General features: G+C 41.4%; 1 protein-coding gene across 1 annotated transcript; it reads left to right on the top strand.

The window, feature by feature from the left end:
- Positions 1–41,678: 41,678 nt before the first annotated feature.
- On the top strand, positions 41,679–143,143 carry ADRA1A (adrenoceptor alpha 1A). Its single transcript, XM_055580279.1, has 2 exons — positions 41,679–43,356; positions 142,626–143,143. Exons 1-2 carry the CDS (start codon positions 42,474–42,476, stop codon positions 143,141–143,143), a joined length of 1,401 nt encoding a protein of 466 aa, XP_055436254.1. The 5' UTR covers positions 41,679–42,473.
- The last annotated feature ends 1,036 nt before the right edge of the window (positions 143,144–144,179 follow it).

Raw genomic sequence — 144,179 nt, 5'->3', positions numbered from 1 at the left:
TCACTTTCACTTTTCACTTTCATGCATTGGGGAAGGAAATGGCAACCCACTCCAGTGTTCTTGCCTGGAGAATCCCAGGGACAGGGGAGCCTGGTGGGCTGCCGTCTATGGGGTCACGCAGAGTCAGACACGACTGAAGCGACTTAGCAGCAGCAGCAGCAGAATAGGGAAGAGAACCTGGTGCAACTGATGATTCAGACAATATAAATTCACAAGCCTCCAGTGAGAGGGAGAGCTTGTGATAAACTTCAGCCAGAAAGCCTAGGGTGGAGAAAGGATGTCTGGTGACAGGGATCTAGCCTTGGTCACTAGCAGCAAAGTTCTAGCACAGCTTTCTGAAGTTCAAAACCCACTTAAGAGGAGCTGGATTGCAGCTCAAGAAACCAAGGCAAATGCCAAAGCTTATAAAGTAAATCAACCCAGACATTGAATACTAGGAATGAGGGAGCAAAAATACCTCAGGTCTCAGATTGGTAAAGTCTGGAGCTGGTTGAACCTTTTAAATATTTGAGATTGCAGACATTATGCAAACAATGCCTTGGAAATGGGTTGAATAAATAAAGGTTGATAAATGAAGGAAGGGGATTTATGTAGTGAGATAAAAAGCTGCTGCAGAGAGGGTATCTTGTGATTTCTTCAACAGAGATGCTCATAACATACCTTTATTATTTTGGGGACTTACTCTGAACTGGGCCTGGGTGAGAAATTTGATCAACTGTAGCCTCAGAAGGCAAGTGAACATGCTTAGCCACTTTCTCCTAAGGCAGTGTTTGTCAAAGTAAGAACTCTGTGCCCCTGGGTGTCGTGTCCTGTACAATTTCCTTGTGTCCATGAAGCTGTTCACGATGCTCAGGTCCTATCTTCTCTTTTTTTAGGTCACTGCCTCCCTGTTCTTCACCCCCATCCTATTCTGGAGTTCAGGAAGGTGCTGAAAGGAGTGGACCTGCCAAAGTCAAACTTGAAAGATTCACAATTTAGCCTTTGGCTAGGACTGCTGTTTTCATGTGAGAGTCAAGAATAAACTGAAGTCAGAAGAATGCCACTTTTTCAAGCCAAGAAATTTTGGAATCACTACCAGAGCATAATTCTAGAAAATAAAAATTTTCCTTTACTGTCACATCTCTGTTGATGCATCATGTTACATAATCACATTATGTGTGTGTGTATGCAAGAATGGTAGTGTATGTGAGAATGAGACTAAATATCCTAACCTGTCTCCTATAACAGCTGCCTCCTTGATTCTCTGACACGCGTTCCCAGACAAAGCCATCTTAATACTTCAGATTTCATCTACATGCCCAACCCTCTCTGATTTTTCACTTTTAAAGAAACACTCAAAACTTACTTGTGATGTAAATAACTTCTGTTCTTATAGAGCACTAACAATGCAATTTTTCATCCAACTCTAAAAATCAACAAGTTAGATGTTATCATTAATTTTATAAATAAAAAACTTTCAGGAAAACTACTTTATTTATGATCTCACGGCTCTTAACTGGCAGAAACAATATTTGAGTATAAGAATGTGGTTCCTGACATTTGTTCTTCCTACAAATTCTTATGTGAGTGCTAAAATCAGAATTTTTTTTAGAGTTGTAGGGAGAATAGTATATACCTTACAAAAAACCCCCAAAAGACAAGTCAATCAAACACAACCTAACCAGCTCAGCAAAAGTTCTCCAGTACCACTTTGTTCACACATGTTAAAAGTAAAACAGAAAGAAAAAAAATAGATTTCTTCAAAAATATATTCAGCCCAAATTTAATTCATCATTCATTTTTAGAACTTGGTGAGGCTTGGAGGGAAAGAGAGAGTATTGGCCCATGAATGTGGAAGGCTCAGAGAGAGACAAGTTAATTACAACATTAATTGTTGATACCTATATTTTAGCAACCATAATTTTTTTAAAGCACGTTGAAATTACTGAGAAATGTGATCCTTTTAGACATTACCAACTTAGAAATTAACACCATCAAAGAATCAGGATTTTTAATATTTTATATACCCTTAGAAATTATCTTAGCTAATGATTTTCAAATGCATGGAACACTTAGGATTCCATGGAAACCTTATAGGACCTTGGGAGGGGCCGGCAGCAAGCAGTGTCAGAGGAAATCAGCGACAGTGAATGGGCTGCCAAAGATATTTTTTTTTTTTTTTGGAAAGAAGAGAAGTATTTGTTTAGCTTAAAGAAGTATTTTTTCGTTAGTACTCATTTTTTTAATTCTTTATTTTGTGGTGGTGGTGGGGGTCTTTGTTATGGTGCACAGGCTTCTCTAGCAGTGACTGGCAGGGTTAGTTGCCACTAGTGGGCTTAGTTGCCTCGAGGCATATGATATGGGGCTTTCATTCCCCACCCAGGGATCAAACCTGCATCCCCCAGGTTGGAAAGTAGACTCTTAACCACTGTACCACCAGGGAAATTCCTCGTTGTACTCGTTAGTAACAAGGTTCTAATCCTACTTGTCTTCTCTTGTGGCTCAGATGGTAAAGAGTCTGTGTGCAATGCAGGAGACCCGGGTTAAAGCCCTGGGTCAGGAAGATACTCTGGAGAAGAAAATGACAGCCCCCTACAGTATTCTTGCCTGGAAAATCCCATGGATGGAGAAGCCTGGTGGGCAGCAGTCCATGGGGTCACAAAGAGTCAGACATTACTGAGTGACTTCATTTTCACTTAAACCTACTTGAGATGACAAGATACCCAGTTCAGAAGATTCCATTCCCCACCCTCCATCACACAGATGAAGTTCTAGCCGATGAGATGTCAGCAGAAGTATTACATAAGACTTTGAAAGACGTTTGAAAGGTAGAACCATCCTTTGGTTCTTGCTTGCTTCCTCTGCTCTGGCTTGGAATGTGGAGGTGATGGCTGGATTTCCAGCCCTCACCTCAAGCTCCTGGGGACCTTGGAGACAGAGGCTATGCAATGAAGATGAAGCAATTTAAAGTAAAGAACTTCAGTTGAGATGACAGTAGGGAGCCATCATACTACAGCAGTCCCATACAGCCTGCCTCCAGATTTATTTTAAATGAGTAAAACAGAAAATTCTGTCCTGCTCAAGCCAGTATTCATTTCTGTCAGTCACAACCAAAGGCAGTTCCTAGTGCTAAACCTCATTTAACATATAAAAAAGTCAGAGGTCCTAAGACTTGCCTTTGAGGAGTCAATTCTTAAAGAAGTTAAACATTTATCCACTGTTCTTTTTGTAATCCCAGTTTGAGTAACTTCCTAACCATCTAGGTGTTCTTAATAAAGAAATGGTGCCCATGTGTTCATATTTCAAAGCAAATTTTACAGCAAATACAGAGAATTTTTATAAGTATTTCTGTGAAATTAAACCATACAAGGTTATTTTCAGAAGCCAGTTCATTTAGCTGACCATGAAAATAAAAACTTAAGTTGAAATAATTTAAAGATGATGGTAAAAAGTACTATTACATTAAATCAATATATTTTTATTTTTGGACAAAGCCTCACAAAAACTTTAGAATAAGAAATGGATATAAACTGCCCGTTAAAATTAGCTATACAGTAAAAAAAAAAAAAAAAAAAAGTAGGAAAATACATAGTGTTGTTTAAAAGAGGAAGTATTCAAACAAGGGACTACTGTGAATACATCTTTTTTCCAAGGATATTGAAAGAGATTTTGAGTTTGGTTTTGAAGTAAGGATTATGACAAAGAGAATTTCTAGTAAGTATACTTGCTCACCTATCAAGATGAAAGCATTTGTCTTCACTTCACATTATATAATGCCTATGAATCCCCTTTTATTCATAAAATACATAAAAAGCATATGTAAAATATAGGGAAAATAAAATTAAATCCCTTCTACTCTATATTTCACCCAAAAAATGGCCAATAAGCTCCAAGAAAATGGCCAATCAAGCTCCAAGCCTTTCTGTTTTGTTTTGATTTTGCTCTGAGAGATTGTTTGAAGGAACATTTACATCTCTAGATCAAAGTTTCTTAACCTTGGCACTCCTGACATTTGGACCAGATGCTTCCTTGGGTCCTGTGCTTTGCAAGATGTTTAGCATCATCTCTGGCTCTACCCACAAGATGCCATTAGCAAGGCTCCCCACACAGTCATGATCATCAAAAATGTCTGCAGGCGTTACTGACAGTCCCAGATAGGGAACAGACACTCTCCACTGTTTCGGCTGTGTTACTTTAATCAGAGGCTTCTCTGGTGGCTCAGATGGTAAAGAATCTCATGCAATGCAGGAGACCTCGGTTCTATCCCTGGGTCAGCAAGATCCCCTGGAGAAGGGAATGACAATCCACTTCAGTATTCTTGCCTGGAAAATCCTGTGGACAGAGGAGACTGGTGGGCTATAATCCATGGGGTCCCAAAGAGTTGGGCACAACTGAACAACTAACACTTTCACTTTCACTTTATTTTAATCAAAGGTTAGAGAGCTTGCCTGATGCTAAGCATGTTGGAAGTAGGGAAAGAATGAAAGAATAAGCCCTCTTTCTGCTAATTTTGTAAAACTCCTTCTCTTAGAGGAGTTAGATAGAAGAGATGAACTAGAGAAGCTCTCCAGCCATGTGCTCTTCTCATGCAAGGGCCCTTGCTTCTCTGCTCAGGCTGTGACAATTTAGTGTTTTTAATAGCCAAGTTGTCCTGGGCATGGTTACTGCAAAGAAACCGTCTCCTTGCTGGTAATTGGTGTCTACCTACTGCCCTTTGTTTCCTTCCCTTTGGCCTTGAGTGCATTTTCTGGTGAGGAAAAAAAATAAGGTCTGAATATTATAGAGGAGAGGACTTCCCTGGTGGCTCAGATGATAAAGAATCTGCCTGCAATGCAGGAGACCCAGGTTCAATCCCTGGGTCAGGAAGAGCCTCTGGAGAAGAGAAGGGCTACCCACTCTCCAGTATTCTTGCCTGCAGAATTCCATGGACAGAGGAGCCTGGCAGGCTACAGTCTATGGGGTTGCAAAGACTCAGACACAACTAAGCGACTAACACTTTCTTCTTTCTAATTGTAGAGGAAGAACTTCCCTGGTGGTCCAGTGACTAATACTCTGCACTCCCAATGCAGAGGGCCCAGGTTTGATCCCTCATCAGGGAACTAGATCTCACATGCTATCGCAACTTAAAATCCCTGAGTGCTGCAACTAAGACCAAGTGGAACAAAATGAATAAATAAAATACTTTTTAAAAAAATAAATATTGTGGAGAAGGAAAAAACTTTCCTCTACCCTTCTAGGCTCTTCTGGCTGACCTAAGAATGAAATTGACATGAGAGAGATGAACAGGAAAAAATCAAATTTAATTACATGCATACATGAGAGAGATAGATATAGATATGTGTTCAGTCACTAAGTCATGTCCAACTCTTTGCAGCCCCATGAACTATAGCCTGCCAGGCCCCAGTGTCCAGGGAATCTTCCAGGCAAGAATACTGGAGTGGGTTGCCATTTCTTACTCCAGGGAGATATAAATATAGATAGCCCTAAGTCTCTCCTATTTAAATAAATTAATAATTCCTAGTGAAGGTGAAAGTTGTTCAGTCGTGTCCAACTTTTTGTGACCCCTTGGACTATACAGTCCAAGGAATTCTTCAGGCCAGAATATTGGAGTGGGTAGCCTATCCCTTCTCCAACGGATCTTCTCAGGAATTGGACCAGGGTCTCCTGCATTGCAGGCAGATTCTTTACCAACTGAGCTACCAGGGGAGCCCGCTCCTTATCCCACACCTCTCTCTGCTACCACACTTCTGTTCTCCTGTTCACAGACCAATTTCCTAGACATGTTGTACACTCATCTCAGTTTCCTTCCTTCCCATTCCCTCACCCTTCCATCAACTCCAAAATAGCTTTTGTCCCTAATTTTCTATAAGAAAAGCACTTACTAAAGTCCTAAGTGTCTTGTAGGTTTCTAAATGCACTGGACATTTTTCAGCTCTCATCTTATTTGACCTTTAAGCAGAATTTGGCACTGCTTTTCTCTCCTTTTGGAAACACCTCTTTTCTTTGCTTCCATGACAATTTGCTCTCCTGGGCTTTTCTACTGGCTCAGCCTTCTCATGGTCTTTGTAGGTTTGTCCTCTACCTGGCCATGACGTTCTCACAATACTTGAGGTTCAGCCCTAAGCACTCTTTTCTTCTCTCTCTGTTCTACCGCCTGCCCCTCACCCCCAGCCTGTTCTCATCCTTGACCATGGTTTCATTTGGCCCCTCTCATATACATATGCCAATGATTCTCAATGTCTATCTTTTGACCAATCCTACTTTTTATCCATTGGATCCTTACGTATAACTACCTACTTGAAATCTCAACGTGGATTTCTAAAGGCTATCTCAAACTTAACAAGTCCAAGATCAAATTCTTGATCTCCAATCCAGTCCAAACCTTCTTATCTCCCAGGACCTTCTATTGATGAATGGCACCACCTCACTACCTCATCTCAAACCACACTTCACCTTACTCTCTGGCTTTGGATTATATTGGCCTTCTCTTCATTTTTCAAATTGACCATGCTCTCATCCCCAAAAAGCATGTTGCTCTTTCTTTCTTTTAAAATATTTTTTTTGTTGTTTGTTTAAAAGTATTAATTTTTTAGATGCCCCTAATTTTATTTTTTGGAAAAGACCCTGATGCTGGGAAAGACTGAGGGCAGGAGGAGAAGAGGGTGACAGAGGATGAGATGGTGGGATGGCATCACTGGCTCAATGGATATGAGTCTGACCAAACTCCAGGAGATGGTGAAGGACAGCAAAGCTTGGTGTGTTGCAGTTGACGAGGCTGCAAAGAGTCAGACAAGACTTAGTGATTAAACAAAACAGCAACAATTTTATTTTATTTTTGGCAGAGCTGTACAGCATGTGGCATGTGGGATTTAGTTCCCTGACCAGGGATTGAACCCTGCATGGGAATGCAGAGTCTTAACCACTGGACCATCAGGAAGGCCCAAAAGGCATGTTGTTTTCTCTGTCTGGAATGCTTCCCTTGTTGTTCTCATCTCAACTTGGATTTATCTTTCAGATCTCCACTCAATATTACTCGTCAGGAAGTTTCTCCTGACATCTCAGTGTTCATGGGACTCATCTGATATCTGCTCTCAAAATACCATGCTCCCTTTGCTTCATGTAATTACATACCCATCAGTCAATGTGATGACTTCTTCTCTGGATTATAAACTTCATGAAGGCAGGGACCTCATCTGTTTTTGATCTCCATTTTACTTCAAAAGTCAGTATATTTGGAAAGAATAAATGAATGAATCAAAAAAAAAAAAAGAAAGAAAGAAAGAAAGAAAATTGCTTTCCTGTACTGAGTTGCTTGCCTTTCCTCATGATTGATAATTTTAACATACTGACTTTTTTATTTTTGTGAAATCTAATGTGTTCATCTTTTCTACTTTAAGGCCATTTTTAGAATGGCCTTTGCCACCCCAAGATCACATAAATATTCACCAAAATTTTCTTCCAGTACTTTTATGGTTTCATTTGCAAGAATCAATTCTTAAATCCATCTGGAGTTTATTTCTGAAAGAAATGAAATAGTGCCAGCTATTTTGTTTAGAGCCAATTTCTCCTAAGTTGAAAACTTCAGCTATATCCAGTAGTATGATACCATTAAAGATAACAGGATTTGGAATCAGAAGTCCTGGATTTAAGTTCAGCTTCCCCACTTGCTCACTGTGCAAGTGTTAGCAAGTCATTTAATCTCTTTGAGAGTTATCAGAAAGCTTTATGGGAGGAAGACTCACGGGAAGAGGCAGTTCTGCAATTCTCATGAACAAGATGACCTAATGCAGGGGAAGGATAAACTAGTGGTTAAGAGTGTGGGCTTGAGTCAGACTGGGTGTCAGTCTTTATGTTTCTCACTTTATCTTCTGTAAAGTAGAATTAAAAAATTAAAAATAGAAACCTTCTTTATATGGTGTATTGTACGGGCTATATAAATCAATGAATGTAAAGCAGATAGACCAGTGTCAGATCCTGGTAGCAATAAATACTAAGCCAAGGTCCTCATAGACAGAGATGCCATTATTTCAGTGAGGATAATGGAGATGTCGTTTTCATACTCCCTTGAAGAAACTAGGAGAGTATGTTGTCAAAGTGTACTCCACAACAAGCTGCTCATCGGACCAGTAAAGAAACGAAACCTCAGTTTCTTGACAATCCAAAGTCAACTCTCTCCCAAGTCTAATTTCATTTTCTTCTTGCAGAACTATTGTCTGTATATTGTTTTTGTTTGTTGGGTTTTGTTTTTGTTTTTCGGTGGCACTGTGTGGCATGCAGGATCTTAGTTTCCCAACCAGGCATCCAACCCTTAACTCCTGTATTGGGAGCTTGGATTCTTAATCACTGACTGCCAGGGAAGTCCCTGTATGTTTTTAATACAAGCAGAATAACTTCAAATGTTTTCAGTTTTAAGGTAGTATGCTTAGTAAATTCATTAATTGTTATGTCAGAGTTTATAAAAACCAATTCCTTTGATATGGACACATTTTAATAACGTCACTGGATATGAGTATCTTTGGAAAAGAACTGGTAAATGTGTCACATAGTGTCAGTGAGCTAGTGAATATGCCCAATCATAATGAATCTTTTCATTACCATTCTGATCCCCCAAAATGCAGGAGTAACTGGGGAGCTGGCATGTTTTAACTGCACAGTACCACGGAATAATAAACATGAAATCACCATTTTCACTTTCCCTTTCCTTTCTGAATATTTCCTTCAGTTACAGACCATGATACAGTCTAACCTCACATCAGAACAGTAATGGGCAAGCTAAGAGATAACGGTGTCCAGAAAGCGATTTCAATGATGAATGGAATCATGTCTCTTTCATTGATTTAAAAATAAGGGATTTATTACTTGCACAGAATTTTACACTCTAGCTCATTTGGAATAGCTCATCATTTTACAGTTTGTCACATAACTAGATAGCATCAGCCATTCAAATAAGGAAAAAATAAATCATTTTATTGGTTTTGTTTTGGGGTTTTTTGTTTTATTTTTGTGGGTAAAAATTTTTTTTATTTTCTGACATGTTCACTTTTATAGTAGAAACATCTTCAACTGACAAGTTCACACAGAGAATTCAGGTGTTCATTTGACATCAATGATTATAAATACAGTTTGGTAATTTTATAACATTATAAAATCTAATTTTATGTTACATTGTATATAATACATTATACATCTAATATAGTAAAGTTTATAAACAGAAATCTCATTAAAATTTTTTCTATAATGTATTGAATCAGAGAAGCAACAGTTACTGGAAACTTCAAAATAAAATTATTTTTTTCCACCTATATTTACCCCCCTTCTCCATCACCAGTTCAGTAGTGGAGATGGAGGTAGAGTGGGAGGCAGGGGTGGGTCATCAGTGTATTCTCTACTACGTAGTTTAAAAAAGCAACCCAGGAGCTTCCCCAGTGGTCCAGTGGTTGAGAATCCACCTACCAATGCAAGAGACACAGATTGATCCCTGGTCCAGGAAGATCCCATATGCCAAGGGGCAACTAAGCCTGTGTGCCACAACTACTGAGCCTTCACTCTAGAGCCCGTGCTCTGCAAAAAGAGAAGCCAACCTCAATGAGAAGCCCACACACTGCAACTAGAGAGTAGATCCCACTCGCTGCAACTAGAGAAAGCCCATGCACAGCAACGAATACCCAGCACAGCCAAAATAAAATAAATAAATAGATAACTTAAAAAAAGCAGCCTGGGCTCCTCTTCTCTGACTCTCTCATGCCCAACCACCTCCTGAGGTGTGCATACCCAACTCTCGCTGCCGCTTCTGCCCCAACCAGGTCTCTGATCCTTTTCTTCTGGCCACCGGGTACATATAATTCAAGTCAGCTCTTCAGTGACGGCCAGTTTTCTTAAATTCAGAGGCAGGAGTCAAATGTCCCATTTGCTCTTGGGTTCAAGCCAGAATCTTCAGTCTAGGGTTGGCAATAGCAAAACTGATGTTTTGAGGCCCCCTGCAATCCTATCCCCTTTTCCATTTTGTGTTTCTTCTCTACATATTGGAAACCAAAGAGAGAAAGTCATGCTTCACTGGGACTTGTGCTCTCATGTTATAATATGTTCACAGTTTGTGCAATCCAGAGCGCCAGGCAGAACCCTCATGATTAATGTGACTAGCAAAGCAGTGAAATGTCTGTTCACTACATGAGCTGAAATTTCAGTTTCACGTGGAAAGAAAACACCACCGTGATCCAATCAATTTTCAAGTTTTTATATCGTGAATAGAATGATCTGCAGTAGCAGAAAAGCTGTTTTAATTTCTGTTTTATGCATGCATGCTAAGTCACTTCAGTCGTGTCTGACTTTTTGCAACCCTATGGACCACAACCTGCCAGGCTTCTCTGTCCATGGGATTCTCCAGGCAAGAATACTGAAGTGGGTTGCCATTTCCTTCTCCAGGGGATCTTCCCAACCCAGGGATTGAACCCGTGTCTCCTGCATTGGCAGGTGTGTTCTTTACCAGTAGCACCATCTCGGAAGCTGAGATAGGAATCAGATCCTGTTCAGGGAATGTTTACCCAAAACAGGGGGAACAAGAACAAAATCACTGATTTACTTCCACTGGGGGGGGTGGGGGGAGGGAATTAACAAAACGCTTAATTTTCTTTCATAATTGTTCTCTCTTGAGTTTTTCTCAGTTTGATGTTCTCAGATGGGATGTTAGTACTTTTTAATTTTAGATAAGAAAAGGAGTCACTGTTTTTTTTTTTTTAAACAACTCCAGGTCATACACTATTATCCCATTTCAGAATTTTGTATGGTTTTACTGATGACTTCAGGCAACTGTCAACCCATGGGTCAAGGATTGGTGTCTGGATCAATATCACACCCTCTAAGATGCCAAGTGTCACTAATATGCTCCACAGACCTGGGTCAGGACTGGCAGGATTTATTGTTTTTATTATTTTTACTATTTACTTGAGGATACTATTCATTTTATTGGGAGCAGGAAATAATTACATTTTGCCAGTTTTATTAGTCTCCTCGGGCCATCATAAGAAATTACCACAAACTTGGTGACTTAAAACAACCAAAATTTATTCTCTCACAGTTCTGGAGACTAGAAGTTTAAAATTAAGGTGTCCACAGGGCCATACTGACTCCAAAACTCTAGGGAAGAATCCTTCATTGTCTTCAAACTTCTAGTAGCTCCAGGCTTTCTCAGTTTATGTCCCCATAATTCTAGCCACTGCCTGTCTTCACATGTTTTCTACTCTGTGTGTAGGAAGGCTCTTGTTCTATCTAGTCTCTTGTCATTGGATTTAGGGCCCATCTGTACCCAGGAGGATCTCATCTTGAGATCCTAAATTACATATGCAAAAACTTTTTTTCCAAATAAGTTCACACTTACAGGTTCTTTTAACATGCCACTATTCAACCCATTATACCAGCTATGGAAGAAGAAGAGGATGTGGAAGCCTGAGTTAGCTGGTTCTGTATTTCTGATATCTTTTAAGGATTTCAAGCCCCTTAAAGATCACACTGCTGAAGTGGATGAACCTAGAGTCTGTTATACAGTGAAGTAAGTCAGAAAGAGGAGAAGCGATTATTGTTTATTAACGCACATATATGGAAACTAGAAAAAAAAATGGCACTGATGAACCTATTTCCAGGGCAGGAGTAGAGACGCAGAAATAGAGAACAGACTTATGGACACAGAGGGGAAGAAGGGGGGAAAAATTAAGAGAGTAGCAATGTTCTTATCAGTTTAATATGTGATATGTCCTCTATCCCTGGTGGCTCAGAGGTTAAAGTGTCTGCCTGCAATGCAGGAGACCTTGGTTCGATTCCTGGGTTGGGAAGATCCCCTGGAGAAGGAAATGGCAACCCACTCCAGTATTCTTGCCTGGAGAATCCTATGGACGGAGAAGCCTGGTGGGCTACAGTCCACGGGGTCGCAAAGAGTCGGACACGACTGAGCGACTTCACTCACTCACTCACTCACTGACATATATACACTACCATGTGTAAAATAGATCGCTAGTGGGAAGCTGCTGTACAGCACAGTAAGCTCAGCTCGGTGCTCTGTGATGACCTAGAGGGGTGGGATGGATGGGTGGGAGTCTCAAGACGGGGGGATGTATCATGTGTATACACATGGCTTTTGTGTCCATGGGGTCATAACAGAGCTGGAAACAACTTAGTGACCAAACAACAATCGTCTCCAAGCTACATAGGGCTTCCCAGGTGGTACAGTGATAGAATCCACCTGCCAATGCAGGAAACACAGGAGATGCAGGTTCAGTCTCCGAGGTTGGGAAGATCCCCTGAAGGAGGAAATGGCAACCCATCCAGTATTCTTGCCTGGGAAATCCCATGGCCAGAGGAGTCTGCCAGGTTACAGTCCTTGGGGTCGCAAAGAGTCGGACACGACTTAGCGACTGAGCACACACGCATGGCTAATTCAATTTGTTGTACAGCAGAAACTAACACGACATTGTAAAGTAAATACCTTCCAATTAAAAATAAATTTACACAAGGATTTTAATGATGGACTTACAATTGGAAAAATATCCTCAACTATCCACTACTAAGAAAGAATAACAAATAAAATTTGGTTATATTTAAAAAAAAAAAAATCACAATGCCTTTCAAAGCTTCCCAGCAGGTTCTATCCCAAATCTGGCTTTTGCCTAGTGTGGAGAAGAAGATACACTGATTTAAGAAAGAGACATTTGAAAGAAGTCTTTTAAGTACATTCTTCCACCAGAACTCCACTGGTGAGTGTTCAATAAACATTTCATGAAACTAAACCTACCAATATAACTAATACAACTTCCTTCATTATCCCTTCCAGTTCAAATTACCATCCTGCTTAAACCTAATATCTACCTTCCCCTCTTATTCCCAAGTATTGACCAAAGTACTCACGTACCTCATATTAAATTCATGACCATCACCAACAAATTGACATTAAACACTGATCAGCCATCCTACTTCACTTTCCTCGCTCTCCACCTTCTAGAACTATTTTATATCTTCTCCTTTATCATCAAATAAATATTATCAGCACTCGTAATTTGTAATCTTGCTTCTCAATGTACTGATGATATTGAAACAATCTTCCCATCCTCAAATTAGTAATTAGCTGACATCTATATCCAAAATCTCTATCTCTGCCTTTCCTCCTGTTGTAATGTTTTCCTATCAGACACCACTACTTTTGGATAGCTTCTCATAACTCCTTCTGAAAGACCTCACTCTGGCAATGAGCTCTTCTTCCTGTCATCAGCTCTCCTCCATGAATCATTCCCATTTTCATGTATCAGTCCTACTAGTACCCAGGTTTTTTGCTGTTTATTTGCTAAGTCATGCCTGACTCTTTGGGACTCCATGGACTGCGGCACGCCAGGCTTCCCTGTTCTTCACTATCTCCTGGAGTTTGCTCAAACTCATGTCCATTGAGTTGGTGATGCCATCCAACTATCTCATCCTCTGCCACCCCTTCTTTTGCCTTCAATCTTTCCTAGCATCAGGGTGTCTTCCAGTGAGTTGGCTCTTCGCATCAGATGGCCAAACTTTTGGAGCTTCAGCTTTAGCGTCAGACCTTCTAATGAATATTCAAAGTTGATTTCCTTTAAGATTGACTGGTTTGATCTCCTTGCAGTCCAAGAGACTCTCAAGAGTCTTCTCCAGCACCACAATTGGAAAGCATCAATTCTTTGGTGCTTGCTCAGCCTTCTTTATGGTCCAACTCTCATATTCATGCAAGACTACTAGAAAAACCATAGCTTTGACTATACGGGCCTTTGTTGGCCAAGTATCCAAGTATGTTATAGCAATTCCAATATGAGAAAACTTTTCCTTGGCCTGAAAACACTCATCTATTTGGTGATTTCTTCTCCTTTCCCCTTTTCAGCAATTCTTTTTCATTTTTCAGCACATTTTCTTTGGATTTCATTTCTCATTACTGTATGGACTCTACCCATGGTTAAGTTCAAAACTCCTTCATGTTGTCTTTTTCATTGGTTATCTCTACATCTTTAACTTCCTTAAATTTGCTTGAAATTTTTTCCTGTTATTTGTTGCTTTCTGCACTCTTTTTTTAAAAACTATATCAGTAATTCTCTCTCTCTCTCTTTTTTATATCCAACGTATGCAGAAATAAAATCCTGTGGAGAATCTACCTACCTCAGTTTTCAACTTGGGAGACTGATTTTTTTAAATATTGGAGAGCTGTTAAATTATGCATGTATCTACTTTACCAACATCATTTAAATATCCCTATTAATATAAATTCTATGTATCATACAAAATAGCCATTGGGTTTTAAAATCTACCAGAAAAATGAATAATTATCTTTAAAAATTGGCAGGGCCTCTGTTTCCTTAGAGGTGATTAAAGCCTGACATTTTGCGCAAATTAGATTGTTAAACTATTTCTCTGGAGGAAAAGGGTCTAAATATAAATCTAATCGTGCACATTGGTATAACCCTTTACAGTTTTCAAGGAAATTTTATATCCATTATTTTATTTGACCCTTACAAACGCCCTGTAAGATACTGGTATTTATCTAATTTACATAAACAGGAAGAAAAAGATTCAGAGTGCATAGGACTCACCTGTGAAAAAATAAGTGTAAGTGCTAGTCACTCAGACATGTCCGACTCTTTGCAACTGCATAGAGCCCACCAAGGTCCTCCATCCATTGAATTCTCCAGGCAAGAGTACTGGTGTGGGTAGCCATTCCCTTCCCCAGGGGATCTTCCTGACTCAGGGACTGAACCCAGATCTCCTACATTGTGGGCAGATTCTTTACTATCTGAGCCACCAGGGAAGCCCATATGATTCACCTAACACTCTCCAACTAGAACTCAACTTAAACCCATGGTCATTGTGCCAGTGGCTCAACCTGGAGTGCACACTAGAATCACCTGGGGAGCTTTGAATACTCTTGAAACGCAGGCTGGACCCCATACCAATTAAATCAGAATCTCAGGGGGTGAAACAAGGCATCAGTATTTTTGAAAACTTTCCAGGTAATTTTAGTGCACAGCTAAGTCTGAGAACCAGTAGATTACCTGTCCTTTCTGAAGGAATGCCATCTCTCCAACTCCCTCTACTCTCCCCTTCAAAAAGGATTTAAAAAAGAAAAAAAGGATTTTTACTTCAACTTAAAGGAGAAGATAACCCTCTTGGGGCCAAGTTTCTTACAGCATAGATATCAGCCATTTATAAGGGAAAAACAGAATAAAGAAACAATATCAGTCACATTAGATATATAACTTTCTCTGAAGCCTCTGATAGATGTTTCTATATTTGCCTTTTTTTTTTTTGACCGTATCACATAGTCATGCAGGATCTTAGTTCTCAACCAGGGATCAAACCCACTCCCCCTGCAGTGAAATCATAGAGTCTTAACCATCGGCCTTCCAGGGAAGTCCTTCTACATCTGTATTGACTGGAAGATAAAAGGTTATCAAAAAAGTATACAGTGTGATTTATGGTAGGCATCGAAACATTTGGGCCTATCTCATAGGTTTTCACACATCACATGGACTTTCATATTCAAATTTACATTTAAATGTCTTATGAATATCATCATCTTCTCACTCTTCCTAAAGGAATTACAAATGTGACTCTGTCAATATAGCTTCAGTTCAGTTCAGTTCAGTCGCTCAGTCATGTCCGACTCTTTGTGACCCCATGAATTGCAGCATGCCAGGCCTCCCTGTCCATCACAAACTCCCGGAGTTTACTCAGACTCATGTCCATCGAGTTGGTGATGTCATCCAGCCATCTCATCCTCTGTCGTCCCCTTCTCCTCCTGCCCCCAATCCCTCCCAGCATCAGAGTCTTTTCCAATGAGTCAACTCTTCGCATGAGGTGGCCAAAGTACTGGAGTTTCAGCTTTAGCATCATTCCTTCAAAAGAAATCCCAGGACTGATCTCCTTTAGAATGGACTGGTTGGCTGTCCTTGCAGTCCAAGGGACTCTCAAGAGTCTTCTCCAACACCACAGTTCAAAAGCATCAATTCTTCGGCGCTCAGCTTTCTTCACAGTCCAACTCTCACATCCATACATGACTACAGGAAAAACCATAGCCTTGTGTCTTTTTAATAGCTGGGGATAACATTAGAATGGTTTGAGAAAGAGCTTAAGTATCTTAACAGGTCCTAGAAATGTATCCAATATATGTAAGGTCTGAGAACCGTTGGTTGTAAAACAATTTTTAAATTTATCCCCTTGGCTCTGAGGCTGAACTGGAAAGTGGCAGTTATTCTTCTATGACAATGAGATAGTTCTGCTCCTGAGCATGTGTTGGGGAGGGACAATGTTAGTAAATTGTAAACCAGCATCTCACTGCAGTCCTTCAATTATTAAGAGAGCATTTTTCTTGCAAAGTTGGGCTGTGAATGAAAAGTAAATAAAAAATAAACATTCCCAGAGTGCTGCTGCTGCTGCTGCTGCTAAGTCGCTTCAGTCGTGTCTGACTCTGTGCTACCCCATAGACGGCAGCCCATCAGGCTCCACCATCCCTGGGATTCTCCAGGCAAGAACACTGGAGTGGGTTGCCATTTCCATCTCCAATGCATGAAAGTGAAAAGTGAAAGTGAAGTCGCTCAGTCGTGTCCGACTCTTAGCGACCCCATGGACTGCAGCCTACCAGGCTCCTCCATCCATGGGGTTTTCCAGGCAAGAGTACTGGAGTGGGGTGCCATTGCCTTCTCCGTCCCGGAGTACAAGTATAGCAATATTACTGAAAGAAGAAGAGTATAAGAACTAAATTTAAAAATGATGATTCTTAAATATTTAAAATGATAATCAGGTCTAAAGAATATAAGGTTTATTGTTACATTTTATTCTGAAACCGTTGGTTCAGTTTGCTATATGTAAAAATGGGAACGTAAGTTTTTAATTTTTTAAAAGTTACGTATTTGCTTCTTTTTGGCTTTGGGTCTTCGTCGCTGCCCGCAGGCTTTCTCTAGGTGTGGTACGCAGGCTTCTCATTGCGTTGGCTTCTCTTGTTGCAGAGCGCAGGCTCCGGGTGTGCATGCTAGTTGCTCCGCAACATGTGGGATCTTCCCAGATCAGGAATGGAACTGGTGTCCTCTGCACTGTAAGGCATTCTTAACCACTGGACCACCAGGGAAGCCCCGGTGATGTCATTTTTAAATTTACACAAAGCCTGAAGAGTTTGCTTCTTAATTTTCTCAGCACATAAAGAATGGAATGAAATCATTTTTATGTTGTTACTGAATAGTTTTCATTGCTATGTTTTAAGTGAAATATATTTAATTATGATGGCTTAGGTGAGTGATTATATGGAAGTTGTCAGAGACCAGTATTCTGACCGTTTACTTATCTCTAGATATTACACTAAAATGGCCACCTCAGCTTTGGGGAGAAAACATGGCAAAACAGTAGAGCATAAAGAAAATAATGTCAGATTTTGAGCTAGGAGAACAGCAATTTCTGTAATTTAATTTCAAACTGATCTTCACCAGATCTGTAACTTGTATAAATAACAAGTTATCTTTGTAGCAGATTTATATGTGTATGTCTTTGTGTATGTGTGTGCTGTGCTTAGTCACTCAGTCCTGTCTGACTCTTTACGAGCCTGTGGACTATAGCCTGCCAGGCTCTTCTGTCCATGGGGATTCTCCAGGCAAGAATACTGGAGTTGGTTGCCATGCCTCCTCCATGGGATCTTCCCAATCTAGGGATCAAACCCAGGTGTCCCACATTGCAGGTGGGTTCTTTACCAGCTGAGGTACCTGAGAAGCCCATATATATGTTACGAAGAGAAAAATATATATTTACTACTTTAAAAAAACTAAAAAGAGGTAACATAGTAATGAATATACTTAAATTGACTGTTTATTGGATATAAAGAATAGCACTATGTTAGAAAATAGATTGCAAAGGTGACCAAGACAGTGGGTACCTGGTAAGCCCATATATATATATATATATATATATATATATATACATATATATATATATGACAAATATATATTTACTACTTAAAAAAAACTAAAAGCGGATAATATGGTAATGAATATACTTAAATTGATCATTTATTGGATATAAAGAGTAGCACTGTGTTACTTGAGAAAATAGATTGGAAAGGTGACCAAGACAGCGGAGTAGGAAGACCCTGAACTCCTCAACTCTTACAGGCACACCAAAATCACAACAATTTACAGAGCAACGATCTACAAAAACAACCTGAAGACTAGCAGAAAACATTTTCCCACAACTGAAGATATAAAGAGCCACAATCAGATATGAAAGGTGGGGGGCGGGTAGAGAAGTAGTATGATGAAGACCTAGACCTCTGTGTAGGAATCCTACAAATGGAAAGATAATCACAGTTGCAAAGGTTCTCCCCAAGGAGGAAGAAGTTGTGGAGAAGGGGAACCCTTGTGCACTGTTGGTGTGAACGTAATCTGGTGCAGCCACTGTGAAATAGTATAGAGAGTCCTCAAAGACTTAAAGATAACAGTGCCATATGACCCAGTACTTCCCTCGTGGATATTACCTGAAGAAAGAGAAAACCCCAGTTTGAAAGATACGTGCAAACTAATGTTCACTGCAGCACTGTTCACAATAGCCAAGATATGGGAGTGACATAAGTGTCTGTGTGTGTGCGTGAACTTAGTCACTCAGTCTTGTCCAACTCTTTGTGACCCCACGGATTGTAGCCTGACAGACTCCTCTGTCCATGGGATTCTCCAGACCAGAGTACTAGAGTGGGTAACCATTCCCTTCTCCAGGGGATCTTCCCAACACAGGGATTGAACCCAGATTTCCTGAATTGCAAGCAGATTCTTCACCATCTGAGCTACCAGGGAAGCCCCCTCATTGTCCCTTTAATCCATGCACATCTGCTAGAATTTAAGCTTTGTCAAAGCAGGGAAGACCTCAGCACCTAGAATGATACCTAGAGTACAGCAGCAAAAAAAAAAAAAAAAAAGTGTACAGTAATTGAATGGATGGATAAATGTGAGATATTCTGAAGGACTGGAGGGATCTCATTTGACAGTCTGAAAACAGAAAAAGTCCTTCTGGACATGGTGATGTCTGTGGACAAAGGAACAATGACTAGTCAAGGGTACCATGCATCTGGAGTACACCGACCCACCTGGACAGTCTGGGACATGCCTGATGTTTGTGTGATCCATAAAACCCTGGAGGGTCAAGTCCACAGAAATCTTGTGATTTTTCTGATGCAGTTCCCTCAGAGGAGATCATTAAGATTTGAAAGGTGAAATGACTTGCTGAATTCAGATAGCAACCAGGGGAGACAATCAGCTTTAAGATTCCTGGTTCAAATATCTCCACATATACCCATATCCCCCAGCCTACTTGCTATGGACTAAACTGTGTTCCCTCAAATTAATATGTTGAAGCCCTAACCCCTCAATGTGACTGTAATTGGAGACAGAGCTCGTAAGAAAGTAATTCAAATAAAATGAGGTCATAGGCTGTTCTGATAAAAGTTGTACCCTGAGGAGAAGAGACTCTTTATGACCCCATGGACTGTACCCCACCAGGCTCCTCTGTCCATGAGGAGTATTCCAGGCAAGAATACTGGAGTGGGTTGCCATTCCCTTCTCCAGGGGATCTTTCTGACCCAGGGATTGAACCCAGATCTCCCGCATTGCAGACAGATTCTTAACCATCTGAACCACCAGTGAAGCCCCTAGAAGAAGAGACAGCGGAGAGCTTGTTCTCTTGCTCGCTTCCCCAGACACGTTGAGCAAGGACCCTGTGAGCACACAGTGAGAAAGTGGCTGTCTGTAAGCCAGGAAGAGAGCCTTCACCGAGAACTGAACCCTGAGCACCTTGATCATAAAATTTCCCATCCCCCAGAACTCTGAGCAAATAGATTTCTGTCTCTTAAGCCCCTCAGTTTAGAGTATTCTGTCATGGCGCTGAGCTAACTAAGACACTGCCATCCTTTCTCAGTCAGTGCCTCTTGATAAAACCAGCATCAAACGGCTAATCTACATCTCTAGGTGACTGTGTCAATCACTTAGAGGGGAATAAGGAATAAACTGGGAAGTGGGTTATAAATAATATCTTTAGCCAGCTCACATTATTAGACATAGTCTTCACAGGTGATTCACTCAAATAATTCAGTGGCTTCAACTTGACGTTTATAACAGCCATCAGAACTCTATCATGTGAACGTTTCAGAAGAGATTCAAACTGTCTTCTCTTATTGTCTTGTTCTTTGGGAACAAGCTGCATATGAAGGTGGGGGCAGGGACAGTCAGGGAAAGACAAGCTGCTATTTTCTTTTTCAGTCTATCAGTTTCCCTGGGTAATTCATCCAGCGTGAAAGCAATGAAGCATGGATTTCACTTGTAATGATATAGACCCAAGCATATTAACCCAATTATTTTATTAAATTACTTACAGAAAATTTCTCTTATCTGGTGCTCTAATATCTCCTTTTTCTTCCTAGAACTCAAAAAGAAAACTGGAGACTCAAGTCTTAATTTAGAAGAATCCCTGCCGGCAAAAATATTGATATTTAAAGCCTGAGTTTGGAAGCAAGAAAGTGGGAGAGATTGCATTAGAATTCAATTCATTTCACCCATGGTTTATAAAATGTAAATGATATGCAAAGCACTGGTTATGGTGTTGAAAATGCAAGAAAACCTAAGACTTGCTCTGTGGTCTGGTTAGAGATATGTATAAGATTCAGCAGAAAGCATTCAGAAGCAATGTGGAGACCAGACAAGATGTGATATGTGTACAAATATCAAATTGCTTCTCCCCGATTCCTATCTAAATGACGATAAAGATTATGAAAAGATATTCAGTGCTGTAGTTCCAGGAATTATTTTATATACCAGAAACCTTGAGAAAATCATTCAGATATAGCAAGATAGGGAGATAGGATTAGATTAAAATAAAGAATCACCGGGCTTCCCTGGCAGCTCAGTGGTGTAAAGTCCACCTGGCAGTGCTGGAGACATGGGTTCCATCCCTGGTACAGGAAGATCCCACATGCCACAAAGCAATGAAGCCTGTGAGCCGTAACTACTGAAGTCTGTGTGTCTAGAGCCCATGCTCTGCAACAAGAGAAGCCAACCTCAGTGAGAAGCCCACACGCTGCAACTAGAGAGTAGTCCTCTCTTGCCACAACTAGAGAAAAGCCCACACAGCGACCGAGACCCAGGACAGCCAAAAATAAATAAATTAATTAATTTAAAAACAAGCAAGAATCGTTGACTACAATGCTGTCTGCCCAGAAAGTAAGAGGAAGAGAATCCAGCAAAACTGCTTTAATATCTTAGGATGCAAAGGAGCAAAGGAGTGAGGATTCATACCGACAGGCTGTAGGGTGATATGGAGAGAGATGGTGATGTCTTACCTCCACCATTCACTATCCAATGTCATGTTGAAGAGCTGGGTGAATCATCTCCATTCTACCAGCACATGTGGAAAATCCTTCTGATCTGGAACCAGGCACCTCACTCCAGTACTCTTGCCTGGAAAATCCCATGGATGGAGGAGCCTGGAAGGCTGCAGTCCATGGGATCGCTGAGGGTCAGATACGACTGAGTGTCTTCACTTTCACTTTTCACTTGCATGCATTGGAGAAGGAAATGGCAACCCACTCCAGTGTTCTTGCCTGGAGAATCCCAGGGACGGGGGAGCCTGGTGGGCTGCCATCCGTGGGGTCACACAGAGTTGGACACGACTGAAGTGACTTAGCAGCAGCAGCAGAAGGTACATACTAGGGGCAAGCATCAGGGGATCTGGTTCTCTAGGGATTCAACACAGGGAAGGTTCCTGCTGAGATGCCTTCCAGGACCGGGTCAGGCTTCCGTATGCCGTTTGGTGACTGACATTGAAGAGGGAATGGAGATGTGCCAGCAGGCAACTGCTGCAAAGTAAACCAGAGAAAAGCTGAGCTGCCCTGTCTCCCTTCCATTAGACTGAGAGATTGAAGAAGAGATAGAGTCACCCAATCTTAGACAAAGCACAAACACACACACAAAATCATGAGTTCCTAACTCTATGAGCTCATCTTGGCAAATGTGGACCTCCCTCCTAAAGGAACAATAAACAGAAAAGCCATTTAAACCATCATATTTCATAACAAGAGGAACAAATGTCAGCTTCTGAAATCCACAGGTATTATCAGAAACAGGGACATTTTAAAGCAATTGTGTAATTTTTATTCTCAGTTTCTTATGGTTTGTTTTGGCCCTGTGTCCAATTTTAGTATTTAATGCCCTCCACCCCCATCAGAGCTGATTCTTCTTGCATTTTTTCCTTCTGTCAGTAATTCATGTGTTCATCTTCACTGATCTCCCAGGAAGCATTCCATAGTGGTTCAGCTCACAGTAGTAGTAACCTTTTTTATTCACATCAAAAGAATAGAAACCTTTAACCAAAGCATTTTATCAAAACAGAGCATTACAAATATGCATCTCTGGAGGTGTGTTCTTATTTCAAAGCAGTAGATGCCACAGAAGTTCTTTTTAACAACGACTGAAAATAGAGTTGATTCCCACCTTCACAGCTTATTATTTTCATTGTGAAAAGTAATTAAATATAAGTTGGAGATGAACAATGAAGTGTATAATAATATGATACTCCAAACTAATCTTAGTTGAAGATCAACACTGCCCCTTTCAGTTGGCATGAACCCAGTGACAGAGCACTGAAATAAACCAAGTCAGATGCTTAAATGCACTGGAATCACCAAACCATTGGATCACCTTCAAAGTCATCTTTAAGCCAATCCTCCCCAGGCAGTCTGCACTCTGTGGCTGATAAACGTTAGTAATTGTACATCCATTCCCTGTGAGAGCCAGTTGAGGGCTATGCCAGCATTTAACAGATGAGAAAACTGAGGTTGAACAGCCTGTTGTTTCTCACACAGTTAATGAATGTTATGCCAGAATTGGGCTTTTTTTGTGTGATTATACCTTCCCCCAGATCAGCTCTTCATATACCCTGACTGCAGCAAAACATTTTTTCACTTTGGTCAAAACTCTTAAAATATATTTTGTAAGCTTTACAATATTCTACCATGCAAATAGTCCATGACCTGCTCATGCATTCCTGAATCATTGGATATTTGTTTTTCTAATGTTTTGCTATTAAATAAATATTGGAAGCAACAGACTATATAAAATATTTTGCCTGAACTCCCTCCTGGAAGGTAGGATCTGACTAAGGGTTGGCTTTCAGGACCAAGGGAACAAAAATAAGAACAGTGTAGGGCTAGTCTTCAGTCACTGATCACGGAGTCAGGAGACTGCTGCCAGAGGCAAGCGAGCTTCAAGAACTGAACAGGCTGCCAAACCAAGCATCAGTCCAAAGACAGAGAAAAGGTAAAACCACACCCACGGCAATGGGATTATAAGTGGGAACGTGTGTGTTCTCCTTCAGTCGTGTCCAACTCTTTGGGAACCCATGGACTGTAACCCACCAGGCTGCTCTATCCGTGGAATTCTCCAGGCAAGAACACTGGAGTGGATTGCCATTTCCTTCTCCAGGGGATCTTCCCAACTCAGGGATCGAACCTGGGTGAGACAAACCAAGCAAATACAGAAGAGAGATTCCAGGCGGATCCTTGAAACATTATGCTGTCTGTAACACCACAGTGGCAGACAGAAGGAACTTGGCAAATCATGTATCTGATGTTAAGTTTCTGTCTGAAATGTCTCATGCCTTCTCCTAAATTCAAGGCGCAAAGAACTGAAATTATACCCCATGTGGGAAAGGAGAAAAACCAGAAACACAGATAAATACTACAAAAGACTATCACAGGTAATCTATTACAGTGCAGACATCTAGAGGTTTTCAACAGTAAATGTATGTATAAAACACTATACAGTCTTACATGTAAGAATCTCAAACAAGTGAAAATGAGAACAAATATGTTATCATTTTAACAGTAATGACTTAAGATGATCAGATTATTGGTGGCCTTTTTCTGCTTCTTTATGTGTTATTAATTTTATATAACTAGGCTATATATATATATAACAGTCTAGCTTACTGTTAAAATGAGCAAGACTAATATTTATTACTGTTTATGCCTAGCTGTTTTAATCAAGTTTTAAAATTCTGTTAACCACAACCCTGGAAGGTCAGCTGTTTGGATGATGAAATCACAACCAGGGTACAACTAGTAGGGGAACAAAAAGGATATACAAATTGTAGGCAGAAAAACAAGTAAAAAGGTAAGCAGACTATGTATAGCCAGCATTAAAGAAATGAATGTTCATTTTGAATTGATGAAAAGAATAAAGAGAAAGAAAAACTTTTCTTTTTATTCTACATATCCATATGACAAAATTAATATCTGCAGAGAGCTGAGTGGCAGGCAGGATAAACAGTGAATACAGTGGGTCTTATCAGGAACCTTGAGAAATGGGAAGGCAATTCCTGGTGTTTCATTTATCTTAAATACAGATGTATTAACCTAAATGTAAGTTTCCCCAATAAACTGATATATAAACAAAAAAAAAGATTTAAGTGTTCAGTTGATAGCAAATGTCAAAATATAGGAGTAACAATCTGTATTGCAAGTAACATTGTCATAAGATACTACTAATGAGAATCTTGTCTAATGAACAACCTATTTCCAAATTGTTTGATCAAAGTTTAAAGTTTTCCTCAAATCTCACCTTCTTCATGTTCAATAAAATCAAAAACATTATAGTCTTTGGTTAAAATATACTTAAGCATATCAAAAATCATAGCTTTTGTAGTGGAAAAAAGTAGCTGTTTTTAAAAATTCTCCTAAGACTGAAGAAAACTCTAAGCTTGTATCTAATAAAATATAAACTCACTTTAATGATATTGCAGATCTAATGTCCTCTGTTATATTTTCCCCATTCAGCAAAGAAAACATTTTATTTCTGTCTCTTTTGCAGTTATCAGTCACTGACCTTGCACCCCAGTCTGACTCCCTGAAGAACTGTGACCCCAAAGTCTGGGGATGGGAGCTGGTTGCTTTGAGTCACGCTGTCTGAGCCAAAGATGTCAGTTGTGTGCTGTTTTGTTTCTTACTGAGAATAGGGTTATCGGAGAGAGGACGTTGAGTTAAATGGTGCTTGTAAACCAACCCAAAGCAGCATAATATTGTACTTCTGCTATTGAAGAAAATGCAGGCTAATAGCTTATTTGCCATCAAGATTTTTATTTTCTTCAGCAAATTAATGTCATTAAAAAAGATGAAGGAGGTTGCTTGGTATTAAAGGAGAATTTTAAAGCACAACCCAGTGAAATGTGTGGACTCCAACCAGTGCAATAGAAAATATCTTGGATACACAGGGAAATTTAAAGGCTGAGTATTGCGTGCATGCTGCATGCTCAGACATTCAGTCATGTCCAACCCTTGGACATGTGACCCCATGGACTGTAACCCAACAGGCTCCTCTGTCCATGGGATTCTCCAGGCAAGAATACTAGAGTGGGTTTTCATGCCCTCTTTCAGGGGATGTTTCCCACCCAGGGATCAAATCTGAGTCTCCTGCATTGCAGGCAGATTCTTTACCACTGAGTCACCAGGGAAGCCTGAGAGCATTTAGACAGTTTATAAAATTACAAAGTGTCTAAAATAGGAGCAATAACATAGAAGTCAAGACTCTGCAAAAGAAAGCCAAGTGTTCTTAGGCCCTTTATTGTTTCAGAGGAGGGTAAAACAATCGATTAATAGTAGACTTTAATATGTATACACGCCGAATTTCTAGAGTAACTACTAAAATAATAGTTTAAAAGTGCATATATTCCAAACTAAGGGGAAAAATAAATGGAGCAATATAGTGAAGACAAAAGTCAAGAAAAGCATACTACCAGTGGGGCAAATGAGAAGTATACACTAAGATCTTTTGAAAGTTCACCAACTTGAATGGTTTGTCTAAACTGTGGAATTTCAGTAAAAGAAAAGTTTTTATGACTCCGTTTTGGTTGTCAAATGATCTGCAATTATGGGAGAGAAAGAACCAAAATCATCCAGTTATCTCAAGACTTGAACTTGAGGAGTCCTGATGCATTAGACCAAGGTGACCTCAACCAAATTCTACTTAGCCAGGACAGTGAGGTCCCTGAAATACAATTTCATTGAGAAAAGTGGAGTACAGTCTCAGAAGGAAGATTCAGGAAGATTCAAGAAGAACCAAAGGTTCCATATAAAAGGATCCATTTCTTCGGTGGGGCTGATTCTGGAAGATCCTTCAGATCAAACGCACTGTCATAGTGCTTCTAACCTTGGAAAACTAGCTGAGAATGAGAGCTTTATAGGAGCATCGTGGAATGAACCTGGTACTCATCTGCCCTCAGGGGACTTTGACAGCATATGTATTAATAGTTATTGCTGGTTATGAATTACTGCCAAAAATTTGTGTCTGAAGGCAACAAATACTTATTATCTGTTAGTATCTGTGATGAAATTAGGAGGCATGGCATTTGAGATTTAGAAGAGGTCATGCAGGCAGAACCCTCGTGGTGGGATTCGTGTCCTTAAAAGAAGAGAGAGCAGAGCCTCTCCATCTCTTCACCACATGATGACACAGCAAGTAGGAGGCTGTGTGCAACCCAAGAAGCGGGGTCTTTCAGGACACTGAATCAGCTGGCACTTTGATCTTGGACTTCCCGCCCTCTAGAACTGTGAGAAATAAATGTCTGTTTAAACCACACATCCACGGTGTTTTGTTACAGCAACCCAGACAGACTAAGACTTGTGAATTGACTCGTTTAATCCTCACAATGACTCAGTGAAGATGTGTTACTGCTGTACATTTCACCATGGAAGGAAAAAGAGGCACAGAGAGGTTAAATAACTTATCCAAGATCATAAAGCTAGTAAATAAACTTCCTGGGCATTCAAACCCAGGAAGTCTGGTCACAGAGCCTATGCTTTCATCCACTCATTCCACTGAGTGGACATCAGTGTGAGTAACTGAATGGACACTGGGATCCTCCCTTAAGATTGTACAAGCTGTTGAAGTTTTGGAAAAATTGGAGTGAAGCAAGAAGACAGATTTATCTGACTTCCTTCCAATACAGCAGATGGAAGCTTAAGCAAGTGTTAACCTGAAAAACAAAAAGATACAATAACATCTGTTCCTGTAAAGGCAAAGAGTTATGAAGTGCTTTGCTCCGGGTTTTCAGTGATTTGCTGACTCTGGGGGTGTTCATCTTCTTTGGATTGAGCCGCAGATTTGGGTAGCTAGGTAGGTTTCAGGGACCAGGGAGATTGAAAAGTCCCAGGAAAGGCATCTATGGTTCTTACTGAACCCCACAAATATTAGCTCAAAGAAAGTCCTCAGAAGACAGCCGCTTTCCTTAATGGCTTTTGGTGGCATTTCATCCTTTTCCTGTACTCACCTTGGAAGTACGTAATAGACAAGCCTTGCCTTACACTGAGAGCCTACCATAAAAATGAGTTGGGACCAATTGACTTGCATTGACATAATTTAAAAGCAAAGATTTTTCACTTAGCACCTCTGAATTTCTTCCTCTTCAAAGAATATTGCCTTCCAGATGCCCCCACCCCTGAAGTCATGGTCCATCTGTCAGTGGCCATCACTGTGTCTCCCCATAGTCCAAGCCATTTGCAGCACAGTGTGGGATGAGCTTTCTCACAAACTGGGACTTTCTCACAAACTCAGATGGTAAAGAATCTGCCTACATTGCAGGAGATCCAGGTTCAATCCCTGGGTCAGGAAGATCCCCTAGAGAAGGGGATGGCAACCCATTCCAGTATTCTTACCTGGAGATGGACAGAAGAGCCTGCTGGGCTACAGTCCATGGTGTCACAGTCAGATACGACTGAGTGACCAACACTTTCACTTTCAAAGTGAAGGGAGCCCTCCTCCAGATGCCTTCACATAAACCTAAGTTTTCATTGGCCTGAAAGGAGAATGACTATTTCCATTTGAACTTGACCTGGAATCAACACTTTTTGCTTCTCTGGTTTTGAGACCACTGCTCCCTATGCCAATTTCTCATAATTCATCTGGAAGCCTGGGACAACTCAAAATGCCCTGATAGCCAAAGAAACTCTAGAGCGTGAGAGAGTAATTCTGTAAGCATCAGTCAGCAACATCCAGTTTAGAGGGAAGCAAATGCTCTTTCTGGAATCTCTGAGTACAGAGGGAAAACAAATTGCAACGGGTTGGGTTGGTATTCTTTTGCTCCAGGATAAAGTAGAAGATGCGCCATCTGAAAGGGAATGAACAAAATGGGGAAGTAAAAAAGCAGAGGCAATCTGTAATGGCAGGAGATAACACTTATTTTTCTTGGGCTCCAAAATCACTGCAGATGATGACTGCAGCCTTGAAATTAAAAGATGTTTGCTCCTTGAAAGAAAAGCTATGACAAACCTAGACAGCATATTAAAAGACAGAGATGCTATTTTGCTGACAAAAGTCTATCTAGGTAAAGCTATGGTTTTTCCAGTAGTCATGTATGGATGTGAGAGTTGGACTATAAAGAAAGCTGAGCACCAAAGAATTGATGCTTTTGAACTGTGGTGTTGGAGAAGACTCTTGAGAGTCCCTTGTACTGCAAGGAGATCCAACCAGTCCATCCTAAAGGAGGTCAGTCCTGAATATTCATTGGAAGGACTGATGCTGAAACAGAAACTCCAATACTTTGGCCACCTGATGCAAAGAACTGACTCATTGGAAAAGACCCTGATGCTGGGAAAGATTGAAGGCAGGAGGAGAAGGGGAAGACAGAGGATGAGATGGTTGGATGGCATCACTGACTCAATGGACATGAGTTTGAGCAAGCTTCAGGAGCTGGTGATGGACAGGGAAGCCTGGCGTACTGCAGTCCGTAGGGTCGCAAAGAATTCAGACACAACTGAACTGAACTGAACTGAAAACTTAGTTGCATGAGTCAGAACAAGGGGCAAAGAGGGGTGGGAGGATTTAGGAGATTGCGTCTGACACATATACACTGTTGAAACCTCATATAAAACAGATAACTAATGAGAACCTACTGTATTGCATGGGGAACTCTACCCAGTGCTCAGTGGTGACCTAAATGGAAAGGATATCCAAAAAAGAGGGGATATAGGTATACATAAAGCTGATTCACTTGGCTGTACAGCAGAAACTAACATAACATTGTAAAGCAACAATACTCCAATGAAAAGTAATTTTTAAAAAACTAAAAAATTCTTAAAAGAGTATATATATGTGTATGTATAACTGATTCACTTTGCTGAACACAACATTGTAAATCAGCTGTACGCCAATAAAAATGTTAAAAAAAATATATTTCAAATAGAAGGAAACCTTTTCAGCTTCCTGATTCCCCCTTCATTCTTTCACACAATTGCTCAGGATAAGAATATGAAAATGAGAAAATGACCTGTTTTTATGTTCATTATTGAAAAATGCTCCTTAAGCTACCACCATCATGTAGAGTTCTAAGCCAGACGTTTCAGAACATTATTTGGGTATTCAGAAATAAAGAATGACTCCAAAATTGCTCCTATCCTCACCTAAAAGCACACAGCCAAGATGCCCTTGAGGCAAAAGCCTATGGAAAAGCCAGCCCCTACTCTGCTGGGGTCTAGTTCCTTAGCCAAGGAAGTTACACGGGTCCATTTCTAGAGACTTTCTGGGAAGTACAGACCAGAGGGCCCTGAAAACACTCACTATCCTCCTCCCAAACTCTTAAACCTAGAGAAACGCTTGACAGAAAAGCAGGAGCCTCCAGGCATGCCTAATACCAACCATACCATAAAGTAGTGATCAGCACAGTTTGTTGTAAAGGACCAAATAAATATTTTAGGCTTTGCAGGTCACATAACCGTTGCAATTTTTTCTCTGCTTGCTTGTTTTTACAAACCTTAAAAATACAAAAACACTCTTAGCAGGAGGACACCTACAAAAAATCAGTGCGGAAACGAGATGTAGGTCATGGGTCATAGTTCACCAATCCTTGAATTGATGCTCTTTTACTTTGATGATACCTCCAAACCAACAGTAAGTTCATTTTTTGTGGACCTTTTCTTATTAAAATGTGTTAAGGGTTTAGGTTCTGAAAACCTAGGTTTCTATCGCTAAGGCACTGTGTGATTGGGTAAGCTCATTTGACTTCTTAAATTGCAGTTACATCATCTTAAAAATATGAGCAATAAATGAGTATCTTATATTCGGCTGTTCAAATTCCCCAGTGACAAAACATATGTCAAAGTTCTTTGTAAACTATAAACTCTATTTAAATTTTAGCTATTATTACTCGATGTTATTGAACTTATAGGAAATAGAATCACTCTGATGACATTATGGTTTAGTTTGTATATATACAGTCCCAATGATAGAGTGTGGGAAAAGTCCCAAGAAGTATTTGGTTTGAATCATAAATTATTAGAAAACTTCGAACTTTTCTTAGAAGCTATTATTTTGTTTATGTGGGAAGTTACTTGTGTGGAAAAGAAGCTGTGGCTTTTTAAACCTTCCACATTCAAAGGAGAAAAACCACAAAAGAAAAATAAAATAGTTTTCTAAAAACTATTTGCAGAGATTTGTTTTCAAATGCCAAAAATTCTATCCTTCAGAAGTTAAAATGAGCAAGGATCTGTTTCTTTAGAAAAAGAGAAATTCAAAATTTTGCTGCAAATTAATACAGTATATTATATAATATACAAGGAGAAAAATAGACATATATGAAGAAATATATAAGGGTATAGTATATAAGGCAAAAAGGCAGATTTAAGTAAATGGTGTTGGCTGATTGCAACCACAATGCTACCTTGTCTAATACATTGAGGAATTGAACAGCTATTAAATGTCAGACTTTATTTTTTTGGGCTCCAAAACCACTGCAGATAGTGATTGCAGCCATGAAATTAAAAGACACTTACTCCTTGGAAGGAAAGTTATGACCAACCTAGATAGCATATTCAAAAGCAGAGACATTACTTTGCCAACAAAGGTTAGTCTAGTAAGGCTATGGTTTTTCCTGTGGTCATGTATGGATGTAAGAGTTGGACTGTGAAGAAGGCTGAGCACCGAAGAATTGATGCTTTTGAACTGTGGTGTTGGAGAAGACTCTTGAGAGTCCCTTGGACTGCAAGGACAGCCAACCAGTCCATTCTGAAAGAGATCAGCCCTGGGATTTCTTTGGAGGGAATGATGCTGAAGCTGAAACTCCAGTACTTTGGCCACCTCATGAGAAGAGTTGACTCATTGGAAAAGACTCTGATGCTGGGAGAGATTGGGGGCAGGAGGAGAAGGGGACGACAGAGGATGAGATGGCTGGATGGCATCACTGACTCAATGGATGTGAGTCTGAGTGAACTCCGGGAGTTTGTGATGGACAGGGAGGCCTGGAGTGCTGCAATTCATGGGGTCGCAAAGAGTCAGACATGACTGAGCGACTGAACTGAACTGAACTAGATGTTACCAAATTTGGCAACAAACAAAACAAAAACTGAATTTATGTTCTACCCGTGTACCTCTTAAGGTATTTCTCCCCCAACAAAAGTTATGTAAGAATATCAACAAACTGTCATAAATAGTGATAGCAAATAGTGTGTCCATTTATAAAATGTGTATAACAGATTACCTTTAATAATTCTTTTCAATTCTTTGTATTTGACTCTAGATCACACTTAAAAAAAAAAAGCCTCAAGCTTTTGATATTTTATTCTCCCAGCTCTTTATTAGTTTCTAGCTCCTCTTCTATGTCCCATCTTGAAAACATGAGCATTTGCCAACATTTTTCAATTGACCCAACTGTCTCCTCAGCTCCATCCTCCAGACAACAAAATCACTCATAAATAGTTGCCTAAAACACTTATTCCTGTTAGATTATAAGGTCCATGAAGCAGGAACTTTCTTTCCTGCTAAATATCTCTGTAAGGAATTTGGAGCCCAGCTCATGACAATAACGTTCAGTGTTTTAATCATTGCTGTTACCCACCATACTCTGTAGAACTGTACTCTGCCACAAAGCTCACTAGCAGCATCAACTTCATCATATTCAAACCACACTTTCAACATTTATCAGCCATCTCATAAATCTTCTTCTCCTGATTTCATAAATGTCACCAACTATTTTCTCAGTGACTTAAAGGTATTTCTTTTCATCAAGTGGCACTTTATTTGCTATGTTATGGTCAATTCTGTCTTTTGCAGGGGAAGCTTCTAACATGCATAGGGTGACCAAATAGTGCCACATATAAACTAGACAGTGTTTCTATTAAAGTATTGTTGATTTACTTTGTTGTGTTAATTAATGCTGTACAGCAAAGTGAATCAATTATAACACACATACATTCTTATTTTTTAGTATTCTTTTCCATTATGGAAATTTCTATTGTTACAGAGGTTTATTGGAAAGCACTAGTCTAGAAGCTTGAGAAGAAATAAACTAATGCTATATGCAATAATGGAGAAGGCAATGGCACCCCACTCCAGCACTCTTGCCTGGAAAATTCTATGGACGGAGGAGCCCGGTAGGCTGCAGTCCATGGGGTCGCTAAGAGTCAGACACGACTGAGAGACTTCACTTTCACTTTTCACTTTCATGCATTGGAGAAGGAAATGGCAACCCACTCCAGTGTTCTTGCCTGGAGAATCCCAGGGACGGGGGAGCCTGGTGAGCTGCCGTCTACGGGGTCGCACAGAGTCCGACATGACTGAAGCGACTTAGCAGCATCATATGCAATAATAAGGTGACTCTCATAATGTACGAGTGATACTAAATGAAAAAATATATATACATATATATATATATATATATATGCTTAGGACTCCAATCATGTAAATATAAAAAATAGGCAAAATTAACCTCTGGTCTTAAAAGTCAGTATAGTTGTTAATTTTGAGAAGGAAAGAAATGATAATAATTGGGAATGAGCATGAAAGGTCCTCCTGGGATTCTGGTAAGAATGGATTTCTTAATCAGGATGTTTCCTTTGTGACTATTCTAGCTAGCTGTACAGTAATGATTTTGTTGGTTGTTTTTTTTTTTTCCACATTTTATACCTCAAGGAAAATTTTATTTAAAAAAAACTAATAAGAAAACAATATCAGATAACTCAATAGGAATTTCAAAAACAGACCTGAACACTGCACAAAAAAGATAGGCAACCAATAAATATATAAAAAGTTTCTCAAATTCATTAGTAATCAGGAAAAATGCAAACTAAAGCCACAATAAGCTATTTCTACATACACACCAAGATGGTTAAAATTAAGAAGACTGACAATAGACATGCTTGTACCTCTGATAGGAATGTAACTGGTACAACTACTTTGCAAAAGTATGTGTCAATATATACTAAAGTAGAACATCTATAATTTATACTTTGCCCTAAGATCCAGTAATTCCATTTCTAGGAAATATATCCAATGGAAATTCTGGCCATGTGCACCAAAAATCTTCACACAAAGTTCATTGCAAGATTATCGATACTAGTTGAACACCACACAAAGAAAAGATAATAAAATATTGGCTTATTTATACACTTAAATACTATTAATATAAAGCAGCATCAATAAATGATCCATATGATGTATATGAAAAGCATGATTGAATGCCATAAATGTAATCCTGAACTAAAGAAGCTAGACATGATTGAATATATATTGTATGATTTAAATAAAATTCAAAAATAGACATAAGTATAAAGTTAGACATTGAGATAGTGATTACCTTTAGGGAAGAATGTAATTACCTATGAAAGAGACTGTGAGCAATTGGAAGTGTTCTTGTTCCAAATCTGGGTGATTGTGATAATCCATCAAGTTGCACATTTACAGTCGGTGCACTTTTCTGCATCTATGTTTTATTTCAATTTTTAAAGTTTAAATGAAGAATGACAGATGGAAATTGTTCATAAATAATCACTCTGAAAAGACACCATACTACTCAACAGAATGGAAACAAATTCACATTTTTATGAAAATGCAGAACATAAAAGGTAAAAATAAAAACTACTAGGGAGATAAAAGATTACACACAAATGCCAGTTAGACTGATGGCAAAATTATCAGCAGCAAAAAATGAGCAATAGCATAAAAGAATTAATCTTCTAAATACTAAAGAGAAAATCAATGTTAACTTAGAATTTTATCACCAATAAAACAATCTTTCAATAGTAAATATGAAATAAAAATGTACTTGAATTCACACAATCTTCAAATAACAGATTTTCTAGTTTATATATACTATCCCAGAGAACAAAAAAAGAGGGAGAGCCAGATATCATTTTTTTGGTGAGTACAATTATAATTTCAAAGAAGAATAGATAAAATAGTAAAAAAGAAAATCATAGTCCAATCTTACTGGTAAATAGCACTAGGAAAAATTATGAATAAATTACCAAAAAATGGAATTTAAAGTATATAAAAGAAAATATTATATTAGGACTAAGTAGTACTCATAAATTAAGAGCATAAAAATATTCAATATAAAAATCAATCTATGTAATTCACCATATTAATAAATTAAAAGTGAAAAATCATAAAACCTTAAAAGTGAGAAGAATTTTAAAAAGCCACTTAGCAAATTAAAAACAGATGGGAGCCAATTTAACAAATTATTAGCAAAAGATATACAAACATCATCCTAACTATTGGAAGTCTAGAAGCATTCCCATTAAAGTAAGGATTAAGGCAAGAATGTTTATAATTATCCCTAAAATTCAACATTATACTGGGGCTATAATTAAATATAAAAGTAGTAAGAAGAGGTATAAGCATTTGAAAGAAAGACACAAAATTGTTAACTAAATATAGATAATTGTCTTTGTAGGAAATCCAAGATGATGCAGAAATTTTAAAAATCAATATTAATTTTTGAAAGGAAAAAGAAAGAAAAGAAATTCAGTACATAAGATCAGTGTACAAAAGTTAAGGCCATTTCCATATATCGGCAAATCAAATAAGGAAAAGACACTATTTATAATAGAACCAAGAAATATAAGTTATCTAAAAATTACTAACCAAAGTCAGGCCAGATGCTTATGAAATTTTTTTTTCAATTATTAAAAAATATATTTTGAGTAAGAGAAGAAATAGAACTATTATAAATATGTTAATTCTCTACAATCTAACTCTTGCAATTACAACTAAAATTCTGGTAAGATTTTTGTTGAAAATCAATGAACTCATTAAAATTCAAATGACATTTCTAGCTTTTGGAAATAGTGGAGTATTTCGTCATAGTAATCCTGCATATAACAATTCTAAATTCTGGATTATCTATATATACCTGTGCATATGCACACTGGGTATGTGTGTGTGTACAGACATTCCCAGACAGACATACACAGCTTATTCACACTCATGATAGTTATGTTCTAAAAGTCACTGCAAGCACTGAGTTAGTGAATATGGAACCATTCCTGGGAATTCAGGGTTAGGTTCCTGCAAGCCTCTGGTCACATTTTCATCAGCTGACCAATGTGAATCAGCTAGAAAACGAAAACTATATACTATCTACAGTGACAAAATAATATAAATTTGTCTGACTTTTCAGAAACGGCAAAGGTTACACAGTAGAACGTATATACTCCGGAAAATAATTTTAGTGTGCTATATATTTTACAGTATTTGCTCCCAATTAAACTTATACTTTTATCTTGCCCTTTTGTATCTTTTATCAAACTGCAGAGTATTAAATATTGATGGAAATTTGTCAATTTTTTTCAAAAATTCTATTCTTTATGTTTTATTTAAGAATTCATATGTATATATAAACTCATAAGGTGTTTTCCTTTAAATATCCATGACTGGAAGAAATAACAACATATATCACAAAGGGCTGACATCCTTAATATATATGTTAATTTTGTACCCCAGTAAACAGACACCACAGTTCAAAAGCATCAATTCTTCGGCGCTCATCTTTCTTCACAGTCCAACTCTCACATCATACATGACCACAGGAAAAACCACAGCCTTGACTAGACGGACCTTTGTTGGTAAAGTAATGTCTCTGCTCTTGAATATGCTATCTAGGTTGGTCATAACTTTCCTTCCAAGGAGTAAGCGTCTTTGAATTTCATGGCTGCAATCACCATCTGTAGTGATTTTGGAGTCCAAAAAAACAAAGTCTGACACTGTTTCCACTGTTTCCCCATCTATTTCCCATGAAGTGATGGGACCAAATGCCATGATCTTTATTTTCTGAATGTTGAGCTTTAAGCCAACTTTTTCACTCTCCTCTTTCACTTTCATCAAGAGGCTTTTTAGTTCCTCTTCACTTTCTGCCATAAGGGTGGTGTCATCCACATATCTGAGGCTATTGATATTTCTCTCAACAATCTTGATTCCAGCTTTTGCTTCTTCCAGCCCAGGTTTCTCATGATGTACTCTGCATATAAGTTAAATAAGCAGGGTGACAATATACAGCCTTGACGTACTCCTTTTCCTATTTGGAACCAGTCTGTTATTCCATGTCCAGTTCTAACTGTTGCTTCCTGACCTTCATATAGGTTTCTCAAGAGGCAGGTCAGGTGGTCTGGTATTCCCATCTCTTTCAGAATTTTCCACAGTTTATTGTGATCCACACAGTCGAAGGCTTTGGCATAGTCAATAAAGCAGAAATGTTGGACTGTGAAGAAAGCTGAGCACCAAAGAATTGATGCTTTTGAACTGTGGTGTTGGAGAAGACTCTTGAGAGTCCCTTGGACTGCAAAGAGATCCAACCAGTTCATCCTAAAGGAGATCAGTCCTAGGTATTCATCGGAAGGACTGATGCTGAAGCTGAAACTCCAATACTTTGGCCACCTCATGCAAAGAGTTGACTCATTGTAAAAGACCCTGATGCTGGGAGGGATTGGGGGCAGGAGGAGAAGGGGATGACAGAGGATGAGATGGCTGGATGGCATCACTGACTAGATGGACATGAGTTTGGGTAAACTCCGGAAGTTGGTGATGGACAGGGAGGCCTGGCGTGCTGTGATTCATGGGCTTGCAAAGAGTCAGACATGACTGAGTGACTGAACTGAACTGAACTGAAATAGACACGGAGACGATTAATCATGCAAAAGAGATAAGGGGGAAATTCCTGTGAAGGAAAAAGGGAAAGTTGGAGAAAGAGAGCCTTCAAACTATGATCTAAGTCAAAATCCTGTGAAGAAGAGAGGAAGGAAGAAGTACTGGGAAAGAAATATATTAGACTGTTGCACAGTTAGAAGAAAGTTTTGGCCAGCTAATGAGGAGCACATGAGACAAAGTCCCCCATTCAGGAAATCCCAGGTCTTATAGTAACAGGCCTGCATTAGAACCTCTTCCATGCTTAGCCATTGGCTGGGAGTAGCCTGTAGGAAGTATAACATGAGCAGAGGGATGGATCCAGAAGGACAAAATGTGGGACTGTCAGTCAATTATGCATCAAGAGATCTTGATAGCACATTTTCATGGCTGCCATAATATGTAAAGCGTACTTACAAACCAATAAGACAAAAGGGGAAACACCACTATAAAAATACCCATGGACATTACACCAAATTACCCATCAGCCACTTAGAATTATTTTCCCTTCTCTATGTTCCTTTCTGCATTCCAATGGATGGAAGAATCTCTGCCAGCCAGATTTGGGGTTATAATCTACCAATGAGAGGAATTCCTGTGGAAGTTCTGAAAGGAAAAGAAAAGCAGAAGTCATCGTGCACTGTTTACCACTCTTGCATAGGAATGAAGGCTTCAGCCCACAGCATATGTGAAGATTTTCCAGGAGATTTTTTTTTCTGGATATTCTGCACATTATTGATCCTGAGGCAGCCAAATGCACTATTGTGAGGTCCTGATATTCCTGTACTTACAGATTTCCTGTAAGCAAATAGCAGTTTTCCCTGATCTGTTTTCCAATCTTTCTTAACTGTCTCCAGAGTGAAAAAGTGAGAGTGAGTTTCATCCTGGTCTCACAGGAGGGCAGGAACAGACCTTTATCACTCCACAGCCTACTCTGACCTCACTGCACCTTCTCCTGGATCTCACTGAACATCTTCTGGGGCATCCACGTCAACCATTTTTTAAGGAGATGAATAGTTTCCTCTTAGCAACTCTGTGATTAGCTACGGAAAGATTGGTTCTGATAGTTTAGCAAATGTTGATGTTCACAGGTTTAGAAGCAGATTTGAAAGACCTACCTGGCACCATCCGGGGACCAAGCTGGAAATAAAGAGCTGGCACGGGTTACTTGGTTGAGGGAGCTGGGATTGTGAGTATGCTTGTTAGTTAGGGATGGGAGATTGAGAGTTGCAAAGTCTTTGTACATTTTGACCCTGCAGAGTTGAGCGATTTTTACTTGCTCTTCTTGATTACACTATTTCCCTATCTACCATGGAACAGATCTTACCAGAAAGCTTGCATTCATGCTAAAAGGTTAATGGATAAGAAACTAAACGATAATATAGTCCTCTGGTGGGCGGGATTTCTGAAGAACAGACATTGTATACATATTGGATGATAAGATGTAGGAGTCTCAGGGAACTGATACAGCCTTTCCAACCCAGGGGACTACATCTCAGAGAGCAAGTGGCTTAAGGATGAGAGCAAACCCAGATTTCCTGCCTCCTCTCATGTCTGCTTCTCCTTCAACATAGAATTCAGTTTATGAATAATAAAGCCATTTGTGTATTTATTTTTAAAATAATATTAAAGTCAAGTCAAAAAATTAATCAAATAGTATTAAAGTCTAATGAAACGTGACAAGTGTCAGTTGTTGTTTGTTGTTGTTGTTCAGCCTCTAAGTTGTGTCCAACTCTGCGACCTCATGGACTTTTAGCCTGCCAGGCTCCTCTGTCCATGGGATTCTCCAGGCAAGAATATTGGAGTGGGTTGCCATTTCCTTCTCCAGGTAAGTGTCGGTACCACTCCTATAGATGTGGGGGTAGAATGGCATTGTTTTTAAGAAAGAGGTCATCTATACATTAGGTCTCGGATGAAGCAAAAAAAATCCCTTCTCCCTGCTTCCTCCTCCCCTGATCTTCCTGAGGGCATTTCTATGAGATATTTTGAGGTATACTGCTATGATAAAAGTCTTCCAAACATTTCCCTTGAAAAAGGTAATAATAAACTTCTGTTAAGGGGAGGGAATTCAAGTACTTAGCTCTCTGTTACTAGATTTAACAGAACCTACTATATTTTACAAACAGAGTGTTTTGCCTGAATCAATAAAAATGAAAGGAGGGGACTTAGGAGATGGGAATCAAGAATGGAGAAAATTCTGGCATTTCCCCAATATTCCAAAACACTTTATTCAACTGTAAGGTAAAAAGCACATGGGATTTATCAAAAAAAAAAAAAAAAAAAAAGTAAATAAAACTGGCAATGCCAACTATTTGAACTCTAATTATTCATTCATTAAGAAAATTAAAGAGAAGTAATACTCTTTTGTGGGGGGGGGGAGGGGCGGTGGAGGGGGCGGGCACACTTCCCAGGTAACACCAGTGGTAAAGAATCCGCCTGCCAATACAGGAGACACAAGAGACACGGATTTGATTCCTGAGTCAGGAAGATCCCTCCTTGGAGGAGGAAATAGCAACCCACTCCGGCACTCTTGCCTGGGAAATCCTATGGACAGAATAGCCTGTCAGGCTACAGTCCATGGAGTGACAAAAGAGTCAGACACCACTTAGTGACTAGACGACAGCACTCTTTTAAAGGATATATTTTCTTATGGAAACTGGAAAATAATAAATGGCATTTTAAAAACACTAAGCTGTGTAAGAAACTGCAGTGGAACCAACATGCTTTCTTAATCCATTTGTCTGCAGAAATGAGAAGTGAATCATATTTCAAAAGGTTTAGATATGCTCACTTTATTCTTCTGGAATTATAATTTTATTGCAATCAGATTTATTGAAATTTATCTGATTTTACATTCTTCTTAAAACATCTGCAAATAATATAATTCACCTGCATATTTGGCATAACAATATGCTTCTTTTCTATTTTAATAGAACCTAGTCCAAGCGCTAATTGAATCAAGCTGTTCAAAAGTAAATCTACTGGGCATTTCTTTGAACACATCATACGCACTGTAATACTTGTCTGGCAAATGTCTATTTTTCTTTATTTTTAAAATCAGAGCATGTAAAGAAGTTATTTACTACAAATAAAAAAATTCCTTCTCCCCGCTTCCTCCTCTCCTCTCACACACTTTCTTAAAGTAAAGCGAGAACCTAATTCACTCAAAGTAAAAAGGCAAAAGCCAAAAATTAAAAAACAAAACAAAACAAAATTTAGTGGGCGCATAGGGCCTATTACCGCCGAGTAATACGGTAACAGCAGGAGATTACGGTACTAGCTGGGGCTACTGACTGTGTTACGTCAGCGAGAGCCGCAAAGTTCCTTGCCAGTCTTTGCTGATGTAGGGGAGCTGAATATTAAAAGGGCGAAGGTGGAGTTATTGCTTGACTGTATTTTTTTTTTCTTTTTCTGTTTTCTTTATTGTTAAAATTTCCAGGTAAAGCGTCTGTGAGCCAGGATCTTAAAGACGTCTCTGGTAGAGGGGTGAGTCAGCGGGTGCAAAACGACCGGGAACTGTTTGGTGGGAGAGACAGTCCCCTCTCCCCGCAGGGAGGAGGCGGCGGAGTTGCTCGGGGGACCGCGGGCCGCTCCACTTCTCGCGGCGCGCGCGCACCAGTGGCTCTGCATCCGCGCTCCAGGTGAGTGCGCTGCAGGGCCGGGCGGGTGAGGGCAAACCTCCCGGGGCCTCCAGGCGAGACCCTACTCCCACTTTCCCCAAGCTCCTGCTCCGTCTTTCTCCCCTCTTCCCCACCCCACCGCGTTTCCCTCTTGTATTCTGGAAACTTATCTCCTAGTTAACAAGTGTGTTTTTAACAGCGTATTTATCTCTCCGCGGTAAGGGGAAACGGGTTTCTGCAGTTGCTTGCGTTCTGTTATCACCTGTGAGCTCTAGAACTTGGGATTTTCACAGAAGCCTTTGCTGAGGGAATCCCGCCTCGGGGCCCAGCCGCAAAGTGGGTCCCCACTCCCCCGCATTCCCACCGGAGTCCTTGTGGTCCGCTAGCAGCTATGGAAATCTACCTTTCTTACGCAGACGGTGGCCCTCGGCTCGGAAAATAAATACCAGGCGTCCCCTGGCCGCCGGCTTGATTTTTACGCCTACAAAATCCGCAGTGACTGCCTCCAGCAAAGCCCCTTAGGCTTAGCGATGCTCCCTGCTCCCACTCCTCCCCGGAAACCCCAGGGCCCTCCTGGGCGTGGCTAGAGGCTCGAGTCCTCCGGGACCCCTGACCCTGTGGCTCGGAAAGGACTCTCGGACCTTTCCTAGAGTCGGGTTCAGCCCTCGTTGTGTCCCGAGGGCTTTGCTCCGGACCCGGCTTTCAGGCTGGCTTGGCTGGTCGACAGACCGGCGCGCTCCGCACACTCAAGTGTGAATTCCTCTGGCGTGAGCGTGCGCGTGGCATTGCCTCTGCGGTCCCCGGGTCTCGGCGACTCCCTCTCCCAGGCCGCCCCCTCCAGGTGACTGCGAAGCAACCTGTGCAAGTGGCCACCGGGTAGATCCTCCGGGTTTCCACCAGCTTGGCTTGGCGCGGCATACCCTTCAGCCTCAAATCGCGCCACTCGGGCTAGATTTTAATTTCAAGCTAGATTTAAATTAATTTAATTTCAGATTTTAATTTCACGCCGGCCGTGCTGGAGCTTGGGGTGTGTTTGCCTCGGTCCTTGAAAACCGCCAGAGGCCGCGAGAAGGAGCGCGCCAGGGCAGGTGCCCAGAGGTTGGGCACGGCTCGCGGTCCCCTCCCGCGCGCTGGGCTGCGGCAGGACGGGTAGGGATCTCAGAGTCCGCGGGACTCCCGGCCGGGTCAGACCCCGCGTCTAGCACGGCCTCGCTCCCCGCGGCAGCCGGCTTAGACTCTGCATTTCTTTGCGCTCTTTCAGGACAACGCTGGCAAACTACGCTCCGCAGCCATCTCGCGCTTGGTGAACATTTCACATCCTCGTTTCCCCTTGGCCTGCGCGATCTATCATGAATCCAGCCACACCGAGTGTAACTGCGGGTGGGGAGAAGCACCCAGATGCCAACGGTCCCCGCCTTTGAGAGTCGACGGCAGACCAGTACTTGCTTGTGGTTTGTGGGGGGGAAGACTGAAGTTTTAAATTCCAATTATGTGCAGAATGCTCAAACTTCTCACCCGGACGGAGCGGACAGTGCAGGAAAGGGGACTCCCATAGCTCTGGGATTGCATTTTGCATCGCGTCTCCCAGAGTTCCGTGCTAAGGCTCGGATAGGGAGGGAGCTGGGGCCCCGGGCCAGCGCTACGGGTGGAGAGGGTCGGCTGGCAGCTCCGCGAGGCCCTGGCCATGTCGCCTTTAAAGCCCTACCCCTTTGCGTGGCCTACTGAGGGTTTCCCGGGCTGGCCGGGGTTGCTTCCTCCTTGCACGTTCTCTCTTACCCACAGACAACCCCAGCAGACGAGGCTCCTGGGAGCCGAGAGCTTTTGACTCCCCGCTCCCTCGCTCCCCTCCTCCTCGCCCGCCGAGGGGTGGCCCTCAAGAGCCGGACTTTGCCGGCCCTGGCCCCGGGGGGCTGGGACCATGGTGTTTCTCTCCGGAAATGCCTCCGACAGCTCCAACTGCACCCACCCGCCGCCACCGCTGAACATTTCCAAGGCCATTCTGCTCGGGGTGATCTTGGGGGGCCTCATCCTTTTCGGGGTGCTGGGGAACATCCTCGTGATCCTTTCCGTGGCCTGCCACCGGCACCTGCACTCGGTCACACACTACTACATAGTCAACCTGGCGGTGGCCGACCTTCTCCTCACTTCCACGGTGCTGCCCTTCTCCGCTATCTTCGAGATCTTGGGCTACTGGGCCTTCGGCAGGGTCTTCTGCAATGTCTGGGCGGCGGTGGACGTCCTGTGCTGCACGGCTTCCATCATGGGACTCTGCATCATCTCCATCGACCGCTACATCGGCGTGAGCTATCCTCTGCGCTACCCCACCATCGTCACCCAGAAGAGGGGCCTCATGGCCCTGCTCTGCGTCTGGGCGCTCTCTTTGGTCATCTCCATCGGGCCCCTCTTCGGCTGGAGGCAGCCGGCCCCGGAGGATGAGACCATCTGCCAGATCAACGAGGAGCCGGGCTACGTGCTCTTCTCGGCTCTGGGCTCCTTCTACGTGCCGCTGACCATCATCCTGGTCATGTACTGCCGGGTCTACGTGGTGGCCAAGAGGGAGAGCCGGGGCCTCAAGTCGGGCCTCAAGACCGACAAGTCAGACTCGGAGCAGGTGACGCTCCGCATTCATCGCAAAAACGCCGCGGTAGGAGGCAGCGGGGTGACCAGCGCCAAGAACAAGACGCACTTCTCCGTGAGACTGCTCAAATTTTCCCGCGAGAAGAAAGCGGCCAAAACGCTGGGCATCGTGGTCGGCTGCTTCGTCCTCTGCTGGCTGCCTTTTTTCTTAGTGATGCCCATTGGTAAGTCTTTGCATCAGCTCTTCCCCTTCTGCTGTCCTAGACTCACAGTCATGGGTGGACGAGAAAGGATCTGCGTTTCAAACGGCAACGCTAGGAGGGCAGTTAGGAAAGACTTCCCTGTAGAAAAGTAAATTTTCATTCCCTTTCTGCTCCAATCTCACTTATATTCAGTCCTAGGGTACTTTTTCGACTACTGCAAAGTGGTTTCCCACTGATGCAGATTAATTGGTCTTCTTAATAAGAATATCAACTTCTGTTAATGCTTTTAAGCCTGTGTTTAACTTAAAAACATCCATCCTTGGATTTCAAGTCTCTGAGTCTCCTCCACCAGGCACTTAGGCAGGGGCAATGGAATGTCACTTTCATCTCTGCTGCTGTGGACTGCAAATTCTCTTGGCCTAAAAATAAGCACGATGCTTATCCTGAACAAACTTGTGCAATTTGATTATTAGATTAGATTATTCCTAAGGGTTAGTGAAAATGGTCTGCTTATGTTCTATATCTGTGTTCATTTTGTTTTCTGGATTCTGTGTGGAAGAAACTATAACGAGCTACTGGCAAGAAAAAAATATATCTCCAAAACAGTTTAACCTTTAAAGAATTCAATATACTGTTTCCAATAAGTAAATACATTCCTCTTTATTTTAATGCTAAGTATTAAAGCAAACAGTAATGTTACAGATCCAATTTTCACAAATGCTGAATGAGCTGTTGTCAAAACTAATTAGTTCATTATAAATGTCAGCAAGCTGATGCACTTGGATTCATCATTTACCTCTGGAAGGCCTTCCTGACAACCCAGAATGGTTGTTTACTATTTTTAGTTTGTGAGCTCAAATGTAGACCCACATACATTGGTTATCCACTAGCTCAAGCAAACAAAAAATTACAATAAAAAGTCATAAAAGTCTTTATGTACTTTAGGGTCAATTTACATGGCATGTACTGAAAGTCCTTTTATTGGCAATACCAAGTGGTCATTGCCACTATTATTTTTTGAAGACTAATTATGTTTCAGACATTGACGATTTGATATCATTAGTCCTCTCAGTAACTAAGTGAGGTATATGTTATTATTCCAAAATCACAAGTCAGGGGAAGGAATTCTTCAGGTTCTAAAGCTTTGCTGTCTACTGTCATAACCGCTAGCCCCATGTGTCTATTGAATGTAAGTTAAAATTAAAGAAAATTAGTATTCAGTTGCTTAGTCCCACTGGACCATTTCAAGTGTTCGGCAGCCACACGTGGCCAGCGGCTACTGCTTTGAACAGCAGAGATATAGAGTATTTCCATCATTGCAGAAATTTCTACCCAACACAGCTGCTTGAGAGGCCCTTCCAAGTCCATTCCCTGGCCTTTCATCATTATTGCATTCTCTGCTTCTAGAATGACATCACAGCTTTGATTGTATTTATACAACCTTCTTTACCTGAGCCACTACCTCCTTACCTATCGTCTGCATCCCATCCCTTCCTCTTGAAGTTTGCACATTTAGTTATGCATCTGTTCACCTGTCAAGTATTGTATTTATTAAGCACTTGTTCTAGACACTTAGGGTGAACAAGGCAGAAAAGTCCTTGCACTGAGATGTTTGCAATCTTTGGGGGGAAATAGACAAAAACAAATAAATATACCTTTAAAAGTCAAGGATTAACAAGCACCATTTTAAAAGTAAACAGGATAATAAGATAGAGACTGGGATGACAATGTGGTGAATGGCATGGAAAGTCCTCTCTGAAGAGGTGATATTTGAGCAGAGACCTGACTGAAGTGAGGAGCAAGCTTTGCAAATTCTAGGAGGAAGAGTTTTCTGGGCAGAGTCAATACCCAGTGCAGAGCTGGCAAGGAACCTGACTTGTCTTTTAGGCCAAAGTAGAATTTGCATATTATTCTAATTGTGATGGGAAGTCATCCAATCAGAGGGGCTTTAGCATGTGAGTGGCTGGTCTTATATTTTTAAAGGATGGTTCTGGCTCCTGGGAGGAGTGAGGGCTGTTTCCTAGATAAGAGTTGAAACAGGGAGACCACTTAGGAGACTGTTGGAGATATCAAGGGGGGAAAAGTGGGGAAGCCCTGTACTCAGGTAAGACAGGTGGGCGTGGTTCAAAGTGATCCCAGTTCAGTTCAGTTGGTCAGTCATATCCGACTCTTTTCAACCCCATGAACCGCAGCACACCAGGCCTCCCTGTCCATCACCAACTCCCAAACTCATGTCCATTGAGTCAGTGATGCCATTCAACCATCTCATCCTCTGTCTTCCCCTTCTCCTCCTGCCCTCAATCTTTCCCAGCATCAGGGTCTTTTCAAATGAATCAGCTCTTTGCATCAGGTGGCCAAAGTATTGGAGTTTCAGCTTCAACATCAGTCCTTCCAATGAACATCCAGGACTGATCTCCTTTAGAATGGACTGGTTGGATATCCTTGCAGTGCAAGGGACTCTCAAGAGTCTTCTCCAACACCACAGTTCAAAAGCATCAATTCTTCAGTGCTCAGCTTTCTTTATAGTTCAACTCTCACATCCATACATGACTATTGGAAAAACCATAGCCTTGACTAGATGGACCTTTGTTGACAAAGTAATGTCTCTGCTTTTTTAATATGTTGTCTAGGTTGGTCATAACTTTCCTTCCAAAGAGTAAGTGTCTTTTAATTTCATGGCTGCAATCACCATCTGCAGTGATTTGGGAGCTTAAAAAAATAAAGTCAACCACTGTTTCCACTGTTTCCCCATCTATTTGCCATGAAGCGACGGGACCAGATGCCATGATCTTAGTTTTCTAAATGTTGAGCTTTAAGCCAACTTTTTCACTCTCCTGTTTCATCAAGAGGCTCTTTAGTTCTTCTTTATTTTCTGCCATAAGGGTGGTGTCATTTGCATATCTGAGGTTATTGATATTTCTCCCAGCAATCTTGATTCCAGCTTGTGCTTCTTCCAGCCCAGGGTTTCTCATGATGTACACTGCATATAAGTTAAATAAGCAGGGTGACAATATACAGCCTTGACGTACTCCCAATAGGCACTTATTTCAGAGGTAGAACTGACAAGTTTGGACATAGCATATAAAAAAAAGAGAGGAGTAGAGATAACTTTTGGGTTTTAGGCCCTAACAACTGTGTAAATAGTAGTATTTCCTGAGACTGGAGAAACTAAAGAATGATGGGGGTAGTAAGGGGCTGGCAGGAATATGAAGCACAGTGCTTATTTTATACAGTCCATGCTGAGAAGTGTCTATTAGATGTATGAGTAGATATGTCAAGTAGGCAGTTACATGCATGTATTTGGAGCTAAGAGGGCAAGCTGTTTATGTTTATCCAAGTTTATGATATAAACTTGGGACACATCCACATATTTCCACAGAAATGGAAAGATATGCAAGTGAGAAAGTGTGGAGAGGAACGAGAGATGAAGACTGAGCCTTGGATCCTGATATTTGAGGGTCAGGAAAAGGAAGAGAAATGATCAGCAAAAGAAACTGAGAAGGAGTGGCCAGGGAGGTAGAAGAAGGTGATGTCCCAGAAACTGAATGGAGATGTTTCATGAAGGCGGGAGTCATCAGCTGTCACATGCAGTTGCTAGACCAAGTCAGAGGAGGACTGGGAATCCACCATGGACTTGGCCTTGTAGAGGTCTTTGGTGATATGAGAAAGTCCTGAAGGAAATGGCAACCCACTCCAGTATTCTTGCCTGGAGAATCCCATGGACAGAGGAGCCTGGCAGGCTACAGTCCCTTGGGTCGCAAAGAGTTGGACATAACTGAGCAACTAACACTTTCTTTGAGGACAGTAGTTTCAGTGGAGTGATGGAGACGAAAGCCTGATTGTGCACTTTTTTGAGAGACTGAAAGGTGAAGTGAAAGGGTTTTGCTAGACTGTGGGACAGGGAAAGGCAGTGTAGCTATAAGGATCTAGAGAAAATTTTCAAAGGTGGGAGATAGGATATCATGTTTATTTTCTGATGGAAATGATGGCCTAGAGAGATCTTGGTGGTACAGGTAAGGGAGGAGACAAGAGGGTTTGAAAATGATGGGGAAGCCAGAGTGTATGGGCACAGAGGCAGTAGGTAAGGAGGGGAAAGGTCAAGATCACTTCCAAATACATGCATGTTCTCCATGAAATAAGACTCATGGTCATCTCAAAATTTGATGAAATTTATGTATTTTTAAAACTAAGCTGATTTTAATTTCAGAATGAGTAAGAGAATAGAAAACATTCGTTTTTAAAAAGCAAATGTTCCTACCAAGCAAACAGCATCATTGTTAGAGTTAAATTTTAGATATAGATAATGCTGATGGCTTCAGCCTGGCTTGCTTTATACATCAGGAGCAAATTGTAGTCAGATAAAAGTACACATCAGCTTAATTTCTCTTGCTTTGGGTTCCCTTCTGTATAATTCTGCTCATCATTAAAAAGAAGTGAACCAAATATCTAAGTGTTTATGAAAATGTCCTGTGGCATCTCTATTCCCTATTTTCAATAAATTGAGTTGGAAAGAAAAAAAATAATTAAGATCATCAACTAAGAGTGAGGAAGGAATAGGAAGTGATGGTAGTTTGAGGAGTAAAAGAAAATGTGAAAGATCAGTCTTTGAGGTGAGAGAGTAAATAGATTATGGAAATTTTCTAGAGTTGCCAGTAGGTCCTGAGGACATGTTTGAGACTTAAGGTCATATATTTAAAGGAAGACCAATCAAGAAGGCTGAATGCTGGTCTCTCACAGCTACGAGGCTGGGAATGATAGGGAATGTTGCTGATGACTGATTATATCTAGGGGCTGAAGTAAAGAAGGGGAGACTGTGAAGGAACATAGGCTAGATCAGATTGTGCTGTTTGTGTGCTCACTCAGTCATGTCTGACTCTTTGTGACCCCGTAGACTGTGGCCCATTAGGCTCCTCTGTCCATGGGATCATCCAGGAAAGAATACTGGAGTGAGTTGACATTTCCTCTTTCAGGGGATCTTCTCGACCCAAGGATCGAACCACATCTCCTGAGGCTCCTAGATTGGATTAGGGGTCATACAGAGCCACATGGTGGGAACAGCTCAGATAAGGATGGGTGACTGGGAGTTTGGGACTTCCAGTGGTGGCTTAGCTATCCAAGAAGATGAGCATGATAGACTGGATCTTGAGTCCATCTAGGGGAAAGGAGACTCTGGTCTTATCAGAGCTTCTCTTGTGGATCTGCTGTCTTGGGAAGCTGGTAATGTTGAAGTGAAAATGGGCACTCCTCCGTCCATAGGATTCTCCAGGCAAGAATACTGGAGTGGGTTGCCATTTCCTTCTCCAGGGGACCTTCCCAAACCAGGAATCGAACCCACATCTCCTGCATTGCAGGCAGACGCTTTAACCTCTGAGCCACCAGGGAATAACCGAAAATGGGCACAAGATCACCAAACCTACCAAATCTATGGTCCACAGTTTCTTTTTGACACCAAACAAATAAGACATTGTCTCTTCCCAGAGTGATTGGCTGTATAATAAGTGCCAGGCACTGTGTTAGAACAAAAAGTTGACCAAAGCACAGACTCTGCCCTCAAGGGTCTCACAGTCTAGTTAAGGAGACAAATTGAAAACAATGATCACAAATCTATGAGATTGGTCCTCAAAGTGATATTAGAAATGCTAAAGAATAGAATAGTGAACGATGTCTGGAAATCACTACAGAAGCATCTAGATGTCTCGCAGTTGACTAATCAGGGACTTGAAGACTGCACTGCATCTTGTGAGCCATCAGTGAGACATTGTTTGTTTTTAGTAACTATCTTAAGTACATTTTTCATGCAAAATGTGGAGAGAAGAATAAATATGCCATTATATTATTATACCCAAGGGACATGAGCTCTTAAGTAGGACAAGTAGTCTCTTGGGAAGAGAGCTTATGGGTTTGCCCTCAGCTGCCAGAGGACAGAGGGCTTAGAAACTAAAACCAAAGCAGGGGTGGATGTACTGTGCAAAGCTGAGGGTGAAGCACCCATGTGGGCAGGAACCAAGCCAGGATAATCAGGTGAGGGGGGCCTCCCATCTCATTGCTGAAGGCCCCTCTGGATTTGTGAGAAGGTTCTGTCTCCCCATGGATTCCACACTTCACTCTCTCCCCAGTTCTTCCCCACCAGGGCTGGGTTGGTTGCTGGGCTGAATAGCCTGATTACAGGTAGAAATCTGACTTTTCTGCCTTCAAGTCTAAGTCTTGCTAGCCTTGTCTTCTTCCCATATCCTAAATATTTGCCTGAAATTGAGAACCCCTTCAGGGGAGGGAGATTACACTTGACGTAATGATCAGTCATTTATACCTGAGAGTGAATTTTTTAAATTTTATTTTTGCTTATTTATTTTTATTATTTTTGGTTGTGCTTGGTCTTTTCTGCTGTGCAGGGGCTTTCTCTAGTTCCAGTAAGCGGGCTTCCCTTTGCATTGGCTTCTCTTGTTGTGGAGCATGGGCTCTAGGGCACACGGTCTTCAGTAGTTGCAGCTCGTGGGGTCTAGAGCAAGGGCTCAGTTGCTCCAAGGCATGAGGGATCTTCGTGGACCAGGGATTGAACCCATGTCCCATGCATTGGCAGGCGGATTCCTAGCCACCGAACCACCAGGGAAGTCCTAGAGTGAGTGAATGTTCTTAGAAAACAAGTTTTGATCATGAAGCTAAATAAAAAGAATTTGAAGCTGTTAGCCTTCAACATCAGAGAAGGCGATGGCACCCCATTCCAGTACTCTTGCCTGGAAAATCCCATGGATGGAGGAGCCTGGTAGGCTGCAGTCCATGGGGTCGCAAAGAGTTGGACACGACTGAGTGACTTAACTTTCACTTTTCACTTTCATGCATTGGAGAAGGAAATGACAACCCACTCCAGTGTTCTTGCCTGGAGAATCCCAGGGACGGGGGAACCTGGTGGGCTTCTTTCTATGGGATCGCACAGAGTCAGACATGACTGAAGTGACTTAGCAGCAGCAGCAGCCTTCAACATATGAAAGAAGGAAGGGTATAAACTGTGCCTCAAGGAACCTTGGGACCTGGAGTGTGTGTTTCATCTTTGCCTATTACATTCTTTTGTCTAGAGCCAACTGGTACCAAAGGCAGTGTGCTGGATGGAGAAAGTATTGACCTGAGATTTCAACCTAGGCTTTCTTTTTTCATAAAATACGGAATGTTATATGGGTCAGCTGCCTAATATAGCACCTAGCACTGAGCAAATGGCAATAAATGTTCATCTTATCTGAATTCATATGTTTCATGGATCATTACTGACATATGTTGATGTGGGATGTTGCCATGAAGAGTGGATGCCTTTGGAGGTCTGGGCAAAAGAAAGCATCAGAAAGAAGGGGATGAGGGGGGAAGCATTTATTGAACACTTGGTTATACGCATCAGAACTCTGAACACATCTTATTTACATTCAAAATAAGTATTATTATTGCACTGAGCCATTGCCATTATCTCTGAATGAAAGGAGACAGCACTGGCTGAGCTGTGCTTCAGATGGACATTACTATTTGAGAATTATTTTAAAATAAAAAAAAGACAGTACAGCAACTTCCCTGGAAGTCCACTGGTTAAGATGCCATGCTTCCACTGTAGAGTCTGTGGGTTTGATTCCTGGTCGGGGAACTAAGATCTCACATGCCACATGGTACGGCCAATTAAAAAATAACTTATTTTGAAAAAGTTTATAGATGTTTTTTAAAAAAGACAGCACATGGTAAGGAGAGAGAATGTTTTAAGATGCAGTGTCCAGGAGAAGGCAATGCAGGCAAGATGATTACCAGGTGGAAGCAGTGAGGCATAGTCATTTATTCATTCAGCAAAATTTCATTGAGCATCTCCTATGTGCCAGGTAGCTAGAGAATCCCTGGAGATAAAGACAAATCCTTGCCCTAGTGGAGCTGAAAATCTGCACAATACATAGCAAGTTTCAGATGATGATGTGTGAAAAGTAGCAAGAAAAAGGGGTGAGTGCACATAATGACATCGGAGAAGGCGATGGCACACCACTCCAATACTCTTGCCTGGAAAATCCCATGGACGGAGGAGCCTGGTGGGCTGCAGTCCATGGGATCGCGAAGAGTCGGACATGACTGAGCAACTTCTCTTTCACTTTTCACTTTCATGCATTGGAAAAGGAAATGGCAACCCACTCCAGTGTTCTTGACTGGAGAATCCCAGGGATGGGGGAGCCTGGTGGGCTGCCATCTATGGGGTCACACAGAGTTGGACACGACTGAAGTGACTTAGCAGCAGCAGCAGCAGCAGCACATAATGACATAGAATGATGATTGTAGATGCCCAGGCCAGTTAGAAATTGCATCTCTTTGCTGCAGGTACAAAAGAACAGGCCCCTGATTCTTATGGAAAAGGCTGACTTCAGAGAGATAATGGTGTGGAGAGAATCTAAGAACCACTTTGACTTTAAGATAAGAGACCAGTTTTTCAGTTACTCTAGCTGCATCACCGGAGAAGGCAATGGCACCCCACTCCAGTACTCTTGCCTGGAAAATCTCATGGACCGAGGAGCCTAGTAGGCTGCAGTCCATGGGGTGGCTAAGAGTCAGACATGACTGAGCGACTTCACTTTCACTTTTCGCTTTCATGCATTGGAGAAGGAGATGGCAACCCACTCCAGTGTTCTTGCTTGGAGAATCCCAGGGACAGGGGAGCCTGGTGGGCTGCCGTCCATGGGGTCACACAGAGTCGGACACAACTGAAGTGACTTAGCAGCAGCAGCAGCTGCATCACATAGGTAGGTGTGTGTGTGAAGTCGTGTCCAACTCTTTGTGACCTCATAGACTGTGGCCCCTAGGCTCCTCTGTCCATGGGATTTCCCAGGCAAGAATACTGGAGTGAGTTGCTATTTTCTTTTCCAAGGATTATCATTTCCTTCTCTAGGGGATGTTCTTGACCCAGGGATTGAACCCACATCTCTTGCATCTCCTACATTGGCAGGCAGGTTCTTTACCAGCTGAGCCATGGGGGAAGCCCCTTGCTGCACCACAAATCATCTCAAAACTTAGTAACTTAAGGCAACAATCCTGCTATGGCTTGTGACTGTAGGGCAGTTATGAGTCAAAGTCTAGTTTATTGGGCTGTTGGGATGTTAGAATTGGTGGCCGCTTTCCCCCCAGTAGTTGAAGCCAGCTCTCCTGCAGTGTGGCACTTCTCTCCAAGAGAATCGAGGCAGAAACTGCCAGGCTTCTGAAGCACAAGAGCCAGACCTGGCCCAGGGTCACTGCTGCCTCATTCTGCAGGAAAACCAAGTCACCGAGGCCAGTATACCTTCAAGGGGAGGGAAACAGACTCACCTCCTGGTGGGAGAGCAGATTCGCAAAGGGATAAGGGGATTATTGCAACCATCTTCCAGTACATCTTCCTCACAACTGTATCAGCCAGCATTTCTCATTCATCTTCCAGTTACTTATCGAGAATGTCCCATATACTGGGGTTTATGAAATGTAACCATGTAAAAACAACCTCGGTGTTTGCCTTCCTGCAGGCTTCTAATCTCCATGAGGAGACAGACATGAATCAGATAACCACATAAAAATGCCAAAATTGTGTACAAGGAAGAGGATGGAGTGGTACCTTGGAAACATGTGCTGTGGATAAGAGTGACCCTGGGCGAGAGGGTAGAATAGGCTTGCTGGGAAGGAGAGCTTGACCTTCTTGACCTTGATCTTTGGGACTGAGATCTGTAGACCAAGGAGCTGTTGATTGGCTAAAAGGAGACTGGAGGGAATGAGATGGATAAAGACTCTGATAAGACTGGACTGAAGGGTCATTTTTATGAGTTTGTGTTTTTATTTGAAGATGACCAGGAACAAGGATGACATGATCAAGTTTATATGTTAAGTTATCAGAGGCTTAGCAAAAAGAAGACTGGCTAGACCAGTTGGGAGACATTGACCCAGGACAGGTGAGAGATACCTTCCCAAATAGGATCCTTCTCACTCGAGGTTGAAAATATTTATTTCCGCGAGCTGCCACAGAGTTCTCAAATGCCTCTTGTGTCATTGCCTCCAGAGCAGATTTACGAGAAAAGCTTTCCCTGATCACTAACAGTCTAACCAGACTTGGCTTTAAATTAATTGTGGCTCTTTCCACAAGACGAATCTGTCATTGGAGATTTACCATCATATTCCAAAGAATGTGCCTCAGGCTCAGAAGACGTCTACGATGAGTTCTAACAAAGCTTTGAACAATAACTGACTCTTTTAAACCAGCTGCATACAGGCAAGTCAGTACTCCGAAAGAGACACCACTTAGTGCCCTAGGTATTGCTGTGTTTTCTTATTTCGTGGTTGCAGGTTCAGGCGGAAGGATTTTTCCTAAGGCATTTTCCTCATTGGACAGGTTCACCATCTTTTAGTCCTTTAACTTGGCTTTCCATTTGGACATGTGTATAGTGACTTTTCATCTTGAAACTGCATTTTTCTTTACTATTTGAAATCCCCCCATATTTTTATATTTGAAATCCACTCCCCCCATATCAGTCATTTCTATTTCAATTTTGTATTGTGAAATCACTCATCTGTGCTCTTTGGCCACTTTTTTGTTAAGCCACTGAGTTTTACTTCTTTTCCATTTGTAAGTTTATTGTATACATTGACCATATTAATCACTTATTACTGTATATCCTGGGTTGCCAGTTTTCTCATGCTGTATTCAGACATGCTGAGAAAATATAGCTTCTTTATTTTTCAAAAACTGATGTGATCTTTTTCATGAACTCCCAGGGGACACACACACACACACACACACACACACACACACACACACACACACACACACACTTTTCGTTAAACCCAGTAAGTTCAGTCAAATCCAATCATTTAAGCAGCATCTTTATATACTCAGCATCTCTTGGATAACTCAGCATTGCAGGTCTGCATGCTAAATTGTTAATCAGGGGCACATGTTATGGTTATTGGGGTAGTGGGTGATAGGAAATTATCAGGTCCTAGGTTGATCTCTCTGAAGAAGGCAGTGGCAACCCACCCCAGTATTCTTGCCTGGAGAATCCCGGGGACGGGGAAGCCTGGTGGGCTGCCGTCTATGGGGTCGCACAGAGTCGGACATGACTGAAGTGATTTAGCAGCAGTAGCAGCAGCAGGTTGATCTCTCATGGTGATTTTTAGTTTCTGGCACTGGGGATGTTGTTTTAATCTAGTGGCTGGCCACAGGTGCCAGTCCCTAGCCATCAAACAGCTGTCCCCGATGAGTCTGAGGGTGCTCACCCATGGACAGTTGCCCCACCTGATGACCCAGCCCTCTTAAGTCACTATAGGTTTATCTGTTTTGCCTCCATTTGGTTCCTGGCTGGGGTGATGCTTGTTCTATTGCCATTGGCCAAGGAGTCACTTTGTCTGTAACGGCCCGCGTGGTCACTGTTCACAGGCTCCTGAGCTAAATTCTTGATGATGTTTCATCATTGTCTGAAGGCATGGAGAGCCCTATGGGTTCCTCCAAGTCCACACCACTCACACCACACCTCACCACACCTCACCACACCTCACCACACCACTCCACACCATACCACACCACTCCACACCACACCAAACATTTGTGCCAACCCACACCTACTCTTCTGCACCCAGCCACATGGGCTGTGACTTTAGCAGATGTAATAGCCCTCTTGTGTCATCTCCCAGATGCCAGGATGGAGAGGGGGAAAAGGCACCTTCATTTCCACCTTTGTCTTAACAGCCTCTGCAGTGCTTGTCAAGAGGGGAGTTCGGGAACCCCAGGCTTTCTCTTTTCACTTCCTCCTTCCCCACTTCCCCCACTGTCCACCTGTGGAGGGCAGATAGAGAAAGCTTTCCCTTCCTTTTTCTGGCTAAAAGGGACCCTCCTTTGAACCACATACTCCTCCTCCTCCATGCAGGCGGAGAGAGGTATAGGTTTACTAAAAAGGGAAAAAAGATGAGGGATATTAACAATTTTATAATCTTTATACATATTTAGCAACTATTCTTCTCATTGATTTTTTTTTGCATTTTATCCTTTTTGTCCTTTTACAAATACATAGACTTTTAAAATTTTTATGTAGTCTCATATTTTAATGTTTCTTCATGGATTGTGCCTTTTAAGGGACCCTTGGAGAGATCTTCCTCCATGTAACTCAGATAACCTCTATTTTCTCCTAGTTCTTTTAGAGCATCATTTATCATGTACCTGGAATTTAGTTTTGTATTTTGGTAGGTGATGTCTAACTGTATTTATGTTGAAATAGCTAGGCAGATATTCTTTTTCTTAAAGATTTTTACGTGGACCATTTTTAAAGTCTTTATTGAATTTGTTACAATATTGCTTCTGTCTATGTTTTGGTTTCTTGGCCCTGAGGTATGTAGGATCATTGCTCCCTGACCAGATTGAACCCACACCTCCTGCATTCAAAGGCAAAGTCTTAACCACTGGACTACCAAGGAAGTCCCTAGCTAGATACTCATGAAAGACTTTTTGAATAATCTATCCTTTCCCATCTTCTTTGGAAAACTGCCTTTGTTACATTAGGAAGAATCTTGAATCTATTTTGGAACTCCCACTTCTGTTACATTTATCTGTCTCTCTGCTATTAGTGCTACATTATTTTAGCTTCTGTGGTTTCGTAATAAACTTTCATATTTTGGGGGTGAAGGCACCTGGATGAATATTGTTTTTCAACATTATTTTGTCTGTCTTTGCACGTTCATTCTTCCAGGAAAATTCTGAGCTCATTTTGTCCAGTTACATCTCCTACTCCACCAATACCACTGTATATGTACATGCTGTCACACATACATACACAAATCCTGTCACATGTTATTCATAATTTTTGGATATATAGATCAATTTGAAAGGCACCATCTTTATCACACTGAGACCTCCTGTAAAGAAATATGACATATGTAAGTCAACAGTACTTCAATAAAAAATATAACATTTTTCCATTTACTTCCCAAATTATTTTTTGACTCTTGTTTGTACTTTCCTTTTAATCACACTTAATAACATGTTCTTGAAAAATGATTGTTACAAAGAAGTTGGGAAATGCTGCTTTGGTATTTCTTCATTAGATATGACAGTGTTGGTTTTTAGATCAATATCCTTCATCATATCAAGGAAGTATCTTTCCACAGTTTATAGAACAATTTTATCAAAATGAATTTTTAATTTTATCAACTGTTGGCTTTTTAATAGGCATCAATATAATATTTTTCATTGACATTGAGTTGATAAATTTTATTTCCTAATAATAACCAATCATGTATTCTTGGATTAAATTTTAGCTGATCAGTGGTATTATTCTTTTTTATGTTGCTGTATTTTACTAAATATTTTATTTCTGGTTTGCATCTATATTTCTATGTGAAATGAATATATTTTTTTATTTTACAGTGGTGTTTTTGTTGCTTTTTTGGTTTCAAGATTATGTTAGCTTTATAAAATGAATTGCGACACTTTTCCTTTTTTTCTACTATCTGTAACAATTTAAATAGCATAAGAATTATGTGTTCCTTGAAGGTCTGAAAGAACTTGCCCATAAAACATCTGGGTATAGCACCTTTTATGGAAGCAGCTCTTGGAGACTGTTTTCTATTTCTTCCATGGATAGTGGTCTATTCTGATTGTCAGATTTGATAATCTTTGTTTTCTTCTTTTCTATTTTCCTTCTTATTGAGGTCCTACATTTTAGCACAGAATTCTACATGAAATTCTGTTATTTTTTCATTTCTTTTCAATCTCTCTCATTTTGTACGCCATCTATTTATGTTTTCTCACTTTTTGTCTTCACTGAGGTGTCTTGAAAGATTGTTCATTTCATTAGTTTTTTTCAGAGAACCCACATCCTGAATTTATTAATCATTTTTCTCTGTTTTCCAGGCCACTAATTTAAGCTCTAGACATTTCCTTTGTTTTTCTGGTTATATTTTGTTCTTTTATGTTAACGAGCAGAATGTTTGGTTCACATATTTTAATTTCTCTTGTCTAAGATTAAAAATTACCAAAGTTGTTCATTTTCTTCCCTGCAACTTGAGTTTCTTGCCTTATGTTTTGCTAGGCAGTGCTCTCATCCAGTTTTTTTTTCCCTCTGTTTGTTGCTCTTTAGTCCTATAGGAACTGAAGAGGATTTCTTATATTGTTGTTGTTGCTGCTTGTTAATTTGAACAGTAATTGGTGCTTTTATCCCCTACTTTTTTGGTTGTTGTATCATTTTTATTGCAAAATTTCATTTATGTGATTGTGATTATCAAAACTGTTATATTATTTATTGTCACTATTTTTCAAAAAATATTAAAACAAACATTATCTAGAGTTCTATGTTTCCAAAAAGTAGAAACTATTTATAAGATAAAAATTATGTAAAGTTTAAAAATAAAATAAAATTTAAAAAAAATTAAAAAATATATATATATAAATCTATAGGCTGTTTGAACAATAGACCTAAGAAGGATATTGTTTATTTTTTCTTTTTTTAAAGTTTATTTTTAATTGGAGAATAATAGCTTTCAATATTATGTTGGTTTCTGCCATACATCAACATGAATCAGCCATAAGTATACATATGTCCCCTCCCTCTTGTACCTCCTTCCCACCTCCCACCCCATCCCACCCCTCTAGGTCATCACAGAGCACCGGGTTTGAGCTCCTTGTGTCATACAGCAAATTCCCACTGGTTATCTGTTTTGCGTATGGTAATGTATATATCTCAGTGCTACTCTCTCAATTCATCCCACCCTCTCCTGCCCCAACTGTGTCCACAGATCTGTTCTCTATCTCCGCGTCTCCACTGCTGCTCTACAAATAGGTTCATCAGTACCATCTTTCTAGATTACATATCTGTGTGTTAGTATGCATTGGTTTTTCTCTTTATGACATACTCATTGTGTATAATAGTCTTTAGTTTCATCTACCTCATTAGAACTGACTCAAATGTGTTCATTTTTATGGCTGAGTAATATTCCATTGTGTATATGTACCACAATTTCTTTATCCATTCATCTCTCAGTGGACATCCAGGTTGCTTCCATGTCCTAGCTATTGTAAATAGTTCTGCAGTGAACATTAGGGTACATGTATCATTATCAGTCAATTATAATTGATAACAATACCTGTACCCTAATGTAGTGGGATTGTTAGGTCATATGGTAGTTTTTTTATCCCCTATGTTTAAAAACCAATTTCAGATTTACTGCATTGTGGTCAAAGAATGTGAACCCAATAATTTATAGCTTATGAAATGTATTAGCTTTTTTGATTATTTGATATATGATCAATAATTAGCACATTTAATAGACTGAATGTTGATAAGATATATTTTAATGATAACAGTGGTGTTTTTGAGATCTTTATTCATTATTTATTATCTTTATCTCTACTTTGTCAGTCAAGAGAGGTGTGATAAACCTTCCTACTGCTACTGTGAATAATTCTTCCAATTCTTTCTTACATTTTTAACAACTTTTGCTTTAAATATGTTGATGTAGATGACTAATACTAGAAAGATTAAATCAATAATACCTTCATTTAAATAGAGGCTTTTGTCCTGTTTATTTTCCCTTGATATGTACATTTTTAAAAATTAATATTGAAGTCTCTAACATATTTTTGTTTGCATTGTCAACATACCTTTGCCCATATTTTTATATATCAGATTGTGTATCTTGCATCAAATGGATTTTTCAGAGTCTGTGAAAAACATCCAGTCTAATCTGGATGTTATTCTCTTAGTAAAAATTTAACTAATTTTCATTGGTTATAACATTTGGATTGATTTTGTCTTCTGGTTTGGGGTTGAGATCCCTGGGTTGAGAAGATCCCCCTGGAGGAGGGAATGGCAACCCACTTCACTATTCTTGCCTGGGAAATCCCAAGAATCTGGGTCTCCTGCACTGCAGGCAGATTCTTTACCATCTGCACCACCAGGGAAGCCCAGAAAGAAAGTGTTAGTTGCTCAGTGGAAGCAACCTATATGTCCATCAACAAAGGAATAGATAAAGAAGATGTGGTACATGTATACAATGGAATATTACACAGCCATTAAAAGGCCAAAATAATGCCATTTGCAGCAATGTGGATAGACCTAGAGATTGCTATACTAAGTCAGAGAAAGACAAATATCATGTGATATCACTTATATGTGGAATCTAAAAAAAGGGTACCAGTGAACTTATCTACAAAACAAAAATAGCTCCAGTCCATGGGATCTCAAAGAGTCAGACACGACTAAGTGACTATTAACTGGATATTGTAAATAGTGCTGCAGTGAACTTTGAGGTGCATGTACCCTTTTTGAGTTATGGTTTTTTCAGGGTGTATGCCCAGTAGTGGGATTGCTGGATCATGTCATAACTCTATTTTCAGGCTTTTAAGGAACCTCCATTCTGTTCTTCATAGTGACTATACTATTTTACATCCCCACCAGCAATGTAGGAAGGTTCTCTTTTCTCCTCACCTTCTCTAGCATTTATTATTTGTAGATTTTTTGATGGTGGCCATTCTGACCAACGTGAAGTGATACCTTATTGTGGTTTTGATTTGCATTTCTCTAATAATTAGTGATGTTGAGCATCTTTTCCTGTGCTTTTTAACCATTTGTTTTCTTTGAAGAGATGTCTATTTTAGTTCTTCTGCCCATTTCTTGATTGATTTGTTTGTTTTTGTGATATTGAGCTGCACAAGCTCTTTGTATATTTTGGCAATTAATCCCATGTTGGTGCTTCATTTGCAAATATTTTCTCCCATTCTGAGAGTTGTCTTTTCATTTTGTCTCCTGTCACTCTTTTAAAAGTGAAGTTTTATACCTGAGAATCTCTGATTCCTCAAATCAATCTCATCTACCGAACAGCTGAATCTTTTCACGTAAACAGTAATTCTCTTTTTGTTCAGCCTCACGAGGGTAACCTAATAATAACATTTGAAATGGGCTCTGTTTGGAATTGGTTGGGTCCCAGTCCAAACCTTTCAGACCCAGATTAAGGGACTTTCAGGTGGTGCTGGTGGTAAAGAACCTGCCTGCCAATACAAGAGACATAAGAGATAAAGTTCAATCCCTGGGTTGGGAAGATCCCCTGAAGGAAATGGCAGCCCCCTCCAGCATTCTAGCCTGGAGAATCCTATGGACTGAGGAGCCTGGTGGGCTACAGTCCATGGGGTCACAAAGAGTTGGACATGACTGAAGCCACTCCATATGCATGCGAGGGGCGAAGGAAAAGAACTGTCTTTGTTGTAGTTGACATTTGCCAGAATCTTGATCTGTTCATCCATAGGGAGCAGAGGAGACAGAAGGACAAGTGTTCACTTGTGCCTAGCAGAGGACAAGAGTCCTTGTCCTGTTTGGTTGACACAGTGAGTGCAATGGCCTCTCCTCCATGTGGCATGACCGGCTCCCTGGGATCGATGTCCCAAGAGCCTCCCTTTAGTTGCTGGCTGGTCTTGATGAGAAAACTGAGAGATTTCCCATCTTGTGTGGACCTCGGCATCAGTACTCTAATTAGACACTCAACTGCAGTTGACATTTGTCTTTGAAAAGCTACCCTGACTCTGCCTAGGTCTCCAGGATCTACTATTCCAAGCCTCTGGGGGTGTCACCCAGCAGTAACGGGGAGCCGTCTTCCCTTCATCCTGTTTTTTGAGATAAACTGAGGACTCCATCCTTCATTCAGGCTGGTGGCGACCAAACTAGTTTCCAGAAACCTCTCAGAGGTTCTGCCTTATGTGTATGACCCTTTCTTAGTGTTTTCAGTAGTGATGCAAAATTTCACCTATTTGTGTATTCTTTTAGATTTTAAAAAATATGCATTTATTTGACTGCATTGAATCTTAATTGTGCCACACAGGCTCTTGGATTTATAAAGAATTTAGAAAGGGGATCAGGAGGTACATTGTGAGCCACACATGCCTGCCTCAGCCCTGGCACCTTTTCAGGTTGATATTGAAGTGTGCAGCAGAAATGAAAATCAATGGACCTGTGATCATTTCCTTTGGTCTCATGTAAGTTTGTGGTTCAAGGCAGAGTAGTCAGAGAGAGATACCTATGGGGTCAGGCAGGGGCAGAGTCTGTGTAAGCCAGCAGGCTGAGCTTTCACTTGATCACAAGAGGAGATGAAATCATGTGAAGGGCTCTTGTCTGTGTGTGTGTGCTCAGTCAACTCAGTTGTGTCCGATTCTTTGCAACCCCATGGACTGTAGCCCTCCAGGCTCCTCTGTCCACAGAATTCTCCAGGCAAGAATAGTAGAGTGGGTTGCCATGTCCTTCTCCAGGAGATCTTCCCAACCCAGGGATCAAACCTATGTCTCCTACTTTGTCATGTGGATTCTGTAACACTAGCGCCACATGGGAAGCAAGAAATGAAGGAGTTTATGTAAGGGATATGAAGAGTGCTTGCCCTAGGCAGGTCAAGCTGTTGAAACAGAACACCATAGACCAGGTGTCTTAAACAACAGATATCTACATCTTGCAGGTTTGAAGACTGGGAAATTCGAGGTCAGGGTGCACCATAGTCAGGTTCTCCTGAGGGCCCTCATCCTGGTTCACTGACAGCCAGGTTCTTGCTCTATCTCTCAGGACAGAGGGCAAGCCGGCTCTGGTCCTTCATCTCCTTTTAAGAACACGGATCCCATCACAGGAGCTCCGCCCTCATGACCTCATCCAAACCTAATTACTTCCAAAGCGGAGGCCCCACCTCCAAATGCCATCACAGTGAGGGTTAAGGCTTCAACAGATGAAGTTGGGGGGAGGGAAGGGACACAAGGATTCAGTCCATATTAGTGGTGCTTGTGGCCACTTCCTGACTCTAGTTTAATTTCTAGAACAAGCCTGTAAGCTAGAAGCCACTGGGCTCACATAGAGAAGTAGAAACCAAGGCATGGCAGGGAGGAAGTGACCTCTCACTGGAGTTGCCTGGAATAGGGGAAAGTGCTCTGGCCCTGAGTTTAAAAGCCCTGGGTTCCATCTTCTCATCTGTAGAAAATGGGGCTTTCGTGGGACCAGTAGCTTTCCAGCTCCTCGACTTCACAATTCCTGGTTCCAATGAAATCCTTCTCAGACACCCAAGATATAAAATGGTTAAAAGTGGCACTGAGCCCATGAAAGTGGTCAGGGGACCCCAAGTCCTGGACACTGAACCCTCACCTTCCCACCAGGAGTGGTCGGTGGGGCGTCTGGGGCACTGATTGCTCTCTCTTCTACTAGATCTGATTCCATGCTCAGTAAATGGTATCAGAAGAAGTTCTGGAAAGAGTTCAGTCTGCATTTTCAAACGAGCAGGAGGGAAAGTTGACAAAGGGCACATCAGCTGTCATTATTCTGGAATGCTGGCAGAGCCGTCGTCTTTGCCCAAAAAGGGTTTGAGAAGAGAACATTGCACGCTAACTTTGTTTCTTTTTTTTTTTTTATGCTCTCCGCATTTAGCTTATCGTCGGGGCATTTCGTTGCCAGTGAGAAGCCTGCTGTTTACAAATTGGCTGTGTGGTTTGAGCCCATGTGATGAGAAATGTTTTAGAAGGTTACCTGCCATCTGCAGTCATTCACTTTGTGAAATGATTTCACTGTCTTCATAACTGAAGGACCATCTCAGAAATGGATTTTTTTTTCCCCAAAGGAAACTCTAGGAGAGGACAGAACCCCAGAGTAACAAATTACTCCTAAAGAAGTTATTGGAGAAGGAAGTGGCAACCCACTCTAGTATTCTTGACTGGGAAATCCCATTGACAGAGGAACCTGGCAGGCTACAGTCCATGGGGTCTCAAAATAGTCAGATGTGACATAGCAGCTAAACAACAATGAAGTTACAGCAGTTGTTCTCAACCAGGGGTGGTTTTGACTCCTAGGGAACGTTTGGCAATGTGTGGAGACATTTTTACTTGTCACAATGTCTCAGCTGGGGTGAGAGATGCTATTGGCATCTTCTGGATAGAGGCCACGGATGCGGCTAAACATGGTACAATGTGCAGGACAGCCCCACAACAAAAAGGTATCCAGCCCCAGATGAAAACGTTGCCAAGACTGATTAGTTCAGTTCAGTTCATTTCAGTTGCTCAGTCGTGTCCGACTCTTTGTGACCCCATGAATCGCAGCATGCCATGCCTCCCTGTCCATTACCAACTCCCCGAGTTTACCCAAACTCATGTCCATTGCGTCGGTGATACCATCCAGCCATCTCATCCTCTGTCGTCCCTTTCTCCTACTGCCCCCAATCCCTCCCAGCATCAGGGTCTTTTCCAATGAGTCAACTCTTCACATGAGGTGGCCAAAGTACTGGAGTTTCAGCTTCAGCATCAGTCCTTCCAGTGAACACCCAGGACTTATCTCCCTTAGGACGGACTGGTTCGATCTCCTTGTAGTCCAAGGGACTCTCAAGAGTCTTCTCCAACACCACAGTTCAACAGTATCAATTCTTCAGCGCTCTGCTTTCTTCACAGTACAACTCTCACATCCATATATGACTACAGGAAAAACCATAGCCTTGACTAGACAGACCTTTGTTGGCAAAGTAATGTCTCTGCTTTTGAATATTCTATCTAGGTTGGTCATAACTTTCCTTCCAAGGAGGAAGCGTCTTTTAATTTCATGGCTGCAGTCACCATCTGCAGTGATTTTGGAGCCCCCAAAAATAAAGTCTGACATTGTTTCCACTGTTTCCCCATCTATTTGCCATGAAGTGATGGGACCAGATGCCATGATCTTCGTTTTCTGAATGTTGAGCTTTAAGCCAACTTTTTCACTCTCCTCTTTCACCTTCATCAAGAAGCTTTTGTGTTCCTCTTCACTTTCTGCCATAAGGGTGGTGTCATCTGCATATCTGAGGTTATTGATATTTCCCCCGGCAATCTTGATTCCAGCTTGTGTTTCTTCCAGTCCAGAGTTTCTCATGATGTACTCTGCATATAAGTTAAATAAGCAGGGTGACAATATACAGCCTTGACGTACTCCTTTTCCTATTTGGAACCAGTCTGTTGTTCCATGTCCAGTTCTAACTGTTGCTTCCTGACCTGCATATAGGTTTCTCAAGAGTCAGGTCAAGTGGTCTGGTATTCCCATCTCTTTCAGAATTTTCCACAGTTTATTGTGATCCACACAGTCGAAGGCTTTGGCATAGTCAATAAAGCAGAAATAGATGTTTTTCTGGAACTCTTGCTTTTTCCATGATCCAGCGGATGTTGGCAATTTGATCTCTGGTTCCTCTGCCTTTCCTAAAACCAGCTTGAACATCTGGAAGTTCACGGTTCATGTATTGCTGAAGCCTGGCTTGGAAAATTTTGAGCATTACTTTACTAGTGTGTGAGATGAGTGCAACTGTGTGGTAGTTTGAGCATTCCTTGGCATTGCCTTTCTTTGGTATTGGAATGAAAACTGACTTTTTCCAGTCCTGTGGCCACTGTTGAGTTTTCCAAATTTGCTGGCATATTGAGTGCAGCACTTTCACAGCATTATCTTTCAGGATCTGAAATAGCTCAACTGGAATTCTATCACCTCCACTAGCTTTGTTCATAGTGATGCTTTCTAAGGCCCACTTGACTTCACGTTTCAGGATGCCTGGCTCTAGGTGAGTGATCACAGCATCGTGATTATCTGGGTCGTGAAGATCTTTTAAATGGCAATGCACTCCAGAACTCTTGCCTGGAAAATCCCATGGATGGAGGAGCCTGATAGGCTACAGTCCATGGGATCACAAAGAGTCGGACATGACTGAGCAACTTCCCTTTCCTTACTTTCCTTTCTGTGTATTCTTGCCACCTCTTCTTAATATCTTCTGCTTCTGTTAGGTCCATACCATTTCTGTTCTTTATTGTGCCCATCTTTGCATGAAATGTTCCCTTGGTATCTCTAATTTTCTGGAAGAGTTCTCTAGCCTTTCCTGTTCTATTGTATTCCTCTATTTCTTTGCACTGATCGCTGAGGAAGGCTTTCTTATCTCTCCTTGATATTCTTTGAAACTCTGCATTCAGATGCTTATATCTTTCCTTTTCTCCTTTGCTTTTCGCTTCTCTTCTTTTCATAGCTATCTGTAAGACCTCTCAGACAGCCATTTTGCTTCTTTGCATTTCTTTTCCATGGGGATGGTCTTGATCCCTGTCTCCTGTACAATGTCATGAACCTCCGTCCATAGTTCATCAGGCAGTTTATCAGATTTAGTCCCTTAAATCTATTTCTCACTTCCACTGTATAATCATAAGGGATTTGATTTAGGTCATACCTGAATGGTCTAGTGGTTTTCCCTACTTTCTTCGATTTAAGTCTGAATTTGGCAATAAGGAGTTCATGATCTGAGCCACAGTCAGCTCCCAGTCTTGTTTTTGCTGACTGTATAGAGCTTCTCCATCTTTGGCTGCAAAGAATATAATCAATCTGATTTTAGTGTTGACCATCTGGTGATGTCCATGTGTAGTCTTCTCTTGTGTTGTTGGAAGAGGGTGTTTGCTATGACCAGTGCGTTCTCTTGCCAAAACCCTATTAGCCTTTGCCCTGCTTCATTCTGTAATCCGAGGCCAAATTTGCCTGTTACTCCAGGTGTTTCTTGACTTTCTACTTTTGCATTCCAGTCCCCTATAATGAAAAGGACATCATTTTTTGGGTGTTAGTTCTAAAAGGTCTTGTAGGTCTTCATAGAACCGTTCAACTTCAGCTTCTTCAGCATTACTGGTTGGGCCATAGACTTGGATTACCATGATATTAAATGGCTTGCCTTGGAAATGAACAGAGATCATTCTGTCGTCTTTGAGATTGCATCCAAGTACTGCATTTCAGGCTCTTTTGCTGACCATGATGGCTACTCCATTTCTTCTAAGGGATTCCTGCCCACAGTAGTAGATATAATGGTCATCTGAGTTAAATTCACCCATTCCAGTCCATTTTAGTTCGCTGATTCCTAGAATGTCGACGTTCACTCTTGCCATCTCCTGTTTGACCACTTCCATTTGATTCATGGACCTAACATTCCAGTCCTATGCAGTATTGCTCTTTACAGCATCGGACCTTGCTTCTATCACCAGTCACATCCACAACTGGGTATTGTTTTTGCTTTGGCTCCATCCCTTCATTCTTTCTGGAGTTATTACTCCACTAATCTCCAGTAGCATATTGGGCACTTACCGACCTGGGGAGTTCCTCTTTCAGTATCCTATCATTTTGCTTTTTCATGGGGTTCTAAAGGCAAGAATACTGAAGTGGTTTGCCATTCCCTTCTCCAGGGGACCACATTCTGTCAGACCGCTCCACCATGACCCGTCTGTCTTGGGTGGCCCTGCATGGCATGGCTTAGTTTCATTGAGTTAGACAAGGCTGTGGTCCGTGTGATCAGATTGGCTAGTTTTCTGTGATTATGGTTTGTGTGTCTGTCCTCTGATGCCCTCTCACAACACCTACCATCTTACTTGGATTTCTCTTACCTTGGACGTGGGGTATCTCTTCACTGCTGCTCCTTACCTTGGATGAGGTCGCCCCTCCTGACCTTGAATGTGGAGTAGCTCTTCTTGCCCTCCTGCACCCGTGCAGCCGCCCTTCCTCGGACGTGGGGTAGCTCCTCTCGGCCGCGGCCCTTGACCTCAGACGTGGGGTAGCTTTTCTCAGCCGCCTCCCCTGACCAGCTCCTCTTGGCGGCTCTTGTGCCGTCACAGCGGGGCGCTCTCGGTCACGGCCTGGCGCTCTCGGTCGCGGCCCCTGACCTTGGGTGTGGGGTAGCGCCTCTCGGCCGCACTTCTGCCGAGACTCATTAGTAGTTTATATTAAAAGAATTCCTAAAAATCAATCAAAATCTTTAGAAACACCGCATTTAAAGCAAAAAAAATTTTTATTATGATTCAGACTTTTACTTGTATTTCCAATATCTTGGCTAGTGATTTAAAACAAAGCAAGCAAAAAAGGTTTCATGTACCTACCAACAATTTTTGAGGGGTCCAATTTCTCTACATCCTCACATTGGTAGGATTTCTCACATCCTCACATCCTTCTTTCCTTTTTTCAATAATTTAATTATAACCATCCTAGTGGACATAAAGTAGTATCTCGTTGTGGTTTTGATTTGCATTTCTCTAATGACAAAAGAAGTTGAACACCTTTTCATGTGCTTGTTGGCCATTTGTGTATATTCTTTGACATAAAGTCTATTCAAGTCCCTTGCCCATTTTTAAATTAGAATTTGTCTTTCTATAGTTGAGTTGTAGGAATTCTTTATATATTTAGGATACTAGAACCTTATGAGATATATGACTGGCAAGTGTTTCTCTCATTTGTGGGTTGTCCTTTCACTTTCTTGATAGTATCCTTTGATGCACAAATGTCTAATTTTTGTGAAGCCCAATTTGCCTAATTTTCCTTTTGTTGCTTGCGCTTTTAGTACCATATCTAAATTGTCTGATCCAGGTCACAAAGAATTATTCCTAATCTTCTAAGAGTTTCTCATTTTATCACTTACAAGTGCCTTTGATCCATTTTGAGTTAATATTTATGTATGGTGTGAGATAAGGTTCCAACTTTATTCTTTTGCATGTGGAAATCCAGTTGTCCAAGCACCACTTGCTGAAGAGACTATCCTTTTCCTAATGAAATGGTCTTGATGTCCTTGTTGAAATCCAATTGACTGTAGAATATGGGTCATTTCTGGACTCTATTACATATTTCATGTGCCTATTAATCTTATGCCAATACCAAACTGTTTTGATTACTGTATCTTTGAAATAGTTTTGAGATTGCTCAGTTCAGTTCAGTTCAGTCACTCAGTCATGTCCAACTATTTGCAAACCCATGGACTGCAGCATGTCAGGCTTCCCTGTTCATCACCAACTCCCAGAATTTACTCAAATTCATGTCCATTGAGTCGGTGATGCGATCCAACCAACTCATGCTCTGTCATCCCCTTCTCCTCCTGCCTTCAGTTGTTCCCAGAATCAGGGTTTTTTCCAGTGAGTCAGTTCTTCTTCACGTCAGGTGACCAAAGTATTGGAGTTTCTTCTTCAGCATCAGTCCTTCCAATGAATGTTCAGGACCGATTTCCTTTAGGATGGACTGATTGTTTCTCCTGGCTGTCCAAGCTGTCCAAGGGACTCTCAAGAGTCTTCTCCAACACCACAGTTCAAAAGTATCAGTTCTTTGGTGCTCAGCTTTCTTTATAGTCCAACTCTCACATCCATACATGACCACTGGAAAAACCATAGCTTTGACTAGATGGACCTTTGTCAGCAAAGTAACATCTCTGTTTTTTAATACACTGTCTAGGTTGTTGTAGCTTTTCTTCCAGGGAGCAAGCATCTTTTAATTTCATGGGTGCAGTCACCATTTGCAGTGATTTTGGAGCCCCAGAAAATAAAGTCTGACACTGATTCCATTGTTTCTCCATCTATTTGCCATGAAGTGATGGGACCAGATGCCATGATCTTCGTTTTCTGACTGTTGAGCTTTAAGCCAACTTTTTCACTCTCCTCTTTCATCTTCATCAAGAGGCTTTTTAGTTCCTCTTCACTTTCTGCCATAAGGGTGGTGTCATCTGCATATCTGAGGTTATTGATATTTCTCCTGGCAATCTTGATTCCAGCTTGTGCTTCTTCCAGCCCAGCGTGTCTCATGATGTACTCTGCATATAAGTTAAATAAGCAGGGTGACAATATACAGCCTTGACGTACTCCTTTCCCTTTTTGGAACCAGTCTGTTGTTCCATGTCCAGTTCTAACTGTTGCTCCTTGACCTGCATACAGATTTCTCAGGAGGCAGGTCAGATGGTCAAATCTCTTTGTGAATTTTCCACATTTTGTTGTGATCCACATATTCAAAGGCTTTGGCATGGTCAATAAAGCAAAAGTAGATGTTTTTATGGAACTCTTTTGCTTTTTTGATGATCCAGCAGATGTTGGCAATTTGATCTCTGGTTCCTCTGCCTTTTCTAAATCCAGCTTGAGCATCTGGAAGTTCACAGTTCATGGACTGTTGAAGCCTGGCTTGGAGAATTTTGAGCATTACTTTACTAGCATGTGAGATGAGTGCAATTGTGTGGTAGTTTGAGCATTCTTTGGCATTGCCTTTCTTCGGGATTGGAATGAAAACTGACTTTTTCCAGTCCTGTGGCCACTGCTGAGTTTTCCAGATTTGCTGGCACACTGAGTGCAGCACTTTCACAATATCATCTTTTAAGATTTGAAACAGCTCAACTGGAATTCCATCACCTTCACTAGCTTTGTTCGTAGATATGCTTCCTAAGGCCCACTTGACTTCTCATTCTAGGATGTCTGGCTCTAGGTGATTGATCACACCATCATGATTATCTGGGTTGTGAAGATCTTTTTTGTACAGTTCTTCTGTGTATTCCTGCCACCTCTTCTTAATATCTTCTGCTTCTGTTAGGTCCATACCATTTCTGTCCTTTATTGTGCCCATCTTTGCATGAAATGTTCCCTTGGTATCTCTAATTTTCTGGAAGAGTTCTCTAGTCTTTCCTGTTCTATTGTATTCCTCTATTTCTTTGCATTGATCACTGAGGAAGGCTTTCTTATCTCTCCTTGATATTCTTTGGAACTCTGCATTCAAATGGGTATATCTTTCCTTTTCTCCTTTGCTTTTCACTTCTCTTCTTTTCACAGCTATTTGTAAGGCCTCCTCAGACAAACATTTTGCCTTTTTACATTTCTTTTTCTTGGGGATGGTCTTGATCACTGCCTCCTGTACAATGTCACAAACCTCCATCCCTTGGATCTACCCAAATTGAGATTGCTACCCAGTGTTTTTTACATTTCCTAAAGCTTAATGGAAGATTTAAAAGATACTACTTCTTTTTTTTTAATATTACATAGAATAGCATAGGTACATGATTCCTTTAGAGTTCTTAAATTCAAAAACTCTGAAGATGGAAATTTCTAGATTATTAATTTGAGGCTAAGACCTGACCTGACCAGAACTCACTTGGCAGTGAACACAATCTGAACTCACGTGGATCTATAGATTCAATGCGGAGAAGGCAATGGCACCCCACTCCAGTACTCTTGCCTGGAAAATCCCATGGACGGAGGAGCCTGGCAGGCTGCAGTCCAGGGGGTCACTAAGAGTCGGACACGCCTGAGCGACTTCACTTTCACTTTTCATTTTCATGCATTGGAGAAGGAAATGGCAACCCACTCCAGTGTTCCTGTCTGGAGAATCCCAGGGACGGGGGAGCCTAGTGGGCTGCCATCTATGGGGTCACACAGAGTCGGACACGACTGAAGTGACTTTGAAGCAGCATAGATTCTATGAGATCTATGAAAATATAGATTTCAGAATATAGAGTTTATAGAATATAAAATCTATATTTTAAATAAATTTCATATAATATTTATATTTTATCTAGATTTTATATTCACATATAAAGTTGCAAAAAGGTTTATGTGTTTGATTATGGGATACTGCCCCATGCCTCTCTGGTGGTCTTATTTAATGCATAACATATGATCTGTGTTGCTTTTACAAAATCTGAAACATCCTTGGTTCCAAAACATATAACTCCCAAAGTTTGGGGAACAGAATGGTGGACCCATGCCATTCTATTAGGGCAACACTGTTTATCTCATGATGCTCAAAACTCTGATGATTTTCTAACTTTAGGTAGAAAAACACAAGGAGAAACAAATAATCACATGTGTTTTCTGTACTAACATTGATGGCACAAATGATCTGTGTTAGTCAATATTTACGTGTGCTATCTCATTTTAAATCTTTCAAAACACAGGTTCTGACAGTTCACTTTCGTTCAGTCACTCAGTCGTGCCCGACTCTTTGTGACCCCATGGACTGCAGCATGCCAGGCTTCCCTGTCCATCACCAACTCCCAGAGCTTACTCAAACTCATGTCCATCGAGTTGGTGATGCCATCCAATAATCTCATCCTCTGTCTGTGGGGAAACATTATGAAGTGACCCTTATTAGTCAAAAGTTGGGAGTGGTTTTTCTGAGCCTCTTTTAATATATCAAGAGAAACTGAAAAGGAAAACGCTTTCACAAATTTAATGTCCTGCTTAGCTTCCATGGGTGGGAAACCAAAAGCAAGTTTTCCTCCTGATGTCTGGTCTGGCTCCTGTGTGGGCACTGTTCCTCTCCTGTTTACAGTTTGTTCTGCCTCATCATTCCTGAAAGGCAGCAGACCTGCCCAGATTCCCCTTCACCTCATCATGGACTGTTGGTGATGTCTAGATGATTCTCCTTCTTCAGATTAGTTTAAACAGTCTGGAATTTTGCACCTTTATGAGTTCTTTTAGCTTAAACTTTGCCCTTCTGGAAAATTCTCTTTTTTTATATAAGTAATTTATTTTTCTAAGATTTTTTGATGTGGACTATTTTTAAAAGTCTTTATTGAATTTGTTACAATGTTTCATGTTTTTTGTTTTGATTTTCTGGCCATGAGACGTGGGAATCCCCAACCAGGGATTGAACTCTCACTTCCATGTATTGGAAGGTGAAGTCCCAACCACTGGACTACAAGGGAAGTCCCTTCTGGAGCATTCTTTTTTTTTTTTTTTAATTTTTTTTTTTTTAATTTTATTTTATTTTTAAACTTTACATAATTGTATTAGTTTTGCCAAATATCAAAATGAATCCGCCACAGGTATACATGTGTTCCCCATCCTGAACCCTCCTCCCTCCTCACTCCTCATTCCATCCCTCTGGGTCGTCCCAGTGCACCACAGGTTCGATGCACGATACTGGAGCATTCTTTAAAATGAAAGTGCCCCAGCCAATCACAAGGCCTCTGGTACCTCCAATTCTATAGCCCATTATTCAAGTGTTATTTTACTTAACTATGTAATTTCCCTATATAGTTGTGAGGAGATATTTTTATCCTTGTTTTACCTGCTTAAGAAATGCAACTCATAGGTGTTAAATAGTGTAACCAGTGCCACCAAGGTAGAAACAGAGGGCCATCACGATTTTTTCCTCTACGGTGTGTTAACTTCCTCAATAGAACCATGTCGATCATACAGCAAATAAGACATTAGCTTTGGCCACCATCTCCAGGAGAAAACAGAAGACCTGACACTGTCTACCCTGACTCTGTCAAGATTAGCTCTTATAATTTCCTGGATGAAGGAAAAAAGTAGTTATATAAGAGGAACTGAAGTTGGAGAAACCCAGGATAAGCAGAAGGATCAGCAGAAATGAGAGAGTGTGGGAGTAAATTATTAACATTGTGAGTCTAATGTTCTCTGAGTTGTCAGATGTTTTCACATCTAGTTCTTCTCCTAAACTTGCTTAGTAGTCAGAAGTGTTTATGGGGCATCCAACATCTGCCGTGTGCTCAGTTATAAGTCTAATGAAGGAGACTGGAGAAGGTGACCCACTGCCTCCGAGTCTGATTGGGGAGAAAAGGATAACATCCATAAAACAATAGTTATCAGAAAAAGCTCTAGGATTCAGAGGAAAAATAGGTCAGGCAGGGCTTAGATGCTCATGGAAATTTCTGTGGAGGGAGAGAGTTTTCAGTTGGATCTTGAAAGGTAAGATATGAAAAGTCAAGCTGCAACGCAGAAGTGAACTGGCATGGTTATGGGCTAGTGATCATCCTCTAGAGAGGGTGACTGAGTGTGTGGGTATGAGCACATGTGTGTGCATGCAGGGGACAGCCATCAAAGACAACATTGACCAGGTTTGGTTACACCATTCTCCTGGGTGTCTTTTTGAAAACCAGTCAAAGATTTTGATCTTGAAGTAAGAGAACCTGGGGAGCCACTGTGGGTACAAAGAAGGTAGGTGACATGGTGGGATAGGTGACATTCTTCTCCTATGAAGAAATGGAGTGGGGTAAACAAAAGATAGCATTTTGCTTTGAGTGTGAAGTGGAATGGTGGTGCCAAGGACTGATGCTGGGAGGAGGAATACCTTCTGGAAGGCCATCAGTTTTAACCATATTGCACCTGAAATCATGGTGCATGAGTGAAACTGTGAAAAACTGCTATTCAATGTGAATATGGTAGACTCTAGCCATACGTGGTGCGTTAAAGTTAAAATTCACTGACATTGTTGTTCAGTCACTCAGTCATGCCTGATTCTTTGCAACCCCATGAACAGAAGCATGCCAGGCTCTGCTGTCCTTCACCATCTCCCAGAGTTTGCTCAAACTCATATCCATGGAGTCTATGGACCAACCATCCATGGAGTCCATGGAGTCAACCATCTGACCATATTGTCCTCTCTCATCCCCTATAACATTAAAAACTTAGTTCCTATAAAATCATATATAACATTTTTCCCATGTGGTTCCACTGTAAATCCCATTTCATCCATCCCCTCTCCCTTAGGTTTCTCAATGCCCTGGAGATACCCCATTGGAGATACCAGTCAAAATTGCCATGTGGCTCACTGGTAAAGAATCTGCCTGTCAGTGCAGGAGACAAGAATTCAGTCCTTGATCTGGAAAGATCTTCTGGAGAAGGCAATGGCAACCCACTCCAGTATTCTTGCAGCTGCAAAAACAATTCCATCAAAATATAAATTAAAAAAATAAAATAAAAACTTATCTCCTCATTCAAGCTCACCACATTTCAAGCCCTCACTAGTGACTTATAGCTAATGGCTACCATATTGGACAGTTGCTACCATATTGGACAGCCATATGCCAGTATCAGTAGCCATATTCACATATGGCTAATGGCTACCATACAGAAAAATTTGCATCATCTTGGGATGTTCAGTTGCACTAGATCTAGAAATCAGTAGCAAATATCAGCATTTTGGTGATGAAGGAGCTCCTGGGATAGAAATGGGTACTGGTGATGCTAAGTCAAGGGTCATCTCTCAAGGAGGAGACTATAGGGGTGAATTTTAGGACATGCATGAACTTTAGGGGAAAAGGCATAAGGAGAGCAAACAAAAATTTCCCTGAAGTTTTGAAAAAGTGGGAGACACAGCATAGCATAAGTCCTGCAATGGAACAGGAAGAAAATGTCAGTTAGGAGGGAGTGGAGCCGATATCAATTGCTGATGTCAAGGAGAAAGAGAACCAGAAAAGAAATTGTGTTTAGCAATCTGAGGTCATTGGTGACCTGTCAGACTTGATGCTGATCTCTGAGACTGCGATAGGAGTTTGGGACTAGGAACAGTTTCAGGAGAGTGGTGGGACCAGGGCTTGGTTCAGAGGATGGAGGTGGGGGAGGAAATGGAGGTGGGGAGTAGAGCCAGACAGTAAGAGAAGCAAAAGAAAGAGAGGGAATTGTCACCACCCAGGGCAACCCAGTCAAGTATTCTTTCTTTTTCCAAGAAAGGAAGCAAAAAGATGAGAGACTCTCCAAGGATTGTTTGAGAGGATTAGAAGAAGATACCTGTGAAAACCAGGTGGACGCCTTTATGGTTGGGATGGAATGAGAAAGGGGTTTCTGGGAGAGGGTTTAGATTGTCAGGGGGCGGATGGGGGATCAGGAGAGTTATGGGTGGGCTTGTGGCCATTGTCCTCTGAGATTGGAAGACTTGTGTGAAGCCAGGGAATGCCTCTGCTTGGTCTGCTGGCTCTCCTGTTTTCCCTACTTCCCTTCCACTGGATTATTCATTTGCTGCTGCTGCTGCTAAGTCGCTTCAGTCGTGTCTGACTCTGTGCGACCCCATAGACGGCAGCCCACCAGGCTCCCCCGTCCCTGGGATTCTCCAGGCAAGAACACTAGAGTGGGTTGCCATTTCCTTCTCCAGTGCATGAAAGTGAAAAGTGAAAGTGAAGTCGCTCAGTCGTGTCTGACTCTTAGCGACTCCATGGACTGTAGCCTACCAGGCTCCTCCATCCATGGGATTTTTCCAGGCAAGAGTACTGGAGTGGGGTGCCTTTGCCTTCTCCAGGATTATTTAGACCGATTTAATTCTGATTTTTTCTAATGCAATAGACCTTAACACTTATGCATAGTATGACTCCCTAGCTCTCTAGATTTCTCTAAAACTATTGCAACTCTACATGCACACTTATTATTTGTCTGTGTCAATGTCATCTGTCTTACTTATTTATTTACTTTTTAGCCACCCCATGTGGCATAGGAGTTCCCTGACCAGGGATCGAAATTGCACCCCTTCACATTGAAAGGCAGAGTCTTAACCACTGGCCCACCAGGGAAGTCCTAGCATCACCTGTTTTAGATTGTAAGGACAAGGACAGGGTCTGTTTAACTCTTGTTACACAGGGTTCATCACACTACTGTGAACACAGAGGCAATTAATGCAATACCATTTAATTATAAAGTCAGTAATTACATTTAAATTTGAAGAGCTGCTTTTTAAAAATAGATGACTACGGTTAATTAGGTATGCATGCATGCATACATATGTGTTGACAACTCTATTGACCAGATAAAGATTATTTGTCCTCCTTGCCTTTAGGGTAAAGAGTTGTTAGAGACTGATTTAATTTTGGATTTTAGTTTATTGTGCACTGATGCTGAATGCTTTGTGGACATTATTGATTGAGTCCTTGCAAACACGTGGAGCAATAGGTATTCTGAGTCTCATTTCAGAGATGAGGAAATTGTGGCAGAGGCTGGTTCTGTAACTTGCCCGGCATCACGCCATTAAGTACAAGTGGCAGAGTAGGAATTGGAACCTGGTTCTCCCTGGGGCCCAGTCTCGTGCCCTTAACATCCTCTGTGTTCTCAGGCCAGCGCACTAAAGCGATGGGTCTATTCCTGCTATCATGACCGAATTTGCCACAGCTGTGGTCATGCCCACATAAGGATGTGTTTGTTCTCGAGAGCCATAATTCTCCTCTCATTACTGAGAGGCAGAAAAATGGTTATGGGGAAATAACAAAAATAACACCTCCTGGTGTCAACCCAGCCTCCACGGAGGACAGAATGCTTAGCAACTCTTTCAAAGTATCCAAGACAAAACTTGACCTTTCCATATTTTCTCCATTTAGAATTAAATTTGTCTTTAATGAATACGGTTTGGATAAATCAAGACATCCTGTTTTAGCTATGTAACTGGGAAGGTAATATTTTCAATCTGATTTTAAAATTTTTCTTTTGCCAAATTCCACAGGGCAAGGAGGGGGAACGTTAAAGTTAAGGATAAAAAGAAACTTCTCTGGAAGTGCACTGATACAAACCATATCTGTGGTCATTGTAAATATCTTTCCAAACTGAAGTCCAGCGTTCCCATGGTAACTGCTTTTCCCCTATCTGGCTTGCATCATGTTTTTTTGTCTAGAAGCCAGTGGAGCGGGACCCAGCTGTGTGGCAAAGTTCAGGTGTCAATAGCAAATGGATCTCCTGGGACAAACACCAGACAGGAAAATATTACATGCACCCAGCCACCACCTTCCCACACCCTTGTGCTTTGCTACTGTGCTGACCAAGTGCCCAGAGCTCCCCAGGGGTGGCCGTCCTCTCAAAGTCAAACCATCAACTATACCCAACTGTGACTTTTCTCTTTCTCTAGTGAGCATTGGACAGAAATTAGAGCCGCATGCTTTGATCTACCAATGTTGCGTCCATCAGTGATCTTGAGCAATCGTGTTTCATAAGGGTCAGAACATGGATTCGATAATCCAGGCCAATTGCCAGCTGGAAAAATTGTGTCTTGCCTTCCTATGACTCACTCCAGCCTCCAGATGGAAGTGATTTCCCAAGGTCACTGCAAAGCCGAGTTCAAAGGTGTCTTATGTGGAGAACGTACGGCATGACAGTACAAGGGAAATTGTACTGAGGGTCAGGAACGTCTTTCCTGTTCTTGCTCTTGACCTTGGCAGATCTGAGAACTTCCGCCCAATCATGGGAGCATCATAGGGACAGCGAATGACTTTCCTCTTCCCCACGCCCTTCTTACCACCCCGCCCTACGCCCTTTCTTCTATATTTTAGGCGGAATGAAGGGACCGAGGAAGAAATGTGCCTTCTTTCACCAAATCATTTCTATTTCTTAAAATAAATCCTTGTTTTCCTCCTTTGGGAAGCCACCCCAGGACTAGGATCTCAAAATATCTTGTATTTACTTTATGTGAGAAACATTGAGAGCCTACTAGGTGGCAGATACAAGCAGACCCTGACTTCAAGGTGGAAACCAACGTATAACTGAGCCTATTAAAGGGCTGTGATTATTATGTAGGCACTGCTAGAAGAGGTTGCTTTTCCAATTTCGGATATGTGTGTGTGAGTGTGTGTGTGTATGTGTTAGTTGCTCAGTCATGTCCAACTCTTTGAAACCCCACCGACTATACCCCACCATGCTCCTCTGTCCATGGAATTCTCCAGGTAAGAATACTTGAGTGGATAGCCATTCCCTTCTCCAGGGGATCTTCCTGACCCAGGATCTTCTGCATTACAGGTAGATTCTTTACCATCTGAGCCACCAAGGAAGCCCAATTTGAGGGGCAAGGCAGAGTGTCAAAAGTCTTCTTTAAAGAAGATTGGTGTGATCTTCATATAATTAGCATTCACATTTCATGATTAGGACATAGGTTTAAATACACATACCAACATGCAAGTCTGTCTTGATGTCTCCTTGTTCAGTCATTCGGTTGTGTCCAACTCCTTGCGACCCCATGGACTGCAGTATGCCAGGCTTCCCTGTCCTCACCATCTCCCGGAGTTTGCCCAAGTTCATGTCCACTGCATCAGTGATTCCATCCAGCCATCTCATCCTCTGACACCATCTTCTCCTTCTGCCCTCAATGTCTCCTTAGATCACAAAAATCTTCAATATGAAAACCTGGTCTTTCTTATTATAGGTAAAATATCTGACTTACCTAGAATAGAGCTGAGAAGCCAATGAGGGTCATCATAGCCCTGACTTTGCCTCCAAAACTGAGGGAACAGATTGGAGAATCTACAGGCTGTCTATGTGAATTGGTTGGCCTGTGCAGCTGAGTATACAGTGTCCAGTGGGAAATGGATTGATAAGCCCCAAAGCTATAGAGTGGCGCTAGTGGTAAAGAACCTGCCTGCCAATGCAGGAATCATAAGATCGAAACATAACATTCAATCCCTGGTGAGGAGGACACTCCAGAGGAGGGCATGGCAACCCACTCCAGTTTTCTTGCCTGGAGAATCCCATGGACAGAGGAGCCTAGTGGGCTACAGTCCATAGGGTCACACAGAGTCAGACACCACAGAAGCTACTTAGCATGCGTGCACGCACTACACTACTTTTATTATTTTCAACCACTTCTTTTACTTTCTACCATTTCTTTTTTTTAAAATCCCCTCCCTCTTGAGCCTCCCTCACCCCACCCCACCCCCGCATCCTGCCCCTTTACATCTCACAGAGCACCAGGCTGGCTCCCTATATTAACAGCAGCTTCCCACTAGCTGTTTTACACATGGTGGCGTATATATTCTACCACTTCTTTAAAAGTAATGGCACCTACATTTTAACCATAACTTCGTGCTTTGGATCACCTTGATTCAGAAGCACAACTTTTCTTTTAAATTAGAGTATACTTGCTTTACAATGTTGTGTTAGTTTCTACTGTACAGACAGCAAAGTGAATCAGCTGCATGCGTGCATACATCCCCTCTTTTTTGTATTTCCTTCCCATTTAGGTCACCATGGAGCACCGAGTAGAGTTCCTTGTGCTATAACAGTAGGTTCTCATTAGTTATCTGGTTTTTTCCCTTTGGCCATTTTTATTTATTTATTAAACTTTTATTGCACTGGGGTGTAGCCGATTAATAAACAATGTTGTGATAGTTTTAGGTGAACAACAAAGAAACTCAGTTGTCCATATACTGCATACAGTCTCCCCCCAAGCCCCCTCCCATCCAGACTGCCGCATAACGTTGAGCGGAGTTCCCTGTGCTATACAGTAGGTCCTTGTTTGTTATCGGCTTTAAATATAGCAGTGTGTACATGTCCATCTCAAACTACCTAACTATCCCTTCTCCCAGTCCTTCCTCCCAGCAAGTATACACTCATAGTAGTGGATATATGTCAATCCCATCTCCCAGTTCATCCCACCTCCCTATCCCCCTTTGGTGTTCATATGTTTTTTCTCTATGTCTGTAACTCTATTTCAGAAGCATGACTTTTAAAGATTCAGACTTGCTGCTGTGTGACTCTGGGAAGGTTCGTTCTCTCCAGGCCTCACTTCTTCTTTTAATTAATTAAGCTGTATTGAGGTATAGTTGATTTATAATATTGTGTTACTTTCAGTTGCCTAGCAAAGTGATTCAGTTACACATATACATATATTTTCTCCTTTATAGATAATTACAAAATACTGAGCATATCCCCTTGTGCTATACTGTAGGTCCTTGTTGGTTATCCATTTTATATATAGTAGTGTGTATCAGTTAATCCCAAACTCCTAATTTATCCCTCCCCCTCCTTTCTCCTTTGGTAACCATGTTTATTTCTATGTCGAGTGTGCATGCTCAGTCATGTCTGACTCTTTGTGACTCCATTGACTGTGATCCATCCTCTGTCCATGGGATTATCCTAACAAGAATACCGGAGTTGGTTGCCATTTCCTCCTCCAGGGGATCTTCCCGACCCAGGGATCGAACCCAAGTCTCCTGCACTGAAGGTAGATTCTTTACCACTCAGCCACCTGCGAAGCCCATTGTTGCTATGTCTTTAGACCTCAGTTTTTCTCCAGAATGATAGAGCTGGTTTCGGTGATGTTTCTTAAGCTCTGCATTATATTCTACAGGCCTCACCTAAAGCAGTCTTAGTACGCTCAGTCGCGTCCGACTCTTCGCGACCCCATGGACTATAGCCAGCCAGGCTCCTCTGTCCATGGGATTCTCAGGCAAGAATACTGGAGTGGATTCCCATTCCCTTCTCCAGAGGATCTTCCCAACACAGGGACTGAACCTGGGTCTTCTGCACTGCAGGTAGATTCTTTACCATCTGAGCTACAGGGAAGATCCAAACAGTCTTAATCAGCTTTGAATCCCCAGATACAATGTACAGTAGTAAAGTACTGAATAAATATTTGTTGAATTAAATTAAAAGGACTCAAGGTCCAGTTCTACTTGTGAGATGATAAAATGAATCTTCCTGTGGAGTTCAGATATCCTGATCAGCTGTGCCATATTGTGTATAAATAGCAGAACTAAGAGTTTGGATTTTCTCCATGTGGAGGTGACTTGGCTCTTTAAGTTAGTACAACTTTAATCTTCAGATGTACATTCAAGCAAAGATTGGGCCAGGTTTCATGCTGTTAAACATTTATTTATTATTATTTTTTTTCTGTTGAAATGTTCAAGTATTTTTTTTAATTTTATTTTATTTTTAAACTTTACATAATTGTATTAGTTTTGCCAAATAACATTTAGGTTTAAAAGGAAAAATGTCAATTATCCAAAACACTTAAATGTGATCTTGTAAACTTTTTTAAGTCTCCAAATTCCTTTTGGTGCCAAAAAAGTAAACCCAGTGTGAAACAGCTGTATGATTGAAAGCCTGTCCTGGTTTGTACTCAGTTACTTGGCTTAACTACACAGCCTTGAGAAACAGGAGTCTTGTGATCAGTGTAGACGGCCAACGGGAAAAACTCAAGCCAAAAAGAAAAAATCTGAATTGTCCTAATTATATGTTGCAATGCTTCCAGTAACTTAAAGATGATTCCATTTCCCTGTCCTGAATTGCCTTGTTAGAGAATAAAGTCTTAGGATAGGAATCAAAGCCAGGAAAGCGGGGAATACTGAGCCATCGAAGATGCATCTTCTCAGTTTGTGTTAGGCCACCGGGGTGGGTGTCAGAACGTGTACGTGTGTGCTTAGGTGTGTCTGACTCTTTTGCGACCCCATGGACTGTAGTCCGCCAGGCTCCTCTGTCCATGCGATTCTCTGGGCAAGAATACTGGAGTGGGTCCTTCTCCAGGGGATCTTCCCAACCCAGGGCTCGAACCCGCGTCTCCTGCATCTCCTGCATTGGCAGGTGGATTCTTTACCACTTGGAAAGCCCGAGTGTCAAAACAGCCACTGCAAGCAAAGCATCCTCGTTGTGGACTTCAGTCAGCTCTCTGGCCGTTTACTTGAGTACCAATGGCCACTGAAGACTTCAGTGCAACTCTTACTACTTCTCCTTTTACCTGTGTAATGTCCTGCAGATTCCACACTCCAGCTGAAGCTAGTTTAATACAATAGAATCTTTGTGGGTCCAGAATAAATAAAACATCTTTTCATAAGGGGTTTTTGGAAAAGATTCAGGCAGATGCCTGGTGGAGGAAGTGAACTCTGTCTGCTCCATTTTTTTCTATTTACAAAAACAGGTATTTTCCAGCATGTATCTGCTAAGCCATTTACACAAACTTCATGGCTCCGTGGTAAAGAATCTGCCCGCCAATTCAGGAGACTTGGGAGACACGGGTTTGAGCCCCAGGTTGGGAAGATTCCCTGGAGGAGGAAATGGCAACTCACTCAAGTATTTTTGCCTGGAGAATCCCATGGACAGAGGAGCTTGGCAGACTGTAGTCCATGGGGCTGTAAAAAGTCAAACAGAGAGAGTGTGGGCACACACGTGGGTGCACAGACACACAGAGCGTTTGAAATTCGTCTCCTAACACACCAGTGTAGTGTGAGAACAGTGTCATTGGCCCCAGGGCTCTGGACAATTTGATGGGCTTTCTGTTCAAGGATACGGGGTCAAGGAAGGTGGAAAGGGACTTTTGCAGTCTGAGCACTTAACATGCTTTGTGGGTCAGGGCCATGAGATTAGACTCTTCACAGACCAGTATCCGGGTCATTGCCACATATGTGGCTCCTTTAAGAAGTGGGAAGAACTCAGGGTCATGAATCAGAACATTTCAGGTGAGGGAGTGCGGCTTTAGCACTCACTACTTTGGCCACGTTGCTATCTCTGCCAGGATCTGGGTTTGTTGCCTGAAAAATGGGGTTTGTTTAAAAGCTGCCCCAATTACCTCAGAATAATATCACGGGGGAGTCATGTGAGGGATAAGATTCGAGTGCCATAAAAGATTCGAGTGCATGTTGTGCCATGCACAACATAAAACAGTTGTGCTGTACAGATGTTAAGATTGTCGTGTTACATTGACTGCAGGACATGAAGAATCCTTGTCTAAAGTGGCAGTTTGTTGGTGACGAGATTTAGAACCTTTAGTCAGTGGATGGGTGCTTGGCTGATTTGTTACTGGTCTATGGATAGAGTAAGTGTTTAGAGATGTTTATAGCAAGATGACCGAGAACTTCTGTTAAATATGATAATAAAAATCAGGGCTTGTATTTGCTTGTCCTTTGAGGTTTCTTTCTCTTTTTTGTAATTTATTTTTCTTACATTTAACAAAAGGACTGGTATTGATACATGTTGTATTTGGGGAAAAAACTGGCCTCTCACAGAGATTGGAGAAACTGTAGTGTGGTGGTGGTTTAGTTACTAAGTTGTGTCCAACTCTTTGCAACCCCATGGACTGTAGCCCACCAGGCTCCTCTGTCCATGGAATTTTCCAGACAAGAATACTGGAGTGGGTTGCCATTTCCTTCTCCAGGAGATCTTTCCAACCCAGAGATTAAACCCAGGTCTCCTGCATTGCAGGCAGATTCTTTACCAACTGAGCCACCAGGATGTGTGGGGCATCAAAAACCCAGAAGACAAGTGAAAAATTAAAATGAGAGTTGCATGTTTTACCTATCCCTTGAGAGGCTGACAGGAAGTGGAAAATATCAGCGACTGCCCCAGCTGGGTGTGTCACTTCATTCGAAGATGTCTGGTGTCTTGTCAACACAACCAGAGGACATTCTCTGGTGTCCCAACCTGGGAATCTGCCCCAGTATCATCAAAAGGAATAAAGGCCCCAAGAGTAGGACTACAAGCACTTTTCCTAGGGTGGTGCCGCTGATGAAATCTGGCCATCCACAGAAGGTCATGGTCAGCTGAGCAAGGAGAGGATGCTAATTTCCATGTCCAGACCATCAGAAGTGGCTGAATGATCTGAAGACAGCCTGCTTTCTGCTTTGGTACTGATATTTATAAACTAGCGTACAGTTGATCCCTGAACAACAGGAATCTGAACTGTATAGGTCCACTGATAGGCAGATTTTTTTTTTAAATGAATACCTCCTACAGTACTACACAATCAGAGGCTGATTGAATCTGCAGATGCCAGCTGCATATGCAGAGGGCTGACTGTGAAGTTATTCTTGGATTTTTCCACTATGAAGGCATTAATACCCTTAACCTTCATGTTGTTTGACAGTCAACTGTAACTTTAAAATATATTTTAATATCAAATAAGATAATCCTCATCTCCTTTTGGCTTTTCATACATATTTACTCTTCCAGATGAAATGTGGAATTATTTAGTTCTCTCATTTGGAAGTCTGTTAACTTGTATATTAAAATGAACAAAAGTGACATCTTTACATGTTAAAGAAGCCCCATCCAGGCATGTATCACTTCATTTAAGTCAGTTAAGCTTTGTAACTTTCCCTTTGTGTCTTCTATACACTTCTTATTAAATGAATCCCTAGATATTTTAGATTTTTCATTGGAATATAATTGTTTTACAATGTTATGTTAGTTTCTGCTGTACAATAACAGGAATCAGCCATATGTATGCATATATCCCCTCCCTCTTAAGCCTCCCTCCCACCCACCTCCCATACCCCTCTTCTAGTTCTTCACAGAGCACTGAACTGAGATCCCTGTGCTATACAGCAGGTTCTAGCTAGCTAGCTATTTTACACATGATTGTGTATATATGTCAATGCTAGTCTCTCAGTTTTATTGCTACTGTGAATGAAGTCCTGACCCCCATTACATTCTAACTCTAATGATTACTGGTAGATAAGAAAGCTTTAAGGTTTTAGGCTTAACCAACCACCATCCTGCTGTCTCATTATGGTTCCAGTAATTTTTTAGCTAATTCTTTGGAGTTTTCCAGGTGTACAAAAATCATCTGTGTTTATCAACTCTGGTCCTCTTTCCAATATGTATAACTTACCCTTTTCTTTGGCCAATTGTGTTGGCTATTATGTCTAGAGCAATGTTAAATAAGTAAAGATGTCCTGTTGAGATAACAGGCTTCCAGAACTTTCTTTCTTATCAGTAGAAACATGGAACTTTAAAGTTCTGTGTCAGCCTCCTCTTCCTCTCCATTGTTGCTCAAACACTTGCTGATAAAAGTGAAATCTCATTCAGATGACTGTGAAAGGCAGTTTTGGAGAAATACGCAATTGAGTGCTTTCCCTTGGCTTTGCCTTAATAATATGGGGCTAGAAGGAGAAGGTGGGATTGAAGGACTGATTTCAGTCTAATTATGAGGTGCCTACATCTTGTAACATCTTAATTAGCTTCAAGAGGGTGCTTACCTGAGTTACTGCTTGGCTCCTTAGTGAGGACCCAGTCAAAACAATTGTTCAATTTATGTAGCTCTGCCTTTCAAGGAGATAGTAGGGGTACTTCTGACGACTTTGCTTTGCATTTTGTGCTTAATTTCAGTTCAAACCCATATTCAAGGTACCCACCCCTGACAAGCAAAAGGAAGACAAAATTTATCCCTTGTTTCTATTTCCAACCCATTCAAAAATAGAAGGCAGGCAGAGTTCACAGGAGTGGACATTGGTTCAGCTGGGAGACTGGGCATCTGGTCTCCACTGTGACAGGTCAGGGGAAATCACCAGAATTGGCCGGGCTGGGCTTCTCTTCTATTTCCCCTTGGTATAGAGCCTGGTTAGGCTTCAGAATTGTCAATGTTCAGAGTAAATGAAAAATCTGAGAATCAAACAAGCTGCTCTTTACTTCTGCTTACTCCCTTACTTTATGCACTGGCACAGACACTATATATGTGTGTGTGCATACTCAGTCACTCCAGTCGTGTCCAACTCTTTGCAACCGCATGGACTGTAGTACACCAGGCTCCTCTGTCCATGGGATTCTCCAGGCAAGAATACTGGAGTGGGTTGCCATTTCCTTCTCCAGGGGATCCTCCCAACCCAGGGATCAAACCTGTGTCTCCTGCTTTGGCAGATGGGTTCTTTACCGCTGAGCCACCTGGGAAGCCATGAGTAGTAGTTTCTTAAATACACATAAATGTGATCATGTCTAGTGCAGTGGATGCTGTGCTGTGCTGTCGGGTCCCTTCCCTCCAGGACCAAAGCAGTAGATGACACCCCATGCTGGGAGTGCTGATCTCACAGCTCACAGCTCAGTCTCACCTCTGCTGGTGGGAGCTGCCCCCTCTCTGGAAGCAGCCTTCGTACAATGACAGTCTTTGTCCTAATTCAGGGCAACTGTTCAGCACTCTCCAGCTGCATTGGGATTGGCTTCACTCCCCAACAGGTGTGATCTCAAGGGTACATCCCATAAACTTCCCACAGGCAAACCTGCATCTTAGAGTCAATTTCCCAAGTAGAGTCTACTGCCCAGATCCTGTCCCTCAGTCCACTTCCCTAACCTATACAATCTGCTGGAATTTTTAGTGTCATTCCTTTTATGAGTGTGCCAACACCTCCCTTACAGAGGTCCTTATGTACTCAGGTGATTTTGCTTCTTGGAGACAGATCCCTAAGAGAAGGATGGCTAGTTTAAAGCGTATGTGTGCTTTCGATTTTAAAAAACATTGTCAGATAACCTTTTTAAGACTCAAGGACATCATTCCACCAACAATGGAGGAGACTTCTTGGCCATTGATGCTCTCACCTGAAGACCAAAGGGCTAGTTCAGACCTTAAGGCTTTGTTCAGACCTTCATCATTTCCCACTGCAGACCCAGTGGGAAATGAAGGAGAGTTTGGTGAGGGAAGGGCAAGACTGATGGGCTTGAGGCTTGAGTCACTGAGGTTTCCTGGTGACTCCTTCCTCTAGATGGATGAAAGGCAGAGTAGAGACCTTCAGGACCTCTTCTTCTCTGGCCCTCCAGCCTGGAGCGCTTGGGGCTGGGAAGCCCACTGGGGGCTGTGGAGCACAGCACAGGGGCTGCTGCTGCTGGCCCGGGGCTGAAAAAGGAGGACCTCGGAGCAAAGGTGGGCAGAACGGGCATAGGAGGAACTGCCGGCAGCATACTCCCCACCCTAGACCGAAAACGGTGTTTAGCTAGCCTCCATGAGTGGATTTATGCTCCTCTTGTCCCTAAAATAACAAGCAGGACGTGAACTGGCATGTGGCTGATATACCCAAGAGGATGGGGAAAGATTAAGATATCATTGTTGTTGTTTAATCACTAAGTCATGTCCAGCTGTTTGTGACTCCATGGACTATAGTCCACTCAACTTCTCTGTCCATGGGATTCTCCAGGCAAGAATACTGGAGTGGGTTGCCATTTCCTTCCCCAGAGAATCTTCCTGACCCAGGGATCAAACCCTCATCTCCTCCATTGGCAGGTGGATCCTTTACCACTGAGCCCCCAGCAAAGCCCAAGATTGAGGTGACTGTCCTTAAATTGGGAAAAATCTATTTAGAATATTTGAGCACAGATGTACCTCCTCTTATGTCTAAGATGTTGGATGTGACCAGGCGCCTCCATGACCTCTGCATCCTCTGCAAACTGGCCATGGTTAGTGACGGGGTGGGGTGGGAGAGCTTGGCAGGTATGTCTCTACGTGGTCAGGCACCAGACATGAAGTATCTTACCGGCTTGGTCATCCTTGGCGCCTCCTCTCCTCTTTTCGGTGTGTGTTGAAATGAGCTGACCCTCTATGCTACTATTATGACACAGACTCATTATCCCTAATAAGCATTTCATAACTCCATCTATTTTTGCCAATTGTTTTAAGTCTCTCTGATTAGCTATGTGAGGCATGCTGTTATCTTAATCTTCTTAACGTCCATGTGAGAGTTTGACAAGTCAGCAGGGGATCTTGCCTTAGCTGCCAAGGATACACGATTAGGTTACAGCTCCCGTGACCCGTGCTTCAGAGCCTCCCTACCCGTCCCCCTCCTTGTCAAGGATTCATCTCCAGAGCATACTTCTTTTAAAAGACCTCAGTTTTCTGAAGTCTGTGAAGTCATGGTGCATCAGTGAGAACAAAGCTGTTAGGAAGACCAGTATCTTGGGCTTCCAACAAATAATATAATCTTGTGAAAATAGGTAAATAAAGAGGGGGAAAAGTGTATGCGTGAGAGAGAGAAAGACCTTAACCATCTCCAGTTGGGAGGCTATGCAACAAGCAGCCTCAAAGTTTCGGAATCAAAAGTGTGTGTATATATGGGACTTCCATGGTGGCTTCCTTGGTGGCTCAGTGGTAGAGAATCTGCCTGCCAGTGCAGGAGATGCAGGTTTGATCCCTGGGTTGGGAAGATCCCTTGGAGGAGGAAATGACAACCCACTCCAGTATTCTTGCCAGGAAAACCCCATGGACAGATGAGCCTGGCAGGCTACTGTTCATGGAGTCACAAAGAGTCAGCACAACTTAGCGACTGAGCAACCATGCACATGTGTGTATGTATATTTTTTCACTTAAAAAATTTTTATTGAAGTGTAATATGCCCACAGAAAAGTGCACCTAAGTATCCCTCTTGATGAATCTTTACAAAGTGAGCCCACCTGGGTATCCAGCACCCAGTTTAAGAACCAACATTACCCAGACCCAGAGGCCCCTCATACCCACCTCCACTCAGCCCAAGTAACCACTCTCTCAACTTCTAATCCATAGATTCCTTCTGCCAGGCTTTGACCTTCACATAGATGGAATCACACAGGATGTAGTGTTTTAGGCATTTGTGAGCTTTTTCCCTTGCAGTCGAGGCCCTTTTAGTCTCATTATGCAGATTCATATTTTAACCTTCTGCAAGGGTTAATACAGAGTCCAGAGGGAGTAGTTAACATTGTGGCAGAGCTTGAGTGCTTCTTTTCCTCAGATCATTTCAGGGTAGGAAAATAATTGAGGTTTTGGCAGCTGAGATGACTGTGGGCAGAACAGCTTATTGCTCAGTTAATTCCTTAAGTAAACCATCATCTCTGCCAACTATTGCCGTAGCCACTCTGAGGAAGGTCTGACTCTGCTGTCCCTCCAGCCACACCATCTTTGTTTCTACTTTCTATTAACTTTCCCACTTTTTGTGTTGAAAGAATACTGTCAGGTGTCAGAGCCTCATCCATTCACGGCCATTTCCCTGTGGTCCAGAAGTGGTTCCTGATACTAAGTTGGTTCTAGAGATAGAAGAAGAAAGCAGAGGTTGGGACTGGGCTGACAGGAGTGAGTGAGCATCTTCATTTCATAGCCATGTTCCTCCAGGTCCTCCCCTTTCTTTGCAAGCAGGGTATCCATGGCTGCCTCCAAGGACCAAGTGTGGGTGCAGACGGAATAGGTCATGAAGCATCTTCTGCTAACCATGGTCTTGGGTATTGACCCAGTCTCCTGCTCCCATCCCCACACCCCAGGGGACCACTGTTCCCTGCCCAAAAGTAGCCAGGTGCTAAAGTGGTGGTTCTTTTTTTTTTTTCACTGGGTTGGGCTGAAGGGGAAGCTCCAATACTGTGGCCACCTGATGCAAAGAGCCAACTCTTTGGAAAAGACTCTGATGCTGGGAAAGATTGAGGGCAAGAGGAGAAGAGAACAGCAGAGAATGAGATGGTTGGATGACATCACTGACTCGATAGACATGAGTTTGAGCAAACTCCGGGAGATGGTGAAGGACAGAGAGGCCTGGCATGCTGCAGTCCATGTGATCACAAAGAGTTGGACACAACTGAGCAGCTGAACAGCAAACCAGGTCTTAGTCTGGCACACGGGATCTCTGCAGTGTCATGAGGGATCTTTCTCTGTGGCTCCGGGACTCTCTAGTTGTGGCTCGCAGGCTCCAGAGCACAGGCTCAGTACTTGTGGCACACCGAGTGGCTCCACAGCTTGTGGGATCTTAGTTCCCCAACCAGGGGTCAAACTTACATCCACTGCATTGCACAGTGAATGCTTTAACCCCTGGACCACCAGGAAGTCCCGAAGTGTGGTTCTCATTGGTGAGCATGACCTAGAAAATTATTAAATGTGTAGATTGCTAGCCCCACCTCCAGAAATCCTGCCTCAAGCAGGCTAAGGTAGGTCCTTGTGGTTCTGACACAAACAGTTGAATTGAGTCTATTAGAGACTTGCTCACACACACCTTGTTTTCTGCAAGCGTTTGGCATTTCTTCTCCCTGCAGTACCCAGTCCAGCCTCCTCTGCATTTAGAACATAGAGTCACTATTTCCCTAGTGAATCTGCTTCCACTCAGCTTGTCTGCACCTTAGATTAGGGTTTTCAGCATTTCCTCTAGAGACACTTACCAGGAGCATGTGGGGTTATCCACAAGTGGAATATGTGTTATGGAATTATAGTAAGTCTTCTATATAGGAACCTTCAAGTTGCAAATTTTCAAAGGTGCAAACCTGGAGCTTACTAATGAAGACCTGACGGAATGGGAGGCCCAGGGAAAGGATGAAGAGAGACAAGAGGAAGAAGTAATTTACGACACAGTAAGTGGCAAGAGGATTTTCTTTGTTTGAGGAGGCACTGTTAGTTTTGGAAGCACAGGACTTGAATGCAGAATGGTACATACAGGTTGCAGCAGCCGTTCAGAATGCAACCTAGTGCTACTGTGTCATCTATGATGAGAAAAAAAGAGCTACTACCCAGACTTAACTGGATTGTTTTTTTCAAGAGGGTAGATAGAATTGAATCCAGCAAGGAAACAGGATTGTCAGGTCCCTTCAGTGTCAGGTGTGAGTGTAATTACAGCTTGCCCTCTGTCTCCTATTGCTGATGACCCTTCAGCTCTGCCATCTCTCCCCTCCTCTCCCTCCTCCAGTCAGTAACTCTTCTTGCCTGTTCACTCGATGCCAGCCTCTGTATGCCAGCTGTTGTACTGGACTACTGTACTTTTCAAGGTACTGTACCACAAGATTAAGTGTTTTCTTAATCTTTTGTGTTTTTTATTTATTATTACTTGTGTGAAGAGTATTATAAAACTATTACAGTATAGCACTGTATAGCTGATTGTCTTAGTTGGGACCTTGGCTAACTTTGTTGGACTAACGAACAAACTGGACTTGTGAGTGTGCTCTCAGAAGGGAACTCGTTCATTTTTAGGGAACTTACTGTACTTATCTAGGTTTCCATTGTATGTCGGGTAGTCTTCCGAACTCCAGTACTAGCTCTTTGCCCACATTCATGAAAAACTCAAGACTCGGGCTCTGTGTGTTCAGAGGTGGAGTCAAGGATTGTGTGTGCGTGTGCGCTCTAGGTCACTCCGTCGTGTCCAACTCTGTGCGACCCAGTGGATTGTAGCCTGCCAGGCTCTTCTATCCATGGGATTCTCCAGGCAAGAATACTGCCTGGAGTTGCCACGCCCTCCTCCAGGGGATCTTCCTGACCCAGGGATCGAACCCGTGTCTCTTAAGTCTCCTACATTGGGAGGCAGGTTCTTTACCACTAGCACCACTTGGGAAGCATGGAATCAAGGATTACGTAGCTGCATTTCTTTGCTCTGTGATTGAGCCTTTCATCCTGCTGCCTAGTGCTCATTTGTTCCTGTTGTTCTCTTTCTCCACTTACTGAATTGTCATTTCTTCCTTGCCACTTTTTTTCTTGTGGATAAAATTTCATTGGCACATAATTTTAAGTGCCATTGAAAGTCTTATTTAAATTTATTAAGAATATGGGGTGAATTGGAATCCTTGCAATATGGCTCTTTGCTTTAAGAGACGTGCATATCCCTTCATTTTATCGTTTCTTAGAATATTGTTCTGGAACTGTCTTGCCTTTGTGTTGCTTGCTCCCCAGGCAGCTGTTATAGGGGGTACTACTAGTAGCCATTAATTAGAATTTGCCTTATTTTGTGGTCAGTTTCTTGTCAGCCCTGTATTTACCCTCCTGTCATGTGGTCTTGAGTCCAGCAGGGCTTATCCAGACCCTGGCTTTATCAGCAGGTGCAGCAGGCAGGTTACATGTGGCTCTATGGGTCAAAGTAGGTGATGGTTCAGTACCCGGGCCAGGTGACAGCAAGAAGATGCCACAGTCCCTACTGTGTTTCTCAGCTTCCAGAAACTGTTTGTGTACTGTGACTCTGCTCTACTGAGATGTGATACTTTTGCAAAATTATGTGCCAGCCACCTTAAACTTGATGTGAACTTCCTCATGCATACAGCCTTGTAGGTTTAAAGGAAGAAGCAGTGGAGGAATCCTGAGATTAAATGATATGGCTTATATATGGCAAATACAGAATGGGCATCCTGCCCTGGGCTCTAATCAGGATACCCTGTGTGTGGTTATGATGTGTCCCCGGCAAATATTAGTGCTTCCTAAGTCATAGGCATGACTGTTGTTTCCAGTGTTTAGGTCAGCTGACTCTTGGTCACTGACCATGAAGACATAAAAGAATTGAAATGCACACCCTACAACTTCATTTATTAGAGAAGCAGTCTACAGGGAGCGTGTGTGCGAGCATGCTCAGTTGCTTCAGTCAGGTCCAACTCTTTGCAACTCTATGGACTATATCCACCAGGCTCTTTTGCCCATGGGATTCTCCAGGCAAGAATACTGGAGTGGGTTGCCGTGCCCTCCTCCAGGGGATCTTCCTAACCCAGGGATTGAACCTGAGTCTCCTGTGTCTCCTGCATTTCAGGCAGTTTCCTTACTGCTGAGTCACCAGGGAAATCCTACAGGGACCATTCAGTTCATTTCAGTTCAGTTGCTCAGTTGTGTCCAACTCTTTGTGACCCCATGGACTACAGCATGTCAGGCTTCCCTGTCTATCACCAATTCCCAGAGTTTGCTCACACTCATGTGCATTGAGTCAGTGATGCCATCCAACCATCTCATCTTCTGTAGTCCCCTTCTCCTCCTGCCTTCAGGGTCAAGAGGGTCTTTTCCCAGCATCAGGGTCTTTTCCAGTAAGTCAGTTCTTTTAATCAGATGGCCAAAGTATTAGAGCTTCAGCCTCAGCATCAGTCCTTCCAATGAATTTTCAGGACTGATTTCCTTTAGGATTGACTGGTTTGATCTCCTTGCAGTCCAAGGAACTCTCAAGAGTCTTCTCCAGCACCACAGTTCAAAAGCATCAGTTCTTCCAGGTTCATCTGTATGGTCCGACTATCACATCTATACATGACTACTGGAAAAACCATAGCTTTGACTAGATGGACCTCTACCAGCAAAATAATGTCTCTGCTTTTTAATATGCTGTCTAGATTTGTCATAGCATTTCTTCCAAGGAGCAAGGGTCTTTTAATTTCATGGCTGCAGTCACCATCTGGGAGCATACAGAGAGCATAGTCACCCTAAAACCAAGAGGATTTCATTGTATTGTGGTCATGCCAGTATCACAGAAACAACAGATATATAAAGAAAGAAACACTCTGAGTTCTCAGTATCCCAGGCCTTTGCCCCCAGCCCTGTGTTCTGAAACCCTCCCTCCTTTCAGCAGCTGCTGAAGTTGCTCTCTGGAGACAAGAAGCACCTTTAATTTATGTTAAGGTGTTGATGACTAATGAAGGACTTGGGCATCACCCCTTTCAGGCATATGGTGTTTTTTATTTAAACATGGATGGAATGGGGGAAAGAATCTAGCATTATTAAGCTTAGTACCAAATCTCCTGGTCTCCCATAAGGACTTGGAGGCTTTCATAACCATAGGCAAGTGGGAGGGATTTGTTTACAGTGATCTTCTTCCTCAACAAAAAGGAAAGGCAACCTGTGACAAGGAGACCCGGAATTTTTTTTTTTCTTTTTCAGCTTTTTATTTTGTATTGGGTATAGCTGATTAGCAATGTTGTGATAGCTTCCAGTGAACAGCAAAGGGACTCAGCCATACATATACATGTTTCCATTCTTTCCCAAACTCCCCTCCCATCCAGGCTGCCACATAATGTTGAACAGATTTCCCTGTGCTGTACAGTAGGTCTTTGTTGATTATCTATTTTAAATATAGCAGTGTGTACGTGACTGGTATGGTTGTTTTCTAATTGAACAGCAGCATGAACTAAGTTGAAAGCAGAAAAACATCTACTTCTGCTTTATTGACTATGCCAAAGCCTTTGACTGTGTGGATCACAACAAAATGTGGAAAATTCACAAAGAGATGAGAATACCAGACCACTTGACCTGCCTCCTGAGAAATCTGTATGCAGGTCAAACAGCAGCAGTTAGAACCGCACATGGAACAAGAGACTGGTTCCAAATTGGGAAAGGAGTATGTCAAGGCTGTATATTGTCACCCTGCTTATTTAACTTATATGCAAAGTACATCATGCAAAATGCCAAGCTGGATGAAGCACAAGCTGGAATCAAGATTGCCAGGAGAAACATCAATAACCTCAGATACTCAGATGACACCACCCTTATGGCAGAAAGTGAAGAAGAACTAAAGAGCCTCTTGATGAAAGTGAAAGAGGAGAGTGAAAAAGTTGGCCTAAAATTCAACATTCAGGAAACTAAGATCATGGTATATGGTCCCATCACTTCATGGCAAATAGGTGGGGAAACAATGGAATCAGTGTCAGACTTTATTTTCTTGGGCTCCAAAATCACTGCAGGCGGTGACTGCAACCAGGAAATTAAAAGACACTTGTTCCAAATAGAAAGCCCAGAGATAAATCCACGCACCTATGGACACCTTATCTTTGACAAAGGAGGCAAGAAATATACAATGGAGAAAAGACAATCTCTTTAACAAGTGCTGCTGGGAAAACTGGTCAATCACTTGTAAAAGAATGAAAGTAGAACACTTTCTAACACCATACACAAAAATAAACTCAAAATGGATTAACGATCTAAACGTAAGACCAGAAATTATAAAACTCCTAGAGGAAAACATAGGCAAAACACTCTCTGACATAAATTACAGCAGGATCCTCTATGACCCACCCCCCAGAGTAATAGAAATAAAAGCAAAAATAAACAAATGGGACCTAATTAAACTTAAAAGCTTTTGCACAACGAAGGAAACTATAAGCAAAGTGAAAAGACAGCCTTCAGAATGGGAGAAAATAATAGCAAAAGAAGCAACTGACAAAGAATCTCAAAAATATACAAGTAACTCCTGCTGCTCAATTCCAGAAAAATAAATGACTCAACCAAAAAATGGGCCGAAGAAGTAAACAGACATTTCTCCAAAGAAGACACACAGATGGCTAACAAACACATGAAAAGATGCTCAACATCACTCATTATCGGAGAAATGGAAATCAAAACCACAATGAGGTACCATTTCACGCCAGTCAGAATGGCTGCGATCCAAAAATCTACAAACAATAAATGCTGGAGAGGGTGTGGAGAAAAGGGAACCCTCTTACACTGTTGGTGGGAATGCAAACTAGTACAGCCACTATGGAGAACAGTGTGGAGATTCCTTAAAAACCTGGAAATAGAACTGCCTTATGACCCAGCAATCCCACTGCTGGGCATACACACTGAGGAAACCAGAAGGGAAAGAGACACGTGTACCCCAATGTTCATCACAGCACTGTTTATAACAGCCAGGACATGGAAGCAACCTAGATGTCCATCAGCAGATGAATGGATAAGAAAGCTGTGGTACATATACACAATGGGGTATTACTCAGCCATTAAAAAGAATACATTTGAATCAGTTCTAATGAGGTGGATGAAACTGGAGCCTATTATACAGAGTGAAGTAAGTTAGAAAGAAAAACACCAATACAGTATACTAATGCATATGTATGGAATTTAGAAAGATGGTAACAATGACCCTATACATGAGACAGCAAAAGAGACACAGGTGTATAGAACAGTCTTTTGGACTCTGTGGGAGAGGGCAAGGGTGGGATAATTTGAAAGAATAGCATTGAAACATGTATATTATCATATCATATATTATCATATGTATATTATCATATCATATCATATGTATCATATCATATCATATCATTATCATATGGCACTCATATCAGATTGCCAGTCCAGGTTCAACGCATGAGACAGGGTGCTCAGGGCTGGTGCACTGGAATGACCCAGAGGGATGGGATGGGGAGGGAGGTGAGGGGGGTTCAGGATGGGGAACACAGGTAAACCCATGGCTGATTCATGTCAATGTATGGCAAAAACCACTACAATACTGTAATTAGCCTCCAATTAAAATAAATAAATTTTTAAAAAATAAATAAAAGACACTTGTCCCTTGGGAGAAAAGCTATGACCATACTAGACAGCATATTCAAAAGCAGAGACATTACTTTGCCAACAAAGGTCTGTCTAGACAAAGCTATGGTTTTTCCAGTAGTCATGAATGGATGTGAGAGTTGGACTATAAAGAAAGCTGAGCACCAAAGAATTGATGCTTTTGAACTGTGGTGTTGGAGAAGACTCTTAAGAGTCCCTTGGACTGCAAAGAGCTCAAACCAGTCAATCCTAAAGGAAATCAGTCCTGAATATTCATGGGAAAGACTGATGCTGAAGCTGAAACTCCAATACTTTGGGCACCTGATGTGAAGAATTGACTCATTGGGAAAGACCCCAGTCCTGGGAAAGATTGAAGACAGGGGGAGAAGGGGACAACAGAGGATGAGATGATTGGATAGCATCACCGACTTGATGGACATGAGTTTGAGCAAGGTCTGGGAGTTGATGATGGACAGGGAAGACTGTCATGCTGCAGCCCATGGGATTGCAAAGAGTCGAACACAGCTGAGAGACTGAACTAGACTGATGAGCTAAGTGGGTTTATTTTTCTAACTTTTCATTTCATATTGGAGTATTATTAATTAACAATGTTGTGTTAGTTTCAAGTATACAGCAAAGGGATTCAGTTATACATTTACATGTATCTATTCTTTTTCAAATTCTTTTCCCATTTAGGTTATCATAGAACATTGACCACAGTTCTCTGTACAGTAGGTCTTTGTTGGTTATCTGTTTTGAATATAGCAGTGTGTACATATCCATTCCAAACTCCTGAACAGTATTTTTAGTACTTGTGAAGCAACTGCTATTATGATTTGATTTTACAGATGAGAAAACAAAGACTCACATGTAAATATGTATCACATGTCATCCTGCTGATGAGTGGCAGAATGGAATTCAAATCCACACCAGTCCTATTCTAAAATCTTTCCATTAAATCTCAACATTTTCCATAAACCAACTTTGGCTGCAGTGAGATGTGAAAACTATAGCCATGGTATCATCCTGTGGCAGTTCTTTGAAAACTCTAGGATTCTATAATTGTGAGCTATTGTCATATTAAATCATAAGAATGAAAAGTTAACATTTATTCAGTGCTTACCACATGCCAGATTCTGTATTAAGCATGAATCACCTCACTTTGTCCCCTCAGCAATACCATGAGAAAGATTCAAATCTTGCACTCCATTTTACAGATGCGAAAACTGATGTTTACTGAGTCTAAGAAATTGTCCAATTGTGCACAACTGTGTCATTGATACCCACAGAGCTCTAGCTCTGGGCAGAGCACTGACATGTGCTAGGGAGCTAGCAAGTGGCCCAAGACTCTGCTGTCGGCCTGATGTGTACACATCATGCGGGCTAAGCAAAGCCCGTGCACTGATTGCCAAGGAAACAGGTGGACCAGCACCATGGAGGCTGAGACCAGAGAGAGATGATCACAGACTGGATAAGAAGAGTACCTAGGAACCATGATTTTTAAGGGCTCATGGAAAGTTTTAATTTCTTTAAAATCAGCATCAAAAACTAAACTTTTATGTCAATGAAAATGTAATCTTACAAAATATATTTATCTTTATACCAACACAGTCATAAAATATAATTTTTAATATTTTGTAATGAAAAGGAAGCCCATGAAGGCAAATGTAACTAGAACCATGAAAATCGTAATGTGGCCTTTTATTATTATGAGCAGAATTCAGGTGACCCCAAGGCCATCAGAAGTGGCAGAGCACAGGTAGAAGGGGCCTACTGAAGAGCTGCCTGTCAGTCAAAACATCCTACTACCAATAGGAAACAGATTCAAAAGATCATCCCATGAAGCGATCATCTTGGTCCATGATTCTGTTGTTGTTGTTGTTTAGTCGATAAGTCGTGTCCATCTCTTTGTGACCCCATGGACTGTATGTAGCCCGCTAGGCTCCTCTGTCCATGGCATTTCTCAGGCAAGAATACTGGAGTGGGTTGCCATTTCCTTCTCCAGGGGATCTTCCCAATCCAGAGATCGAACCTGCATCTCCTGCATTGACAGGCAGATTCTTTACTCCTGGGCTACCTGGGAAGCCCCAGTCAATGACTCTAGCATTCCTCATTTCATTTCCTTGGGAAAACTGAAAGGACTTAAGGTGACACAGTCTGAGGAAGGTCACAGAAGGAAATCCAACTTGATCTGAGTCTTGACAGGCATGAAGTATTGGCTCAACTGTCAGGCACCGTGTCTTCATCATCTCCGTGATGAGAATAAGGTCAGCTTGCAGGAGGGCTGGCCATCTCCTGAGAAAGAAGGGGTGAAGACAGCACTGGACAGAGTGTGTTTCTGATACAGCCAGTTGCCAGCTCAGTGCCTGGAACACTGGAGGAATGTAAAAAAAAAAAAAAAAAAGCTCTGTGTTGAACTCAACCCTAGCACCACAGAAAGCTATTTCTGTAGCTTACTGAGTTTGTGCCCTCATGCAAACACCAGCATGTGGAAATTGGAAGTAGGTTCTCTCTTTTAAGCAGGAGTCAAATAGGCAACCAGGTCTGTGCCTAGCATTGAACCAGGACACTCATGGTGGATACAAGAGTGATGGGAGATTTGGTCCCCCTCCTTCAGGACCATTAAATCAAGACATGGAGTCCACATCACATGACAATCAAGTTTGGAGATAATTGTGAAGAACACTTTGTGTTTTTCTAAAGAAGCAAGGGGAATTGTATAAAGGCTGAAGTAGTTAAGGAAGAATTTTTGAGGGGGTGGCACTTGACCTGGACTTAGGGAATAAGGAAGACTTATGTAGGAGGGATAAAGAGATTTTGACAAAAATGGTTGGTGGTTTGCAGGTGGGGTAGACACAGCTTCTGGGGCATGAGAGACCAAGGCTGACCAGTGAGAAGTGTTCACAATCTCCTTGCAGGTGAGGAAGTGGGGCAGACTGAGGAAATGAGGGAAATGTGTCCTCCTCCCTGCTTGCCTTGTACTTCTTGTAATGAAACCCAACTCTCTCACCTTGATGTTGGATGGATGTATGGTTAAAAGCAAGGAGAAGAGAGAAGAGAGAAAGTGAAGCCACAGTTGGAAGGTGGAAAACCAGCTAGTGGGTAGGGAGTGATGATTCACAGTAGCCCTCAGTGATGAGAGCTCATTAAACCCTCCTAAAGAAGGGGCTGTCTCCTTTCTCTGTCTCAGCACACCAGTGGGCACCGAGCCCTGGAAGGTTGAGCAAACTCAAGGTGAGACATGTGGGTGTGTGGCTGTCTTCTCGGCAGCATGCAGGCATCGTTGTTCCATGCACTGCTTGAATTCAGAAAAATCAAACGCTCACAGAATGGAGCTGGCACATTATTAGGATGGTAATTTAGTTCCGCACTGTAAATCTGTCCACTTGCTTAAGAACAATTACCATTGCAATCAAAATCTTATGTCCAGTTGGAAACGGAAGCCTCCCTCTTCCTGTAGAGTATAAAAACAGGCATACTCATGGATCTGAGAGGCTTTCCATCCTTTTCCCCAGAAATAAAGTTGGGCTCATTTAACATGATTTCTACCTGTTCTCCTGCAATTAGTGTTTAAGTGACCGTCTCTGGGTATTAGTCACTCCCAGGAAATGAAATGATGCTATGGTAATTGGCCATGTGGGTTTGTTCACATCCCTGGAGATTTCACTTGGCTCAGATAGCATTTATACATAGACCCTGTCTGCACTCTTTATTTAGCTAATTAGAGAGCTTGAGGGAATGAGCTGGCATTGGGGTAGGAGAGACGGAAGGGGAGGGGTAGCATATTATAACAGGAAGATCACTTGATTGAAACAGTATCTGGGTTCTAGTCCAAACTAATAAATATTCTCTCCTATTACCTTCTTATCTAGGGCAGCTGTGTTGCATATATTATCTTGTTTAATCCTCACAGTAACCCTGTAAAGCTGGTATCACGACACCACCCCCCCACCTTAAAGAGATGAGAAAAATAAAGTTCAGAGAAGCTGCCCTAACTGAGGCTTCCCAGCTGGAGTGTGGCTGAGCTGAGATTGGAACTCTAGCTGACCGTAGTTCCCAGGCTCTGCAGTCCATTATTAGTGTCTGCTTACTAAATGAACCTCTGTTACCTGAAACAAGTCACTTTACCCTCCTGCTTCACTTCCTCTAACTGTTTATGATTCTATGAGGATGCTGGCTCTCATGGAAACTCTTGAGTGTCTTTATTTCTGAACTGATGTAAACTATGGGGCTTCCTTTCAGTTTTTGGTTCCCTATTTCTTTCTTTGATTCTGTTTTTATCCTCTTTGCTACATATCTGAACCAGGGCTGGTGTTAACAGATGTGGAAATGAGCAAGGGAATGGAGAGAGAAGCAGGTATAGTCACTAGGCATTCTGTTTTCCAGCCCTGAACAATACTTTCTTCTAAATGAGCTCAGAACCCCATGATATATGGAAAAGACCCAGGGGCTTAGAGTTTGAGGATTTTGTTTCCAGTTTTGCCACCATCTTATTGTGAAAAGTGAAAGTGTTAGTCGCTAAGTCACGTCTGACTCTGTGACCCTATGGACTATACCCTGCCAGGCTACTCTGTCCATGGAATTCTCCAGGCAAGAATACTGGAGTGGGTTGCTATGCCCTTCTCTGGGGGATCTTCCCAACCCAGGGATTGTACCTAGGTCTCCTGCATTGCAGGCAGATTCTTTACCGTCTGAGCTACCAGGGAAGCCCCATCTTATTGTGAGGCTTTGACCAAATCACTGTCTCATCATAACACTGGTTTCTTCTCTCTGCAGCTGTAATTGTAATATACATGAGGGAGTGACGTTTCCTTATCATCACAACAATGTACATGTCAGGTGGAAATAATGGAGTTACGGTCTTTGTGGGGGTCTTAAGCCATAGAGTTCTGATCCTCCCTCAGAATTTCCTGGTGGCACATACATAGTTGGTGGCACAAATATGTTAAGTATTCAGGCAACCTCTTAGCATTCCCAGTGCTTCTGGAGCCAGGCCATTTGTCCTCATTTCCACAATGGAAGAAAGACTTATACCTATCATGAGGGAATAATGAACTATCTGTCAATGAATATCATCTACATTCATTGTACAACTTTTTTTTTTGAATTGTGAACGTATGCTAACACATTTACAGGAGACTTGGAAAATATAGAGCAAGGTTACATATTTTTCCACTATATATTCCAATTTTTTAAGTAGATAAATTAAGATTTTTAATTGGAGTTTCAATATCAAACTCTGTATAATTTTTTGAGAGGCGAAAGCAGAGATAAAGTTCATCAGGGACCAGTTTTGGGTTGTTTTTTTTTTTTTTTTTAAGAAAATGTACTCATTTATGTGGTTGTGCCAGGTCTTAGTTGCGGCATGTGGGCTGTTTTACTTGTGGCACGGGAACTTTTAACTGAGGCATGTGGGATCTAGTTCCCCGACAAGGGATCTAACCCAGGCCCCCCTGTGTTGGGATCACAGAGTCTTAGCCCCTGAACCACTAGGGAAACCCTAGGGACCAGTTTTTCATGCCAGAGCACATCCGTACTGGTGACCTGTCTCCATAATGAATTCTGTAAGATATTGCTTTGTGAGGAAGCAGAAAGGAAATTGCTACCCACACCCAGCCCCCAGCACAGAGCCACCATGTAAGGTAGAGCTCACCAGGTGACACTGTGGACAGCAGATGCCGGGCTGTGTGGCTGAGTGTATCACAGAGAGGGGCACAGTTTGAAGAAACACTGGCCACCCATTTTGCTTCCCATTGACATCTTCCTTCACACTGTCCATTTTTTGTTGGTATTTCTTTTTCTTTTTTTTTATTTTATTGAAGTATAGTTGATTTCCAATGTTGTGTTAATTTCTGCTGTAGAACAGCAGCTCATTTATACATATATATACATATAATTTTTCATATTCTTTTCCTATAGTTTATCACAGGATATTGAGTATAGTTTTCCATGCTATAAAGTAGGAGACAGAGGAAGTAATGGAAATAAAGAGCAGAAGAAAGGAAGGAAGAAGGAAGGAAGAAAAGAGAGAGAGAGGAAAAGAGGGGAAGAAGGAAGGAGAAAAATAAAACTACAGTCTAATATCTTTCATGAATATAATGCAGAAATCCTTAACAAAATGATAAAAAAAAAAGTACTTCAGCAATATACAAAAGTAGTTGTATATCATTGCCAAGTGGGATTTATTTCAAAGATGCAAGGTGAATTTAATATTTGAAAATCAATCCATGTAATTTATCATATTAACACACTAGAGAAAAATCACAGGATCATATCAATTGATATAGAAAAAGCATTTGACAAAAGCTAATGTGCAGATAATATGAAAACTCTCAGAAAACTGGCAGTAGATGGGGAACTTCCTCACCTTGATAGAGATTATCTAGAACAAACCTACAGATAACACTCAACATAATTGTGAAAGAGTAAATGCTTTCCCTCTAAAATCAGAAACAAGGCAATGATCTTCACTCTCACTACTCTTATTCAACATATTTGCTGGAAGTTCTAGTCCATGCTGTAAGGCAAGAAAAGGAAAGGAAAAACATACAAGTTAGATAGGAAGAAATGAAGCCGTCATTATTTGTAGATGATGTTATATATATGTTGAAAATGCAAAGGAATCTATTTTTTAAAAAACCTTCTAGAACTAATAAGTTCAGCAAAGTCTCAGAATACAAGTTAAATAAAACAAAAAATTATATATTTACATACTCATAATGAGCACATGACATCAAATTTAAATATACTATATCATTTACAATTGCTTGCAAAAATGAAAGACTTAGGTTTAAATCTAACAGTCTTTATACAGTGTCTATAAGCAGTAAACAATAAAATGATGATGAAAGAAATCAAAGAAGATACAAATAAATGAAGAGATATATTGTGTTCATGGACTTAATATAGCAAAGATATCAATTCTCCCCAAATTGAAATAGAGATTTAACACAATCACTATCAAAATTCTAGCCTGATTTTTTTGTGGTTATGCATAAGATTCTTCTACAATTTATATGAAAAAGAAAGGAACTAAAATAGCTAAAACCACCTGGACACAAGTTTAAAGCAAAAGGAATCACTTTTTCAGATTTCAAAATTTATTATATAGTGATGGAAACCAAGCAGAGAAACAGACACACATATCAATGGAACAAAATGGAAAAGCCAAACATGGGCCCATACAAATATGCTCAACTGATTTCTGATGAAGAGGCGAAAACAATTCAGTGAAGGAGAGATAGCTTGTTCAAGAGCTGATGCCAGAGCAGTTGGACATCCAGAGGTAAAAACTGAACCTCAACTTAAACTTTACACGTTAAAACAAATTAGCTCAAAATGTATCACAGACTTAAATGTAAAACACAAAACTATATGATTTTTAGAAAAATAAAGGAGAAAATTATTGGCATCTGGGTTTAGACAAAACTATTCATTTACCCTGCTTCATTTTGTACTCCAAGGTCAAATTTGCCTGTTACTCCAGGTATCTCTTGACTTCGTGCTTTTGCATTCCAATTCCCTATAATGAAGAGGACATCTTTTTTGGGTGTTAGTTCTAGAAGGTCTTGTAGGTCTTCATAGAACCGTTCAACTTCAGCTTCTTCGGCATTACTGGTTGGGGCATAGACTTGGATTATTGTGATATTGAATGGTTTGCCTTGGAAACAAACACAGATCATTCTGTCATTTTTGAGATTGCACACAAGTACTGCATTTCAGACTCTTTCGTTGACTATGCAGTCAGCAAAAACAAGACCAGGCAGGAGCTGACTGTGGCTTAGATCATGAACTCCTTATTGCAAAATTCAGACTTAAATTGATGACAGTAAGGACCATTCAGGTATGACCTAAATCAAATCCCTTACAATTATACAGTGGAAGTGACAAATAGATTCCACAGATTAGATCTGATAGACAGAGTGCCCGAAGAACTATGGACAGGGGTTTGTGACATTGTACAAGAGGCAGTGATCAAGATCATCCCCAAGAAAAAGAAATGCAAAAAGGCAAAATGGTTGTCCGACGAGGCCTTACAAATAGCTGAGAAAAGAAGAGAAGTGAAAGGCAAAGGAGAATAGGAAAGATATACCCATTTGAATGCCGAGTTCCAAGGAATGCAAGGAGAGATAAGAAAGCCTTCTTCAGTGATCAATGCAAAGAAATAGAGGAAAACAACAGAATGGGAAAGACTAGAGATTTCTTCAAGAAAATTAGAGATACCAAGGGAATATTTCATGCAAAGATGAGCACAATAATGGGTAGAAGTGGTATGGACCTAGTAGAAGCAGAAGATATTAAGAAGAGGTGGCAAGAATACACAGAAGAACTATACAAAAAAGATTTTCATGACCCAGATAACCACAATGGTGTGATCACTCACCTAAAGCCAGACATCCTGGAATGCAAAGTCAAGTGGGCCTTAGGAAGCATCACTATGAACAAAGCTAATGGAGGTGATGGAATTCCAGTTGAGCTATTTCAAATCCTAAAAGATGATGCTGTGAAAGTGCTGCACTCAATATGACAACAAATCTGGAAAACTCAGCAGTGGCCAAAGGATTGGAAAAGGCCAGTTTTCATTCCAATCCCAAAGAAAGTCAATGCCAAAGAATGTTTAAACTACTGCACAGTTGCGCTCATCTCACATGCTAGCAAAGTAATGCTCAAAATTCTCCAAGCCAGGATTCAACAGTACATGAACCATGAACTTCCAGACATTCAAGCTGGATTTAGAAAAGGCAGAAGAACTAGAGGTCAAATTGCCAACATCTGCTGGATCATCAAAAAACCAGAAAGTTCCAGAAAAACATCTGCTTCTGCTTCATTGACTATGCCAAAGTCTTTGACTGTGTGGATCACAACAAACTGGAAAATTCTGAAAGAGATGGGAATACCAGACCACCTTACCTGCTTCCTGAGAAATCTGTATGCAAGTCAAGAAGCAACAGTTAGAACCGCACAAGGAACAAGGAAGGGACTGGTTCCAAATTGGGAAAGTAGTACGTCAAGGCCGTATAATGACAAGGCCACTTATTTAACTTATATGCAGAGTACATCATGCAAAATGCCGGGCTGGATGAAGCACAAGCTGGGATCAAGATTGCCAGGAGAAACATCAATAACCTCAGATACTCAGATGACACCACCCTTATGGCAGAAAGTGAAGAAGAGCTAAAGAGCCTCTTGATGAAAGTGAAAGAGGAGAGTGAAAAAGTTGGCTTAAAGCTCAACATTCAGGAAACTAAGATCATGGTATCCGGTCCCATCACTTCATGGCAAATAGATGGGGAAACAATGGAAACAGTGTCAGACTTTATTTTCTTTGGCTCCAAAATCACTGCAGATGATAACTGCAGCCATGAAATTAAAAGACACTTGCTCCTTGGAAAAAAAGCTATGACCAACCTAGACAGCATATTAAAAAGCAGAGACATTACTTTGCCAACAAAGTCCATCTAGTCAAACCTATGGTTTTTCTAATAGTCGTGTGGATGTGAGTGTTGGACTATGAAGAAAGCTGAGTGCCGAAGAATTGATGCTTTTGAACTGTGGTGTTGGAGAAGACTCTTGAGAGTCCCTTGGACTGCAAGGAGATCAAACCAGTCAATCCTAAAGGAAATCAGTCCTGAGTATTCATTGGAAGGACTGATGTTGAAGCTGAAACTCCAATACTTTGGCCACCTTATGTGAAGAGCTGATTCAATGAAAAAGACCCTGATGCTGGGAAAGATTGAAGACAGAAGGAGAAGGGGACAACAGAGGATGAGGTGATTGGACAGCATCACCAACTCTATGGACATGAGTTTGATCAAGGTCCGGGAGTTGGTGATAGACAGGGAAACCTGGCATGCTGCAGTCCATGGGGTCTCAAAGAGTCGGACACGACTGAACCACTGAAATGAACTGAACTGAAGGTTTAGACAAGACTTGACACCAGAAGTGAAAATGAAAATTTGTTACACTGGGCTTGATAAAAATTTAATTTTTTTGCTCTATAAAAGACCTTAAGAAGATGAAAGGACATTACGTATTGGGAGAAAATGTATTCAAATTCCATATTCAGTAAAAGACTGTTGTCTAAGCTATTTGAGGGACTTCCCTGCTGATATAGGGGATAAGAGTTCACTTGCCAATGCAGGGGACACAGGTTCGATCCCTGGTCCAGGAAGATTCCACATGCCACAGAGCAGCTAAGCCCGTGTGCTATAACTATTGAAGCCCATGTGCTAAAAGCCTGTGCTCTGCAACTACAGAATCCACTTCAGTGAGAAGTTTGTGCACTGCAAGAAAGAGTAGCTGCGCTCACCACAACTAGAAAAAGCCCACGGACATCAGTGAAGACCTAGAGCTACCAAAAATTAATTTAATTAATTAATTAAAATGAAAAAAAAATTAAAATATTTGAGGAACTCTCAAAACTCAACAATCCAAGTAGAAATGAGCAGAAGACAGGAACAGATCTCTCAATAAGTATATAAAAAGATGTACTTTTGAATGATAATGAAAAGCATCATTACCTATTAAGGAAATGCAAATGAAAACCATTGTTAGATATCATTACACAACTATAAGGGTGGCTAAAATAAAAAAATAATGGCAACATCAGATAAACTGGATAACTCATGAATTGCTGGTGGCAATGTAAAATGATTCAGACTCAGGAAAAGTTTGACACTTTTTAAAAAAATCTAAACACAAAACTATCACACAACCCAGTAATTGCATTCCTGGGCATTTATCCCAGAGAAGTGAAAATTTGTGCTCACACAAAAACCTGTACAGAAATATTTATAGCAGTTTTATTTGTAGTAGTCCCAAGCCAGACACAATGCAGATGTTCTTTAGTGAGTGAATGGTTAAACAAACCATGATCCATTTCTACTCAACAATATAAAAGGAAAGAACTATTAGTAAATGCAACATTCTTTGGATCAATTTCCAGAGAATTATGCTAAGTGAAAAAAAACAACACTCAAATGATTACATAATGTATGACTCCATTTATATAACACTTTTAATTGAAAAATTATAGAAACAGAGAACAGATTAATGGTAACCAGAGGCGAAGGAGAAAGTGGAGTTGGAAACTAAGTAGGTGTGTTATGCTAGTAGTGATGAAAATGTTCTATATCTTGGCTGTATCAGTGTCAATATCCTGGTTGTGATACGGTCCTATAGTTTTGCAAGAAGTTAACCTGGAGAAGGAAATGGCAACCCACTCCAGTATTCTTTCCTGGAAAATCCCATGGACAGAGGAGCCTGATAGGCTACAGTCCATGGGGTCGCAAAGGGTCGGACACGACTGAGCAACTTTACTTCACTTCACTTCAACCATTGAAGGACTCTTGAGAGTCCCTTGGACTGCAAGGAGATCCAACCAGTCCATTCTAAAGGAGATCAGTCCTGGGTGTTCTTTGGAGGGAACGATGCTAAAGCTGAAACTCTAGTACTCTGGCCACCTCATGCGAAGAGTTGACTCCTTGGGAAAGACTGATGCTGGGAGGGATTGGAGGCAGGAGGAGAAGGGGACGACAGAGGATGAGATGGCTGGATGGCATCACTGACTCGATGGACGTGAGTCTGAGTGAACTCTGGGAGTTGGTGATGGACAGGGAGGCCTGGCGTGCTGCAATTCATGGGGTCGCAGAGTCGGACACCACTGAGCAACTAAACTGAACTGAACTGAACCATTGAAGGAAGGGCTTCCCAAGTGTCTCAGTGGTAAAGAACATGCCTGCCAATGCAGGAAACCCAGGTTCAATCCCTGGGTTGGGAAGGTCCCCTGGAGAAGGAAATGGCAAGCCACTCCAGTATTCTTGCCTGGAGAATCCCAGGGACAAAGGAGCCTGGTGGGCTACAGTCCATGGGGTCCCAAAGAGTTGGACATGACTTAAGTGACTAAACAGCAACAAAAACTGGAGGAAACCTGGTAATAAGGGATCTCTCTGTATATTTCTTACAGCAGTATGTGAATCTATATTTACCACAAAAGAAATTTTAATTTTTAAAAATGTGTCTATTTCTGTACACCTATTACTTATAGAAGTTTCATCATTCCAGAATCTCAGTGTAGTCAAGCCAATTCTGTTTGTAGCAGTGTTTATATACTGGTGTGTGCGTGTGAGCATATGTGTGCATTTGTGTCTGCAAATGTATGGCTTGGTTGGATGGTAGGAAGTAGCAGAGAAGCAGAGAAGGTGATTCATGCCTTCGGGAAGGTGGTGAAAGGTCTCACACAGAAAGGAATGCTTGTACTCTCCAGCTGAACAGATATGAAGTTTTAGGTGGATGTTTGTGTGCTAAGTCGATTCAGTTCTTTCCAACTCTTTGCAACCCTGTGGACCATAGCCCACCAGGATCCTCTGTCCATGGAATTTCCCAGGCTAGAATACTGGAGTGGGTTGCCATTTCCTTCTCCAGGAGATCTTCCCAATCCAGGGATTGAACCCGGGTCTCTTTATATCTTCTGCATGTTAGGTGGGTTTTTTTTTTTTGTTTTTTGTTTTTTTTTTTACCACTAATGCCACCTGGGAAGCCCGAAATTGCTCCTCAAGAGGAGATTTAAATAATTTTTTGAAAAGAATTTAGGCATCTTTATAGAATGAATGGAACAGTGAATGAATCTGTCTCTACTAATCTTTTTCACTTAATTATAGTATCTATTCCATAAGATGATTGTGAACAATTAAATGAAAGGATGCATGTAGAAATGAGGACCACAGTAACTGGAACATGCTAAGAGATTAATAATGGTTGCTATGTTTTTAATAGGAAATTCCCTATTTGTATTTGATTGAGGCATAATTTATACAGTATAATTTATTCCTTTTTGCTGCACAGTTCTATAACTGTGTACAGTTCTATAACTGGGTACAGCTGTGTAACCATCAGTATAGTTAAGGTATTGAAAGGTTAGAACATCCCCAAAACTTTCTTTATGCCCATTCCGCAGTCAGCCTCTCTCCCCAGCCTCAGCCCCAAGCAATCATTGGTCCATTTTCTGTCTCTGTAGCTTTGCCACTTCGAGCATGTCATGTCAACACTAAAGGAAAGATACAGTATGTAGCCTTTTGAGTCTGGCTTCTTTCATTTAATAGGGTACATTTGAGAGTCATTCATTTTATTGCCTGAATTAATAGTATGTGGATGTAAAACAAGATCCTTGATCCACCTGGAATTTGTGAAACTGCTTAAATTCGTTTTAAAAATACATTTACAAGTATGTTTGTAGCTGCTTTATTGATAGTATCCTAACAACAAGAAACAACACAAATGTCCATTACCTATTAAATAGGTAAATTGTTATGTTCATATGGAATGCGTGCGGCATGCATGCTAAGTCACTTCGGTTGTGTCTGACTCTTTGTGACTCTGTGGACTAGCCGGCCAGGCTCCTCTGGCCATGGGATTCTCCAGGCAAGAAGACTGGAGTGGGTTGCCATGCCCTCTTCCGGGGATCACAAGATGAATCACACAGACAAAAGTGAACAAAGCAAGACATAAAAAAGAGCTGACAGCGTGATTCGGTTTATATGAAGTTCAAAAGCAGGTGAAACTAAGCTATAGAGTTAGAGGTTGGAATAGTCACTACTTTGTGGGGAGTATTGACTGGGAGCAGACATAAGGGAACCTTCTGAGGTTCTGAAGATGTTCTGGATCTGGATCTGGGTAGCAGTTTCCTGTGTATGTACATACATATAAAACCATTGAGCTGGATACTGAAGATTTAGACCCTTTATAAATATTAAGTTAAATCTCAAATTTTTTAAGTGTAAGAAATTAAGAGTAGATTCCCACTTCCATACTCTCATGTGTTGATGAAAAGTTTTGTGAGTGGGCTCTGAGTGAACTGGAGTTTTGTGGCAATGACTGAAGAAAGGTTAATGTAAAGACCAATTTGTCTTTAGATAGCTAGATGGTGACTCTTTCTGGCAAGATCCAACCTCTGTCTCTATTTCTCTCACAAAGGCCTCACACACAATGACGATGAATAAAAATGCACCTGGAGTGAGTTTCTGTTTGTTAACGGGTTCAATGATTGATATAGAATGTCCTGCATGGATTCAAAGTGTTTCATTTCCATTCATATTATTTAACTCCAAAAGCTTAACCAGAAGCACATTTGAAGGATATCCCAAAAGAGTAAAATGCCATGCTGGGTGAATCTTGATTTTTTTTTAATTTTCAGGTAATTTTTCAAATAGCTGATTAATCATAGCTTAAATTAGGCAATATTTTTGTTTGTTTTTACTTTCAAACTCTTTGGGGTCGGTCAAAGAAGTATATAAATTAAAAATAATTGTAGGGAATTCCCTGGTGATCTAATGATTAGAACTCCACGCTTTCACTGCCAAGAGTGCAGGTTTGATCCCTGGTTGGGGAACTAAGATTACAAGAACCACGTGGTGGGGCCAAAAAAGTGCAAAACCTGCCATTCAATGAACAAAGATGTGTCGTCCATGCATGATTCTTCAGGAGTGGTTATGTGAGACTTGGAAGATAGACAATGAAATACTCGTTCTGGTCTCTGCTAGAGCCTCCATTCCATCTCTCTAATGAAGTAGTTGGTTTTTTGCAAAGAAAAAAAAAATCACTGTGTTTATTTTAAACTGGAATGTGCCAGGTCTGCCTTGCCTGTGTGACTCAGGAATGGGATAATAAGGGTTTGCCTTCTTATTTAAAGTGGGAGATCAGGTTTGACATATATACACTATCATGTGCAAAATAGATAGCTAGTAGGAACTGCTGTATAGCACAGGGAGCTCACCTTGGTGCTCTGTGGTGACCTAGAGGGGTGGGAGGAAGGGGATATATGTATACATACAGCTGATTCATTTTGTTGTACAGTAGAAACACAGGATTGTAAAGCAATTATACTCCAATTAAATAAATAAAATGCTTCAGGTCATCTTATAAATATTCAGTTACCTTTAACTGAGCTTCTTGAAATATTCTCCACAATTTCCTTAATACGCTGCTAAAAATTCTAACATATGGTTTCATTCAGAGGACATATGCAGCCTCTCTCCCTAATGAAACAGAGCAGCTGTTTTAAGGTTGTTGCCTGTCACCAACTCTTAGAATGTAGCAAGTAAAAAAATCTGCAGTTATAATTACATCTAGTAGAAATTGCAGTGGGAATTGAAAAGTCCAATGTGAAATTAAGCCATGGTGGAAATTGCCTGAATTACTAGAATCTGCATAACTACTCTTTTGTTAAAAAATATATATATATTACTTTGGTACTTGAGATAGCCAGATTAAAGTTGGTCAATATGTTGGCTTTTATTGACTTGATCTCTGAATGTAAAAGATTAATCATTAACAACATAAAAAAGATGTCCACAAGCCAGTGTAGCTTAGCTGGGAGAAGGGCAGCCTATTTTCAAGGGAAGATCTCCTCCTTAGAACCTGAGTTCCACTACTATGATAAAATTTGCAAGCTGAGACACAGAAGTTTAATAATCTATGGAAGAAATTCTGTTCACCATCTAGGAAATCTGAGGACCAAATTGCTAGAGAGACTTTGTCAAAATTATACAACAAGCCTTTTACAAAGGCAAGCCTAGTTCAGGATTGTCACTCTTCCATCTCCCTTTGAGAAGGTGACATCATTTTGCATTTTATGAGGCTAACTCAGTGGCCACGACTGTCTCTCAACTCTTTGAGGGAACAGACCACCCCTGCATTCCACATAGAGCCCAGTGTCCAGTGGAGGTAGAAGCTGAATATATGTTTGTTTATTTAAGTGTCCTTTGGGCATCACTAAAGTAGACAAGATTTTGTGTTTTTTACAAATGGTTGCTAATTATTATTTAATGGGATTCTCCCTGTTGTTCTTGTTCAGTCTCTAAGTCTTGTCCAACTCTTTGCAGCCCCTTAGACTGCAGCATGCCAGGCTCCCCATCCTTCACTATCTCCCGGGCAGGCCATACAGCTCATAGTGTCGCAAAACATCAGACATGACCGAGAGACTAACACTTCACTTTCATAAAGTATTATTACAGATGAGGAAACAAGCACAAGAGGCTAAGTAACCTGCCTGACACCATACAAGAAGGAAATGGAGGAAGAGGATTTAAACTCCCGCAACCCAGTGATCTGGAACCTACACTCTCAGCATCCACCCCTTGCCCTTCCCACGTGTGGTCACATCGTTTTTGTTTGAAGAAAGTGCTGGCATATTGATCTAATAGATTTCTTCCTTGGAAGGAAGAAAGAGAATCTATCATGCCCCTGCTTCTGCCCCATCTCTGCTGTCCTCCCCCCTCCCCAGGCATGACCCCCTGTGGGGAATTATTACTATCCTATTTTTTACTGGGCTGCAATTCATTCAGCCTCCTGTGTTTGTATCAAAATAATTTCCACCACGGCCTGCCTTCAGATATGGTGAAACCAGCCCCAGAAGCTGAGTGTTTACACATGAGTTTATTTCTTAAATTGAAACCAGGCTTCTGCTTTGCTCCTCTTTTGTACTCTAATAGCTAAGAGGGTGTAAAAAGCTCTTTATCAGTTAATACCATGGCCCTAGGTAGGAAAAAAAGCACAACTCAAGTTTTCTGTGGCTTCTGACTCAGTTTTAATGGAATGTAAGTGCGATGCCAGAGCCTGGTTAAAAATAGAAGCTCTCTGGTGTCCAGGCTCTTCTACAGACAGTGCATGGGAATCCAGATAGTAACTCATCACTGAGAGGGTCGCTATTAATTAGTAGGAAGATGTCAAGCTTCACACAGGGCAGTAAGTGAAAATGGCTTAGAGTTTATAGAGTAGAGCTGCTGCTATTGCCAGAGAATCAGGGTTACTCCCTAAGTCTCTCTGGGGGCAAGTCTCTGGATTAACTGAGAGCTCAATCGCTATATACAGTAGCCACATGCCTTGAAGGATGAAACCGCAAGAGCTAGTGTGGTTGGCCCTGGTTAGAAATGGCCTGCAGGACAGTCCAGGTAGCCACAGAAAGGAAAGTGACATTCTAGATCCAACTTAAGAGAAGTAATGGGAGAACAAGGCCGAGCCCATCACCTCAGGTCCCCAAGAGTGGATGGGGAAGGAGCAGACCTTAGTGAGCATTAAGAGAGGATGGATGAGTGGGAGGGGGGCCCCAGGCTAGGTTTGTGTGGACCATCTGCTTCTTTGAAAGTGTTAGTTGCTCAGTTGTGTCGACTCTTTGCAACCCCATGTACTATAACCCTACAGGCTCCTCTGTCCATGGGATTCTCCAGGCAAGAATACTGAAGTGGGTTGCCATTTCCTATTCCAGGAGATCTTCCCGACCGAGGATCGAACCTGCATCTCCTGCTTTGGCAGGAAGATTCTTTACTGAGTCACCATCTGCTTCTTTACCGAGGGTCTTCTGAGCTTGACTTTGGCCTTGTTCGTAATGTAACTTGTAGGGGAAAATGCTAAGAAGAAGATGTGTTCAATGAATGAGTTTTAAATTCCAAAAACCCATGGCTCAACAAGGTCCTGTAACCAGATGCAATCAATATAAAAAGAGAGAGCCTTATAATAATTTTCACAACAGTAATTATTTTCCATCCTAAAGATGACAAACTTACCCCCCTCCCTTTAAGCATACCTCCTAAGAGGAATTAGTTTCCAGCCTTGAGTGGGCCTCTTACTTCTCCAAGCCTTCCTTCTTTATCTGTTCAAGAGCTGTATTACTGTTGTTGTTTAGTCCCTAAGTCATATCCAGTTCTTTGTGACCCCATGGGCTGCAGCATGCCATGCTTCCCTGTCCTTCACCATCTCCCAGAGTTTGCTCAAACTCTGGTCCATTGAGTCGGTGATGCCATCCAACCATTTCATCCTCTGTTGCCCCCTTTTTCTGCTGCCCTCAGTCTTTCCCAGCATCAGGGTCTTTTTCAACGAGTCAGCTCTTCATATCAGATGACCAAAATATTGGGGCTTCAGCTTCAGCATCAGTCCTTCTAATGAATCTTCAGAGTTGATTTCCTTTAGGATTGACTGGTTTGATCTTGCAGTCCAAGGAACTCTCAAGAGTCTTCTCCAGCACCACAGTTCAAAAGCATCGATTCTTTGGTGCTCAGCCTTCTTTATGCTCCAACTCTCACATCCGTACATGACTACTGGAAAAACTATAGTAGTTTTGACTATATTTGACTGTATAGCTGTATAATCATAGCTATTTTCACAGAATTTCTTTTAACAATGAAATAACATGTATGTGCAAGAATTAGAGAGGGTGATTTAGCATACAGCTTATTAAAATATTAATTTAACTTTTAAAATGTTTTTTATTATAAAAGTCATATAAAATAAAACATACTATTGTAACCATATTTAACTGTACAGTTCAGTGGCACTAAGGGTATTCACATTGTTGTACAACTCTCACCATCATCCATTTCCTGAATTTTTCACCTTCCTAAACTGAAACACTGTCCCCATTAAACACTAAGTCCCATCCTGTCTCCCCGACCCCTCACCCCTTGGTCCTTGGCATCTATCAATGTGCTTGCTAACTCTATGAATTCGACTATTCTAGGTATCTCATATAAGTGGAATCAAACAGTATTGTCTGCACCTAATGTATATTAGGGGCTTCCCAGGTGGAGCTAGTGATAAAGAACCCCCTGCCAGTGCAGGGGACATAAGAGACCAGGTTCGATCCCTGGTTGGGAAGATCCCCTGGAGGAGGGCATGGCAACCCCCTCCAGTATCCTTGCCTGGAGAATCTCACGTACAGAATCTGGCAGGCTACACTCCATAGGGCCGCAAAGAGTTGGACATGACTGAAGCAACTTAGTATGACTTAGCATGACATGACAACGTTTATTAGGATGCACTTAATATATAAATATTAATTTGAGAAATGAAAGTAATACAAACGATTGTTATCATTAAGTTAGAATCAGAATGAAACCACTTTTTCTTTCTGATTTGACTGTAGGGTATTTCTCCCCTAGTCAATTCTTACTAATTTTCACTATTAAGAATCAGAGTCACCTCTCTGAGAAGCTGTTCTGCAATGCCATGCTACATCATTAATCTCAGTGTCTGTCCATCTTAATAGGCAGTGGACCCCTTCAAGAGAGGGAATGTGCCTCATTCAGGTCTGGGGTCTGCCACCATTCTAGAGGATGGAGGTGCTTAGATATTTAGTGAATAACTGAATGAATGAAGATTTGTGTTGGTGAGAAACATTGGGAAGGGTGTTTGCTTTGGCAGGAATGTGGCATGAACAAAAGCAGGAACATATTTAGAATATTTAGGAAGATGCAAAGGAGGATAGCCTGGCTGGAGAACAGGAGTTGGGGAGTACTGGGGAACAGATCTGACATAGAGACCAGGTGGTGGTTCAGTTGCTCAGTCGTTTCCAACTCTTTGCAACCCTATGGACCATAGCCCACAGGGCTCCTCTGTCCATAGAATTCTCCAGGCATGAATACTGGAGTTGGTTGCCATTTCTTCTCCAGGGGATCTTCCCGATCCAGGAATCAAACCTGAGTCTCCTGCATTGCAGGAAGATTCTTTACCAACTGAGCTATCTGGATTCTTGACCCACCTGCTTTTGCTCCTTACCTGTAAATTCTGTTCCCTCCTTCCAGTTCACAGCTTCACAAGATAGCTAAATCTTTCCATCATCACCTCCTGCTCCCCTCTTGACATAGAACCAGTTCCCAAGCCCCTTGTGTCATGACCTCTGCAATTCCTTATTTTTTTAAAAGTTTACCTTTGAATGCTAAGACATTGACTTGGTTCAAAAATTGAGCAATATAGTAAGGTATGCATGAAGAAGCCATTACTCTAGGCGATTCTGAATGGCCCTGTTGGGAAACCATTGCTGAAGAACACAATAAAGATTCAGAAACCCATGGGATGTCTCTGGCAGTCCAGTGGTTTAGAGGCTTCCCTTGTCATCCAGTAGTTAAGAATCCACTTTCCAATGCAGGGGATGTGGATTTGATCCCTGGTCAGGGAACTAGGATCCCACATGCCCTGGGGCAACTAACCCTGTGTGCTGCAACTAGGACCCCATTCAGGCAAATAAATAAATAGATATTTTTTTTAAAGAATGAAAGAGAGCGCTATAAATAATTATGGCAAGACAAGAGGCATAAATTGATTCTGCAAACCAGGAAGGTGACTCTGAGTGAAAGAGATAGGTATATTGACTCCCTCACTTCCCCCATTTTCAGTGGTCACAATGAAGTTCATCTAAGTGATATTTTAGAATTTGATTCCTAGCCTAAAATGAGCATCCAAATTACCAATAGCGTTAGAAAAAATTTCAAAGCAATGCTCTAGATCTCCAGAATCAACATGTAATGGACCTGGGCAGTGTGTATTTATGTGTGTGTGTCTATGGCTCCAAAATTGACTTACATCCATCGTTGATGCTGGCTGATGAGCTATGAAATCCCAATTTCATCGCTTCTCTCTAGCTGTTATTAACAAAACAATAAGAATAAATTAAATTTCTATCAGATCTTATAATTGCTATTATTGTTCACAAGTCATCTCATCTGATCTCTTAGACAACCAACTTCTAAAGCAGAAGATATTCCTCTGATGGGATACACAGAAGTTACTTGACTCTGGAATTAGACCCCAAACTTTTAGTTTCAAAATTCTCCACTTTCTATGACCATTTGTTCATTAAACAATCAGTGGCATATTAGAAGAATTCAGAACACCACTCTGGAGTCGTGAATTTGTGCCCCAGACAAGCACTTATCTGTTTTCTGAATCTATCTACTAGACTGAAATTTCTAGAATCTTATGAATGGCATTATATAGTATTTACTCTTTTTTTTTTTTTTTGCCTCTTTAATTCAGCATGATTTTGAAGTGTGTCTATGTTGTGTATCAAGTTAGTTCCTTTTTATTGCTGAGTGCGTGCTCAGTCCCTTCAGTCATGTCTGACTCTTTGCAATTTCATGGACTGTAGCCTGCCAGGCTCCTCTGTCCATGGGATTTTCCAGGCAAGAATACTGGAGTGGGTTGCCATTTCCTTCTCCAGAGGATCTCCCCAAGCCAGAGCGTGAACCTACATTTCCTGCATTGGCAGGAGGATTCTTTACCGTTGAGTCACCAAAAAAGCCCATTGCTGAGTATTATGTATATTATAACATGTTTATACTTTCAACCATTTGCTGAACATTTGGACTTTTGAAGTTTGGGGCTATTACAAACAAAGCTGCTTTGAATATTCTTATATAAGCCTTTGTGTGGACATATGTTTTCATTTCTCCTGGGTAAATAGAACTGACTGGGTCATGTGCTAGGTGTATGTTTTAACTTTTTAACTCTTAAAATCTTTCGCAAAATGATTTATTTTACATTTCCACCATCAATGTATGAAATTTCCAATTGGTTTTTACCAGCATGTGCTATTATCAGGTTTTTGTCTATTATAATGAGAATACAATGGGCTTCCAGGGTGGCACAGTTGTAGAGAATCTGCATACCAATGCAGGAGATGCTGGTTTGATCCCTGGGTGGGGAAGAACCCCGGTAGAAGGAAATAGCAACCCACCCTAGTATTCTTGCCTGGAAAATCCCATAGACAGAGGAGTCTGGTGGGCTGCCGTTCATGGGGTCACAAAGAGTCAGACACGACTTAGTGACTCAACCACCACCACACTCAGGCATTAAATGATATGTCAAGATAAATAACCTGCTATCTCTGTCTGTAAAAATAATTGGGGAATGAAAAATGTCCTTGTAACAAAAATAAATGAGAATAAGCAGAAGGTAGGTGAGCGTTGACAGTGTTTATGATATATAAGCAAATGGGTAAGTGGTTTCGGATCTGCTGAATGTACTAGGAGTCCTTTTTAGAACATACTCTTTCTCCATGGTTTAATAAAGCTATGCTTTTCTTAGTGAAGTTCAAAACTTTTCCCATCCACTCAGCTAGAAGAGAAAATAATTTGGAGCATCTCCAGGAGTTATTGAAAACTAACTCACTTGTCAATGCAGATAACAGTTTGTAACAATTTGTATTCAAGTCAGTCAGTCAGCCTGCTTGACAGCCTGAAGATAATTTTTATCCCTCTAGCTTCTTTTTTGGAGAAGGCAATGGCACCCCACTCCAGTACTCTTGCCTGAAAAATCCCATGGATGGAAGAGCCTGGTAGGCTGCAGTCCATGGGGTCGCTAGGAGTCGGACACAACTGAGCGACTGCACTTTCACTTTTCACTTTCATGCATTGGAGAAGAAAATGGCAACCCACTCCAGTGTTCTTGCCTGGAGAATCCCAGGGACGGGGGGGCCTGGTGGGCTGCCGTCTATGGGGTCGCACAGAATCAGACACGACTGAAGCAACTTAGCAGCAGCAGCAGCTTCTTTTTAGTACTTTGGATGTAGTGAGTGTTTAATGATTATTTACTGAAGTAATTGCCGTGTCTTGACCACTTTTCCCTTACACTCTGCTTTTTTTCCCCTCCATATTCTTAATAAACACTTGAGTATAACAGTTCTTAGATTTTTTGGTCTCAGGCCTCCTTTATACTTTTAAAAATTATTGAGACCCTGAAAGAGCTTTTATTTATGTGGATTATATCTGTTGATGCTACTATATTGGAAGTTAAAATTGAGTTTTTTAATATTTATTAATTCTTTGGAAATAGCAATAATAAACCTATCACATGTTGACATAACCTATTTTTGTGAAAAGAAACTTTATCTTTCAAATTAAAAAAGAAAAGATAGTGTAAAGAGGAATATGTTTTACATGTTTGCAAATCTAGCTATAAAAAGAACAGCTGAATCCTCATGTCTGCTTCTGTATTCAATCTATCACAATAATACACATCACATCATCATCTCTGGAACATTCCACTAGACTTTTTGTGAGATGCAAGTGAAAAGGCAAATGTCTTTGTATTATTATGAATGTATTTTCCACCTTGCAGCCCCTTTAGAAGAGAGCTGTGAGAACTGATGCTCTAGTATGATTCTTCATTTCACACCAGATTCCAGTCTCATCTCTATAAATATTGGCTCAGTACATGAATAAGCCTCTCCAATGTATCCTGATCATGTCTCCCTTAAAAGCAAAGCTGTATCCAGGCTTCCTCTGATCATACATTGTAAAGGCTGCTGAATTATCACTGTATCAAATGATATAATGATATAGTTATTAAATGATGCAATTATCATTGTATCAAATACAATGATCATTGTATAAATGACTACTGGATTTCCTGGGCTTGCCTGATGGCTCAGACAGTAAAGAATCTGCTTGCAGTGCAGGAGATCCAGTTCAATCCCTGGGTCCAGAAGATCCCCTGGAGAAGGTGACCCACTCCAGTTCTTGCCTGGAGAATTCCCTGGACAAAGAAGCCTGCTAGGCTACAGTCCATAGGGTCGTAAAGAGTCAAACACAATTGAGTGACTAACACTTTCACCAGATTTCCGGGGACTCCTCATCTCTTCTGACTCTTTCTAACTTGGTGTTTCTACCCAGGTCCATTCTAATCCTCCCTTTGTATGGTTCCCTTCACTTGAAATGCAAAACTCACTTAAGAAAGTTTTAAGAAACTTAGAACTGCAGATAAAAGTACAAAAACCAGGGAATAAGTGAATTTTTGATAGCTATGAGCTTTCATTCCTTTTTAATTTTTAAAAATTTTATCAGGGAAATTATCAAATATAAATAAAAAAGTAGAGAGAACTGTGTAATGAGGCTGCTCTACCCGTTACCCAATTTTAACAATTTTAAATAGGTATGTAAACACTTCTGTTTCACTCAAATTCCCCACTCCATGGAGATTCTTTTGAAGCAAATTCTAGACAGTGCATTGCTTCATCTGAAAATTTTTCACTGGGTACCTCTATATAGTACTCGTTTTTGAAATGTGTAACCATAATATCTGGAGGACGAAATGTCAACACACTCCAGTATTCTTGCCTGGAGAATCCCATGGACAGAGGAGCCTGGCAGGTTACAGTCCAACATAAGAGTTGAACACAATTGTAGCGACTTTTCACACACACAAGCATAATATCATTATCATCTCTAAGAGGAAAGTCAACAATAACTATTTTCAAATATCCACCCAGGGTTCACATTTCTCCAATTTTCTTGTAACGCTATTAGAATCTCTTTGCTTCAATGAAGATCCAAGTAAGATTCATATATAATGGTTGGTTTTATGTCTGTAAAATTTTTTTACCCTCTTCATCTCTCTTTTTTCCCTTTTCTTTGAAATTTTTATTGTTATTTTATTTGACCGAGCAGTTTTCTATAGATTAGATTTTGCTGTGTTCTCTGTGTTGTCATGTTCCTTTTCTCCTTGTGTTTCCTGGAAACTGGTCATTAGAACCGAAAGGTTTTCTCCTGTTTTTGGTTTGTTTTAAAATTAATGTTTAGATGATGTACTTCCATCAGGAGGTACATAATGTTTATGGACTCTATCCATCATGATGACCACTGTCTTGATTCATCAATTTGCTTTTATTAGGATTGCAAAATAGTTACCTTCTATTCTATTCTCTATCATTCTATCTTCATTTATTATTAGCTGGAAAACATCTGAAAGGACCAACTTTCACTCATCACCTATTTGATTAATTGAGGTATAGATTTTACAAGAGAGGCAGGTTAAATTCTTGATTCAGACTTACAGATTGAAACCCATTATTAATCCTTATTGTGATGATTAATACTTTTTAATATCCTTATCAAGCTTCAAACCATACCAGCTTTGGTCAGTGGCAGTTTCTTCAGATTAGTTTCTGACTCCTCTTGTCAAAATCCCATGGTCTCTTGTGACTACCATTCTTGTATCTTATACATTTCCTGCCCAGATCTGATTTCTCCAAGCATTCTTCATTCTTTTCAGTGATAAACAGTGTTTGAGGCCACAGTCTAGTCAGAGGCTTATTTCAGCTGCACTGATCACTGTTTCTAGGTCTTTTTGGTAGTCAAAACTAGGAAATGTGATTTTTAAGATAAATACACTATTTGTTTTCCAAGCAACAAATAATAAGTTGTCTTTTCCATTATATTAATATCCCCTGTTTCTTTTCTTCTGTCATTGCATTTTCTAAGCCATCTAGAACATTGTTCATTAATTATACTTTTAGACATCTTTATTCATTAAAAACATTTTTGATAATCAAGGAAGGAACAGAAAAAAATATTTCTGATATCAGACACTTTCCCCTTAAAGTGAGGGGGAAATACTTTAGGTATTAGCAAGCTGTGGCCCAAGGGCCAAATACAGCTGCTTCTTTTCTTTAATGACTATGAATTAAGAATGATTTTTACCTTTATTAAATGATTGAAAAAATCAAAAGAAGAGTATTTTGTAATACATAAAAATTATACGAAATTCAATTTCAGTATTTTCTAAGTTGTCTGTCACTAGTGTTTATTTACTCTTCAACTGAAAAATTATCAGTAGATATTTTGGTGAGTTTATATTTTAGTCATTCTACTATAATATAGCTTTATCAATTTTTTCCAAGAACATTTTAATGTATATATGTGTGTGTGTGTGTGTGTGTGTGTATGCACACATGCTAAGTCATTTCAGTTTTATCCGACTCTTTTCTACCCTATGGACTGTAGCCCACCAGGATCCTCTGTCCATGGGATTCTCCAGGCAAGAATACTGGGGTGGGTTGCCATATCCTACTCCAGGGGATCTTCCCAACCCAGGGATCAAACCTGCGTCTGTTCCATTTCCTACATTGGCAGGCAGGTTCTTTACCCCTAGTGCCACCTAGGATGCCATGTGTGTGTGTATAATATACATATTTGTGTGTATATATATATATATATTTGATTTCTTTTGGTGTATAAAATACAATAAATATAGCTCTATTGGGAAGTATGCCTTTTATCAACATAAAGTAAGATCTTTATCCCATGAAATGCCTTGTGCCTTGGATTCTATTTTATTTAATACTAATATTGCTGCTCCAGGTTGGGTTTTTATGTATTATTTTTTGTTTATTTTGTTTGTTTAATTTATTTTTAATTAGAGAATAATTGCTTTACAATATTGTGTTGGTTTCTGCCATGCATCAACATGAATCAGCCATACTTATACATAAGTCCCCTCCCTTTTGAACATCCCACCCACCTCCCACCCCATCCCAGCCGGAGCACCTAGTTTGGTCTCTGAGTCAGGAAGATCTCCTGGAGAAGAAAATGGCAATCCAATCCAGTGTTTTTGCCTGGAGAATCCCATGGACAGAGGAGCCTGGTAGGCTACAGTCCATGGGGTCGCAAAGAGTCGGATATGACTGAAATGACTTAGCATGAACACACAGCCAGCGCTAACAGCCAGACACTATGCTTACCAGTAAGAGGAAATTGAGGCACAAAGAAAGTGAGAAACCTGCGCTCACCAGTGGACCTATCAGTGGAAGGATTTCCTTTCTAGGAACGAGGAGTAGCTCTGAAAAGTTGGTAGCAGGCCCTAGTATGTTTATGCAGCACAATAAATGTGGTAACTATTGAGTTGATCAAACAGTTCAGGTTTTCTATAACATAGTTTGGAAAAACCTGAACAAACTTTTGCCAACCCAATATTTTCATTTTCCTCTCCTAAGGAACTCTGTATTCAAGAGCTACAGATTCCAGTTCTCCTTTTAGGCCTGAACTCTAATTTTTTTATAAGTGGCAAGTCATACGTTCTGACCTAGTCTAACCTGATTGTTTTTTAAGCCGACCTTATTAACAGAGTTTTGTCAAAGGTTTTTTTTTTAATTTGACAGAATACAATCTTCACAGTTTTTCACATGGCCAATCATGTCCAACTTGAACAAATAAAATTATTAACTTGGAAGAATTTATTGTTCTTTCAGTGATTTGAATTATACATTTCTCTGCTTTCTGAAAAATAGACTATAAAATGTGTGATTAATTTCCTTGGCCACTCAGATGATTGTTTTTGTTTCGAACGTTGAGCATTGTGGCAGTGAACACTATTTTCATTATAAAACCAGCAAAGCAGAGATTGACTCTTAGCGTGATCTGAAGGTTAAAAGCATAAGCTTTGGTGTCAAACAGGGCTGGGTTTGAATCTGAGCTCAGCCATGTCCTTTAGTCATGAATTAAACTCCTTAAGTCTCAGTTTCTTCATCTGCAAAATGAGAGTGAGAGCATATTCACATAGGGTCATAAGGAAGAATTAAATGGGATAGGTTAGTAAAATATCTTGCATAAAATAAGTATCTTCTAGTAAAACAAGTCTGGTGTAAAATAAGTGTTCGGTGAAATGTCAGTATGATTCATGAATATTTACTAAGCACATACACTGTACCAGGCTTCCCTGGTGGCTCAGATGGTAAAGAATCCACCTGCAATGTGGAACATCTGGGTTCGATCCCTGGGTTTGATACTGTGCCAGGCACAATCCCTATTTGGATGAAATTTATTTTTTAAATGTTATTTATTTTTAAATTAATTTTTATTGGAGTATAGTTGCTTTATAATGTTGTGTTAGTTTTTGCTGTACAGCATAGTGACTCAGTTATACATATATCCCCCTTTTTTGGATTTTCTTCCCATTTAGGTCACCACAGAGCACTGAGTAGAATTCCCTAAGCCATACAGTGGGTTCTCATTAGCTATTTATTTTATACATAATATCTATAATGTATATATGTAATATCCCAATCCTCTATTGATGAAATGTATATATATAGAGAGAGGAGCTTCCTAGGTGGCAGAGGAGCCTAGTGGGCTATGATCCATAGGATCTCAGAGTCTGACACAACTATAGTGACTTAGCATGCACACATGCATATAGGGAGAGACATTAAGCAAGTCATCACACACATTATCACATGAGAACAAAAAGTTATGAATGTAGAGCATAGGATGCTGTGGTCACGTTTAACAAGAGAATTCCTAGGTGAAATCTGGAGTGTGCAGATGGGAGGAGAAAGATCACAGTCAGTTTTCTAAAGGAAGTAGAGTTTAATCTAAGACCTAAAGGATGAAGAAGGGGTGGAGGTGGAGAAAACATTATATGTAAATGAAACAACAGGTGTGAGGGTCCTGGGGTGAAAAGTTGAGAAAACAACAGTGATTAGAGGAGTTGTGTAAGGTCTGCAAGGCAGAGCAGGAGAGGCAAGACCAGATCATATGGCCTGATGGGTGGTGTTAGTGAATTTCATCCAAGTGCACTTGAGACATACAGGCAGAGATGTCACAGAATAGGAGTTAGTTGAATTTCATAAAGATCATCCTAGAGAAAAGAGATGATACGTGCATGCAGGAGACCAATGAGTAGAGTCATGCAGATGATAAATAGCAGAAGTTTGGATTAGGCCATAACCCATGACAGTGGAGACAGAGATGTACAAAAACTTGGACAATGTTAGGTATAATCCACTGGAGATATCAATAAGGTATCAGAATTGACTTCCATGTTTTTGTCATAAACACATGAATGAATGTTAAATATTCTTTATAGAGATGAGGAATACTAGAAGACAAGCAAGTTAGAGTGTCATTTGGGACATATTAATACTGAGGTTCCTATAAGACATCTAAGTATAGATGCATGTATGGGTCATGAGCTCAAAAAATAAGCACTGACTCAAGCTATATGTGTGTATGCTAAGTCGATTCAGTTGTGTCCAACTCTTGGCTACCCTATGGACTGTAGTCTGCCAGGCTCCTCTGTCTGTGGGGATTCTCCAGGCAAGAATACTGGAGTGGGTTGCCATTTCCTTCTCCAGGGGATCTTCCTGACTCAGGGATCAAAGCCGAGTCTCATTATGTCTCCTGCATTCTTAGGCAGGTTCTTTACCACTAACCACACCTGGGAAGCCCATGGTGTGGGCTATATACTTGATAGCTAAATGCTACCCACAGATATTAATCTTGACGGCATCCATATTTTTAGAGCAAATTTTCTGAGCACTCCCGGATAATCAGAGATATTTCTACTCTTGCTATGGAAAATTTCAGTGTATTGACTAGTAGAACGGTTTCTGAACTGAGAGTCTAAAGACCAGAGTTTTAATTTAGTCCTTCTGCTCACCAGCTGTGTAACCCTAAGCAAGTGCTTCACCCTTTTGCATCTTCATATCCTTATCTCTTTGTAGCTCAGATGTCTTGCTTGACTCTTGGTGTTTCAGGGGCTTATAGAAAGGGGTTATAAATAATTTCCATAACCATTTAGATCAAAATATGCATGCTGGATCTCAAATAGACTACAAAGAAAATCTACCAAGTATTGAAATACATGTCAATTAGTACCACTCCCAGAAAAAAGCTAAATCGTGCTGAGTATATTATTGGTGAGATTTAATAATATGTCCATATTCTTATATCTGTGGGCCTCCTAAAATGCTTCCAATTGACAGTTTCTTTTTTTATATTTTATTTTTGGCTGCACTGGGTCTTAATTTTTGTACATGAGCTTTCTCTAGTTGCGGCAAATAAGGGCTACTCTCTTGTGGTATGTGGGCTTCTCATTGCAATGACTTCTTGTTTTTTACTTACTTTTTAATTGGAGGAAAACTGGTTTACAATGTTGTGTTGGTTTCTGCTATATAACATTGTGAATCAGCCATGAGTATGTGTGTGTGTGTGTGTATACATATATATATATATATATATATATGTGTGTGTGTGTTTGTGTGTATATATATGCATGCTAAGTTGTTTCAGTCATGTCTGACTCTTTGTGACCCCATGGACTGTAGCCACCAGGCTCCTCTGTCCATGGGATTCTCCAGTCAAGAATACTGGAATAGGTTGCCTTGCCCTCCTTCAAGGGATCTTCCTGACCCAGGGATCAAACCCACATCTCTGGTGGCTCCTGCATTGCAGGCAGATTCTTTACCGCTGAGCTGCCCAGGGAAGCCCTCCCTCCCTCTTGAGCGTTGCTCCCCTCCCCCATCCCACCTCTCTAGGTCATCACAGAGCACCGAGCTGAGCTCCCTGTGTTCTATAGCAACTTATACAGAGTGAGGTAAGTCAGAAAGAGAGAAACAAATACCATATGTTAACACATATATATGGAATCTAGAAAAAATGGTATAGATGAACCTATTTGCAGGGCAAGAATGGAGATGCAGATGTATAGAATGAACTTGCGGTAGCTTCTTTTGCTGTGGAGCACAGACCCTAGAACGTGGGCTTCAGTAGTTGCAGCACGTGGGCCCAGCAGTTGCAGCTCCCAGGCTTTAAAGCACAGATTCAATAGTTGTGGGACATTGACTTAGTTGCTCTGAGGCATGTGGGATCTTCCCAGATGAGGGATTGAACCCATGTCTCTTGCATTGGCAGATGGATTCTTCACCACTGAACCATCAGGGAAGGCCAGTCCAGTTCAGTCACTCAGTTGTGTCCGACTCTTTGCGACCCCATGGACTGCAGCACACCAGGCGTCCCTGTCCATCACCAACTCCTGGAGCTTCCTCAAACTCCTGTCCATCGAGTTGGTGATGCCATCCAGCCATCTCATCCTCTGTCATCCCCTTCTCCTCCAGAAGCCAGGAGTTAACTTCTAACTCACCAGAATCAAGTCAGAATAAGCAAAAACAATGAGTATTACAATTTCATGTTAACAGACTGTCGAAGCTTTCTTCTCTTCCAATGATAATTTTTCTGGGAATGAGAGAGACAGATTGACAACCAAGCCAGGTAAAAGTTAAGCTGCTTCAACACTTGCCTGGAAACTGAAGTGAGCTGGACTGAAGGTGCTGAAGGAAACTCCTATCCCAAACAGACCATCTAGAAAAATATTGCTTGTGATTATCTGATGTGTTCTGAATGAATCACTTAATTTGAGCAGATATTGGGTGGGCATTTCAGAAGTGAATAGCCACAGTGGGAAACAACCTTTCTTAGAAACATGACTCTTCTGGGTAACAGAAAGTCACACCAGGGATTAGTTCTTTTCAGGAAGAAAGGCATTTGTCTCTGTCTTTGCTTTTTCTTTTTAACTTTTTATTTTGTATTGGAATATAGCTGATTAACAATAGTTTCAGGTGGACAGCTCAGGTACTCAGCCATATGTATACATGTATCCATTCTCCCCCAGACCCCTCTCCCATCCAGGATGCCACATAGCATTGAGCAGAGTTCCATGTGCTATACAGTAGGATGTCCTTGCTTTTTCTTCACCATTTTCCATGTTTATCCTTCAGGCATCTTTTTTTTAATTAATTAATCTATTTATTTTAATTGGAGGCTAATTACAATATTATTGTGGTTTTTGCCGTACACTGACATGAATCAGCCATGGGTGTACATGTGTTCCCCATCCTGAATCCCACTCCCACTTCCCTCCCCATCCCATCCCTCAGGGTCATCCCAGTGTACCAGCCCTGAGCACCCTGTCTCATGCATCAGACCTGGACTGGCGATCTATTTCACATATGATAACATACATGTTTCAATGCTGTTCTCTCAAATCATCCCACCCTTGCCTTCTCCCACAGAGTCCAAAAGTCTGTTCTTTATATCTGTGTCTCTTTTGCTGTCTCACATATAGGGTCATCATTACCGTCTTTCTAAATTCCATATATATGCATATGGCACCCCACTCCAGTACTCTTGCCTGGAAAATCCCATGGATGGAGGAGCCTGGTAGGCTGCAGTCTATGGGGTTGCTAAGAGTCGGACACGACTGAGCGACTTCACTTCACTTCACTTCATACTGTATTGGTGTTTTTCTTTCTGACTTACTTCACTCTGTATAATAGGCTCCAGTTTCATCCACCTCATTAGAACTTATTCAAATGCATTCTTTTTAATAGCTGAGTAATAGTCCATTGTGTATATATATCACAGCTTTCTTATCCATTCATCTGCCGATGGATATCTAGGTTGCTTCCATGTCCTGGCTATTGTAAACAGTGCTGCGATGAACACTGGGGTACACGTGTCTCTTTTAATTCTGGTTTCCTCAGTGTGTATGCCCAGCAGTGGGATTGCTGGGTTGTATGACAGTTCTATTTCCCGTTTTTTAAGGAATCTCCACACTGTTCTCCATAGTGGCTATGCTAGTTAGCATTCCCACCAACAGTGTAACAGGGTTCCCTTTTCTCCGCACCCCCTCCAGCATTTATTGTTTGTAGACTTTTTGATAGCAGCCATTCTGACCAGCGTGAGATGGTACCTAATTGTGGTTTTGATTTGCATTTCTCTGATAATGAGTGATGTTGAGCATCTTATCATGTGTTTGTTAGCCATCTGTATGTCTTCTTTGGAGAAATGTCTGTTTAGTTCTTTGGCCCATTTTTTGATTGGGTCGTTTATTTTTCTGGAATTGAGCTGCAGGAGCTACTTGTATATTTTTGAGATTAATTCTTTGTCAGTTACTTTGTTTGTTATTATTTTCTCCCATTCTGAAAGCTGTCTTTTCACCTTGCTTATAGTTTCCTTCGTTGTGCAAAAGCTTTTAAGTGTAATTAGGTCCCATTTGTTTATTTTTGCTTTTATTTCCATTACTCTGAAAGGTGGGTCATAGAGGATCCTGCTGTGATTTATGTCAGAGAGTATTTTGCCTATGTTCTCCTCTAGTAGTTTTATAGTTTCTGGTCTTACGTTTAGACCTTTAATCCATTTTGAGTTTTTTTTGGATATGGTGTCAGAAAGTGTTCCAGTTTCATTCTTTTACAAGTGGATGACCAGTTTTCCCAGCAGCACTTATTAAAGAGATTGTCTTTTCTCCATTGTATATTCTTGCCTCCTTTGTCAAAGATAAGGTGTCCATAGGTATATGGATTTATCTCTGGTCTTTCTCTTTTGTTCCATTGATCTGTATTTCTGTCTTTGTGCCAGTACCATACTCTTTTGATGACTGTAGCTTTGTAGTATAGTCTGAAGTCAGGCAGGTTGATTCCTCCAGTTCGATTCTTCTTTCTCAAGATTGCTTTGGCTGTTCAAGGGTTTTTGTATTTCCATACAAATTGTGAAATTATTTGTTCTAGTTCTCTGAAAAATACCTTTGGTAGCTTGATAGGGATTGCATTGAATCTATAGATTGCTTTGGGTAGTATACTCATTTTCACTATATTGATTCTTCCGATCCATGAACATGGTATATTTCTCCATCTATTTGTGTTATCTTTGATTTATTTCATCAGAGTTTTATAGTTTTCTATATATAGGTCTTTTATTTCCTTAGATAGATTTATTCCTAAGTATTCCTTCAGGCATCTTTATTCTCAACTCAGGCCTTCCAGATTTTGCAAATCTATTTGAACCATTGTCATCAATACGACAGGAATGGCTGGAAATTCTTGAGTGGTTTCTGTTCCTTGACCTTGAAAAGCTGTTTTAATGAGCATGCTGCCTTCTGGACACCATCTCTTTGCTCCTTAGGATTAAGCCTTCATATATCAACCACAATAACCCAAACCACATCCTCAGGAACAAAAATGCCCTATCACTCACTTGAGTTAACAATTACACACTATTATTCCTGTTGTTTATAATTTTCTACTTTAGATGGCACTGTTGCAAAGACTCGCCTGCCAGTTCAGGAGTCTCTGGGGCCACGGGTTTGATCCCTGGGTCAGAAAGATCCCCTGGAGGAGGAAATGGCAACCCATTCCAATATTCTCACCTGGGAAATCCCATGGACAGAGGAGCCTGGTAGGCTACAGTCCATGGAGTCGCAAAGAGTCAGACAAGACTGAGCAGGCACACAAGACATAGTACTAACTAGAGACTTTGAATGAGCACTTGGATCATTTTACTCTACTAACTAGTTATCTAGCTAAGTGGATTTTCGCTCTCCCAGACCCACGAACCTAATAAGTCCTAGTACAAAATTTGTGCTTGACCTTGAATTCATTGAAGAGGTACTGAGATGATTTAATCAAGGAAGATAAAATCAGGTTTGTTTTCTCAGACTCTCTCTGGCTATACTTTGGAGGTAGGTTATAAGGCAGTGAGACAAGAATCAGGAAGCTTAGTTAGTAGGCTGATATGGGGTCCTAGCTAGAAATGATGGTGGCTTGAATAGGATGGATGGTGACAAGGAGAATGAAGTTTCCGTGGTCTGCACTGGGTGAGTGGATGGAATGGAAGAGTTGGGAGAGTGAAGAATTGAGGATGACAGTGGGTGTCTGGCTGGGACAACTCAGGAAGAGGGGCGCCATCTGCTGAGGATGGAGCAGAGAAGAAAGAGTAGGTTTTGTGAGAAACAATGAGTTCAGTTTGTTTATGTTAAGGATGCGATGGTCTGGGAAAACCAAGAAAGATGCCTGGGGACTTCCTTAGTGCTCTAGTGGTTAAGACTTCACCTTCCAATGCAGAGGATGCAGTTCTTACCCCTGGTTGGAGAGCTAAGATCCCACATGCCTACATATGGCCAAAAAAACCAAAACATAAAACAGGAGCAACATTGTAAAAAATTTCAATAAAGCCTATAAAAATGCTCCACATCACACACACACAAAAGAAAGATGTCTCTTAATAGTTGTGTATGCAGAACTTGAGTTCAGGAGCCAGATATGGTCTCAGGATGGAGATTGGAGAATTCATCAAAGCAAAAAAGAAATTGAAGCCACGGAAATGAATGAATGTCCCTGACCTCTATCTTCCCCCTTAGAGTATCAGACAGTTCTCAGTTAAGACTGCAAAGGCTTGGGTTACATTTGAAAAGAATGAGCATGTCCCCTTGCAAGCAAAACTGAGCTTTCTCAATATTGCATTTATTATGAAAGATGGAGACATGGTCAGTTCTTTTTTTTCAAGGAGATCTCTAATCAAAGCAGTGTCATACTCTATTGCCTTTTAAAATTAAAAAGTAAAGTTTCCCAGGAAAAAGTAAAGTTTTCCTGCATTTTAAAGTTGTTTTTTTCTAGCTGTGTTTAGAAGCCAAATAACAGGTTCCGTGAAATCTCCTTTTATTTAGGAAAATAAGCTATCAAAATGCCTATGCATATATGTTATGTCAGTTTGACTACCATCCACTTTGGATGAAGGTCAGCACTCTCTGCTGGCCTGGCCCAGCTTGAGTCTAAGGCTGGAAGCAGTAGCAGGGGCTTCAAAGACCACCTGCATCCCTGTCATAGCCCGGGCAGTGGAGGGGAACATGCAGGAGCTACGGGTGGAGACCAAAGTGCTAGTCATATTCTACCTTGAGCAGAGTTAGATGATACTCCTGGAGGATGGCTACAGTATTAGTGGACATACCTCTGAGTGGCCTGGTGGCCAGTGAGAGGACCTGGGGTTGTCATTTCCAATGTCATTCCATATCTTTGTGTGTGTGTGTATGTGCGCTGGGTCTTCATTACTGTGCACACACTTTCTCTAGTTGTGGCCATTGGGGCTACTTTTCATTGCAGTGCATGGGCTTCTCATTGCAGTGGCTTCTCTTGTTGCGGAGCATGGGCTCTAGATGCACAGACTTCAGTAGTTGTGTCGCACAGGCTTAGTTGCTGTGAGGCATATGGGATCTTCCTGGCCAAGTATCGAACCTGTGTCTCCTGCACTAGCAGGCAGATTCTTATCCACCAGGTTACCAGGGAAGTCCCCAGATTCTATAGCTTTGCTGTCAGTCCTTGCCAGCTCCCCTGTCCACCTCTTACTATGTAACCACCAGCCAGCTCCCATGTCCCTGATGGAATGGAGCCTGCTGTAGCCTATAAGCTGAGAGTGAAGAGACACCACCCCAATAAGCTCCTGTGCTTCCTCCTTGGGTGACCGATTTTGGTTGTTTCTGTCACTGCTTTGGATTTGTAGTGTTTGGCCTTGGATTCATATCCCGCAAATATGAGAGACTGCTGATGATTATGACATCTTAATTACAGGCTCTGACCTTTCCTACAGGACCCTATAAAATGTCTTTATAAGTACTGGAAGTAATCATTTTATGAAGTGCCTGCAACTTAGCTGTATCCAATTATTTGTAGAATGGTTTTATTTTCATGTAAATATGAGTGTCTTGAAGATCGGGAAGATATAAAGTGTTGGAATGTGAGTTAAGACAGGCTCTCTTTCTCCATTTAAAAGCGTTATTTCCAGCTGTAAGTAGTTGAAGCCCAAGTTTTATTCAAAATGTCATTTTCTTCCATTGGCAAATGTCATCCATTGATTCCATACACATTTATCGAGGATGCGTTGGACACTGATGGAGATTAAATGAAGGATAAGAAGTATGTGTCCTTAAAGAGACACTGAAAATAAAGATCAAATGTCTTATCTATTCAACATATATTTGTTGTGAGCCTACAAACTGTTGGCATTGAGGACTTAGCCATGAAATGTAAAGATAAAAACCTATGCCTTTGAGGAGTTCATATTCAAGGAAAGGGACAAAAAAAAAGAATAAGTATACAAGATGGTGATGAGTGCTATTAGATTGACCCATTAGGGGAGACGGTGAGAAGACAGGTTAGACTATGAAGAAGGAGGGGCTTGATGAGCTGGATTTTGAATACAACCGTTTTTCTTTAATTTTTTATTGATATTTGCTTTACACTATTGTGTTGGTTTCTGCCATTCATCAACATGAATCAGCCACAGGGGACAGCCATATGTCCCCTCCCTCTTGAACCTCCCTCCACTCTCCCACCTATCCCATCCCTCCAGGTTGTCACAGAGCACTAGATTGAGCTCCCTGTGTAACACAGCAAATTCCTACTGGCTCTCTGTTTTACATATGGTAATGTTTACACTTCCAAGCCACTCTCTCAATTCATCCCACCCTCTCCTTCCCCCACTGTGTCCACAAGTCTATTCTCTGTCTGCGTCTTCATTGCTGCCTTGCAAGTATGTTCATCAACACCATCTTTCTAGATTCCATATATATGTGTTAATATACAATATATGTCTTTCTCTTTCTGACTTACTTCACTCTTTGCAATAGGCTCTAGCTTCATCCACCTCATTAGGACTGACTCAAATGTGTTGAATGCAACGTTGAAGATAGATTTTTTTTAATGAATTTTTATTGAAGTGTAGTTGCTTTACAATGTTGTATTAGTTTCTACTGCACAGCAAAGTGAATCAGCTCTCAGTATATATATACCCCTGTTTTTGGATTTCCTTCCCATTTAAGTCACCACAAAGCATTGAGTAGAATTCCCTGAGCTATACAGTAGGTCATGGGTGTCTGTCATACAGAGTGAAATAAGTCAGAAAGAGAAAAACAAATATATTTTAATACATATATGTAGAATCTAGAAAAATGGTATAGATGATCTTACTTGCAAAACAGAGAGCCCAGGAGCCGCAACTACCGAAGCCTGTGCACCCTAGAGCCCGTACTCTATGACAAGAGAAGACACCGCAATAAGAAGCCCGTGCACCACAACTGGAGAGTAGCCATGGTCACCGCAACTAGAGAAAACCCCATGCAGCAATGAAGACCCAGCACAGCCAAAAATAAATAAATAAATAATTATTTAAAAGCCAGAACATGATGACTTAATTACTATTGTTTTCCTGAATCAAAATATATTTCACTAAGTAAAGGAGAAGAAAAAGTCTTGCCATCTGTTGAAAGTGCTTAGATTATGTATTAATTTTAAACAGACAATAACAAGGAGATTTTTGAGGGAAATGTACCTGATGAGTCTAGCTCTGGTCTAGCTGGTCATTCTTTCCTGAGTTATCTTGGGATAAGCATGCATGTTCTGGGAGACACGGTGCTCTTTTCTACAAGGAGAAATGCTGTTTGGGGCTTTGATAACTGGTGAGAGACACTGTTTAAAGAGCTTTACTTCGAGCAGCTTGGATTCATCCAGGATAAAAACCCCTGATTCTGCAGAGCTACACACTACACAGCCAGAAGGATCCCATAAAGAATGTCTTCCACTTGCAGAAGTATGAAGTATGAGACAACCTCTCCCCAGGTGATCTCTTTACCCATCAGGGTTGGGTGGAGCAGTGGTTCTTGACAACAGTGTGCATGCTCTGTCAGTCTTGTCCCACTGTTTGCGACCCCATGGACTGTTGCCTGCCGAGCTCCTCTCTCTGTCCACGGGGATTCTCCAGGCAAAAATTCTGGAGTGGGTTGCCATTTCCTCCTCCAGGGAATCTTCCCCACTCAGGGACTGAACTTGCATCTCTTAGTCTCCTGCATTGGCAGGCGGGTTCTTTACCACTAGCGCCACCTGGGAAGCCCTTGACAATAGTAACCATGGCCGATATACCCTGGTCCCCAGAAAATGAGAAAAAGGGCAACTCTCCCATCCACAGTTGGTCCCCACAGTGCTCCGGGTTTGTTCTGTTCCATTTGTACCCTGCACACAGTGTGCGTCTTTTCCCCTGCTCACTGCACCCTCCCACACTGCCATCCTTCCTCACCCTACTATTTAAGCTACCCAAGAAAGCTCAGAAAAGACCAGCAGTTAACTCTTTCCAGGGAGCAATCATGTGACTGTCCTTAGAGGCAATTTTAAGTCCCAATTAACTAGGAGAAGAAAAGAGCAAGTCCTTCTAAAGAGGAGTTGAACTGACATCTTTTTGTCATGATTATAAGCTGGATGCTCTTATCAGGATGTATAGGCTAAGTGGGGGCTTCCCCGGTGGCTCAGTGGTAAAGAATCTGCCTGCCAATGCAGGAGATGCAAGAGACGGGGGTTAAATCCCTAGATGGAAAAGATTCCCTGGAGTAGGAAATGGTAACCCGTTCCAGTATTTTTGCCTGGAAAAATCCATGGGCAGAGGAGCCTGGTGGGCTACCATCCATGGGGTGGCAAAGAGTCAAACATGACTGAGCATGCACGAATATAGGCTAAGTGAGGTGTGCCAGGCAGAGGTACCACTTTTGCTCAGCACCTGGGGTGCTTGGCCATACCTTGGGTCTCCAAGACCACTGTGAGTAGGTGATAGAAGCTGAAGCCTTCTTCTCCAGAAAACGAATCTCTGTTCATACAAAGACTGTATTTCATTTCATGGGAAGTCTATTCATGGATCTTGGGTCAAGAGCCCAGGGTTCCAGTTTGCAGTTAATCTGGCAGTATTCTTAGAGATTTCTGTCCACTGTTCCAGGGAGCTAACTTAAAGATTCTTGTCTGGCTGAGAATTGCATAAGGGTGGCCCCTGGATGAACCTCAGAAGGGCTCAGGCAAGTCACTGTGACACAGCCAAATCAGCCACCCAACGTAGAACATCTGGTGGACTCCAGGGTGACAAAGAGCTTGAGTCTGTGCTTATACTCTGATTCCAACAGCTTTTCTCTCGAACTTAGCTCAGTGAGGCAAGAACTGTCTTCGTGGCCAGAAGATGCCAACCAATCTGGCTTGAATACTGCTTGGCACGGGAGCTCCTTGACCTGGGGAACTGGCCACCTATTTATGTAACAGCTTGTGTCTCTTCCCTATTCATTGGATGCATACCAGCCACGCTAGACTGTATACCACACACATGGAGAGACCGCTGGTTAGACAAAGAGAAACAATTAAGGGTTATTTTCTCCCATGGCCACATAACATTAGCTTCTCCTTGGGTGTCCGTGTTTTTTTAATTGAAGTTATTTAAACTCCAGTTTTCAAAATGTGATACCCTTCATGAGCCCTTCCAAGACCATCACCCACTGTTCTCCTTTCCAGTGTCTGAACATTGCAACTTTTAAATAGTGTAGTTATTGATGACACTGCTCTCCTTCCCCTTCTTTCTCATTATCTCTGCAAAACCTGTTGTCATTCTATGACCACAACTGGACATATCACCATCAATACTTCCCATGCCATCATGCGGTTGCCAAATGGCCCAGCAAATCGGGAGAAGAAATGGAAGAAACTGAGCAGAGTCTGGGTCTCTGGACCACAGATGAGCAGATAGTTTTATGGAAACCACTTTCTCTTCTCGTCCATACACTCTTCATCTGTTGTGGAGGGGTTGACGGTGCCTGCTAGGTTTCCTAGTTTCTGCCACTCTTCACATTCTAACATCCTGTGACTCCAGCTAATTAAAGCTTGTCATAACCTGATATCTCTCAAAGTTGTCATTAAGATGTCAGGTTTTCAGGTAGGTGAAACTAAGTGTAGAAGTTGGAAGGCTAGAACCAAGAAGACTGACTCATGGCTTCCAACTTCTGTATTGAGTCCCCCTGATTCGACAGGAGCTGAACTCAAAAGGCACCTTCTAATTATCAGTGCCGAGTAGGAATTTGAGAACTTCTGGGTTTTTTAAATTTTTTAATTGGAGTAAAATTGCTTTACAATGTTGTATTGGTTACTGCTATACAACAGTGTGAATCAGCCATATGTATATATGTACATCTTCCCTCCTTCTTGGACAGCCAAGAGTTCAAACCAGTCAATCCTAAAGGAAATCATCCTTGAATATTCATTAGAAGGACTGATGCTGAAGCTGAAGCTTTATTTGGCCACCTGATGTGAAGAGCCGACTCATTGGAAATGACTCTGATGCTGGGAAAGACTGAGGGCAAGAGGAAAAGGGGGTGACAGAGGATGAGATGGTTGGATGGCATTACCAACTCAACAGACATGAGTTTGAGCAAATTCCGTGAGATAGTGAAGGACAGGGAAGCCTGGTATGCTGCAGTCCATGGGGTCACAAAGAGTCGGATGAGACTGAGCAACTGAACAAACTCCTTGAGCCTGTCTCTCTCTCCCTACTGCCCTCATCCCACCCCTTCTAGGTCATCACAAAGCACCAGGCTGGGTTCCCTGTGCTATACAGCAGCTTCCCACTAGCCATCTGTTTTACACTTGATAGTATATATATATATGTCAATGCTACTTTTTCAGTTCATCCCACCCTCTCCTGAGAACTGCATTTTTATCCTCATGTATTTTAGAGAGAACTGGAACACTGGTGGATAAAACACACTTAGGAGGCCAGTATTGGCAGGAAAATAGTTTTCTTTCTATGGGGACCATTGAGAGCAAACTTTGCTGTAACTTTGTAGCTAAAATGTGACTATGGTGTAGCCTTCACTGGGATGGGTCCTGGTATCTTCCACAATAAGCCTACAGATGAGCCCCAGATCAGAAACCAAAAGCGAAATGCTTCCAATGGAGAGGACATCAAGTGAGACTTAAGTGCATCTTTTGAAATCGTCAGTTTCTATTTCTCCTTGGTATCTAGAGCCCTCAACAATGGAAAGGAGGATAGTGAATCTCCAAGGGTGAAGATGTAGATGGTGTTGAGGGGATAAACTCAGGCTCTTCCTGTCTCAGTCTGGCCAAATTTTAGTCAACCAGAGTGTTTGGATGAACCCGAAAATAGTCAGAAATTCTGCAGCAGGACCTAATCGTGGAGGAAAGTCAGTGCATGGAAGAGTCTCTAGAGGCTTGGGGATTTTCCAAAGCTCAGGAATTCAGTGAAGCAAATTCACATGCAAGGGATGACCCAACCTGCAGGGGGAAGAGTTCTGGGAATTAAGCCAGAAGCTGTTTGTGTTTCTTGCAGCAGAATCTGAACAGAAATTGTTGAAGTGCCCAGCATACCTACAATGACAAGAGAAATAGAAGACCCCGTGCTCTTATGGGTAATTCAAATGTCTGGCTCCTCCTGTGGAGTATGGTGAGAAAAATTAGAGTATTAGATACCAGGTAATGCAGTAAGGTAAAGCAGATAGTGGAGAAAGCCATGGCAAACTGCTCCAGTATTCTTGCCTGGAGAATCCCATGGACAGAGGAGTCTGGCGGGCTATAGTTCATGCAGTTGCAAAGAGTTGGACACGACTGAGTGATGAACACACAAATCAGATAGTGTAAGGACAGCCCAAAGAACACCAGAGTTTTGAGCAGAAACTCTGCCAAAATAAAAGAAAGAGACAACAGAAGGAAGGCAGGGGCATGATGAGAAATAAGGGCTATGGCTGTGAGGCAGAGAAGAAGCCAGGCCACACTATGAAGCAGTGATGGGGGACAGGGAGGATTATTCAGTCAGTCAAGAAATTCATTGAGCCATTCATTCAGCAAAAATTAGAAGGATGCTTTCCTCAGTGGTTCTGTGGTAAAGAATCTGGCTGACAATGCAAGAGGCACTGATTCGATCCCTGGGTGGGGAGGATCCCCTGGAGGGGGAAATGGCAACCCACTCCAGTGTTCTTGCCTAGGGAATCCCATGGACAGAGGAGCCAGGTGGGCTACAGTTCATGGAGTTGCAAAGAGTTGAACACAGTTTAGTGACTAAACAACAACTCTGAAACACCAGCATTGTGCTGGGTTCTGGAGCTCTATGAGCAAGAAGAACTGACACAGTTCCTGCTAAAAGGGAGTTTTCATCCTAGTGACTGGGTCCAGAGATGTCTGTCCCTAAACCAGGCAGATTCAACCCCGGTGCTCCATGCCGTGGTGGGTGGACAACAAAGAGAATCATGATCAAGCTTCCTGATCTAAAAAACACCATCATCATCAAGAAGAAAGTGAGGTTTGGAAAAGAAATTGTGAGAAATTCAGAAAAGATGATGCCTGAGCAGAAGAAGGGGTCCTGAGATGAGAGCATCCTGATGGGGACCATGAAACAATGGAAAAATGAAGGGAAGAAAGAGATCCAAAGATGTGAATAAGGGACTTCCCTGTGGTCCAGTGGCTAAGAATCTGCCTAGCAACACAGGAGACTCAGGTTGAATCCCTGGTCAAGAAACTAAGATCCCACATGCCTTTGGAGCAACTAAGCCCATGTGCCACAACTAGAGAGTACATGGGGTGCAACAAAAGATCCCACATGATGCAATGAAGATCCTGAGTGCCATAACTAAGACTCAACACAGCCAAATAAATAAATAAGTGCAATTTTTTAAAAAGATGTGAATAATATGAAGAAGTTTGGAAAGAAGCCCTGTACTGTCTTCTTTTAACTTTTGGAAAGCATTTGAAGGAAATACAGTTAGGAGTCTTTCTCCAAACCCCAGTTCAGTTCAGTTCAGTCGCTCAGTTGTGTCTGACTCTTTGCGACCCCATGAAGTGCAGCACGCCAGGCCTCCTTGTCCACCATCAACTCCTGGAGTCTACCTAAACTCATGTCCATTGAGTCGGTGATGCCATCCAACCATCTCATCCTCTGTCATCCCCTTCTCCTCCCGTCCTCAATCTTTCCCAGCATCAGGGTCTTTTCAAATGAGTCAGCCCTTCACATCAGGTGGCCAAAGTATTGGAGTTTCAGCCTCAACATCAGTCCTTCCAATGAACACCCAGGACTGATCTCCTTTAGGATGGACTGGTTGGCTCTCTTTGCAATCCAAGGGATTCTCAAGAGTCTTCTCCAACACCACAGTTCAAAAGCATGAATTCTTTGGTGCTCAGCTTTCTTTATAGTCCAACTCTCACATCCACACATGACCACTGGAAAAACCATAGCCATGACTAGACGGACCTTTTTTGGCAAAGTAATGTCTCTGCTTTTTAGTATGCTGTCTAGGTTGGTCATAGCTTTCCTTCCAAGGAGTAAGCGTCTTTTAATTTCATGGCTGCAGTCACCATCTGCAGTGATTTTGGAGCCCAAAAAAATAAAAGTCAGCCACTGTTTCCACTGTTTACCCACCTATTTGCCATGAAGTAATGGGATCAGATGCCATGATCTTATTTTTATGAATGTTGAGTTTTAAGTCAACTTTTTCACTTTCCTCTTTCACTTTCATCAAGAGGCTCTTTAGTTTTTCTTCACTTTCTGCCATATGGGTGGGGTCATCTGCATATCTGAGGTTATTGGTATTTCTCCCAGAGATCTTGATTCCAGCTTGTGCTTCATCCAGCCCAGCATTTCTGATGATGTACTCTGCATATAAGTTAAATAAGCAAGGTGACAATATACAGCCTTGACATATTCCTCTCCCAATTTGGAACCAGTCTGTTCTTCCATGTCCAGTTCTAACTGTTTCTTCCTGACCTGCATATAGATTTCTCAAGAGGCAGGTCAGGTGGTCTGGTATTCCCATCCCTTTCAGAATTTTCCACAGTTTATTGTGATCCACACAGTCAAAGGCTTTGGCATAGTCAATAAAGCAGAAATAGATGTTTTTCTGGAACTCTCTTGCTTTTGATCCAGCGGATGTTGGCAATTTGATCTCTGGTTCCTCTGCCTTTTCTAAAACCCCAGTTGCTGCTGCTGCTAAGTCACTTCAGTCGTGTCCAACTCTGTGTGACCCCATCGACACAGGGCTTCAGTCCATGGGGTCGCAAAGGGTCAGACGTGACTAAGCAGTTAACACATTTACACTTTCACCTTTATCATCCTATGCCTCAGCTGCCACCAGGAAATGGGTATTTTGAGCAGGGCACCTGAGAGAAAGGGCAGATATTTATCTCTGAAGCTGTGGACACAACAGGAAGGCCAGAGTAGCTTGGCTCTGTAAGGAGACTTCAAAGGAGGGAAGAGGAATAGGAGGAAATGGACTGAAAGGAAATGTTGAGATGTCTTAATGCAGAACAGGACTCTGTAAATACAAAGAGTGTCCCTGAAGGAATTATGGGAAACTCCAAGGATCTGAAATCATTTCACTAGTATTAGCGTTCAGAATTCACATATTTTTTTATTTTTCTCTTAACTTAAATTCTTCAAATAAGGGACACTCACTCCCCTCTCTAGCTGATTTACAGAAGAGTGAAATTCCAAGACAAGGTAATTTGAAGCTTGCCCTGCTCATATATCCTAATTAAGCCCAACTCAAGGCCTGCCTTGAGAAGAGAGTCCCCTTAATCCTGTCACTGTTGCTATTTGGAAGAAATATGGAACAACATATAGGCATCATAAGTAAGATGGATTTTTCTGGAACTGACCACATTCACAAGAATCACCATTCATGTTCATATTAGCTGCTTTTTTCACCTCTAAGATTAAGTTTGAGAAACCATCTTTCTAGTTTAATTCCCTCAACTGTATGCTTTATCATTCTCCATACATCATCCTCATTCCCTAGATATGCATTATTCTAATGTATTTTCAGATATGATAAAGGAACATAGGCCCTAAAGTCAGACTTCCCAGTTTCAAATCCCAGCTAACCCTCTGCCTGTGTGACTTTAGTTGAATTATTCTATCTCATTAAATCACAGTTTCTTAATTTGTAAAATGGGGATGTTGATATGAATCATATAACTTTTATTTTTATTAGAATACATTAATAGTTGATTTATAGTGTGTTAGTTTCAAATGTACAGCAAAGTGAATCAGTTTTACATACATCCACTCTTTTGTAAATCCTCTTCCCATATAGGTATTTTCCCATATAGAGTGTTAAGTAGACTTCCCTGTGCTATACAGTAGGAATAATATGACTCTTGATGTTACTCAGTTCAGTTCAGTTCAGTCGATCAGTCGTGTCTGACTCTTTGCGACCCCATGAATCGCAGCACGCCAGGCCTCCCTGTCCATCACCAACTCCCGGAGTTCACTCAGACTCACGTCCATTGAGTCAATGATGCCATCCAGCCATCTCATCCTCTGTCGTCCCCTTCTCCTCCTGCCCCCAATCCCTCCCAGCATCAGAGTCTTTTCTTTTTTTAATTTTTTTTGTTTTATTATTTAACTTTAAAATATTGTATTGGTTTTGCCAGTCAACTCTTTGCATGAGGTGGCCAAAGTACTGGAGTTTCAGAGGTGATTAAATTTATGTAGACTGTTTAGTACAGAGCCTGGCTCAAACCAGACACTCAATGTGAGTACATGGTATTATAACTATAAGAAAATGTTAAAAGCTTTGGAGATAAAGGATAATACTTTCCCACTTAACAACCATCATCTCTGTATGTGCCTGAATGTGTTTTAATTTCTCTGAGACACATTGAATTTAACAGGGAATATGCTTCAGAGACAAAAAATACTCTCATCAATCATTGTACCATTTTGCCTTCTTTGGTTCTGCAATATTTAACTTTACCCTTTGTTTATATTTATGAGATTTTCTGCTAAATTTCAGGGCACTGTTTGCCAGAGTAGATTTCTAAGCCTATCCATCAGTTTGTCATGACTCTGATGGGTCTCTAGAGCAGAGAGAAAAAGAAAGACATAAAATCAAGATCTTTATGAGGCTGAGGCAAAAGAAAAAAATTGTGCAGAAAATAAATAACACTAGGCTGGCAGTTCTATATCTCTTTATCTATCACTGTATTAGTACATAGCTATTAAGTTTGTGACAACCACTTTAATCATTGTTTTTTTCATTTGGAAATTGAGTAATTGAATAAAATAACCTCTAAGACTGTTTGCACGGCACTTCTCTGGTGGCTCAGGTGGTAAAGAATCTGCCTGCAATGCAGGAGACACTGGTTCAATCCCAGGGTCGGGAAGATCCCCTGGAGAAGGAAATGGCAGCCCACTCCAGTATTCTTGCCTGGAGAATTCCATGGACAGAGGATCCTGGTGGGCCACAATCTGTGGGATCACAAACAGTAGGATACGACTGAGCGACTAACACTTTAACACTGTTCCCACTTTAAGATAACTTGGTTTTGCCATTTTGCCTCCAGGAGCTATGAGATAGTTATTATGTAAGATGTAAAGAGACCTGAAACTTGATTCCTGCTGGGTAAGTTAAAGGATGACTTGGGTAGGTAAAGAGGACAGTAAAGGTCATTTTGGACATCTGGACCCAAAAAAAAATGAGCAGTGACTTGGAGAAAGTTTTGTAGTGTGTCTGTTTACAGTGGAAGTATTAATGTTAGAAAGCTAGAGTAGGTTTAACATTGGAAAAGACCCTGCATGTCAAGCTCTTAAGAAGCATTTGGCTGCTATTGGAGTATTTTGAGCAGGTGAGTATACTGCAATGTCAAAAGGCATCATCAGAGAAAAAAAATCACTGGTCAAAGTTGACAAAGTCAATAGTTTGTAAATTTGAGATTCTCATTAGAAAATACTACCCCAACATTCAGGAGAGAAAAAGATTCAAATTATTAATATTTAGGCTGAACTTGTATAATATACTGCTTGTATGCTCAGTTGCTCACTCATATCCGACTCTTTGCGACCCTATAGACTGTAGTTTGCCAGGCTCCCCTGTCTGTGGGATTCTCCACACAAGGATACTGGATTGGATTGCCATGCCTTCTTCCTCTTATGTCTCCTGCTTTGGCAGACAGGTTCTTTACCACTAGCGCCACCTGGGAAGCCCATATAATACTGCATCAAAGAACAAAAGAACAATTCAGGTGATCTTATTTTAATATGAATGTTTGGATGAATTTCAACTTAGTTTTAAATTCAGGCAAAACAATTTGCATATGTAGACTCAGCCTCCATCTCATGTTTTCATGATTTAAAGCTTCCTAGTGGACATCAAGTGATATTTCATCACTAAGAACCAGTGCAGCCCTATCCTTTGGGTCTTTTCCCGTAAACGATATTGCTCATGTGGAGCAATATCAAAAGCCAAGTGTGAATGGCTTTTGAGGATATTATCAAGAATGTGATCAGTCAAATCTGAAAACTCAAATTCATTTGGGATCATTTGGAGCTTTTTCGAGATCCGATAAAGGCGTTTGTTGGAGGGTTTGCTTTATTTTCCTAGCCAAGTGGCCCATTGACTTGCAAATAACACGTATGAATCTCTTGTGTTTTCTTCCAGGGTCTTTCTTTCCTGATTTCAGGCCCTCAGAAACCGTTTTTAAAATAGCATTTTGGCTCGGTTACCTAAACAGCTGCATCAACCCTATTATATACCCATGCTCCAGTCAAGAGTTTAAAAAGGCCTTTCAGAATGTCTTGAGAATCCAGTGTCTGCGACGAAAGCAGTCCTCCAAACACACCCTGGGCTACACGCTGCACGCACCCAGCCACGTCCTGGAGGGACAGCGCAAGGACCTGGTTCGCATTCCGGTGGGCTCTGCAGAGACCTTCTATAAGATCTCCAAGACGGATGGGGTCTGTGAATGGAAAATTTTCTCTTCCCTACCCCGCGGATCTGCCAGGATGGCGGTGGCCAGAGACGCATCAGCCTGCACCACTGCCCGGGTGAGAAGTAAAAGCTTTTTGCAAGTGTGCTGTTGCCTGGGGTCCTCGACCCCCAGTCATGGAGAGAATCATCAGATTCCGACCATTAAGATCCACACCATCTCCCTCAGTGAAAATGGGGAGGAAGTCTAGGAAAGGTCAGAAGGATGGGAGGGTGATCTTAGGCACCCACTCTCCACTTCCTTCTGGGAAGGCCAGTTCATGTTCCGTGGATGCTGAGACACAGCCAGTAAACCAGGGACCATCTGGGAATGGGCTGGGGAGGAGAGCTGACTCTGGGGCAGAGGTAGGGCTTAGAGACGAGAGAGGATGTCCTACCACCATCCAGTTCACTATGATGAGAAACAGCATTTCCTTGAGGCTAATGCTCTCTGGGTCATTCTCTGAGCCTGCTTTCTATGCCTGTCCCTTTCAACGACAAACACCATGGGAAACAGAATTTCATACACAATCCAAAAGATGATAAATATAGGATTATGATTTCATCATGAATATTTTGAGCATGCACTCTAAGTTTGGAGCTATTTCTTGATGGAGTGAGGGGATTTTATTTCCAGGCTAAACTTGCTGAAAGCCACGTTGGATTTTTATGGAGAGAAGGCCTGGAGAGGAAGAGCCTTAAGATGGTAGCCAATATCCAGATGCATTATTTTTAGAGCAAGTTTTACAGTCTACCCTTTCTCAGTTTGGGTGAAACTTGACAGTGAGATTTTATTTACCTTTTGCTGCTGCTTGACAGGATACGCTCCCAATTCCCTAAGGATGAGGGTGAGGGGCACTCATTATGCCAATGGTCATCTGCACTTGCGTCTAGAGAGTGTTGAAAGAACCAGTTAGGAAAAGGATGGCTTTTCCTAATGGAAGACAGTAAGGATGAGAGTCAGTTCTTCAAATTCTATGGACAGAATTCCATTAAGTGGTTCCAAGATCAGGTGGAGGAAGGCTTCTTGTGTAACATATTTAAAGATCAAGAGTTTGGGGTTGGGTGGGTGCTACTTTCAGGCTAAGATAGAGGCTGCAAAATTACTCCACAGCCTTTTCAACATGGCATAGAAAGGCTTTTCTTGGCAAATCACTTACTTTTCCAGAATTCCACTATGAAAATCCAGGGCATATAATATTTTGAATGGCATATCACCACTGCCGTTTTTTCTCAGCTGCTTCACTG

The sequence above is a fragment of the Bubalus kerabau genome, chromosome 4 (assembly GCF_029407905.1).
Source record: "Bubalus kerabau isolate K-KA32 ecotype Philippines breed swamp buffalo chromosome 4, PCC_UOA_SB_1v2, whole genome shotgun sequence".
Lineage (NCBI taxonomy): Eukaryota > Metazoa > Chordata > Mammalia > Artiodactyla > Bovidae > Bubalus > Bubalus kerabau.
The sequence above is the reverse complement of the archived record's forward strand: the minus strand, read 5'-3'. Positions and strand labels throughout refer to the sequence as shown.

Bases quoted from the DNA above. Each gene is read 5' to 3' on its own strand.
- ADRA1A (XM_055580279.1), top strand. From the start codon at position 42,474: ATGGTGTTTCTCTCCGGAAATGCCTCCGACAGCTCCAACTGCACCCAC. The intron at 43,357-142,625 runs GTAAGTCTTTGC...GTTTTCTTCCAG, and splicing joins TTTCTTAGTGATGCCCATTG to GGTCTTTCTTTCCTGATTTC.